The sequence below is a fragment of the Pelophylax lessonae genome, assembly GCF_965119305.1.
Source record: "Pelophylax lessonae genome assembly, chromosome: 1".
Taxonomy (NCBI): Eukaryota; Metazoa; Chordata; class Amphibia; order Anura; family Ranidae; genus Pelophylax; species Pelophylax lessonae.
This window is the reverse complement of record NC_138768.1, coordinates 60,101,111-60,238,160: the sequence shown is the minus strand read 5'-3', so window position 1 is coordinate 60,238,160 and position 137,050 is coordinate 60,101,111. Positions and strand designations below refer to the sequence as shown.

Here is a 137,050-nt window from a genome sequence, read left to right as displayed (position 1 = left end):
AACTGTTCGTCGTAATGCAACCACGCCACCCCACTATACACACTGTGATCCTCTCCAATCGCATTGAGGTAACAGAACAGCGCCGAACAATTCTTGGCCGCCTTTTCCCCAATGACGCTGGCCAGAATCGCAAATACCTGCAACCAGTTGGCAAACATACTAGGGATAAGGCGATACCTCCTCTTTTTCCTCCTCCTCCTTCTTGCTCTCGTCCAGCTTCACCCTGTCCAAATTACATTTTTCCAGCGGGAGGAGGGAAACAATTTCAACATATTCACCTTTCCAGATCTTGTCGCGAACTTCTGGCTTAAGGTGAGCCCCCAGCGGGCCCTCGAAGCACATGTACACCTCACACTTCACCGAGTCCGCCAGCCTTACCTTGTTGCCATCCTTGGTCCCTTCCGTGGGCTTATCCGCAGCAGACAAAGCCTGGTCCTGCCATGCACCATCCGTCTGCGTGCCAGCCACTGCTAGCCCTACCTGAGCGCCCACCACCGCTAGCCCTACCTAAGCCGACAGGGCACCCCCAACCACTTCCCCCTGACTCAGAGGGGCCCATGCCATTACGGGGGGGAGGGGCCCAAGCTGCACTCGCCTCCAACCTGCTAAGCAATTCCCGCAGGCTCCCCAATACCTCCCTACCCATGCCCGCAGAACCAACCCCCCCAGACACCCCCGCGGAACCCCGCAATTCCTGTCCCCTACCCCCGGCTCCGCCAGGAGATCAGACACAACAGAAGCAGACAACACAGACACAGGGTACTCACCAGGCTGCCCAGGGCTGGAGGGCACCCAGGCACCAATCCGGCATCCCCCGCTGAGCCAGGCACCGCATCCTCTAGCTCACCGTTCTCTGAGCTGCTGATCTCTCCCTCAGAACGGACTTCAGCTAAGCTGTGGACCGGAGCAACAGCAGGTGCAGACCATCTTTCTCTCCTTCCTGCAATCTTCCGTGCACTCTTCTGTGCCATTCTGTTCTGTGACATAAATATGTAACCTTTTTGGTACTGGACTTTAATGTAACTGCCACTATTTGGGTCTGAAATTGTATTATTCAATACTTTTTATTTATGTTTTATAAATGCTATAATTTGTACATTGAGGAAATCCATATGTATACATTTTAGGAATTTTTGTGGATACAATAAAGGGCATTTGATTTTTCCAACTAAATTTATTTTTATTTCCCATACCACACAATATTGCAGCTCTGTATTCATTATTAACCACTTGCCAACTGCCTAACGACGATTCACGTCGGCAGTCAGCCCCTCACAGGCAAAGTGACGTAGGTCTACATCGCTAGCCTGTGAGGGTCTAGGGAGTGAGCACGCGCCCCCGGAGGCGCGCTCCCGCGTGGTCACGGACCCCCCCCCGCGCGTGTGACCGGCGGACCCGATGTCCGCCGGTCACTCTGCGATCGCCGCTGCAGAGGGAGAAAGGCATCCTCCCCTGTGAAGAAACAATGATCACAGGGTTCTACTATGTAGGACCGTTGATCATTATTCCTACAGCCCAAGCCACAGCCAATCACAGTTAGAATCACGACCCTAGGGACACACACAGCCCCTCCCTCTCAAAAAAGTTAACTCCTTCACTGCCAGTGTAATTTTACAGTAACAGTGCATATGTATAGCACTGATTACTGTAGAAATGTCACTGGTAACCCCCAAAGTGTCAAAAATGTCAGTCAAGGGTCCGATCTGTCCATCCCAATGTCGCAGTCCTGCAAAAAATTCGCAGATCACTGCCATTACGCGTTAAAAAAAAACAACAAAAATGACAAAAATCTTTCCCTTTGTTAGTAAACGCGATAACTTTTGCGCAAACCAATCAAAATACGCTTTTTGCGATTTTTTTTTACCAAACATATGTAGCATAAAACAAATTGGCCGAAAATGTTAAAAAAAGTTTGATTTTTACATTTTTTTTGGGGAATTTCATATAAAAAAATGTGAAAAATATTGCTATTTTTGCAAAATTGACGCTCTTTTTTTGTTTATAGCGCATGATCAAAAAATCACACAGGTGATCAAATACCACCAAAAGAAAGCTCTGTTTGTGGGGAAAAAAAGGACATCAAATTCGTTTAGGTACAGCGTTGCATGACCGCGCAATTGTCCGTTAAAGTCACGCAGTGCCGAATCGCAAAATACCCCCTGGTCAGGAAGGGGGTAAAATCTTCCGGGGCTTAAGTGGTTAAATTCTAAAATATTATACTACTGTTTTAATATTACATTATTATGTTTTTATTAATGCAAGCAGTGTAAGTACTTGAATCTGAGCTGTGTAAATCTCAGGATGGAATGGACAGAAACACAAATTCTTTGACTGGTAAAAATCACTTTATATGTATTTTCATTTGGTTATCCAGTTGTTTGCCTGGAGTTCCACTTTAACAAAAAAAAAATCATAATATAACAAAGAACATAGTTGATAGTCGAACCTCTGCTATGAGAAAATGTTAAAGGAGCTGAATGTATTCTGCTTTGAAAAGAGGAGGTAAATGAGAACACAAACTGTGGGAGATAAAACAAAAAGGTAAACAGAAAGCAAAGGACTATGGACTATGGTTCTGCTCACTGTCCACTACATCACTAGATGGTTCCTTCTGACCTGCAGTTCTAGGGAGGTTCACAATACCGTAGGAAAGCATTGGCACTCAGATGCCGAGGGATATGTAAAAGACGGCAGGTGACTCGACTTGACAGCTCAATACCAGTTTAAAATAGGGAAGGGTATTAATTAGCCAGGGGCATGAAATTATTTATGCATCGTAAAAATTGTAACATTGATGAAAACTGGTTATTAAAACGATTTACAATCCTTGTCATCACATTTACACCAGCCTGACAGCAGCAGCAATAATAGGATTATTCTTTCAGGGTGACTGGAGGAAGATCTGTAGATTTGAGCGTCATCCAGAATGGAGGGTGTGTGTTGCAGATTTACTGCATTTTATTACAGCAATTAGAAGAGAGAAGTCTACTTACACTTGTAATTAAAGAGTAGTCTTTAATAAGATAAACATGTGGCCCCATCTGACACGGATGATTACTATGGTGAATGGGTCCCTAATATTCTAATATCCAAATTGGACGGTAACCTTATATGGATACGCTTGGGGAGGGCTGTAATTTATAAAGCCCACACATTTGTCAAGGAACACACATACACTATATTGTCAAAAGTATTGGGACGCCTGCCTTTACATGCACATAAACTTTAATGGCATCCCAGTCTTAGTCCGCCCCCCCCCCCCCCCTTTGCAGCTATAACAGCTTCAACTCCTCTGGGAAGGCTGTCCACAAGGTTTAGGAGTGTGTCTATGGGAATGTTTGACCATTCTTCCAGAAGCACATTTGTGAGGTCAGGCACTGATGTTGGGCGAGAAGGCCTGGCTCGCAGTCTCCGCTCGAATTCATCCCAAAGGTGTTCTATCGGGTTGAGGTCAGGACTTTGAGCAGGAGTCTGAGCAGGTCAGTCAATTTCTTCCACCCCAAACTCGCTCATCCATGTCTAAGAGTTCCCTTCACTGGAACTAAGGGACCAAGCCCCAAACCCTGAAAAAGAACCCCATACCATAATCCTCCCTCCACCAAATGGTCTGCACCAGTGCACAAAGCAAGGTCCATAAAGATATGGATGAGTGGGTTTGGGGTGGAGGAACTTGACTGGCCTGTGGAGGCCTGACTCCAACCCAATATAACACCTTTGGGATGAATTAGAGCATAGACTGCGAGCCAGGCCTTCTCGACCACATCTGTGTCTGACCTCACAAATGCGCTTCTGGAAGAATGTTTAAACATTCTCATAGACACACTCCTAGACCTTGTGGACAGCCTTCCCAGAAGAGTTGAAGCTGTTATCGCTGCAAAGGGGGGGCAACTATTGCACCTTATGGACTAAGATGGGATGCCGTTAAAGTTCAGGCAGACATCCCAATACTTTTAACAATGTAGTGTATATCTGTCATCGGCCAATCTCTTCTGCACCACAAAGCTATCTCCTGTGTTCTCCCTGAACTTCTAGATATTATTGCTGACACCCTCTTTAAGGGGTTAGTCCCCCTTTCCAAAAAGCTGCCTATGCAGGTGAGGGGCTTCTGAAGATAAAAACAAACTGTGCAGCTTTGACAAAAGTTAACCCCTTATTTGCCAATGGAACGCAAATATGCAGCCTCAGCTTGAAGGGGTTGTACCGGGGTGATGCCTGCAGCTAGTAGCATCACCCAGGTGCAGTTGTTTAGAGCAGACGGTTGGCTTTCTTGTAATGACAACCAATGCGGCTGAGCAGCTGCTTGGCTGTCATTACAAGGAGCGGGAGGGGATGTCCCCCACCTCCCGCCGTCTTCCACAGATCGTCCAGGTCTTCCGTCCCACCGGGAGACCCGAGCCACCAGCCGGCATGTCCGCCGGCTGGCTAAAGACCTAAACAAAGCCAAATTCAGCTCTGATCGGGTCTCTGATGTAAAAAGATGCAAGATTTCTGACAGAGGACTGAAAAGAATTATCGGAAGAGTTGTCCAAGAGCCAAGGACTACATGTGGAGAGCTTCAGAAAGACCTGGAATTAGCAGGAACAATTGTTTCAAAGAAAACAATTAAGTAATGCACTCAACCTCCATGACCTGTATACATGCTCACCATGCAAGACTCCATTGCTGAAGAAAAAGTGTGTTGAAGCTTGTTTAAAATTTGCTGCACAACATTTAGACACGCCTGTGAAATACTGGGAGAATATAGTCTGATCATATGAGACCAAAATGTAACTCTTTGGATGCCATAATACACACCATGTTTGGAGGTCAAATGGCACTGCACATCACTCCAAAAACATCATGCCAACAGTGAAGTTTGGAGGTGGGAACATCATGGCGTGGGGCTGTTTTTCAGCATACGGTACTGGCAAACTTCATGTCATTGAAGGAAGGATGAATGGAAAAATGTACCAAGACATTCTTGATAAAAATCTGCTGCCATCAACCAGGATGATGAAGATGAAATGAGGGTGGACATTTCAGCAAGACAATGATCCCAAACACAAAGCCAAGGAAACTCTCAATTGGTTTCAAAGAAAGAAAATAAAGCTGCTAGAATGGCCCAGCCAATCACCTGACTTTAAGCCAATAGAAAATCTATAGAAAGATCTAAAGATCAGAGTTCAAGATTTGAAGACTGTGTGGAAGAATGGGCCAAAATCACACTTGAGCAATGCATGCGAATGGTTTCTCCATACAGGAGGTGCATTGAAGCTGTCATTACCAACAAAGGATTTTGTACGAAGTTTCAAATACATTTCAGGTAGTGTGTTCTATAGTTTCTTGCTCTGTAATTCAAGTTTATTACACATAACTTCATTTCTGAATTTATTTGTTTTGGTTTCTTTGTATGTATGGATTGCATGGGTTGTTACTGACATGTGAAAATATCATGCCCGTTCACATACAGGCGACCCGACTTCCCGGGGCGACCTGTGAAGTCGCGGTGCAACGCTCGCACTGCGACCTCGGAGAGGCATGCACGGACTTCATATCATTGAAGTCAATGCAGGTCGCTCCAGGTCGCCCCAAAGTAGTACAGGACCCTTTTTCTAAGTCGGAGCGACTTGTGTCGCTCCTATTAGAACGGGTCCTGTGCTACTCTATAGCAGGCGACCCACGGCGACTTGTCAGGCGACCAGGTCGCCTGACAAGTCGCCCCAGTGTGAACGGGGTCTTAGAAATATATTTACCTAGAAAAATGGTGACGTGTTCAATACTTATTTTACCCGCTGTTTACATTTTCATTTGTGTATTTAGCTGTTTCTCTGGAGTTCAGCTTTAACAAATAAATAATACTGATAACATGACCACTCGCCGACCATGTACTGTAGTTTTACTGCTACAGTACAGGCCGGTTGCGCCGAATCAGCACATGCCGATAAACGGTTGCCGGCCAATGATTTACGACTGGAATCCGTTGATCGACGGAGCAAGTGACAGAAAAAGAGCTTTGTGTATGTAAACTACACAAAGTTCTCTTCTGACATTGGTAAGGTGCTGGTTTTTGTTTCCTTGCAAAGCAGGGAATAAAAAAGGCACACTGCTTAGTAAAATCATCACATATTACACATAGTAAACATTGTTAGGCACATGTTTAACCCTTTGATTGCCCCAGATATTAACCCCTTCCCAGCCAGTGATATTAGTACAGTGTCAATGTATAATTGTTAGCACTGATCACTTTATTAGTGTCACTGGAAATGTCAGTGGCAGTTAGCCTGTCCCACAGAGTGTCATTTAGTGTCAGATTGCTGCTGTCCTAGTAATGGTGGTGATCACCACCATTACTAGTATAAAAAAATAAACAAATAGAAATTCCAGTATATATCGCACAGTTTGTAGACGCTATAACTTTCACGTAAACCAATCAATATACACTTTAATTTTAATTTTTTTTTTTTCATTTTTAGAAAAACGATTTACAAATACAAAACATCACAAAAAAAAGCAAAAAAAAAAAAAAAAAAAAAACCTTAAATCTCATACACTAAATACATACATAGTATTACAAACATTTTAAAGAAAATGTTGTATATCCTATGACCTTATCGTATTGCTCAAATATATCATATTTATTCCCCAATGATGAGGAAGGAGGTGTCATGAGAGGTGGAAGCTCCCCCATTTACATGAAAAAATATTTGTCTTTTGCATCCACACTCTCCCACCCTCTTTCTTCTCCCCCCTCCATCAATCCCAACCACCCCTTACTACATGTGTTTGTGATGTGAACAAAAACCAAAAATCAGACCAAAACAAGCCATTGGTGAAATTAGGAGGAAAACAAGGGGAGAATATTCTCATCTCCCCTCATAATTCTTTCCTTTCCTTCCCACACCATATTCCCTCACTCTACCCCTTTACCCTTTCCTCCCTCATTTTTACCCCTTACCCTTTTGGGCCCATTATGGGCATTCTATATTAGTGAATATACCCACTATCCTAAATTTTTAAAGGTGCGTATCTTGTGTGATTTTAAAAATGTTAAAAACCTATTTTCAGGAGAATAGCCCGACGGATACGTCCCCGATTATTAACTGGGCAGCACACAAGGCCACAATTCATGGTAAATTACTGCAGATAGCAGCCAGGCTCAAGCGGAACCGGGAGAGTACTGTAAAATTGCAAGAGAAGGCATTAGCAGATTTGTTACATGAACAACGGTCGCATCCTCATGTGGATATTAGACACAAGATTGATGCGGCCAGATCGAGCTTAAACTTGAGTCTTACGACCCAAGCTGAAAAACATATTCATTGGTCCCGCCATAGATATTATACGATGGGAGACAAACCTACCACGTTGCTGGCTATGTAATTAGCCTCCTCGTCCCTACACATCGGCACTACCTAGACTGCATTTACGAAATTGCGCGCTATCCCGCAATCGTTAATTGCTCACGGCGGAATTTGCGGCCTTTTACGCTAAGCTTTATCGGGCCCCCACTCATTACGATAAGGGTTTAGCTGATGCATTTTTTGACGACGTACAGTTACCCACGTTGGCGAAATCCCATGTTGATCTCATGAATGACGAGATCACAGAATTGGAGATAAAACAGGTGATCAAGAGCTTACACCCCTCTAAAGCTCCCGGGCCTGATGGATTTGCGGGTGTGTATTACCACAAATTCCAAAACGTTTTATCCCCTCACCTTTGTGCCTTTTTTAATGCAATTCCTCAGGGAGGGACTCTTCCGCCTCAGGAGAATGCGGCGTTTATACATGTACTTCCGAAACCGGGGAAAGATCACAGTACTTGTGAGAATTATCGCCCGATTTCTCTGATTAATTCCGACCTAAAAATTTTGGCCAAAATCATGGCGACTAGACTCCGCTCTTTCTTGGCCCGGTATATATTTATCCTGACCAGTCTGGGTTTGTCCCGGGTTGCCAGACCTCTGACCAAACTAAACGGGTCTTGGATATTATTTCGGCGATTCATTCTAAATGGGACGGGGAAGGCCCCCACAAGGGAATGCTCCTATCGTTAGATATCCATAAGGGCTTTGATTCCCTATCGTGGGAATACTTGTTTGATGTATTGACACAATATGGCTTCGGCTCCCCCTTCCTTACCCTGTTGCGAGCTCTCTACAGCACTCCTACAGCCACACTCATGCTGAAGGGCTACACATCGGGCCCCATACCCATCTGTAGGGGCACCTGCCAAGGTTGCCCTTATCCCCTTTCCTTTTTTGTTTTAGCTGTTGAACCGCTGGAGCTTAAAATCCGTGCGTCAGCAGATATCAGGGGCGTGGTCTGCGGGGGCACTGAGCACAAGTGTGTCCTGCTTGCGGACGATATCTTGGCTATGGTTACCTCACCAATCACGACTCTTCCTAATCTTTTTGCGCTACTGGACAAATTTTTGCGTATATCGGGCTTGAAAATGAACCAAGCAAAGTCACAAACGATGAATATCTCTCTCGAGGAAACAACAGTTTCCGCCCTACAGCAGTCGTATAAATCTATTTGGCAATCTGAGGCACTACCTTACTTGGGCATACATTTAACGACATCCTTACTCAGATTATATGCTAATAATTACCCCCCTCTTTTTGCTCGCTTACTAGCTGACATGGACAGGTAGTTGATACACCCTCCCTCGTGGTTTGGCAGACTACACTCTGTCAAGATGAATGTCCTCCCGAAAGTGCTGTACTTGTTTCGTACATTGCCTATTGCTCTGCGAAGAACCGACATACAGCGGCTCCAAGGTAAAATCATGCCCTTTATCTGGGGGAACAAGAGATCCAGGGTGAATAGATGAACATTGTATACTCCTAGGTGTAGGGGTGGCCTGGGGGTGCCAGACCTAGTGAAGTATTACTATGTAGCACAATTGGCCCAGATAGTGAAGTTTCACTCGCTCCATTCCCCTACTGCCTGGATGCAGCTGGAAACTAGCTCTGTTATTTCTCATATCTTGTGGTTATTGCCCAAAGAGCGTCCCCCTATTCGGTGTCCGGCCCTGTCCCACTCTCTGGCCATTTGGGATAGACTGTCTAAATCACATAGCTTCAAATCACCCCACACCCCCTTGGCCCCTGTGCTTACCAACAGCGGGTTCCCCCCCGGGCCTCTCCCCCAGATCATTTCAGTGGTGAACAAATAAAGGTCTCATACGTATAGCAGATTTTTGTGATCATAGGGGAATTCTCACAAGACAGAAATTGATAGATAAATATGCCTTGCCTATCTCTGAATATTTTCGGTTTACTCAAATCGAACATTATCTGTGCGCTTTGTCTCAACTTTCTGACATGTCCACAATGACTCCTGTGGAATTTCTGTGTCAGAGGTATGATAAGCTGCACAGCTATATATCTGTGCTGTACAATATATTGTCGGACTCGCCCACAAAACTGTGATATATGGAGCAGTGGGAGGCAGATATCCAGGAAACCATTGAATTGGCGGACTGGTGCCTTATGGCTCAGGATGCCTCCAGATCACTATTACCTCCATTATCAAAGTAAACTATAAAGTACTACTGCGTTGTTACATGGTGCCAGTGCGGATAGCGAGCTATGTGCCTGGGGTGTCTCCTTTGTGCTTTTGTGGATGTGGTCAGAAAGGAACTGTGTTCCACGTTTATTGGCAATGCCTCAAGGTGTGACGCTTTTGGATACAGGTGTATAATTTTATATTTACACACTTATGCAAATTAACCTGACCAAATCCCCACAGCAGGCCTTGCTGAGCCAGACAGCCACAAGGGCACAGAGAAGGCTTATTACCTTTATATTCACGGCCACAAAAATTATGATTGCAAGGTCTTGGAGGTCTCCTGTCCTGCCATTTGAGCAGCTCCGGCATAAACTTTCCTGGATAATGTTAAATGAACGCATGTCAGCCATGTTGGATGATAAAATGCACAAGTTTGATAAAGTGTGGGAACCATGGGTCCGCTACCTCATTGATCGCACTTAAGGGGTCTCTGGCCGCCTGGGCCCTAGGGACATGGGGTGGGGCGTGGGGTTGGGTCCACTTCTTTTTTTTCCTATCCTTTCTTTTTCTACTACTCTTTCCTTGTATCTCTTTTGTCCATCCGATCTCATAGTAGTTACTGTATCTACAGAAGGTACTCCTGACTGTCGCACTTCTGTGTGCGCACTTTCTCTACTTTGGAGCTGGACTTCAGCGAGAGGCTGCACAGTTAGTTATCTGACGCTTACCTTAGCCCTCTTTTTTATTCCTACTTACAATCATTGTACTCTGCTACACGCTTTCATTGTTATTTTGTTCTGCTCGTTGTTACGTGGCTACCTGCCTTTTCGATATCTTAGGGCATATGCACTATGCAATTTGGAATATTGTACACTGTGATAGTCTTTAGTGATTTCTTTTTTTTTTGTATAATGGATGACAATTGGGTTTAAAGTGCCTCTGTTTGTTGTATTTTATACCTTCTATGTTCTCTACAAAATTTTCAATAAAAATCATTGAAACAGAAAAATGTTCCTACCCATTGGCCCCCACACCATAAAGTAGATGATAGGGGGAAGACAAAAAAAAGGGGAGGGGGATAAGTACCTAGGTAGACCTCTTTTGCGTTTATGGGGATTCTTCCACCACGCCCTCTCTCCCCTGAAAAGGAAAAAGAAAGCGAGGCCCATAGCGTGATCCCATTTAAAAATAACAATCTTATTTAATAAAAAAAGGTACTCACAATGTGACATTTGTATACAGGCATGTAAAGAATGGTTGTACAAGGGATGGATGTGCGGCGTCCCGCAGACTGTCCCAGGCAACAAAGTAGTAAAGGCCGGCGAAAGGTTCAAGGGCCGTGTGGACGTTGCGTCTGGAGTCGCAACAATAAGATTGTTATTTTTAAACCGGATCACGCTATGGGCCTCGCTTTCTTTTTCCTTTCATATTTCAATTTATGATTGATGAGAAATATTGAGGAGTGTTTTTCCTGCACTGATCCCTCCATGAACCCTGAGAAGTGGTCTATTTCTGAATAAGCATCCACGTAACATCAGATCTTCAGTGGTCTTGATTAAATAGCTGGGAGAGGCTGAGCCATTAAGTTGATCAGCCATGGAAATCTGGTAAGCTGCTGCATTTTTTTCATCACAGAGGTGTGCCCCTTCCTTCACATACCCTTGGTGTCACGGGAAGAAACCCTCCCCTCTGGATCATCTCGCATGTGGATTTAGGATTTGATTTCATATCACTTTTTCTTTTGGACTTAATCATTTGGACACTACCCTTTCCTTCTTAAATTCACACTATTGTGATTATTAGTTTTTTCCATTCACTTGGACACTATTTTTCATTTGTTGTGATCATTGATTACTTTTAGCGCTACACTTATGGTTTAATATTAATTTGAGTCATTGTTGGTTGATTTTGTGTTGGCTGCTGACATTTATCATTTTTTTCATTCCATTAGCGCGGAAATTTTCTTGTATTTGATTTATATTGTCCTGAATGTCTGAAGAAATTTGATTTTTATTTTGTTTTATAGGATATGTTCTATAACAGAAAGTAAAACATTGTTTTTTTTTTTTCTAAAATCTATTCTCTTTTTTGTTTATAGCGCAAATGATAAAAAACCCAGTGGAGCATTGCATGGCCGCGCAATTGTCAGTTAAATTAGCACAGTGCTGAATAGCAAAAAATGTCCTGGTCATAAAGGGAGTCAAATCTTCTGGAGCTGAAGTAGTTACGAGAGTAGTAAAGGACACAGGTAAGCCTAATATATGAGGAAATATTTAATTAGCTAAAAGTATTCCACTTTGAAAAAACAGGATTTGTTACTACTCACGTTAAAATTCCTTTCTCTGAGTTCATTAAAGGACTCAGCTTGGAAAGGGGTTATAGCCCCACCTTCAGGAGTAGGAGACTAGGCAGAAAAAATAACAAGCACCACCTATGGACAACCCCTATTAGTGGCTAAACACCCATACCTGCTATAGACAGCTAAGTTAGTAACAAAGCAGTGCATAAGGGGATGGGAGCTGTGTCTTTTGATAAACTCAAAGAAAGGGATTATACAGTAAATAGAAAAAAAATAATTTCTCTTGTGTTCATTGAAGGACACAGCCCGGCAAGAGTCTTAACCGTGGTGATGTCCCAAAGCAGTGACCATCAAGGGGTGGGTAACCAGAGCCGGAATACTTAACCCACAAACAAAACCCTAGGAAGGGAACAAAGAATCTAAGCTACCTCAAGATTCTTGCTGTGTCCTTCAAATGAACGTAGGAGAGAAAGGAAATTGAAGAAGACCTGAACTATGGAAGATGTGCCAAAAAAGGCAAGCAGAAGGCACTTTGTCTCTGTGCCTCTGTTGGTAAAGGCAGGGCTTTGCTATCTCTCCTCTTAAACAAAGAGAACAGAGAGCAGGTAGGGTGCCATCAAATCTCACTTCAGATCTTGTAAAACTATCAGTCAGAGGAACAGTGTCTAAAGCCTGGTATATAGCCTGGTAACCCGCTGGACTGAACGAAAAAAAACCCCACCGCTTAGATCGGAGCCGCTGTACTAACAATCCAATGTTAGTACAGCAATCTCCCCCGGTGTTATATTGTGTTCTGACAGGGGGGCGGCCCCCCACCAGAACACTCTGTTCAGAGCTCTCAGCGAATGGCCGGATTCTGTTGGAGCGGCTGCCATACACAGCGGCCAAATGTTGGCCCGTTTATTAAAAACCACCTGACATTTGGCCTGTGTGTACTAGGCTTTAGATTCACACTGCAGATATACAGCTATGAGACTGTAGGCACAAGAGTGCATAGGTACGTTTACAGACTAAGACTTACGCTGCTATTCTTTAAGAGGAATTCAAGAAATAAGGTACAATTTTTTAAGGTACTGCTTAGGCGCATATAACATTTCTAGATGTGCACTGTAACATACTGTACATTTTAAGACTTAACACTTTTCAGAAGTTCAGATGCTTTGCCTGCCTCCAAAAAAATGCCCAAAAAAACACCTGCGCCAAAAAAAAAAAATGTCCAGGTGTGTTATTGCAGGGGTTTTTTTTGGGCATTTTTTGGGGTTCTTTGGAGGCAGGCATGACATCTCAACTTCTGTATAGAGGTATATATACACACACACTTATATGTATATATACCCATACACATATATAGGTGTGAAAGTAACAGAACACTATACTTGCGCTAATGAAATAATTAACACCAATATGGTTACGCTCCTATCACACCTATATATGTGTATGTGTAAAATACATATAAGTATGTGTGTATATATACCCCTATACAGAAGTTCAGATGTTTTGCCTGCCTCCAAAGACCCCAAAAAAAATGCCCAAAAAAACGCCTGCTGCAAAAACACACCTGGGCGTTTTTTTTTTTTTGGCGCTGGCATTTTTTTGGGCATTTTTTAGGGTTCTTTGGAGGCAGGCAAAACATCTGAACTTCTGTATAGGGGTATATATATACACACACACTTATATGTATTTTACACTTACACATATATAGGTGTGATAGGAGCGTAACCATATTGGTGTTAATTATTTAATTAGCACAAGTATAGTGTTCTGTTACTTTCACACCTATATATGTGTATGGGTATATATACATATAAGTGTGTGTATATATACCCCTATACAGAAGTTGAGATGTCATGCCTGCCTCCAAAGAACCCAAAAAAATGCCCAAAAAAACCCTGCAATAACACACCTGGGCGGTTTTTTTTTTTGGCGCAGGCGTTTTTTTGGGCATTTTTTTTGGAGGCAGGCAAAACATCTGAACTTCTGTATAGGGGTATATATACACACACACTTATATTTTTATATACCCATAAACATATATAGGTGTGAAAGTAGCAGAACACTACTTGCGCTAATGAAATAATTAACACCAATATGGTTACGCTCCTATCACACCTATATATGTGTAAAATACATACAAGTGTGTGTGTATATATATATACCCCTATACAGAAGTTCAGATGTTTTGCCTGCCTCCAAAGACCCCACAAAAATGCCCAAAAAAACGCCTGCTGCAAAAACACACCTGGGCGTTTTTTTTTTGGCGCTGGCGTTTTTTTGGGCATTTTTTTGGGTTCTTTGGAGGCAGGCAAAACATCTGAACTTTTGTATAGGGGTATATATACACACACACACACTTATATGTATTTTACACATACACATATATAGGTGTGATAGGAGCGTAACCATATTGGTGTTAATTATTTAATTAGCGCAAGTATAGTTTTCTGCTCCTTTCACACCTATATATGTGCAGGTGTATATATATATACAGACATGTGTGTGTGTATATATACCCCAATACACAAGTTTAGATGTCATGCCTGACTCCAAACTTGTCCTCAAAAAATCCCTATAAACGCATGCAGCCAAAAAGCAGGCTGACAGGCGAGAAGCCATATCAGTGCTCTGAAAGTGACCTAAGAGAAACAATGTTTTCTCTATAGCGGTCACCCTGATATGGAAGGGTTTGGTCACCCTGCCATAGCAGTCAGTGTCAATTCACCCTACACTACATTACGGTCACCCTGGCACTTAACACTTTCCCTACAGAAATTAAATTTTTGCATCTAACTAAAGTGGAAAATAGCACCCTAACTACACTAGATATCCCTTTCCTCACACTAATAAATGCTAAATGACACTTTTAAAGTAAAATTAACAGAACTGCTTCCACTCTCTTCCATGTCCCTGTATTACAATGCTAGGAATTTGGCGGGGGCTATCTTATATACTGGGGGGCGTATTCACTAATGATTGGCCTAGGGACCCCCTAGTCACTCCAATCACATTCCTAGCATTCTCCTGCCCCCTCAATTGGCTTTTACTAATGGTTCTGGTCCAATCACTGGCTTTTAAAGCCCAGTTCCTGTCCCATTGCATTTTGATCGGTTCTGGTTGCCGAATTCCGAACTTTTTCAGCAAAAAGTTCTAAATTCGGCCGAACCTCGAACAGTCAATGTTCGGGTCGAACCGATGGTCGACCTGAACTGTTCGATCATCCCTATTGATTATTTGGCCAACAATTTTCCACCTGGCTCCTTCGATTTTTTTAAAGAGAGTGCTGACGGAACCACCCATTAAGTGAATTTTGGCTGGTACATCAGGAGCAAAATTCAAACAATGTATGGTCAGCCTACATATGGAAAACATATGGGAAATGAAACACATCTAAATAAAAAGTTTACATTCACATAAATCCATTTTTTTTGCGGTGAACCAACGCTTCGGGGAAAACCTTAGCTTACAGAACATAAAACATGAACCTTACTGAGTTATATAAAATTGCTGAAATAATATATGATCATTAGTCATGTCAATTCAAATTGCCATGTCAGATCACTTACAAGTATCTGGGTGAGCCTGTTGAGCAACAATTACTGTTCTATATACCTAATAAGCAATATTGGAGCATCACTGCATTCATTCAAAGACTGGACATCACAAGTGGCTTTTACATGCGGGTTGTAACGTACTGTGTCAATCCGGTGAGTATTACATTTTTAAGTATTTGTAACAAAGGTTCATTTCATTATAGGTAAAAATCATATTAGCCCATGGCTATTTTCTGGCTGCCTTTACAACAGTACAGTAAATGTATTTACACTACCTATAACATGTTAGATATTTGTGGATATCCACATTTATAAGTTCGATATTTTCGGGGTGAGTTTTATTTTGGTTTTGATTTTTAGGTGTATATATTATAGACTCAACTGGTGTTGGCAGTGGTAAATCATTGCACAAGAGAGGGACACCAAGGAACAGTCTGAGCAAGTTTATCCTATGCTTTTATTCAGCAAGAAGTAAAATACAGTAAGTGCAGGAGGTCTTTGCACAATATGTCCATAGCATAAAACCTTCCTCTGTCCTTTAAAGCCCCAAGGTTCCAGAGCACAGAAGATCTGAGAAACAAAAAATGTTGCTTTTTTCATATCAGTCACAGCCCCCGGAGCCCCTCAACATGTGAGAGCAGGAAACCTAGGTGACACATAAACACAGTCCACAATCCTGCCAACCAGTATGCTCCACCATTGCTCAGACATGTGGGCAGGAGCACATTTTGCCAACGTGCAGTGAACGCATACCAGACCATCAGCATTGTCTTACTCAACCCTTAGCTTTTGTTCTACACAAAATGTAATGTTAGCAGAGGCAGAAACTATTGTGTGACCATAGCATTGTTTCCTTTGTTTCTAAGCCATCCACTGCGGTGGAAAATAGTCTGTAATCACACAAAACTGTCTGCCTCAAAATGTAATATCTCAACGACTCTGCTGCACTCCTTCTGGCCAGACACTCACTTTTCACTGTTGAATAGTCTCTCTCTGAAGTGGTTAGGTAATGGCTGAGATATGCTACTAGATGTTCTTCCCCGTTCATTTCCTAAAACAGGACTGCTCCAAAACCAACATCAGAGGCATGTGTTTGTACATAAAATTCTTGACTGAAGTTTAGGAAAGTTAACACTGGTCCCATACACAATAATGGCATCAGCTCTTGAATAGCTTTCTTTGCCTCTTCATTCCATTTCACCTTGGTGGACTTTGCTGATATCAATTAGTGGAGCTGATGGAGTCAATCTCTAATTGCTTCAATATTGTCCATTATAGGCTTTATGATCCCCCACCCAAAACTGTAGCCCAAGCACTGGGCTTCATCTGAGCCTATTGCACATATTTATTTAATTGGCTGTTAACCTGCTTTTTCAAATGGAATCTACAATCTTCTGATGGTGGGAATCCCAGTCAACATCATCTAGATTTGCCAAAGCACTTGGTTTGTTGAGGTTGAGAATTCGGTCCATCATTCTTTGTAATGAGACCAGGGCCCCAAGTAAGATGAAAGGATGAAGCCCGTACTGGTACAGCCCATCTATTGTCACCAAAGTTGTCTTTTCCTTTGTCTTTTCTGTTAGGGAACCTGAACCCTAGATCAAGGGTGGCAATATACTTGTTGTGACCCCATCTCTCTATCAACTCAAGGAGCTCCAGGGGACTTGACCCCTTGCTGTTAGATTCCTCTAAAACCCCAAGGTCCTAACATTTTCTGTACCTCTTTTGAAATGTTTTTTTCCCTGAGGTTTAGATATTCAATAAGGTATTAACTTTACTCTGGCATCAGGCTCAGTCACAATGTTATGGTAAATTACATCCTAATCCCTTGTATATCTTTTGCTGCTAATGCTTTAGGGCTGGATTTTGCTGGAAGAGCCACCTGACCCTTCCAAGATTTCGAGGGGCTTTCTCTTTGCAGGCTAGTATATCTGGAAGCAGACATCGCTGATCCTCTCTCTGATCTCATAGGGGATCTGGCACTTTGCAAGAAATCTGTGTTTCACAATAAAACTTTTTTTTCTGGGGTAAATCTTCTAAACTAGCAGAGGCGTTGCAAACTCCTACTTGCACCTCTTGTCTTGTGTATGTTCCCAAACGGTGACTGCCACTATCCTGCATTTGTGCAATATGTATGATTACACTTTTGTGTACAATTTTAGATATATTTATTTATCATGAAAAAATCTACATTTGTATATTTTAATATCATTTTAAAATATTTATGAAAGAAACTAGTGAATTTAACCAGTTGTGGGCATGCTTCACACAGTCAAAATGCACAGAAAGCATTAAGCGTGTTCTGTGCTTCTCCCCTGCTGCTGCTCCCCCCTCCACATTTGCCAGAGAATTGATCCCAGGGTGGGCTCAATTCCTCACACATCAGGACCCTTCTGGTTCCCCTCATACAATGGGGAATTTGGCTTTGGAGAAATGTTTATCTCTTGGGTACACTTATTGTATAGCCATCCACAAGCAGCCATTAGGGAATCTGATAGGTTGTCCAATGTTTTTACCCTGGGGAGAGGTACCAGATAGGGGTGTCCCCTTTTGCCCCTTTAATTTGCTCTGGCTATTGGCTGCTGTGATTAGATTTACTGATTACCGATTTCTGCTATGGCGATGTGCAAGAGAAAGTAATGAATTTTGCAGATGACACTCTGCTTCTACTTGGTGACACCGATTCCTCCCTGCTGGAGGCCATGACCACTCTTACGGAATTTGGAAAATTTTCAGGTCTTACTATAACCTGGTCAAAATCTGTCCTAACACTGATAGACAGTAATACTACACAGCCAGTGGCTCTAGTGTGTCCTATTCCCATTATCACTTCCTTTAGATATTTAGGGGTTCAGGTGTCCCTGTGTATTTGAGACTTTTGCCATCTAAACATCTCCCCCCTTACTTGGCTGCTTAAATGCAGCACTTGCTTGGGACCATGACTATGGTAGGCGGCCCGGATAGGTCTCCCCCCAGTTCATCTACTGCCCTGATACTTTATACTACCCACAGGGAATCTGTTCCATTGGCACTTAAGTCTCTGGCCTTTGGAAAGCCACGCATACCCTTCCCCATGTATAACCTCATTCAGAAAAGTTGGAATAAGGCTAAACACTTTCAGAGGGTGACAGGCTTTACTGAGTTCAGCCCCATGTGGCAGAATTACACTTATGTGGAGCTTGCTAATTTACAATATGGAGCAAAGTGGCAGGCATATAGGGCTACACACCTTCAACAAATATTTTAGAATAGGATTCTTCTATCTTTTTCTAAACTCCAGACTAAATTTAATCTACTGTCATCTATGTACTTCAATTACACTCAGCTACACCATGCCATTCAGGCTCAAAGTAATTCCAATGAGTAGATCTTGCCTCCTACTCCTATTTTCAACCTCATCTAGGCTGCTGAGTCCTCTAAGGGTTTTAAATCACAATGCTATGCCATGCTTTCATATTCTTTCCTTAAGCATCACCCCTTAAGGGTGGTGGAGAAATGGGACAGAGATGTAGGTCAGGTTAAGGGAGACCAGTGGAAGGAAGCCTTCTAATCAGTAGTGACTTGCTCTTTAAAGGTGACCCAGAGGCTAACACAATTGTATATCCTTTTGCGGGTATACTACATGCCACACAAACTACATACAATGGGAATCCTGCCAGACCCCTCCCCCTGTGCCAGATGTAAATGGGACCATGATGATTTTATTAATCTCCTATGGAGATTTCCAAAACGACATACCTACTTGAAAGGGGTGGTTGATACACCTAATTCAGTGTTTCATGTATCCCTCCCCTCCTAAATTTTGTATACTAAGTATATTGGATGAACTCCACTTGGATGCCTTCACTATTAAGGCAATTGTAAGAGCTTTATTTCAGGCTCACAAATTAATACTCATGCACTGGAAGTTGGAAGACCCGCCCACTACAGGGGAATGGAGTAAAGGTTTTGGCAGTAATTTGAGGCTGGAGAAATATGTCAATTAGCATAGCGGATGCTCAATCAAGTTAAAAAATGATGGGCGAATTGGTTAGATGTCCTTGAGCTAGCACCTATGGACCTTATTATGAATAGGTTATTGAAGTGCGATACTGGCTGAGGATATAGTTTATGAGCTTGACCCCTGTACTTTACCAGATCAGTAAAAAAGCTCAAAATTGAAAAAGCCTTTATTTCATTTTTAAATAACGATGCAATGCTATGTACCAGAATCATATACGTAAATTAAGTGTCATTTTAAACAGAACAAATTTTATAAAAGATGTATAAATTTTTATCAAAAGTAACATTATTTTACTAACATTCACAAAATTTAAAAGATTTAAAAATGTGTTTTTTTATTTTAGTTAAAATTCTGTTTATAGATTTCATAAAACAAAAATACATTTTTGCAAAACAGTAACACCAAAATAAAGCCTTCCTTAAAAAAATAATATATTGTTTCTTATCTTAGATCAGTAATTCTCAACCAAAGTTCCATGGAACCCTAGGGTTCCTCCAAAGGTGGCTAGGAGTTCCTTGAGGTGTAGCTAACTGACTTTCCCTGTGTTGGTGCCACTGCCTATATAGTTTCAGGTCCAACACCACTTGATGGAGCCAGAATCATGACTGTATGGATGGCTTTCAATGCATTTCATTCTACTCATTGTCCACCACCAACAGAATGGGCATTTTCCAAATGACCACTATTAGACTAATCTTAGCTTGGGTTTCCTGAAAAATTTTGCAAGGGTCCCTTTGGAATAAACTGGTTGAGGAAGGGTGTCTTAGATGATGGCAAAGTTATCGCTGAATAAACAGCACCACAGAAAAGTAAAAACTGCTCTAGTCCATAGGCGATGTACAGGTATCAGAGCTAAGGGGGTAAAAACATGTTTTGGATAAATGGAGGCTAAAAAAAAAAAAAAAAAAATGAATTATATATATTATTTCTTTGTTTTTGTGTTGATTTCTTCACTTTGTTAACATATATATATATATATATATATATATATATATGCATATATATATATATATATATATATATATATATATATGCAGTATCTCACAAAAGTCAGTACACCCCTCAATTTTTTGTAAACATTTTATTATATCTTTTCATGTGACGACACTGAAGAAATTACACATTGGTACAATGTAAAGTAGTGCGTATACAGCTTATATGGCAGTGTACATTTGCTGCCCCCTCAAAATAACTCAACACACAGCCATTAATGTCTAAACTGCTGGCAACAAAAGAGAGTACACCCCTAAGTGACAATGTTCAAATTGAGCCCAAAGTGTCAATATTTTGTGTGGCCACCATTATTTTCCAGAGCTGCCTTAACCCTCCTGGGCATGGAGTTCACCAGAGCTTCACAGGTTGCCACTGGATTCCTCTACCACTCCTCCATGAAGACATAACAGAGCTGGTGAATGTTAGAGACCTTGCGCTCCTCCCCCTTCCATTTGAGGATGTCCCCCAGATGCTCAATAGGGTTTAGGTCTGAAGATATGCTTGTCCAGTCCACCCCCTTTACCCTCAGCTGCTTTAGCAAGGCAGTGGTAGTCTCGGTGGTGTGTTTGGGGTCATTATGTTGGAATACTGCCCTGTGGCCCAGAAGGGATCATGCTCTGCTTCAACATGTCACAGCACACGTTGGCATTCATGGTTCCCTTAATGAACTGTAGCTCCCTAGTGCCTGCAGCACTCATGCAGCCCCAGACCATGACACCCCCACCTCCATGCTTGACTGTAGGCAAGACACACTTGTCTTTGTACTCCTCACCTGGTTGCCACACATACTTGACACCATCAGAACCAAATACGTTTATTTTGGTCTCATCAGACCACAGGACATGGTTCCAGTAATCCATGTCCTTAGTCTGCTTGTCTACAGCAAACTGTTTGCAGGCTTTCTTGTGCATCATCTTTAGAAGAGGCTTCCTTCTGGGATGACAGCCATGAAGACCAATTTGATGCAGTGCGCGGCTTATGGTCTGAGTGCTGACAGGCTGACCCCTGGAAAGCTCCACAATGGGACACAGATGGCGAAAAAAAATCTAACAGAGGTTATAACCCTTTCTTGCTCTATCCAAAATGAAAAAAAAAAATGTTGCCTATAGTTTTACTTTAAGCTTCCTCCCTCTAGAGACTTCCAGATTTCTTCCAGCCCACTGGACGTGCAAGTCACCTCAGCTTTTTAAGCCACCCAGACCTGCGTATCTGTTCAGTCCTTGGGCAAGGAATCCCTCACACAAGGGATGCAGTCTCCAACAGGAACTCCCAGTTCTGCTGTCAGGGCTCTGTCTCCACACAACAGCAACTGTCCTAATCTATGTTCAGATCTGGCTTAGAATGATCCTTCACACTTGTGCACTCACACAAGCTCCAGACATCTAGCAAAGTCTAGTGTAGCAGGTTTTCCAGGCCTTTGGCCTGATATGGGTCTGCCATAGTTACCGTTACCTCTCCAGCCCATGTGAGCTGCGGCCTTGGGTGTGAGAACTGAGACATTGATAACTCCGGCATCTTTGTTTTGTGGTTTTATTGTAGATAAAGGGGATGGGAGAAGGGAATGAGTGGGATACTTCTTTAGGCTTAACTAGATACAATTTGGGACTTTATCCAGAAAATGTCTGTTAACGCTGCCTTGACGCCAGCCGACGCTAGCCAGCGCTCACTGACTCTTAGAACACACTGTAACTTGACAGAAGTGCTGAATCCTTGACTCTAGGTCCAGAAGACTTAGGACTGTGGAGCATAGAACTACTGACACTGTTGCACTGCCAAGTCACTGACTACTCTCTCCAGCCTGGCACTGTCTTGAGGTAGCTTGCTGTGAATTACAGTATTGCTGCAAATCTCAACTGGTACTCTGCACAATTCAGGGCCCAAACCGCAGGCGCCCCCTTTACACTTTTAGCTCTTGAGGGTCCACTGACTATGTACCCCTTCTGTTACTTCAGGGTCCTCAACCTAGGTACCCCCTTTACAGCTAGCTGACACTGGATCCCAGAACCTCCTCTGGAGTGGTCTCCTCTAACTCTTCAGGCAGACCCCCAGGGGCAATCCTCAGTACTCACGACCTGTGTAGGCTTTGCTGGGACTGGACCCCTCTCGCTCTCCGCTGGTTCTCGGCACACCGGATCCCCTTAGCTCAACTCAGCACCCTCTGGATTCTCGGGTGGCACCCCGAGACATCCGCTTCCTCAGACAGGAGGAAAGACAGCCGTTCTCTCCCTCCTTGGACTCTGCTCCCGCCAAAGACGCCAGGTCACGCACTTCCCCCAAACTTATACCCACTCCCTGAATCCTTTGCAGCATAATCTGCCTTCTGGGGTAGTTACAAGTTTGGATGTGTCCCCTGATTGGACTTCCTCCACTACCCTATGAGAAGCCTCTCACAGGAGCCAGTGGGGAGACTTCCCCTTCAGCAGGCACACCTGGAAACCATGACACCCTAACCAAAAGAAATCATGGCTTTGCTGTTAGGAAGACAAGGCCCACTATACATTTACCTAGCACCTACCTGTAGGGTGCTACACTAGACACAGGACTGGAGGTTCCGTCCCACCCAAGACTTGTTGGAACCTCCAACCTCCAAGCTCCAGGTCCCAATCTGGAACTACCAAATCCAAGCTCACAAAACACCTGCTGGAGCTTCTTAAATGAAATCTTTGAGAGTCCTGTGTTCCCTCCATATCCATCTCCCAATCTCCATCTCTGCAAAAAACATGTGATTTTTGCTGAGATACTCCCAAAGGGAAATCACTATCACTACAAATGGGTTGCAAACCCTGCCACTTTCCTCATCAGAACTCTGCAAGAGCAGCAGCAGATTGATAATGATAAAATCACTCCCATTCACATTCACTTTGCACATGGACTTTGGACACTTTGAACACAAACATCTATTTGAGGAGAGGAGAATGTTTTTTTTTTCCAACAAAAGTGGAGTTACTCCTAAAAGCTCAGTGTCAAAATAGCAGACTTTCACCTAAATCTCCCAATTTGAGCAAAAATTTAAGGGGAAAGAAAACTCTCAATTTCACTTATCTCTAACTGCACCATGTCCAAGAGCTCTGTTCTTGGACACAGGAACCCTTTAATTAGATGCATTCTTAAAATGAATGAATATTGGCGTACTGACCAATAACCTAATAATAATAATAATGATACAATTTAAGTTATTTACAAATAATATTTTTCTTTCTTTTCAAGGCTCGGAGATGCCGACAAGATTGTAATGAAGAAGCTCGCCCACCTGCTGTAATGATACTACGCTCGTTTTAGTAATCTGTTTATTCAGTGTTGTGTTAAAGAGCAAGTTTAGCAAGTACAGAAAATATTTTTTAATCTTTTCAGAAATTTCTGTCCTGTCACTTCCTGTGAGCTGAACTGAAATCACAAAAAAGTTTTCTTCCTTCTGTAAACTTCTAATTCCCCCCCCCCCCCCTTTCCATGTACTGGAGATGAACAAAGGAAGGCATGCTTGAAGACCATTAATACAGTGGAAGAGTTGTCACTAAGGATGAGCTGAAGTTCAGCAGGCCACTGTCCCAATCAGCCGCGGCCGTGGAATCCCCCCCCCCCCCCCCCCAACACTCTCTCTTTTCAGAAGAGGAGATTAAGTGGGATATGATCAACATGTATAACTACATAAGTGGTCCATATAGTGAACCTAATTCTGAAATAATTTGTAGCGGTAAGGTATTGAAATGGAAAAGGAAAAGGAAAAAATCAAGGTCAGTCCTATCCATTGGAAATTGAATTGCAAACTGGCTATGACTATGTCTCTCATAGTCCATGAGGGGTATCAGCACTGTCTTCTGCACCAATTTGCAATTCATATAGTGAACTTAGTGTTGATTTATTCATTTTAAGGTCACCGCAGAGGACAAGGAGGCACTCTTTACATGTGAAAGAAAAGAGATTTAATCTCCAAATACGGAAAGGTTTCTTCACAGTAAGAGCTGTGAAAATGTGGAATAGACTGCCTCAAGGGTTAGTTCTGTCCTGCTCAGTAGATTGCTTTAAAAAGGCCTTGATTCTTTCCTAAATGTACATAATATAATAAATACTAACATTTATAGGTAAAGTTGATCCAGGGAATATCTGATTGCCTCTTGGGGGATTAGGAAGGAATTTTTGTTCTCTGCTGGAGCAAATTGGTTAATGCTTTGCTGGCTTTTTTTTTAGAAGTAAGAAGTAAATTGGCGGGACAGTAGAGGGTGATCCTCTCCAGGATCAAGTACAACAAAGCTGGTTGAAATGGTGGCTGAATGTAAATACCAACAAAAATATAGCGCTTATGCCATTATTGTGCAACTAATATTACGTTTTTTTCCCCATGGGTCTGTGTGAACTGCTTCAGTTACGCAAGCCAATGATTGGTTCACAAGTATAGATACACCCCTAGCATAAGTGGAATATGAAGCATGAAATGCCTTCTGAACCCACTGTTTTTTGAAAGTCATCAACTTACTGCCCATCAAGTGCATCTCCTGTAAGATAGGTATGTCGGGGTTATATGTTTTGGCATATTGAAAAAACAGTGCTCTCTTGAATCTGGAATTGAGGCCTCTCACATTCCAGGAGAGAACCAAGATTGTCTCAGGCATCACGGGGTGCCATAGATATCCAGTTTTGTCATTAACCAGGTGTAGAGAAGTATCTCGCAGGGCAACACAATGTGGGCAGAACGATGCCACAGGTCTTTAAAGAGGTGTAGAGCAACCAAACAACATAAACCAAAAATTAAACCAACCCAGCACATTGTGCTTTCCCTTCCGGTATCTGGTGCCCCTAAAATGGAAGGCAACATTGCTGGGCGCCACCTCATGTCCAAGATGGCTGCCACAGGAGGAGAAGAGCGAGGGACACTTGCAGATGGGAAAAAGAAAAAATTGGTGGAACCTGCGCTATGGTACTTACTGGAGATGAAGGTGTAAGCTGCCTCCAACTTACCCCTTTTGATAGGGGTACTGTATCAGGTTATATGTGTAAAGGGTTGTTCTTTGGCGCTACCTATTTAAGAGGGGTTGTGGGGTTGTGTTACAAAACAATTTTTTATGTTTAAATCAACTGGTGGATGTTGCCCATGTAGTGATGTTTCTCATAAAGTGCTGTAGTGCATATATAATTATAATTATAAATAATGGCAACTTAAAATCACAATTTCAAATAAGTAATTGTGTGCAACTTATTGTAGAAAGTGCCAGTGCTATCCGTGCTGTGGTTAGTGCCAGAAAATAAATAAATATTTAAATAATTACCAATTTTAAACGACAAGTGTAAGCTGCAATGCCACATATGAATATGTGCAACTGATTATTGAAAGTGCCAGTGTTATTTGTGCCGTAATTGGTACCAGAAAATACAAAGGAAATATTTCCTGCCCGTGTTAGACTACCAGGGGGCTGTAAATAGCAAACACTGGTGTGTCTTTTTGTGCAAAATTCAAAAAGTGCAAGAAAGTGACAATGCAATAAATATATAATAATGATAATAATAGACAATAATAATAATGTCTTTGAGGTGCTTAGTTCAGTCCCATCTGGCAGCTATTGCGACGGTAAGAAACACTCCAATATATCCTTAGTGCTGTATCAATTAATTTCCGTGCAGGTGGAACACCGTATCCATGTCTTCTGTGCATTTACCCGTGATCCCCACTCGGATTGCCCACCCCTTTCAACAGGGGTACAGGCGTTTGTAGGGTACTGTCTGGTCCATCTCCCGGAGTCCCCCCTCCACTAGTAGGGCCTGGTGATGCTCAGAAAGAAGGAATAGGATGCCTCATAGTGTAGTATTTAAGACTTTATTTGAACAAACGTAGAAAACATACAATTAGGCAGTCTATGTACAGCGGTCGCGGTCTCCGTGGTGCTTTCTGCGTTCCACGGCCGGGAACCACTCAAACCGGAAGTGACGTACTGATGCAAAACTCATCCCTACGCATTTCATCACTACAACGTCATCTGGAGCGGCGCCATCTTGCTCCATTCCCAGTGTATATATAGCCCACAGCGTCCTATCAACAATTTATAAGTGGCCGCCATGTTGCTACACCCTATTCTATCTTCCGGAGGCTATATTGCTCCTTTATGGGTGTAATGGTTATAGACACAATGTGGCCATTCCTACTCATTCAGCCATATTGCTGCACCTTATTTTGGAGGCCATGTAGATAATGTGATTGTGGCCATACCTTTGTAAATACGGGCACTGTGGGCTATGCTTGTTATGAAAACTGACACCGCCATTTACATTTTATATCCATATATAACATTAGCAAATGCTCTGTACATAAAAAACACAAAATGCAATAGTATAAAATCCTATATATATATATATATATATATATATTAGAGAACGAACAATTATCGGCAACACCGATATATCGAGGGCCAATATGCACTTTCCCCGATATATCGGAATTGGCCTTTGGAATTACCGATATTGCCGATATTTTAGTGACGTCATCTCGTATGTTGCGCCACACCTCTGCACACTGGGTAGCTCTTAGGCCGCCTCCCTCAGCCTCATTACAGTGTGTTTTACCCACCACGGCCACACTGGAGTCTGCATGCTGCACAGTCGGTCGGTCGGGACTGTGGTGATTTACAGTGAGTGATCTAGTTCTAGTAGTTCTTCAAAATCACAGTGATCAGTCACAACCTGACTCACGTTCTGTAACACAGCAGCCGCGGCCACCCACCACCCACAGCTACCCGGTGCCAGCCAGCCAGCCACCCAGTCCCACACACCCACTATGTACCAGCCAGCCATCCACAGGCCCTGCCTGAGTCCTGACTCCTGACTGTACCAGCTAGCCAGCCACTGGCCCTGGGCCTGTACGTGCCAGCCACCACACAGGGTGCCAGCCAACCAGCCAGCCACCAAAGAGTGCCAGCGAGCCAGCCACCAAAGGGTGCCAGCCACCCACCAAAGGTTGACAGCCAGCCACCCACCCGGTGCCAGCCACAAAAGGGTGCCAGCCAGCCATCAAACAATGCCATCCAGCCACCACAGAGTGCCACTGCCAGCCAGCCAGCCACCAAAGGCTGCCAGCCAGCCAGCCAGCCAACCACCCACCCGGTGCCAGCCAGCCATGAAGGGTGCCAGCCAGCCAGCCATCAAACGGTGCATGCCACCACAGGGTGCCACTGCCAGCCAGCCAGCCACTAAAGGGTGTCAGCCAGCGTGCCAGCCAGCCACCCACCCACCTGGTGCCAGCCAGCCATGAAAGGGTGCCAGCCAGCCATGAAAGGGTGCCAGCCAGCCACCACAGGGTGCCACTGCCAGCCAGCCACCAAAGGGTGCCAGCCAGCCACCCACCCACCCACCCACCACAGGGTGCCAGCCAGCCATGCCACCCACCACAGGGTGCCAGCCAGCCAGCCACCCACCACAAGGTGCCAGCCAGCCACCCAGTGCCCACCATAGGGTGCCAGCCAGCCACCCACCCACCACAGGGTGCCAGCCAGCAAGCCACCCACCACAGGGTACCTGCCAGCCAGCCACCCACCCATCACAGGGTGCCAGCCAGCCACCCACCGACTACAGGGTGCCATCCAGCCAGCCAACCACCCACCACAGGGTGCCTGCCTGCCAGCCAGTCACCCACCGACCACAGGGTGCCAGCTAGCCACCAAGTGCCCACCACAGGGTGCCAGCCAGCCAGACAGCCACCCACTACAGGGTGCCAGCCAGCCACCACAGGGTGCCAGACAGCCATTTTGTTTAAGCCTATATTGGTGTCTTTCTTGTTTCAATGGAGATGGATGGAGATAGAAAAATTAAAAGTGCGGTCTGGGACTATTTCTCTTCATCTTCAGGAAAATCAGCAGCACTGTGCAACACTTGCAAAAACAATGTAAGCATGGGATCAATAACTGCAAAAAACAAAAATACGTCTAATCTTTGGGCCCATCTAAGAGTTCATTATGTTGAATTGTATAATGCAGCACAGAAAAAAACGAAATGAATCACAAGGTGAAACATCACTTTCCCAGGCAACAATAACCGATATGTTTCAGAAAAAAAAACAGGTGGCTAAAATCTGATGGAAGATCCCAACTGCTGGACAGAGTAATCACAGAGATGATGGTCACTGATAGCCATTTACAATAGTGTCTGACTCTGGATTTATGTGGTTGATGTCCATAGTTGAGCCAAGGTACACACTGAAGAGTGACAAATTTTATCGAACTGAAATGCTGCAAAAGATTCACCAAAAGGTCGTTGACAAAGTAAAGACTATGATGCAACCAGAGAATGCTAGCAACTCACTCTCATTCACGACTGATTGCTGGTCAGGACAAAGAGAATCACTAATGAGTCTTACATGCCACTTCATTGACAGTGGATGGACAAGAAGGCATTTGGTGTTGAATACAAAAGTGATGCAAGAGGAGTACATTAGAGAAATGTTTCTAGGCATGCTAGAAGAATGGGGAACCACCAAAGACCAAGTGATGCTTGTGCAGCGAGACAGTGGAGCGAACATGGTTAAAGGTATGAGACTTGCTGAAGTTGCATGACACACACTCTCCAACTGGTGGTAAATGATGGTCTGTCAAACCAGAAAGCTTTGCTGGACATTAAAAGTGCGCAGGCCATTTCCACCATTCTGTTCTTGCCAATCAGCGACTGAGGTGCATTCAGGAAGACCTTGGCCTACCCAAAAACAACCCGATACAGGCTGTTCCAACACAATGGAACTCAATGCTACACATGTTACAAAGGATGCTGGAGCAGAAGCGCTCTCACTATATATTCTGGTGAATATGGACTCTGAGGACATTCCTGCAGATCAGTGGGACATAGTAGCAACCATTATTGAGATGCTCGTACCCATTGAAGAAGTGACACTGGAGGTGAGTCATTACGACTCATCTGTTTCCTCTGTGACTGTGTGAGAGTCCTGAAGATGCTTCTTCAACAGAATGAAGGACCCAACACATGTGGCATCAAAGCATGTAGGAAGGCCATAAGGGACAGCCTCGCCAAAAAGTTTGAGAAGCATGAGGAGAATAAAAATGTTGTGCTTGCATGTCTTTTGGATCCTCGATTCAAGAACCATCCTTTCTCTTCTGATAATGTATTGGCCAAGGCAAAACAATGGCTGGCAGAAGATATTCGACAGAAGGTGCAGGAGGTTTCTCCTGACGAAAAGAAAAGTCAAGAAGAGAAGGTTTCTGATGTGGAAGAGCAGGATGCAGGAGAAAAATGTCCCAAAAGACAACAGACAGAAGAGAAAATTCATTGTGGTCAAAAAGATGCAATGTTCAGCGTTTTATTGGGGCCTCATGCAGAGGATTCATCAGAATCAGCAATAATGAGCCTAGATGATGAACTTCATCTCTTTGAAGGAACCAGTAATTGACAGAAGAAGTGATCCTCTTCAGTGGTGGAAAGAAAATGAGGCAAAAGACTTGCTTCTCATGCTAGAAGATACCTTTCTGCTCCTTCTTCCTCAGTACCAAGTGAGCGTGTTTTTAGTGAAGTGGCAGCAATTTATGAAAAGAAAATAAGCTGTTTAACTGGTGAACATGCTGGAATGTTATGCTTTCTGCACTATAATATTGTTCTACTTAACTGGGAGTATTGATTTGAAAGTGTAGTTAGTCTATAGTAGTGTCTGTCCACCAGTCCACTGAGTCTGTCCAATCCACTGTCTAGCTTGTGTCTATCTACTTTTTCTAGCAGTTTTGCACTGACTGCGCTGCGCTGCAGTCAGTGCAAAACTGCTAGAAAAAAACTAGACAGTGGATTGGAGTCAGTGCCAGTGGACTGCTGCTGCAGTAGAGTGCCACTCAGTGATGCAATAAATTTAAATCACTACTGCAGTAGTGCAGTAGTGATTTACAATTATTGCAGTGAGTGAGTGCCCTACTACAGCGGTAGTCCACAGACTCCACTCCAGCCCAATCCACTGTGTAGCTGTTGTGTTGCCTAGCTTTTTTTCTAGCAGTTTTGCACTGACTGCAGTAGTTGCAGTGAGTGCCATACTGCAGAGCTAGTCCTCCACTGACTCCAGTCCAATCCACTGTGTATGTGACATGTGTAGCTGTTGCCTTGCTTTGTTTCTAGCAGTTTTGCACTGACTGCAGTAATTGCAGTGAGTGCCATACTGCAGAGCTAGTCCTCCACTGACTCCAGTCCAATCCACTGAGTATGTGACATGTGTAGCGGTTGCCTTGCTTTTTTTCTAGCAGTTTTGCACTGACTGCAGTAGTTGCAGTGAGTGCCATTCTGCAGAGGTAGTCCACTACTGACTCTAGTCTAATCCACTGTGTATGTGTAGCTGCTGTTGCCTAGCTTTTTTTCTAGCAATTTTGCACTGACTGCTGTAGTTGCAGTGAGTGCCTTACTAAAGAGGTAGTCCACTGACTCCAGTCCAATCCACTATGTAGCTGTTGCCTAGCTTTTTTTCTAGCAGTTTTGCACTGACTGCACTGCAGTAGTGAGTTAAAATTATTTCAGTGAGTGAGTCCACTACTGCAGCACTTTATTATGCATTACTGCACAATCGGATGATGTGAAATGCAAATGTCCCTGCAATTGAAGTTTTTCTCTCAGTTTTTATGCCGTTAAGGTGTGAAGAATGAGCCCTTAATGTAAAAATGTTAATAACTAAAGATTTACACGTTCAGTAACAGATTTGTGTTGAAATCTGTTTTTTTTGCAAAATGTTACATATGTAAAAAAAAATGGGTAAAAAAGCTTTTTTAAAATATACATGAAACTAAAAATAAAAAAATAAAAATATTTTAATGAAATTGGAGTGAGGAATATGAGGCTATATAATATAAGAGGAGTTTATATGGAAGGGATCCGATGCAAGTTATAAAAAAATTATATAAGTATAGGTGATGCTTGGTTGTAGCTGTAATATATAAAATACATATTAAAATATTATAAGATATTATTCCAAAATATCTCAAAAAAATTCTCAAAAAATTCCAAAAATTTCTCAAAAAATTGTTTAAAAAAATTCCTTTAAAAAATTAAAAAATTAAGGGGAGGTTTACTCCTATTTAAACTAAATGTCCGTGATAAAGCAGTTTAAGTCTATATCTATATTGAGGCATTCTGGCTGAAGGATATTCATTAAGTATATCCACTTGGTTTCATTGTGTGATACCATTGTTTTCTTGTTACTGCTCCACCAGTCCCCTTTTATCTTATCAATTCCATAAAATGTCATTACTGAGGGGTCCTGGGAGTGTACCTCTTTGAAGTGTCGTGATAAGCTGTGTTTGCCAAACCCTTTTCCGATATTCTTAATATGTTCTCTGATCCTTACTTATAGAGGTCTGGTCATCCTCCTGACGTACTGTAGCCGACATGGGCATTCGATGACATACGTAACGTGTGTGCTAGTACACGTGATGGTTTCTTTTATCTTGTATTCTGTCCCTGTGGTCATTGATTGAAATGTCTGTCTTTTCCTTTGTTCTCCTCTGTTTTTTCTGCAGGGTAGACATTTCTGGCATCTGTAAAAACCTTTTAGACTTGTGGGGAGATGGATGATTTTAGGAGGATCCACTACATTATGTACTATTCTTTTCCTGAGTGTGGGGGCTTTCCTGTACACAAATGTGGGTTTATTGGGTAATATTTTTTTCAACGTTTCATCGGCTTTTAGGATGAGCCAGTGTTTTCTGATGATCTTTTCAATGTCTTTGTACTGTCTGTTGAAGCCCGTAAGGAATGCTGTATCCATCTTATTTGCTTTTCCCATTTTCCTCGTGTTTTCTTTGGTTAGATCTTCTCTTTTCATATTCCTTACCAAATTCCTTAGATGTTGCAATTCCTTTCTTTTATATCTTTTTTCTTCAAACCTTTCTATCAGAGTTTGTGCATGTATGTCATAATCTTGTATCCTGCTGCAGTTTCTACTGATTCTCATCAGTTGCCCTTTGGGAATGTTGCCCAACCACTGAGGAAGATGGCAGCTTTTATTTTGGGATATACCCATTGCGATACGTTTTTTTTTTTAAATATGTTTTTGTTTCCAGTTTATTTTCTTTTTTGAGGATCTCCAAATCTAGATATGCAATTTCTTGGGGATTCCAGTTACCTGTGAATGTAATCCCATATGCATATCAAAGAAATCTTGCAATGTATCCACATTTCCTTTCCAGATGAGGATAATATCATCTAAATATATGCGATAATATTTAAGGTTCGGTCTATCAATGCTAAATATTTGCTCTTCCTCCCATTTCTACATGAAAATATTTGCCACGCTGGGGGTGTACTTAGCCCCCATGGCTACACCTTTTGTTTGCGTGTAGAATTGTCCCTTGTACCAAAAATAATTGCTATTCATGGCCATTTTGAGGCCTTCCAAGATAAAGTTAATGTGTTCTTGTTTCAAATCTGTATTATTTTGCAGCACTGCAGTAGATGTAGTAGAATGGGCACTGCAAAATAATACAGATTTGAAGCAAGAACACATTAACTTTATCTTAGATGGCCTCCAAATGGCCATGAATAGCAATTATTTTTGGTACAAGAGACAATTCTACACGCAAACAAAAGGTGTTGCCATGGGGGCCAAGTACAACCCCAGCGTGGCAAATATATTTTAATGTAGAAATGGGAGGAAGAGCAAATATTTAGCATTGATAGACCAAACCGTAAATATTATCGCAGATATTTAGATGATATTATCGTCATTACGTTACGTATGTCATCAAATGCCCATGTCGGCTACAGTACGTGGGGAGGATGACCAGACCTCTATACGTAAGGATCAGAGAACATATTAGTTCCGACAGTTCCGACACCCTGCGCGCAGAAGTAATAGCCACCAAGAAGGCCACCTTCTGGGATAAGGTAAGCAGGGGAATCTCTCGTATACTTTCAAAAGGAGGTTTCTGGATAACCGACAGCACCAAATTAAGGTCCCAAGGTGGCAATGGAGGTCGCACCGGAGGTACCAAGTGTTGCACCCCCAGGAAATGGGTGGCTAATGGGCTTTGGAAGAAAACTGCCAAGCCTGAGACCTGATCCATGATAGTACTCCAGGCCAATTTTGATCAACTCCCCGTTGAAGGAAAGCCAAGATCTGAGCCACCGAGTAAGAGCGAGGGGGAGCCCCAAGAGACTCACACCACGCAATATACGACTTCCACGTACGATGATAGATCTTCCTAGAAGTCGCTTTCCTCACTTTAAGCAGAGTAGGAATCATTGAAGCAGACAAACCCCTGTCCTTCAGCACCTGGCTTTCAACAGCCAAGCAGTCAAAGCCAGCGACTGTAAAGCAGAATTGAAGATTGGCCCCTGAGACAGTAGATCCTCCCTGAGAGGAAGTCTCCAAGGAATGTCTTCGACTAGCCTGACCAGGTTGGCGTACCAAGCTCGGCGAGGCCAGTCCGGAGCCACAAGAATGACTGAAATCCCTTCCCCCTCGATCCTGCGAAGAAGTCTTGGCATACATCAGGATAGGCATACATCAGCTGATACTAACCCCACGGGGCCACCAGCGCCTCTGTGACGTCTGCCAGAGATTACCGGGAGCGGGCCACAAACCTCTTTCCTGTTGATCCGAGACACCAACAGATCTACATCAGGAGTGCCCCAATAAAGGCACAACTGCTGAAACACCTCCGGATCGGATAGAGAGACCATTCCCCTGCATCCAAGGCCTGTTGACTGAGGTAATCCGCCTGCCAATTTTACACTCCTGGAATGTGAACAGCGGAGAGAGTTGGAACAAAGCATTCCGCCCATCGAAGGATGCCTGCCATCTCCAAGGCCGCAAGTACACTTTTGGTGCCCCCTTGGGGATTGACATAAGCCACGGCCATGGCATTATCTGAATGAATGCGCACTGGACAACCCTGGAGGTGCTCGGTCCAGTGGACTAGGCAAAGCCTGATCGCTCTCAGTTCCAGAACATTGATCGGTAACCTGGATTCTTCCAGGGACAAGACTCCTTAAGCAGACAACCTGCCGAGAGCCCCTCCCCACCCAGACAGACTGGCATCCGTGGTGACAATTGTCCAATATATAGTGAGGAAGGATTTCCCTTGCTTGAGCATCGGGGACCGAAGCCACCATATCAGGGACTCCCTGGTCACCTGGCTCAGCTGGAGCCATGGGAATTTGGATTCCTGTTCCATTTGAGAAGGATTTCCTTCTGGAGGATCCTTGTGTGGAATTGAGTGAATGGGAACCGCCTCAAAGGAGGACACCATCAGTCCCAGAACTCTCATACAGGTCTGAAGGGACAACCATTTGCTGGACAGCAACAGCTGAACTGCAGTATGGAGTTTTTCCAGAGGAAGAAACACCCTGGCTGAGGACGAGTCCAAAGTCAGGCCCCGAGTCCAGTCTCATGGAAGAGACCAGGGGCGACTTCTGAAGGTTCAGAATCCACCCAAACAGTTCTCATGGTGATTTCCAAATTTGCTACCAGCACTGTGGGAGACTCCGCACGCAGAAGCAGATCGTCCAGGTAACCCAGGACCGATATCCCCCACAGCCATAACAATGCCAGGACCGGAGCCAACACCTTTGTGAAGACCCGAGGAGCAGAGGCAAGACAAAAAGGGTAACGCCACAAACTGATAGTGATCCTCTCCCACTGCAAAATGGAGAAACCGTTGGTTTCCTGCACAGATTGGGATGTGAAGGTAGTCATCTTTGATGTCTATGGAGGCCAGGAAATCCCCCTGATGTAGGGAGGCCACCACCATGCGAACAGATTCCATCTTGAATTTTTGAACTCGCACAAAGCAATTCAGGGCCTTCAAGTCCAGAATTGGATGCACCTTGCCTTCCTTCCTAGGGACCGTGAACAGGTTTGAATAAAAGCCCTGAAAATGTTCCGCACATGTAACTGGAACTATTACTTCCTGCTGTACCAGGTCTTGTACTGCCCCAAAGAGAGCCTGTAAGCGATCCGGGGACAGTCGCACATTGGAAGGAAAAAAACCTTACCGGCGAGACGGATCGAAACTCGTTGTTGTAACCGGACTATATGACCTCGTGAACCCATTTGTCTTGTATCCGGGATAGCCACAGGTCCGGAAACAGGTAAAGACGTCCCCCCACCCCAGATACGGGTGAGGGCACACCTTCAGGCTGAAGTGGCCTTGTTCTCTGGTCTGGAGAAACTCGATTTTTGTTTGCCAGACCAGGGACGCTTGGAACCACCCAGAGGAAATCTTGAAGGGCTTTGCCTTATCGGCTGACCCTGAGGTACGAAAAAAACTTCTTGTGTGCTGAAAAGGAGGGACCCCGTCTGTGACGAGGGTCCTTACCCTTTTTAGCCTGTGGGAGAAAGGTACTCTTACCCTTACTCCCCGTGAGACCTTTGATAATGTCATCCAGGGTAGCCCCAAACAGACGATCTCCTTGAAAAGGTAGATCAGTCAAGGCCTTCTTTGAGGTCTAATCCGCAGACCAGCACTTAAGCCAAAGTCAAATGTGTCCAAATTAAACAAAAAACTAAGAGCTAAAGGATACTGTGCACCTCCAACTTCTCGTTCAACCCGTCTTTGCCTTGTATTGGTTCACCAGTTTAGTTGAGGGGGAGCTCTGCACTTTTTACCATTGTACTTTTTATCCTTGACACATCGTTTACATATGGGTTTGTTCCCAATAAACTTTTCATTGTTTTATCATTTGTATTGACTTTTGACCCTGACCTGAACTACTAAATCCTGGCACTGACCTAGATCAAATCTGATCGAATTTTTTTTTTTTTTATTATTGATTTATTTATTTATTTATTTATTTATTTTTAATTATTATTTTATTTTTTTTTCTACACACACTTTTTTTTTTATCTCTCTCTCTCTCTGCAAGGACAGAGAAAGAAACAATGTATCTCTCTCATCCATTCACAGAGACAGAGCACACAGGGGCGGGCTTCCCCGTGACTCCTCACTGTAAAAGCCAATCAGAGGCTAGCACAGCGATCAGGTGACCCAGAATCGGATGCTCTGGGTCTCAATAGTTAAAATGGGGCCTGGGGCTCTCGGTGAGACCCCCTTGGTCTTTGTGCTGGGAGCGTGTCATGCGGCGTTCTTCCAGTACAAAGGGAGATACACAAATATGCAGCCCCGCGAAAAAAAAAAAAGCCCAGTCCAGTGGGGCGGCATGTTTGTGTTACATCGGTACCAAGGGTTAACTTCTAAAATGGTCCATATAGTTAACTTGGTGTTATTCACTTTAAGGTCATTACAAAGGATGAGGAGGCACTCTTCTAATCTGGAAGAAAAGAGATTTAATCTTCACAAATAGAAAGGCTTATTCACAGTAAGCTGTGAAAATGTGGAGAATCAGGAATATGTTTTGGTCAGCGCAGCAGATTGCTTTAAAAAAGAGCTGGATGCATTCCTAATGCACAAAATATAGCTGGATATTAACATGGAGGTTTTCTATTTATTTCATTATTTTTTAATTTTCTATTGGTTGAACTAAATGGACTTGTGTATTTTTTCAACCTGACTAACTAAGTAACTATATAACATATACCAAAAGATAAAAACTCTATAAATGCACTGTAGTTATCCTTGATTTAGGTTTATATATGAGCAAAATTAAAATTATCCTATACATCTCTCCAATGCATGTGAAGCACACTTCTAGAATGGGTTGTTAGAGAGGCTCAGGTAAATCTAGTTTTTTGGCTCCTCTGTAAACATTGGAGCAGTGTGTGATTATTTTTGGCTGCTCTGGGTCTCCCTGGCTGAAGGCTCGACTATTTCTCCCTGCCTTCTAGTGGATTTTAGAAGTAGTAGGCTGGAAGAGGCAGACCCTTGACGTGAATATTTTTGTAGTGTCAACCAATCTCTAAGTAGGTGGCTGAAGAAGCCATAAATAGTTTGGGGTCTGGAGCAGCAGGGTTCTTGTCCAGGAGGGGAAAATCCCAGCCTGAAGGGCTACCGCCCCTCTGGGTAGTGTAGCTGAAGTTTGAGTTTATGGAGGTCGCAGTCGCAGCTCAGTTGAAGCTGAGGGGCCTATTTTTTGGAAGCAGTTGGAGCCAAATCAAGGGGGCTCACTCAGGATCTGGCCTGGAGACTCACAGGAGAGGTGGATGGAGGTATTCAAGTTTTCAGGGACATTGTGAGTAGATGCCTGGATGTAAGGTCCAAGTGACTGTTTGCTGCTTTAACCCCTTTAGTGACTGCTCCAGTGTTGCTGATTTGGGAACTTGTCCTTGAATTGAGTCCCAGTGTTCTTTGTGTTGTTAGTATCTGCCAAGAGGAGGATTATTCTGAAGAGAGTAGGCAGGTCAAAAAAGTGTCCTCTGGTTACTTTGTGAACTAGATTTGGAGTATCCCAAACCCACCCTTCACTCCAACCAAGTTCATGTAGCATTAAAGCACAAAAAGACACCCCCCCCCCGCCTGGTCATTGCATTGTGACACTGTCTGAGTTGCCATGTGCCCAGCTGCCTGTACACTCAAACAGGAAGAGAACCTGGGGCAAATCAGTGGGGCCTGACTGGGGTCTGTTGCACTACCCATGTACATTCCTCCAATGCAGTTATCACAGGTGTGCACAGTGTATTGCATTAGGGTGTGCACCTCAAAGCTTAAACACATATGTGTGTGTGTGTGTGTGTATGTGTATTGTATATATACAGTGTCAGTAGGGCAGTGGGTGGTATCAGTAGGGCAGAGATTGGTGTCAGTAGGGCAGTGGATGGTATCAGTAGATTTTATTTGTATTACTTTATTTTTATTATTTTTTACAATTATATTTTTTTACAAATTTTTTAGGAGCCCCGTTGCAAGGCTTTGGTGAAATATCAGGGGTTTAATCACCATGTAAAAATAAAGGAAAAAAAAGCCTGAAAACAAAGAACACTAATGCAGCCACCACATCTAATGACTAATAAGTTACAGTAAATTACATTTTGGTTCTTGGATTTATATACTCTTCATTGATTATTTGACAGAATACATTAGTTAATCGGCCAGGGCGGAACATTTCTAATGGCTTTGCATCAGTCAGCACTGAGATACTTTACTCATGAATATGATCATATTTTGCTTGATCCAATTATGGGATTACCATGATGGAAACAGAGAGGCAATCTAAAATGTATGTTAATAACTTACAATCATATGTAAACATTCATCTAATCCACTTCCTCGTGTGTGGCATATGAATTGAATGAGTTGTCAACTATAGATCAGTTATTCCTATCGGACGAGACTGGAAAAGAAATTGATCAAATATTGAAGTGTGTATGGCTATATGGGGTCTCCTTATTAATGTTTTCACTCAAGATGCTCAACTTTCATCCAAGATTTACCCATGTTCCACATAAAATTCCATTGACAGACATGTTACAAACAAACTGCAAATTTAAAAAAAAATGTGTGAGACTTATAGTGAAAACACTGATAAATAGAATCCAGGAAGGTAATAAAAAGATAGTTGGGTACTTAAAGCGGAGTTCCACCCAATTGCTCTCATGCTCATCCTGAATGCTGTAATAAATAGCAATTATTTTTTTTATTTGTACAGTACTGTATATACCTTTTTTAACTTTTCTTCTGCAGCACTTCCGGCTGCTGCCGCCTAGGCGATTACGTCACTAGGCGAAATCTCACGTTATTTTCAGACCCGAAGGATCAGGATGTCATGAATGACAGGTTGCTATAGCAATGGGGTGGGAACGTCCGCCGCTATTGTTATGGCAACCTGTCAGGTAGACAGAGAGTCGCACAGTGCGCAGGCTCGAGATCGGGAGGTGCATGCTGGGTAGCCAGCTGCACTGAATCCTGGAAATCATGAGAAGAGGGCTTCAGATGCCCACAGATGACTTGGAACCTGCCTGCTTTGGAGATCTGGTTAGCAAACCCCATAGAGAATCTGTGGGGTGTTGTCAAGAGGAAGATGAGAGACACCAGACCCAACAATGCAGATGAGCTGAAAGCCGCTATCAAAGCAACCTGGACTTCCATAACACCTCAGCAGTGCCACAGGCTGATCCCCTCCATGTCACGCCGCATTGATGCAGTCATTTGTGCAAAGTGACCCCTGACCAAGTATTGAGTGCATACTATACTGTACATGGACATACTGTAATTTCCAGTAAGCCAGCATTTCTGTATTAAAAATACTTTTATTGGTTTTATGTAATATTCAAATTTTCTGAGATACTGAATTTTGTGTTGTCACTAGCTGTAATCCATAATCATCGAAATTAAAAGAAAGAAATGCTTGAAATATATCACTCTGTGTGTAACGTATCTATATAAAATATTTGAGTTTCACTTGTTAAATTGAATTACTGAAATAAATTAACTTTTTGATGATATTCTATGAGATGCACCTGTATGCCTGGAGTTCTGATTTAACTGTATGGAGATTCAGCGCACTGAGGCAGGAGATATTTTGCACCCTCAATAATCATTTAAAGTGTTTGTTACCCTAAAATAAAATAAAAAAAAACAGATCCTGTTTATTTAAAGCATGCTATACAGCACAGTGCTTGGGCTGTGTAATTTGACCCCCCGTATCACCTAAAATACCTGGCTGATCCTGCCAGTTTCTACCCTTCTCCCTGGACACTGACCATGGTGTATCATAGTAAGACTGTGGGACCCCGCGCTTTATGGATTAAGTGCTATAGTGCCAAAAATAAGTGCTAGTATGTGCTAATAAAATTGGTGTTTGGATAAAAGCTGCTAGCTGCAGTGAAAAGTGCTAGTGCTCTTTTAGGAATGGAAAATGTGATTGCAGCGCTGCTTAAAATTAATTGCTGATTTTTAAGAAATTAATACTAAATTAATGATAATAGTTTGTACACATCAAAAGAATCATAAAATTCATAAAATTCATACATGAACTTCATCAAATGCAAATGTGCTCATAAATAGTGCTTCTAAATTAAATGTCCATTAATCCATCCTTGCGATAAGATGAATTCTTCCAAAATAATCGTAAAGTGCTTGAGTGCTTGATCTGTGCTTTCAGCGGGGTCTCCCCCTTTGATTATCTACTTACCACCAAGTAGTTAGTAGTAGGCATGTATTGGGCTGTTGCACAGAGCTCCTCCAATTAGTGAAAGATCGTTGCTGGAAGATAAAGATCCATCCCCGGTATCCTCATAAAAGAAAACCGATCATAGTGAAGAGCGTTTTAACAGTGCATTTATTGGGGTATACTGTGGGGTTTATACTCACAAACATAATATTAAAGCATGCAGGAATACAAAGGACGGCCCGGCGGTTAGCTGCTGCCGCAGCATACGATCTACCGGCCGGAGATCACGTGGTACTCGCTCGACCAATCGCTAGACGCGTTTCGCTGTAAGACACAGCGTCATCTGTAGCATGGCTGCTGAGCCCTGACACCGTGGTCAGCGTATGTATCTCTGTCATCCACAGCTATCTGCAGCTCTCCTCTGTCTCCCTCTGTCCTCCTCCCACCTCCCCTCCCTGCCTGTCAGCTCACTAGCGCCACTCTGCTCCCCTCCCAGATGCTACAAAACTATGTGATCTTCACATCATACCCTCTGTTAGATTACAAACTATATCCTAGTGCCTGTGGTTCATTAAAAAAATAAAAGCCAATTTCTACCTGTTTTTACAGCTTCTATCGGCGCTCACGTGACTCCCATCTCTATCCTCCTTTCCTCCCTGCCTCCCCCGCTGACGTCAGAGGAAGTTCTTGGCTCCACCCCCTGAAGATTTCAGACAGGGAGAGAAGAGAGACAGGAGTCATGTGATCGCCGATAGGAGCTATGAAAACAGGTAGAAATCAGCTTTTTTTAAAATAAAGCACAGGCACTAGGATACAGTTTGTATTCTAACAGAGGGGATGATGTAAAGATCACATAGTGGCTTAACAACCACTTTAACTTTTATTACCTACCTGTTACAAGACCAGATATGAGATCATGCAAGTTGACTACTCCTATGAGTATGGCCTATGACCTATGACCTCCTTGAACCATTTTAGATTTTGGTAAATAAAGCTGAATAAGTAAGAAATTCAATTTCATAAGTAAGCCTGCACGATATTAATAATTTAAAACTGAATATTTCGATTTTTAATATATAACTGGATGAAAGGGTTTTTTTGAATTTTTATTGTATGCAGTGTTTCAGTAACGGGGAAGGGGCCCATCATTTAAAAAAAACCTTGTTATTTAGGTGCAAGGTCCATTTTAATGGACAAGAATTGAGAAGGGGTTTTATCATACTATGCTGATGTAGCACCCCCCTAGTTTGGTTGCTAGGACGTTAGGCCCCTTTCACACGGGCGCCTCCATTGCACGGAATATGCTTGCTCAGCGGGGGATTGCTCCACTGATCCCTGCTGAGCAGACGAATCACAGGTCCGTCTTCGCTCACTGTGCAGAGCAGAGACAGACACAGTCCTGCTCTCCACTATGGGGAAATCGGTTGAAACGGACCGCCTGTCTGTTTTCATCTGATCCTATTTGATCCACCCAATGGATGGAAAATAGGACCACCATCTGTCTAGTTTTTGAGGACAGGATCAGATCGGATAGCGGCAGATCTCAGCAAATATGTCACCGCTGACATCTGCCGCTTCATAGGGGTGAATGGAGGGTCGGATCAGGTCTGCCTGAAAAATGCACAGGCGGACCTGATCGGACAGTCTGTGTGAAAGGGCCCTTAGGCAAATTTGGTTTTTGTCTCCTCTGTAATCACTGGAACAGTGGTGGCTGTTGTGGATCTCACAGGCTGCAAGTTTGATTGCTCTACTCTGCTTTCTATAGGCTTCTGGAACATAGAAGGCTTGGCAAGGAAAATGGGCAGCCTAAATATTTATCATAGTTCAGCCAATCTCTTGGGAGATGGGCTCAGTAGGTTGCTGGAGAGCAAATAAATAGTCTGAGGCTTGGAGCAGCCTGGCATTCCCTGCTGGAGGAGTTCCTAGCCTTAGGAGCTCTGCCCCTTTGGGCAGACTGCTGGAGCTTGCTGCATGTATATTGAGGTCCCAGCTGTGGCATAGCTGGGGGGCTACTTCTAATATCCTGAAGCTATTTATGGAAATTTCCCCAAAGGACCTGGTCTGGAGTGCTCACTGATGCGTGCCCAGTGAAAGTTGGAATGGGTCTGACTGTCCTGAGGCATTGTCAGGCTCAAACTCTCTCTCACTGAAGAGTGTCCGGTGGATACTGGAAGGAGGCATCCGGTGATCCTGTGATATTGTGAGTACTGACCTGAGCTACGGGTCCTATTGACTGCGCTGTGTTCCTTTGGATGAAAGAGCCAGTGGAAGCTCTGTCCAGATAGCTTCTATAAAGGGACTCAGTTCTGCCACCTTTATTTGCTCCTTCATAGACACTGTTCAGGGAGGTTTAGCAAAGTGAAGTGTCCTGAGAATTTTCAGTAAATCTGCAGTATCCCATAGCACCATATACCCTATCCAAGTTATTTAGCAATAAAAATACTAAAAAGACATCCCTTAGACTGATTATTGAGCCAAGAGTCAATTGGACTGTTGCCATGTGCTTGGCTGCCTCTGAATCAATCTTGGGGAAGAACTGGTTAAACTACAGTGGCTTCTTTGGGGGTAGTAGTACACTGCCACATTCCGAGCAGGCATTATTTCTACATACTGCATATGACCCTTAAAATGAGAATGAAAATATTTAGTTATTTCATTTATAGGCTAGCCTTGGTAGCAGAGGGTGAACATTGCCTTTATGAACTCTCTTTATTACTCTTCTAGTGTTGTCAATCCCTGGAACCATGGAAAATCTTTCTCATTTGTGGTTTGATGTGCGCCATCGCCACTGCCGTTGGAGTCATGACCACTGTGTTTGTTTTAATGGACCGTTTTCCAGCAAACATCAATGGAAATACTGAAAATCCCAGTGTCCAGACTACAGCCCCCTCCACAACACAGTCCAGTGATCCGAAAAATTGCTTAGAATATGTTTTTTCCCTCTCTAAAATAAAGGTAGGGAAAATTCACTTTATTCCTGGGGTGTAACTGCCTTATTAGACCGTTTATTGTTTTTTTTTATTTTTATCTGGCAATGACTGCATGTATGCTAAGAGTAAATGGGTTATAGGAACCCAAATGAAAACTGAAAATGTTTTTTTATTGACTTTGCTAGACAGCAACATTTTTTTTAAGTGGGAAATAAACTCAGAATAAACATGCTGCATATACAAGTGGAATAATCTTGAACAGCTAATTATGAAGTCACCTAACAATTATGATAAGTTTTATCAAAAACACCAAGGTGGACCATTGATATTCACACATCACAAAAGTACACACCTCCCAACTTTTTGAGGTGGGAACAAGGGACACTTATTAGCAAAACCATGTAGGAATAGGACACACCCCCTGCCACGCACCCTAAAGAAGAGTTATACAAACAATGATTATTTAAACCCACAAGTGCTTTTTTTCCCCCACTACTATTCACCTATACCGGCTTTTGGAACAGTATAAATGTTGCAATTTAGAAATTGGATGAAAGGTTTAGCACTGGGAAACACTATTTGAAAGTTAAAAAGTGCATTTTATATACAACTATATAGATCAGACCAAAATAAGGGACAAATGAGGAGGAAAGAGGGACAGATGGTTTTTGTTCCAAATCAGGGACAATCCCTTGAAATCAGGGATAGTTGGGAACTATGAAAGTATACCTAGCACACATTAACATATTTAAATAAATTAAATAACTATAATGCAATTATGAAATTGAAAGTAAAAAACATCTCTTTTTGTCGAGATTAGAGGTGTTGTAAACCCAAACGTACAACAAGTGAAGTGACTGGTCTTAGGTGATACGCAGAGATAAAACAAATCCTCCTACATAAGTTGTACCTGTTTAGCTGCAGTCTTCTCTTCACTACAGCCCATTAAAAGTACAGAATGTATAAAGCTTGTATGAGGTTTCAGAAAGCAGGGAGTGGGGAGTTGAAATCACACACTGCAGAGCTCAGTAGGGAGATTGGAGCTCAGTGATTGGAGGGAAAGGACACAACCCCTTCAGAAAGCACACAGGAACAGAGCTAAGGCTGTCAATCACAGGCTGTGTGCTGGAGATCCCTTCCTTGTCACCTTTTTATCTCTTGGTGTCAGGAAAACTTGTAAGAAGTGATTTATACTGATAGCAGAGGAATGAAGCAGTAGACATAAATTTCACTCCATACTCTTAATTGTGACAAGTACACACTATAGAGGGATATGCTTTGTTCATATTTCATGTCTGAGGTTTACAACCACTTTAACAGCCTGCTGCTCACATGTTCATGTGACCTAAAGCCAAGGCAAAAGATCACAGGCTCTTAGGCTACCATTAGTAGACTGCACAGCATCTATTGTTTTCAATCAGACAGACCCTGAAGATGTTTAGTCAGACATTATCAAAAGAAGTTAGCCAACCAGAAAAATGTAAATACAGCTGGACTGCGAACACAAGAAACTAGCAATGTTCCCTATACTGTTGGGCTTGTCTCCAAAAACGTTCCTGTTTCTGTAGGCTCCAGCAAGCTATATAACAATATCCATGTGACGGTATTCACCGTCACTGGAAGTTAAAAAATAGATACTTAATGGTTTGAATTGCTTCAGATGGGACAGTAATATTTGTCAGCAATATAGAAATATGAAGATGTATTCCCACTTTACACTGGGAGACTTAGACTGTTAAAGACCTTTGCCATGAAGTCTGCCTCCTAGATAATGTGTATTCAGTGTGCTTGTCTGTGAGAGAGACACAAAGACTGTCATTGACAGGCTTCCCTATTGTTTGTATATTGAAATGGAATGTGGATTGTGTCTATCCCATTGTCCAGATGACTAGATACAGTAATTAGTTTAGTTTCTGTATACACTTTCATCTGCATATGATACTGTAATCAGCCAGAGGGGAGGGATTGTGTACACTGTATGGGAATGACTGAATGTAAAACCCTGTTTCTATTGGATTGTGAATGTCAAGTCCTGTCCCCAACAAGGTCCACCTGGGCGGTAGCCTTGTGGGGGAAAACTGTATAAAAGAACAGCTGTACTATTAAAGTTGTGAGTTCTACTTCACCCTCAATCTAGAGTCCTGTCTCTCATTGGGGAAATCTGCTACAAGGGATTGCTATGCTTTTCATACTCCCTTGGATAATCACTAAGCTCTTGTAAGAGCTTGTTCCTGCTGCACTCTGTGACAAGAGAAGTTCACCCACTGGAGCCTGGAGCCTTGTTGTAGGTCCAGAGTGGGTAGGGGACAGCAGGACCCCAACCAAGCTGCGGCGGTTCGTGGGGTCTGAGGTGGTTAGGGTGTCTGGTGGTGTGCTTGGAGCCCTTGGGAAGCACTAGGAGCATCCGTCAATGGAGCTATCCGGTCAGGGTGCTGGTTGATCTGTTACAATCCACTATACATTTCTATTCAATGGTGATGTGTATTCTGCCCCCTTTTATATAATTTTTCTGTGTTATATTGAACTGTGTTATTATTGTTTTGTAATATAATGATATCTAGTGGAGGTTTTGGGAATCTAGAACTTGTTTACTACATGATTTTGTTTTTATTTCTGTTACCCCCTCCTGTTTAGTGCTAGTAACTTCAGTCTTAGCTAGACCCTCCCCATTTCTTCCATGTTCCCTCAATTGGTGTTAGTATTTTGTAGAGACAGGGCCTAGGAAAGTCATTGTCTTCTTACACTTAAAAAGACTAGAAAATCTTCCACTGTACTGCAATTAGCTGAAGTAAAATTGTGTTGGAATCAACTTCTGTGTCTTACTGAAGAGTTAAGCTGCCTGTGGATGGTGACGTGTCAGCAGGTGACCATACTGTCTGGACAGACTGGGTCAAAAGGGGGTATGTCAATGCATAAAAGAGGCATTTGAAAAAGAACAATGTGCAACCCAATATTACAGAGGTTGCAGGTGATTTTTAGCCTGACGTGAGGTCTTCATTAACAGTGTAAAAAATGTTTAATTATATTATTTAGTATATTTATATTGTTTTATTTTACTTATTCCATAGAATGAGACATTTGAGGGAGGTGGGATCCAATGTGCGAAATACAGAGAGAATTATACAAGTTTAGAAGAGCTAATTTTTGGAACATCCATCCATAACCAACAATCCGGAATATCCTTATGTGTTTTATATCTAAAACCCGGAGGGCTACGTGTCCCCCACTGGAATCTGCAGGCCAATGTTCATGGGGTTGTCATTCAGGTAACTACAGAAATATATGGCTGAACAACTGTAAATAGATGTTATTTTAATGAAAATGTAAAAAAATATGCATGGCACAAATGTAGATTTTCTATATGCAATGTACAATCCTCTGCTTGTCTGTGTTAATAGAAATCTGTATCTTCTGCTCTATCTGTATTACATATATCTGTCATAACATACGGGAGACTCAATTCTATAAACTAGTGGTCTCCAAACTGGGCCTCAGGGGCCAAATGCGACCCTTTGCTTGCCTTTATCTGGCCTTCCACTTCTTCCCACTGACACCAACAAAAAGGACAATAATTCCTGCACTGACGTCAACAATAGGGCACTATTCCTCCAACTGATACCAACAAAAGGACAATAATTCCTGCGCTGACATCAACAATAGGGCACACTTCCTCCCACTGACACCAACAATAGGATAATAATTCCTGCACTGATAAACAATGGGGCACTATTCCTCTCACTGACACCAACAATAGGACAATAATTCCTGCACTGATTAACAATAGGGCACTATTCCTCCCACTGACACCAACAATAGGACAATAATTCCTGCACTGGTAAACAATAGGGCACTATTCCTCCCACTGACACCAAGAATATGACAATAATTCCTGCACTGATAAACAATGGAACACTTTTCCTCTCACTGACTGCAATACTGGGACACTATTCCTCCCACTGACACCAACAATAGGGCAGTATTCTTTCCACTGACATCAATGATGGGGGGACTATTCCTCCCACTGACACTAATGATGGGGCACTATTCTTTCCATTGACACCATCAATGGGGCACTATACCTCCCACTGACACCAACGATGGGGCAGTATTCTTTCCACTGACATCAGTGATAATGTACTATTCCTCCCACTGACACCAATGATGGGGCACTATTCCTTCCACTGACACCAACGATGGGTCCTTATACCTCCCACTGACACCAATGGGGGCGTTATTCCTACCACTGACACCAATGGTGAGGCACTGGTAGTTCCACTGACACCAACAATTGTAAAAATGTTTACTTCCTCTGAAGCTGGGACATTTTCTACTCCCATTGGCCACGATCCGGCCCCCTAAAGTTTGATTAACAGTAAACTAGCCCATTGTTTAGAAAGTCCCCCCTCCCCCCCAAAAGCCATACCAGACCCTTATCCGGGCATGCAGTTTGGCAGGCCAGGATGAGGGGCCGGGGGGAAAGAGCGAGTGCCCCCTCCCTTTCTGAACCATACCAGACCACATGCCCTCAACATGGGAGGAGTGCTTTGGGGCAGGGGGGCCCCTGCCTCGAAAACCCTGGGCTGAGGTTGTGGGGGTCTGCGGGCAGGGGGTCTATCAGAATCTGGAAGCCCCCTTTAAGAAATGAGTATGGGGTGCACAGTACCCCTACCCATTTACCCCATCCTCCCCATTTTCCTGGCCACATGAGCTCAAATCGCACCCAGTTCCGACTAAAGTAGTGCAGGAAACTTTTCAAAAAGATCAGTTAGAACGACTTTCATAGGGAAACATTATCTTCCAAAGTCGAAGCACATGTCACACGAATGTGAACCAAGCTTCATAGGGTTCAATATTGAATTGGCCTACCCTTTGCAGCTAAAACAGCTTCAACTCCTCTGGGAAGGCTGTCCACAAGGTTTAGGAGTGTGTCTATGGGAATATTTGACCATTTTTCCAGAAGCGCATTTGTGAGGTCAGGCACTGATGTAGACGAGAATGCCTGGCTTGCAGTCTCCGCTCTAATTCATCCTAACGGTGTTCTATCGGGTTGAGGTCAGGCCAGTCAAGTTCCTCCACCCCAAGCTTGCTCATCCATGTCTTTATTGACCTTGCTTTGCCAGCAATCTACTCTTCTCTGAGTTTGCTCAAGCAACCCATAGCAAGCTGTGTGCTGTGCGGTCATGCTCCCGACCTGAGTTGTGTGCGTCCATAGGCACACACAGTGCAGCTCAGCCCCACCCACTGCTCCCTCCTCACAGGGATTGATTGACAGCAGCAGGAGGCATTGGCTCCTGTTGCTGACCCTGTGTCTTGTGAGAGGAGGGAGAGAAACAGTACTGTAACTGGGAATAACGCTCAAGAGATGGGTCAGGTATTGGGGTGAGTAAAAAGTAGTAAAAATTTTTTTTTTTTTTTTACTTAAATGCCCCTTTCACACACGGAGTCCATCAGGCGGACTCAGTTTTTCTCAGCCGGGGGATCAATCCGCCGATCCCCCGCTGACCAGGCGGATGACAGCTGTGTCTCCGCGCTGTGTGCGGAGACACAGCTGCCAGGTCCCCATTCTTCTCTATGGGGGAATCGGATGGGAACGGACCGTCTGTCCGTTGTCATCCGATCAGCCAGACAGATGGAAAATAGGGTTTCCATCCGTCCAGTTTTGACAAATCGGATCGGAAGTCAGCGGACATGTCTCTGCTGACATCCGATGCCCCATAGAAGTGCATAGGTTGTCTCTTCAGATCCGCCAAAAAACTGACAGGCGGATCTGAATGGACTCCCTGTGTGAAAGAGACCTAAAGTAGGGAATACATTAAGGTAAAAAAACATGTCTTGCCTTACAACCACTTTAATTGAAATAAATGAAGACCAAGATGACCACTCCCTAGTTTCTCTGCTCTACAAAGGCAACAAGACTGACAGATCTCATCCAATTTTAGAGACTTAATTGTACATACAGTTTATACAATAGTTTTCTTCTTTTGTTTTCAAGGGAACAGTGTGGATCGGTATAATAGAAGGAGGAAAGCAATCAAATATAAGTGGCAATGTTGTGACATTCACCGTTACATGTGGTCAGGTGTTCTTTGTGCCCAGGCTCAGCATACACTGGATAAAGAATATTGGGGACACAAAGGCCACTGTGGCTCTTTATTTTTCAACTTCTGAGGAATTTTTCACCACCGAGCTGGACGTGTTGTTTTCTGAAACCGATGAGGATATACTGACGAGGACACTTAGGGTAAGTCATCCTTTGCCACTGAGTATCCTGCTCTAGATTTATCAACTATTAAACCTTCTGTAGCAAAAAGTTAAGGTTACCAGTTCCTACAGGATTCAGGTTTTCATACTTTTAGAGCTATAAAGAGACCTATCCCCTGAGACTTTTGATACCTGCTAAGGAGTTGAGACAAATACATAAATTGGAAAATAAATAAAACACACAGTGTAAATGTGGTAACTGACCCTAGGTAAGTCAGTTTTGGTAGAGAAAAGGCACCTGATAGCTAAGAGCAGGTAACTAGTGTTGAGCGAACGCGGACTGTATTATTCGGGTTCGTACCGGATAATTGGATTTTTGCTACCCGGACACGGACCCGAAAACTTTACTGTATGTTCGGGTTTAAAATCCGTGTTCGATAATTTTATTTCCTGTTTTGTATGTAATGGCGCGCTTTTAATGGCTGGCTTTCAACAGCCAATCAACAAGCGTTTAACTGGTGTGCCTTAGAAGCCATCCCAGCCATGCCTATTAATGTATTAGTAGCTGTGATTGGCCAGCTGAAGCATGTGACCCATGTCTTTATAAGCTCGAGAGACACAGCGCGGTGCGTCAGTCTGCTGTAGTGTAGGGAGAGAGCACACATCATAACGGTGCTGGCTGCTGCTGATTAGGGACAGACAGGGAAAAACTACATTGTGCCCGAAAAGAATGCAGGGACAGGTCGGAGTGTGGGCAGGGAAAGATATTTGAGGGGACAGGCTGGAGAGATTAGGCAGGGACAGATAGGAGACACAGGACAGAGCAATCGTCCGTTAGCGATCTACATCGATTTTGCTGTGTGGGGGGTGGTGCAGTGAACGATCTTTTTGCCCTCACTTGAGCCCACTGAGGAGGAGGAGGAGGGAGGGAGGAAAAAAATATATTTTTATCAGTCTGTTGTGTGCAGTGTTCAGCTATATTTTACTACAGATTGCTGTTCTAATCTGCTATTTAAAAATTACAAAGTTAAAGGGGAATTCCCCCCCCCCCCCCTTCATAGCCTGCTGCGGACCGTAACATAAAACATAAGACACTGCTGTGTTCACATGTGCTATTGAAAAATCACCAATTTTATATACTTTTTTCTATTCCACTATTCAATATACACCCTTTTGGGGTAAAAAAAATTAAATTGTGGCATAGTCTGTACTAATCTGCTATTTAAAAATTACAAATTTAAAGGTGAATTTTTTTTTTCCCCTTCATAGCCTGCTGCTGACCATGACATAAAACATAAGACACTGCTGTGTTCACATGTGCTATTGAAAAATCACCAATTTTATATACTTTTTTCTATTCAGCTATTCAATCTACACCCTTTTGGGGTAAAAAAAATTAAATTGCGGCATAGTCTGTATCGTTACGTGTGAGATACACCTTTCAAATTTTTTGGGCGCATCTTACACCGCCGAGAATTGCAGGTTGCTTCAGTTTGCCTCCTGTTCCGAACTCCTCCTACTCCTCATCCTCATCCTGCCTTTAGGGTACAAAAAATTGTAATCGGGGCCTAGTCTGGGTTTGTACGTGTGAGATACACCTTTTTATATCATATTTTCTATTCCGCTATTCAATCTACACCCTTTTGGGGTAAAAATAATTAAATTGCGGCATAGTCTGTATCGGTATGTGTGAGATACACCTTTCCAATTTTTTGGGCGCATCTTACACCGCCGAGGATTGCAGGGTGCTTCAGTTTGCCTCCTGTTCCGAACTCCTCCTACTCCTCATCCTCATCCTGCCTTTAGGGTACAAAAAATTGTAATCGGGGCCTAGTCTGGGTTTGTACGTGTGAGATACACCTTTTTGTATCATATTTTCTATTCCGCTATTCAATCTACACCCTTTTGGGGTAAAAAGAATTAAATTGGGGCATAGTCTGTATCGGTACGTGTGAGATACACCTTTCCAATTTTTTGGGCGCATCTTACACCGCCGAGGATTGTAGGGTGCTTCAGTTTGCCTCCTGGTCCGAACTCCTCCTACTCCTCATCCTCATCCTGCCTTTAGGGTACAAAAAATTTTAATCGGGGCCTAGTCTGGGTTTGTACGTGTGAGATACACCCTTTTATATCATATTTTCTATTCCGCTATTCAATCTACACCCTTTTGGGGTAAAAAGAATTAAATTGCGGCATAGTCTGTATCGGTAGGTGTGAGATACACCTTTCCAATATTTTGGGCGCATCTTACACCGCCGAGGATTGCAGGGTGCTTCAGTTTGCCTCCTGTTCCGAACCCCTCCTACTCCTCATCCTGCCTTTAGGGTACAGAAATATGTAATCAGGGATTAGTCTGGGTTTGTACGTGTGAGATACACCTTTTTATACCATATTTTCTATTCCGCTATTCAATCTATACCCTTTTGGGGTAAAAAGAATTAAATTGCGGCATAGTCTGTATCGGTACGTGTGAGATACACCTTTTAAATTTGTTTGGCGCATCTCCTTCCACCGCCAAGGATTGCAGGGCGCTTCAGTTTGCCTCCTGTTCCGAACTCCTCCTACTCCTCATCCTGCCTTTAGGGTAGAAAAAATTGTAATCGGGGCCTATTCTGTGTTTGTACGTGTGAGATACACCGTTTTATAAATTTTTTTCTATTCCGCTATTCAATATACACCCTTTTGGAGTGTAAAAAATTAAATTACGGCATAGTCTGTATCGGTACGTGTGAGATACACCTTTTAAATTTGTTTGGCGCATCTCCTTCCACCGCCGAGGATTGCAGGGCGCTTCAGTTTGCCTCCTGTTCCGAACTCCTCCTACTCCTCTTCCTCATCCTCATCCTCCCTTTAGGGTACAAAAAATTGTAATTGGGGCCTAGTCTGTGTTTGTACCTGTGAGATACACCGTTTTATATCCTTTTTTCTATTCCGCTATTCAATATACACCCTTTTGGGGTGAAAAAAATTAAATTGTGGCATACTTTGCATATTTGACTGTGAGATAAACCCGTTGTATTTGTATACTGTTTTTCAATTCCGCTATTTAATAAACAACATTTTGGGGTAAAAAAAATTAAATTGCGGCATAGTTTGCATATCTGACTGTGAGATACACCCGTGCGATACTGTTGTTGTTTTGTTCCGCTATTCAATAAACACCTTTCTAGGGCAAGATCATAAATTACAGAAATATGAGGAGAACGTCAAATAGGGGCCGTGGCCTGGGTCGTGGTGCTGCTGGTAGAGCTCCTGTTGCAAGGAGAGGACGTGGTCGATCTGTGCCAGGTACACGCACAAGTGAAACACCTTCCTCAAGTGTGAGTAGGCGACAGAACCTGCAGCAGTATTTGGTAGGGCATCATGCGCCTCTACAAGTGTTGAGGCAAGAACAAGTAGAGGCAATAGTAGATTGGTTTGCTGCTGACAGTGCCTCCAGTTCCTTCACATTGTCTCCCACCCAGTCTACTGCAGAAAGGTCAGAGTTGGCACCTGCAGCCGATGTCCAACCGTCTTTCACCTCACCCCCTTGCAAATCAGGCAAGCAGTCTGAGCCCCAAGTCATGCAGCAGTCTCTTCTTCTTTTTGCTGACTCTGTCAGCAAGGTTTCCCAGGGCCATCCACCTAGCCCTGCCCCAGAAGTGGAAGAGATTGAGTGCAGCGATGCCCAACCACTTATTTCTCAAGATGAGTACATGGAAGGACCATCGCAGCATGTCTCCGATGATGACGAAACGCAGGTGCCAACTGCTGCGGCACTCAGAATTGTGGAGACCGACAAGGAGGGCAGGGGTGAAGACTGGGTGGAAGATGATGTGGAGGACGATGAGGTCCTCGACCCCACATGGAATGAAGGTCATGCAGGTGACCTAAATAGTTTGGAGGAAGAGGCGGTGGTCGCACAGAGACACCAGCACAGCAGAAGAGGGAGAAAGGTGCAGAAGCGGAGCGGCCGTGCCCTAGACACTACGCCTGCTACTGCCCAACGCATCAAGGGACCGAGTGCACCAAAGCCAGCTCAAAGGAGTTCTCTAGCTTTTAAGTTCTTCAGACAATGTGCTGATGACAGGACACCAGTGGTTTGCACCCTGTGCAATCAGAGCCTGAAGCGAGGCATAAACCTTCTCAACCTGAGCACAACCTGTATGATCAGGCATCTAAGTGCAAAGCACGAGCTGCAGTGGAGTATACACCTTCAAAACCAAGAAAGGTCTCTGGCTCCTCCTGCTTCCTCTTTCCGCTGCAGTCTCGGCCTCTTCATCCACCTCTGTAGTGATACCGGCACCTGCCACCCCGCAAACAGACGATCTGTCAGCAACACCACCACCTGGGTCACCAACCATCTCCACAATGTCCCGTGGAAGCGTTCAGCTTTCCATCGCCCCAAACACTTCAGAGGAAGAGGAAGTACCCCCCTACCCACCTGCGATCCCTGGCCCTGAATGCCAGCATTTCAAAATTCTTGGCCTTTGAAATGCTGTCATTCCGTCTGGTGGAGACGCACAGTTTTAAAAGCCTTATGTCGGTGGCTGTCCCACAGTACGTCGTTCCCAGCCGCGACTACTTTTCCAGGCAAGCCATCCCTTCCCTGCACAGCCAAGTGGGGGAAAAAAACAGGTGTGCATTGCACAACGCCATCTGTGGCAAGGTCCACCTAACTACCGATACATGGACCAGTAAGCACGGTCAGGGGCGTTATATCTCGGCACACTGGGTAAATGCAGTGGCGGATGGGCCTGAGGCGGATAGCAATTTGGCGCATGTCCTTCCACCACCGAGGATTGCAGGGCGCTTCAGTTTGCCTCCTGTTCCTAACTCCTCCTACTCCGCTTCCTCATCCTCTACCGCCTCCTCATCCCGTCAGCGTAACACCTTTACCACCAACTTCAGCACAGCCAGGGGTAAACGACAGCAGGCAGTTTTAAAACTTGCCTGTTTGGGGGAAAAAACCACACACTGCGCAGGAGTTGTGGAGGAGCATGGAACAGCAGACCGATGAGTGGTTGCTGCCAGCGAGCCTCAAGCCCGGCCTGGTGGTGTGCGATAACGAGCGAAATCTCATAGCAGCTCTGGGCCTAGCCAGTTTGACGCACATCCCTTGCCTGGCGCATGTGCTGAATTTGGTGGTGCAGAGGTTCCTTAAAAATTACCCCGATATGTCAGAGCTGCTGCAGAAAGTGCGGGCCGTCTGTGCGCACTTTCGGCGTTCTCACCCTGCTGCTGCTTGCCTGTCAGCGCTGCAGCGTAACTCCGGCCTTCCCGCTCACCGCCTCATATGTGACGTGCCCACAAGGTGGAACTCCACCTTGCACATGCTGGAAAGACTGTGCGAGCAGCAGCAGGCCATAGTGGAGTTTCAGCTGCAGCACGCACGCGTGAGTCGCTCTGCGGAACAGCACCACTTCAACACCAATAACTGGGCCTCCATGCGAGACCTGTGTGCCTTGTTGCGCTGTTTTGAGTGCTCCACCAACATGGCCAGTGCCGATGACGCCGTTGTCAGCTTAACTATCCCACTTCTATGCCTCCTTGAAAAAACTATTCGGGCGATGATGGAAGAGGATGTGGCACAGGAGGAGGAGGAAGAGGGATCATTTCCAAGGCTTTCAGGGCAGTCATTCACAAGTGGCTCCGAGGGTGGGTTCCTGCACCCACAAACGCCAGGTACACAATTGTCCAGCAGGGGCACAGTTCTGGAGGATGAGGAGGATGAGGAGGAGGAGATGGAACCATGTTCACAGCAGGGTGGCACCCAGGCCAGCTCATGGCCATCACTGGTGCGTGGCTGGGGGGATACAGAGGACACAGACGATACACCTCCCACAGAGGACAGCCTTTCGTTGCCTCTGGGCAGCCTGGCACACATGAGCGATTACATGCTGCAGTGTCTCCACAACGACCGCCGAGTTGCCCACATTCTAACTTGTGCTGATTACTGGGTGGCCACGCTGCTGGATCCCAGTTACAAGGACAACGTATCGTCCTTAATTCACTCACTGGAGCGTGATCACAAGATGCGCGAGTACAAGCGCACGCTGGTAGACGCGATGCTGCTGGCATTCCCACCTGACAGCGGGGCCACAGTAGAAGCACAAGGCCAAGGCAGAGGAGGAGGAGGAAGAGGTCGCCAACGCAACCGGGGCACCGCCAGCACCTCAGAAGGCAGGGTTAGCATGGCCGAAATGTGGAAAAGCTTTGTCAGCACACCACAACAAACAGCAGCACCAGCAGGTCATATGGAACGTCTTAGCAGGAGGCAGCATTTCACCAACATGGTGGAGCAGTATGTGTGCACACGCCTACATGTAGTGAATGACGGGTCTGCCCCCTTCAACTTCTGGGTCTCCAAATTGGGTACATGGCCTGAGCTTGCCCTTTACGCCTTGGAGGTGCTGGCGTGCCCTGCAGCCAGTGTATTATCTGAACGTGTATTTAGCACGGCTGGGGGCGTTATCACAGACAAGCGCAGCCGCCTGTCCAGAGACAATGTGGACAAGCTCACATTCATTAAAATGAACCAGGCATGGATCCCACAGGACTTTTCCGTACCTTGTACAGAATAGAATAGAGATGGATACCGACCTTACCCAGTCATTGTTATATTTTTGATCTTTCTCACTCTTTTGGGGTGTACCCTAATTTTAAATGACTAAAAAAAAGCAGTGTTGGCTACATCGTCCCCCTCCACCGCCGCTTCCACCTACACCGCCACATCCACCGCCACTTCAACCTCCCTCCTATTGTTTTTTATATTTTCTGTTTTTTTTTTTGTTGTTTTAAGTTATTTCCCTATCCACATTTGTTTGCAGAGCACTTGTCATGCTCTTAACTACATTTTGCTGCCATTTGCAGCACTCTAGCCCTTTCCATTGGTTTTTAGAGCCATTTTAGTGCCTGAAAGTTCGGGTCCTCATTGACTTCAATGGGGTTCGGTGTCCGGGTAAAGTTCGGAAAAAGTCCGGGACACGGACCCGGACTTTTTTTTCATGTTCGGCAGAACCCGCCGAACACGGACATCCAGGTGTCCGCTCAACTCTACAGGTAACCCAATGGAGGAGTCCCATTGGAGACAGGTAGGTTTTGTCCATAAACAGAAGAGGTTGCACTCAGTCAGGGAGTCTTTGTGAAAGATAAGGTGCGTGACAATGGTCACCAGGACAAACAGAGAGGGTAAGCAACCTATCAACAATTGTACAACTATAATAGTTGGCTTTCCCAATGTATATATACATTTATTTATACTCTTTACACAGAAATTAGGTTTCTAAAAAATATCAAGCTTTATTCTGAATATTTAATGTCTTATGTGTATCTAAACACTGTTCTGTCAAGACCTTTTGATCTCTTTGCATAAAACCAGTAAACCATATGTGGAAAACATACCAGCTGTGCATCCAATGCAGCTGCACAAGGATTCTTTTGGACTCTGGAGTCCATTTTTATTATACGTGGATCAGATGGGTGCTGTAGGAGCTATACATGGCTCATGTCTGTCTAGCTGTCAATCAACATAGAGTGAATAGCTATGAGTAGGTATTTTTACTTGGCCAGAATTTGTAAAAAAGTAGACTGGTGCACAGGAGTCCTTTGGTGAATCTGTCCACCAGTAAAGTAGCATGCAGTATAAAGAAAACACAAAATCAACAAAATGTAGAAGCAAATGGAAGGTTGTTCCGAACACTCATCTTTCATACTGTGGGCTAAAGCTGCTCCTGGGGTATCTCTGCCCCAGTGTGACTCCTATCCCCTAGACAGACCAACTGAAACACGGTGTGGTATCTTTTAGCCTGACTGCTTGTGTAGGCCCTTGAACGCTTAGGGAGAACTGCTGCTTCAGAGGACAATTGAGCAGAAGAGGACATGGAAGAAGAAGAAGAAAGGAGGAGGAGGTGGTGGAGTAGCCAGATGTGGTTCAACCAGCACCAGCGTAGTGGCAAAACAAGCTGCAACACAGAACCCTATCCTACATCCTTCCCAGCTGCCAGCAGAATTACCCAGTGCACCGTGAAAGAAATGTAACGTCCCTGTCCATGCCTGCTGTACCAAGAGTCAGCAGTAATGTGAACCTTCCTGCTGACTGCTCTGTCCAACGAGGCCAAAACTCTACCTTCCACATGACGGTAGAGAGCCGGAATGGCCTTACGCGAAAAGAAATGCCTTTTTGGTACCTGCCACTGTGGTACAGCACATTCCACAAATTTGTGAAAGGGAGCAGAGTCTACCAGATGAAAAGACAGCAATTGTAATGCTAGCAATTGGGCCAAGCTAGCATTAGGATGCTGAGCATGTGGATGGCTGGGACAGTATTTCTTTCTACGGTTCAGCAACTGGGGAAGTGAAATTTGCCTACTGCTCAAATCAAGTGGTGGTGTACTGCTAGCAGATTGGGTGCAAGTCTTTATGGCACTCATTGCTATACCATCATCCCTCTCAATGCAGGTATTTGAGAAGGTATTTGAGAAGACATTAGGTATATGGTTAGAGATCCCAGATGAGGAGCAAGGTGCAGTATGCTTGTTTTGATCTTGTGGCTCTTTTCAGGTGCCATTACCAATGGACGGCATGGCAGGTCGTCATATGCCTTGTCAAGCATGTGGTGCCCAAGCGGCTGGTGTTCTGGCCATTGATCCGCTTCAGACAGATGTTGCAAACAGCAAAGCTGCCATCTACTGCACATGTGCTTAAAAAAAGCCAACACTAATGAACTTTTGGAAGTCCACAGGGAGTTTGCAGCACCTGTGGAGCTCTGTGCTGTGATGCAATAGGTTGGCTACTCCTATGGCGGCCCCTGGAGCACATCCTGCCTCGTTGGAGTTGTGCCTCCTCCTTCTCCTCCCCCTCCTCCTCCTCTATCCTGTCAGGCACCCAAGTACAGTCAGTGACCTCATCATCCCCTCCCTCCTTATCACTGGAGCAAACTTGGCAGTATGCTGCAGCTGTGGCAACATGACTGCTAGTTTCTTGTCCATCATTGTCACCTCCTCTCTCTAGGCTCTCAAAATTCATCAACCTGCGAACAAACATCACAGCTTTCAAATTTGCTGCGCATCCTCCAGCAGCATGTCACTGACACTATGATAGAATAATTCAGGTGACTCCTCCATGCATGATGGTGGGGCGACAGAAGGAGCAGCTGTGGAGAAGGAGCCTGTGGAACGGGCCGCTTTGGCAGCTGCGTTGGAAGGCAAACTACTGTGAGCGTGGGTTTCAGAGGACGAGGTGGATGAGGACAGTTTATTTATCCACTCCACCAACTCTTCCCCATGTTGTGGCTAAATAACACGGGCAGCACCGGAAATAAAGGATGGGCGTGCCCCGCCTGCAGAGGATGCACCATGTCGACTGTGACCACCACTTTTCACTGTGGACACAGAGGCCGCTTGCCCTCTTTTAGTGGCCTGTGAGCATCTGCCTATGTTTGTTGGCCTTTCGGACATGATGTGGATAGATATCAATATAGGGTATACGCAACTGACCAATACCCCATAGCCTGATATGATCTAATCAATAGGCCAATATATATAGATAGAGATCAATATTAGATCATATCAGGTCATTGAGTATCTATCTTTCAGTTGCGTATACCCCATATTGATCTCTATCTATATATAGGGCTATTGATTAGATCATATCAGGTCATTGAGTATCTATCTTTCAGTTGCGTATACCCTATATTGATCTCTATCTATCTATCTATCTATCTATCTATCTATCTATCTATCTATCTATCTATCTATCTATCTATCTATCTATCTATCTATCTATCTATCTATCTATCTATCTATCTATCTATCTATATTGTTTAGATCATATCAGGCCATTGAGTATCTATCGGTCAGTTGCATATACCCTATATTGATCTCTATCTATATATATATAGGGCTATTGATTAGATCATATCAGGCCATTGAGTATCTATTGGTCAGTTGCGTTTACCCTATATTGATCACTATCTATATATATAGGGCAATTGATTAGATCATATCAGGCCATTCAGTAATCTATTGCATCACAGGATCAAAGCTTATGCTTACCTGAGCCCGGTTTCGATCCACTGATGTGCATGAGAACAGCCGCTCTCTCTCCTGAATGGGCAGATTGTTAATATTGGGAGCCATGGGCTCCCACTGATATCAAATTCTGGGACAAGGGGCGGGTGGGGCAAGCCACCCTGTCTGTGTCAATAGACGCAGACAGGGTGGCTCAAGAGCAAGCCCGCTTGAGAATCCCCATAGAAAGTATTTTTCTATGGGGGCACTTGGTGGGGGGGGGGGAGGAGGCAGGAATGCTGGCAGGGGACCCCAGAAGAGGAGGAGGGGCTGCTCTGTGCGAAACCATTATACAGAGCAGGTAAGTATGACACGTTTGTTATTTTTTTTTTTTTAATAAAGTGTTACAATCACTTTTAGAAAACAAAACCAGCAAGCATCAAGCAGTACCACAAATACAGCAAGCAACAAGCAGTACAAGAAAACCAGCAAGCAACAAGCAGTATCACAAAAACAGCAACAATCTAAAAGCAACAATCAGCATCACAAAATCCACAAGCAACAATAAGTATAAGAAAACTAAGAAAACCAGTAAGCGATAAGCAGTATAACAAAACCAGCAAGACACAGGCAGTATAAAACCAGCAAGCAACAATCAGCATCACAATATTAGCAAGCAGCAATTAATATAACAAAACCAGCAAACAATAAGCAGTATATATAAAAAAAAAACAAAGAAAAAAACAACCATCAATCAGTATAATATTACCAGCAAGCAACATGCAGCCTATTATGCAAAACATTGTGAATTCATCAATTTGAAAATTCAGACATTGATGATAATAATATCATGATTTAATACTTGGTAATGATCCTCACTTACCAGTACTAAGCTGGCACACTGATTTTTGCCTTCACATTATTCAATGATAAACATGTTTTCTCAGGTTTTATTGCTTACAACATTATAACATATTTAAGAGGCAGAGAAGGTAGAGTTACTGGCGTCAAAGAAAATTTAGGCAAACCTCCAATCACTTTTTGGCAGGTCATGTGTATATATTTGTAATGTATATTTCTGCTGTTATGGAGTGGTTAAAAGCATGATTTTCAGAAAGCTGATTTTGTAAAATACACGGTAGATATAATGTTTAGAAAATTAAAAAAAATTGGGATTCTTATTCTAATAAAAATACAGTAGAGTTGGCAGCATAAGCCAGTATCTACTTTTTTTTACACTTCTCTGCTATCTTAAATTTCCTCTGAAGACCAACGAAAACTGTATGCAAATGTAAACTTGCTGAAAGTCTGTTTGCATAACACTGGGGGTTTGAAAAGATAGTTGGGATCCATGGGTCCCATTATTATTATGGATTTAACTTAGCAGTCAGCTAAAAAGTAGTCATTTTACTGCTATTATACATTACATGTTCTTTCCTTCAATACTTATTAACATGTTGGCAGGTTCAGGTACCACTAAGTCCTAAACAACCAGTGGTGCCAACAGCCTCATTCACTTACATGGCCGGTCATGTAAGCAAAGGAGCTGGGGATAAAAAAAACCCAAAAAACTATATGGGCGTTCCCCCCCAATTCATACCAGGCCCTTCAGGTCTGGTATTATCTTAAAGGGGACCCCACACAACCCCCCCCCCCAAAAAAAATAGTCAATGATGTAATCAGGAGACCCCACCTCCTGTCATTCAACAGGAGTAAGGGGACAGCTTTTTTTTTTTTATTTTGGCAGGTCAGTTTGCATCATAATTGACAAGGATGTACATGAGTGGATGACATGATTGATGTTGGATGTGCATTGTGGGACATATTTTTTCATTCCTAACTTGTCAAAAATGGTGTTTATGTTTTTATTTACATTTTGCTAATTGTTTTTACCCCTTACTCATCACAATGGAGGGGGGGGGGGCAATATCTGGGAGCGCCTTTATAGTTAAACAGGGCTTTCCGATTCTGATAACCCCCCTGTACACAGACCCCCCACAAACACCAGGCCAGAGTGGTGGTGAATAGGCCCTTGTCCTTATCAAAAATCTAAGGTGAATTGTTTGGGAGGGAACCCAAAATAAAAATGCATACTAGACTTGAAAAGTCTGGTATTGATGAGGGGAAACCCTGGCCATTTTATTCAAAACAGAATGAAACTGCCGGGAGTTATCATTTTGCCATCAATTTTATCACATTTTGCTCTTTGGAAATGTCAGGTTTGATGGTGTATGGTGAATACATCCCAAAGATTGTCCACTTCAATGATTGGTTCAGGGCAAACCCCAAGCAGAAATTTTGCATCGCTGCTCCGTGCCATCCCTGAATACAATTGATGCTATTTACTCTTTAACTGAGTTTCTTTAAGCAGTCTCTCAACAATGATATTTATGGGCGTGTAGGTTGTCCATCATAGTCATAGCTTTGTTAGGACCTACAGTAATATAGAACTATCCAGGGATCAGCTTCTTGCTACCGCAATCACCCCAACGCACATGTGAACCTGTATCATCCACAGGACTCCAGCCACCCAATATAGGGGGGTGTTAAAAGGTCATTTCTTGTAAGGAGAGCCTAAACCAAGAGGATAGGTTAATACAACAAAACTTATGCGCTAAAACGAGGTAAACGACACTCTAAATGAACTATTTGAAGACAATAGTAGGACACCACAGAGAAGGCTGCTGATTTGGCAGTGTCACCACATATCCAAATAATATTCAAAAGCAAGAAATCAGCGCTCTCCTCTTCAGATGAACCACTCTAGCTATTTCAATGCGGGAGACACAACTACAAATTCTAAAAAAACGCAAGTGCATAAAAACCAGTGGGTAAATCTGAAATCAGTATTCCTAAAAGGTCAGTTCACAATTGGGGATAATATAAATCCAATAATTCATCCAATCTTCATAAAAAAAACTCAAAAACAATTCAGAAGACGTAAAGGTGTAGCAGCTGATAATGGAAAAAAATAAATCAAAGTGAAATTCTATTAAAAACGATGTGGAAGATTGTGAGTGTAGTGAAATGTATAAATATTGGTTTCCCAAACTAATGCAAAAAAGTGCTGGGATGATGTTCAATATAGTTAAGTAAAGTGATCTGTGTCAGTGTAGAACATATATTGATGTGCAAATCTAAAGACAATATTCAGTGGTAAACATATAATAATAAATATAGAACAAAAATCTAAAAAGACAATGAATATAGATCAATGTGGCATTAAAAAATCATACATAAATAAGTAAATTACAAAGTGCAATGGTGCTACATAAAGTGCATAATGTCCATAATTCCTTTGGAAAGAAATGTTTTTAAAGTGACTGAAGTGCAGAGTGCTCAGGAAATTCCCAAAAAAGGAAGAAATCCGAGTGAGTAAACAGGGTGCATTCAAACTTCCAATTATAGCCCAGCAAATGTGCACAGGTGAGCACGCAATCCAACACTGAGTGCAGTGGCCGCTCACCTCCACAACACTCGGAATGAGCGTTTATATGAAGTGTTTATTCACTCCTCTCCAACCTCTCAATTATCAGCAAAGAATTCGGTCTCCAATGCTTTAAACCCAGTATTGTAGGCAGAAATCTGGTAATCCCGGCTTAGATGAATACAAATCTTTCTCCGTACATCTATCAGGTGCTCAAGGAATAGAAACTCTCATAGTGTAGCATTTCAGGGTATACGTTTATTGCATCAAAGATACTAAACACTTACTAGACAGTGATGGTAAGTCAGCAGAACAGTAATGCAGCAGCCGCCGATGCGGCGAGTTCCGATGCTTCCGGTCTCGGCCGAAGACCGGAAGTGACGTCGACACGGCTTGTCCCTGACACGTTGCGCTACAACAGCCCATAGATTTTTCAAAGGGGTAAAAGCTTTGAAAAAGCTACGGGCTGTTGTAGCGCAACGCGCCAGGGACAAGCCGTGTCGACGTCACTTCCGGTCTTCGGCCGAGACCGGAAGCATCGGAACTCGCCGCATTACTGTTCTGCTGACTTACCATCACTGTCTAGTAAGTGTTTAGTATCTTTGATGCAATAAATGTATACCCTGAAATGCTACACTATGAGAGTTTCTATTCCTTGAGCACCTGATAGATGTACGGAGAGAGATTTGTATTCATCTAAGCCGGGATTACCAGATTTCTGCCTACAATACTGGGTTTAAAGCATTGGAGACCGAATTCTTTGCTGATAATTGAGAGGTTGGAGAGGAGTGAATAAACACTTCATATAAACCCTCATTCCGAGTGTTGTGGAGGTGAGCGGCCACTGCACTCGGTGTTGGATTGCGTGCTCACCTGTGCACATTTGCTGGGCTATAATTGGAAGTTTGAATGCACCCTGTTTACTCACTCGGATTTCTTCCTTTTTTGGGAATTTCCTGAGCACTCTGAACTTCAGTCACTTTAAAAACATTTCTTTCCAAAGGAATTATGGACATTATGCACTTTATGTAGCACCATTGCACTTTGTAATTTACTTATTTATGTATGATTTTTTAATGCCACATTGATCATTATTCATTGTCTTTTTAGATTTTTGTTCTATATTTATTATTATATGTTTACCACTGAATATTGTCTTTAGATTTGCACATCAATATATGTTCTACACTGACACAGATCACTTTACTTAACTATATTGAACATCATCCCAGCACTTTTTTGCATTAGTTTGGGAAACCAATATTTATACATTTCACTACACTCACAATCTTCCACATCGTTTTTAATAGAATTTCACTTTGATTTATTTTTTTCCATTATCAGCTGCTACACCTTTACGTCTTCTGAATTGTTTTTGAGTTTTTTTTATGAAGATTGGATGAATTATTGGATTTATATTATCCCCAATTGTGAACTGACCTTTTAGGAATACTGATTTCAGATTTACCCACTGGTTTTTATGCACTTGCGTTTTTTTAGAATTTGTAGTTGTGTCTCCCGCATTGAAATAGCTAGAGTGGTTCATCTGAAGAGGAGAGCGCTGATTTCTTGCTTTTGAACAAGAGGATAGGTTATCCCCTTCCTACAGGCAGTGCAGCCCAATGTCAAAATAGAAAAAAATAATTAAAAAACACAAAAAATGTTACTGTTAATATAGAATTTTGTTCATTTGTGTCTTTATAGCCCTTGTCTGGATTGGATGTCATTCAAGCTTTGAAACGTAACATTTCTGAACCTCAAATAATTACTCTGGGTTCCGTCCAAGGAGCATACCCCCAGTCTCCACCTAACATAGTCTGGAAATATTTTTTGGACATGGAAGGTAAGATGGGCTAGTACTGAACTGTTGTAATTACTGAATGACCCAGTATACAGGACAAGAGAAGTGGGTCTGTGCAGGGTCCATACATACAGAATAAGAACAGATACTGATAATTACACACAGAAAACAGGACAAGAGAAGTGAAACTATGCAACATCCATGCATACAGAATAAGATAGATATTCAAAGCAGTAATAAACCCAATAACAAAAATGTAATATATTGCAGTTCTCCAATCCTTAATGTAGTGGCTGCATTCGTTTTCATTTTTAGGCCTTTTTTTCTTTATTTTCACCTGGTACTTCGGTCACTAACACACTTCCTGTCTTAGGGTGTCTCTATTCTGGATGGAGGGGCAACAGAGATAGGTTTGGACAGCAGCATTGTCTATGTCAGGGGTAGTGAATTAAAATTCAAGGAGGTCCGGTCACTAAAGTTTTTTCCCCGCCGAGGTCCGGATCAGAAGGCTTTCCTTTTTTGGCGCAAACCGTGCTCTCTGGTGCTTTTCTTACTGTTTCCTTCACACACTCTGGTAATACTCTGTAAATGTAAACATCCCCAATAGTGTTTCCCCCTTACATCAGGTGCCCCTACCAGAGTAATTCAATACATAGGGTGCCCCCATCAGACTACCCCCATAAACCAGTTTCCACTGTCATGGTACCTCCTTATACCAGGGGTCCCCATCAGAGTGCCCCCTTACATCAGGTATTCCCTTCAGAGTGTCTACTTACATCAGGTTTCTTCCTGAGAAGGCCCCCTTACATCTAGTGTCTCCCATCAGTGCACCCCCTTACATCATTTGTCCCCACCAGACTGCCCCTTACATTAGGTGCTGTTATCAGAGTGCCTCTTTACATCAGTTGTCCTCATCACCTCAGGTGTGCCATCAGAGTGCCCCATTCCATTAGGTGTGCCCATTAGAGTGCCCCTTTACATCAGGTATTCCCCTTAGAGTGCCCACAGATGTATATCTGGTGTCTCCCATCAGAATGCCCCCTTACATCATTTGTCCCCATCAGAGTGCCCCTTGACATCAGGTGTCCCCATGTGCTCCTTTACATTAGGTGTGCCCATCAGAGTGCCCCTTACATCAGGTGTGCCAATCAGAGTGCCCCTTTCCATTAGGTGTGTTCATCAGAGTGCCCCTTTACATTATTTGCCCCCATCAGAGTGCTCCTTTACATCATGTGTGCCAATCAGAGTGCCCCTTTCCATTAGGTGTGTTCATCAGAGTGCCCTTTTACATTATTTGTCCCCATCAGAGTGCCCCTTTACATCAGGTATCCCCATCACATTAGGTGTGCGCATCAGAGTGCTCCTTTTTATTAGGTGTGCCCATCAGAGTGCTCCTTTAACGTTAGGTATGCCCATTAGAGTGCTCCTTTACATCAGGTGTCCCCATCACAGTGCCACCTTACATAAGGTGTTCCCATCAGAATGCTCCATACTTCAGGTGTCCCCATCACATCAGGTGTGCCCATCAAAGTGCTCCTTTACATCAAGTGTCCCCATCAGCATGTCCCCTTAACCTAAAATGTGACCATCAACATGCCACTTATTTTAAGTTAAGGGGCGCAATTTATGTTAAGGGACATACTGATGGGCACATTTTGTTGTGCCCATCAGACTGGCCCTTAACATAAAATGTGCCCCATCAACGTTCCCCAATGATATGCGTGCCCTGCCCCCTACAGCAAGACTCCTGGCACAGCTCTCGCCCCCTGCAGCTTGTTACCTCTGCTGGCTCAAGCTCCCTGCTTACTTTAAGGTATGTGGGGTGTGAAAATTACAGGGAAACACTGATGGGCACATGTTATGTTAAGGGGCACGCTGTTGTGCACATTTTATGTTAAAGGGCACGCTGATGGGCACATTTTGTGGTGCCTATTAGAGTGAACCTTACATAAAATGTTCCCATCAGTGTGCCCCTTAACATAACATGTGCCCATCAGTGTTCCCCTTAAGAGAAAATGTGCCCATCAGTGTGCCCCTGTAATTATCACACCCCACACCCCACATAACTCTCAGCGGGGAGTGATCGCGGGTGCCAGGCGGCAATCGGAGCTGCCTGCCCCGTGCATCGGAGCCCCCGCTGCCAAATGAGGGCGGGAGCGTGCCGTCGGTGCCCCCTAGCTGCAGGCGCGCGACCAAAGTAGACCTACATCATTTAGCGCAGGAGGGCCGCCCTGCCACAGTAAATCGGCGGTGGGTGGTCCGGAACCGGTTAAAGAATAACTCCACTTTCTTGGGTAAAAACTAATTTTGAAAAAAATAATATAGCATATACAATTACTACACTACAGTCATGTTGTAATTGAATGTAATTAAAAAATTACCTTTTGTTTTTAACCACTTGCCTACTGTGCACTTAAACCCCCTTCCCATCCAGGCCAATTTTCAGCTTTCAGCGCTGTCACACTTTGAATGACAATTGCGCGGTCATGCTACACTGTACCCATATGAAATTTTTATCATTTTTTTCACACAAATAGAGCTTTCTTTTGGTGGTATTTAATCACCTCTGGGTTTTTTATTTTTTTACAAAAAAAAGAATAAAGACAGAAAATTTTGAAAATAAATTTTTCTCCTTCACTGATGTGCGCTGATGAGGCGGCACTGATGGGCACTGATAGGCTGCACTGATGGGCACTGATGAGGTGGCACTTATGGGCACTGATGAGGTGACACTTATGGGCACTGATGAGGAGGTACTAGTATGACGCACTGATGAGCACTGACAGGCGGCACTGATAGGCGGCACTGATAGGCGGCACTGATAGGCGGCACTGATGAGCACTGATAGGCGGCACTGATGAGCACTGATAGGCGGCACTGCTGGGCACTGAGAGGTGGCACTGCTGGGCACTGAGAGGTGGCACTGAGAGGTGGCACTGCTGGGCACTGAGAGGCGGCACTGACGGGCGGCACTGATGGGGACTGATAGGCGGCACTGATGGGCACTGGCGGATAGCACTGGACACTGAAGGGTGGCACTGATGGGCAGCACCATCAGTGCCCACACTCAGTGCCCATAGTGCTGCCAGTCAGTGCTCATCAGTGCCTAGATGAGCAGGCACTGATGGGCACTGACTGGCAGCACTATGGGCACTGATTGTGGGCATTGATGGGGGCACTGATGGTGGGCACTGTGGGCATTGATGGGGGGGCACTGTGTGTATGTTTTTACCTTTTAGTAATCAGGGCACTGGTGATCAGTGCCCTGATTACATGTCTCTGTGTCCCTGGCGCTGTGAGGCTCCCCCTCCTTCCTCACACTGCAGGCTCTGTGTGAGGAAGGAGCGCCGGCGATGAGAGATGATCTCATATGTTTACATATGAGATCATCGCTCATTGGACGGCCCGATCACGTGGTGAATGGCCGCTGTGATTGGCCATTCACCACGATCTGTAATCGGCCGTGTCCCTTGGACACGGCCGACACAGATTTTCCCCGCTGCGCGCTCGCGGGAGCGCGTGTCACTGGGAGGCCGTTTAAAAACGGCCTCCCGAAAATTCAAGTCCGCGCTGCAGCCGTATATAGGCTGTAGCGCGGATGGGGGGAGGTTAATCTGCAGCTCTGTCATTTTCTGTAAAATGCAATTCAATGGTTACCTGGTGGTGTACCGAATGCCCCCAGATATGTAATTTCCTGCTTGTGTGATTGGCTCACTGATTTTCCCAGAAGTCTGCACTAAGATACCAGGCAGCAGCAACAAATTAAATTTTTTGTGAGATACTCCAAAAGAGAAATCACATCTAAAGGGATGCAGACACTCTCCTAATTAGAACCCTGCAAGTGCAGCTGCTCATTGATAATTAAAAAATAATCACTCCCATTAATTTCACTTTCCACATGGACACAGACAAAACAACAGATGTTTCTTCAGAATAACAAAAGGTAGGAATCTACAAAATTTTGTTAAAATCCCTGCAATGTACAGAGATCACCCAGAGGGGAATGTTTTTTTTTTTTCTCAACAAAAGTGGAGTTACTCTTTAACCCCTTCCCATCCGCGCTACAGCCTATATACGGCTGCAGCGCGGACTCGAATTTTCGGGAGGCCGTTTTTAAACGGCCTCCAGTGACACGCCCCCCCGCGCGCTCCTGCGAGCGCGCATCGGGGGGAATCTGTGTCGGCCGTGTCCCTTGGACACGGCCGATCACAGATCGTGGTGAATGGCCAATCACAGCGGCCATTCACCACGTGATCAAGCCGTCCAATGAGAGATGATCTCATATGTAAACATATGAGATCATCTCTCATCGCCGGCGCTCCTTCCTCACACAGACACTGCAGTGTGAGGAAGGAGGGGGAGCCGACAGCCGCTGGGGACACAGACAAATGTAATCAGGGCACTGATCACCAGTGCCCTGATTACTGAAGGTAAAAAAACACACACACTGCCCCCACCATCAGTGCCCACAGTGCCCGCCATCAGTGCCCCCATCAATGCCCACAATCAGTGCCCATAGTGCTGCCAGTCAGTGCCCATCAGTGCCTGCTCATCTAGGCACTGATGAGCACTGACTGGCAGCACTATGGGCACTGAGTGTGGGCACTGATGGTGCTGCCCATCAGTGCTCATCAGTGCCGCCCGTCAGTGCTCATCACTGTCACCCGTCAGTGTCCATCAGTGCCATCCGCCAGTGCCCATCAGTGCCGCCTATCAGTGCCGCCCGTCAGTGCCGCCTCTCAGTGCCCAGCAGTGCCACCTCTCAGTGCCCAGCAGTGCCACCTCTCAGTGCCCAGCAGTGCCATCTCTCAGTGCCCAGCAGTGCCACCTCTCAGTGCCCAGCAGTGCCGCCTATCAGTGCCGCCTATCAGTGCTCATCAGTGCGGCATATTAGTACCTCCTCATCAGTGCCCATAAGTACCACCTCATCAGTGCCCATAAGTGCCACCTCATCAGTGCCCATCAGTGCAGCCTATCAGTGCCCATCAGTGCCGCCTCATCAGCGCACATCAGTGAGGGAGAAAAATTTATTTTCAAAATTTACTCGCAGAAAATAAGAAAAACTTTTTTTTTTTTTTCAAAATTTTCTGTCTTTTTTCTTTTTTTTTGTAAAAAATAAAAAACCCAGAGATGATTAAATACCACCAAAAGAAAGCTCTGTTTGTGTGAAAAAAATGATAAAAATTTCATATGGGTACAGTGTAGCATGACCGCGCAATTGTCATTCAAAGTGTGAGAGCGCTGAAAGCTGAAAATTGGCCTGGATGGGAAGGGTGTTTAAGTGCACAGTAGGCAAGTGGTTAATTCTTATAGATGAGATACTTATAGAGTATATACTTACAAAATAGGCATTTAATGCTCATAGATGAGATACTTATAGAGTAGAAACTCATAGAATAGGTACCTAGCAATTCTCATAAATAAGATACTTATCAAGTTGGTACTTACAAATTAGGTACATAATTCTTATACAGTATCTCACAGCAAATTTACACTGTTATACACGCTTTACTCTCACTACTTTACATTGTAGCAAAGTGTCATTTCTTCAGTGTTGTCACATAAAAAGTTATAATAAAATATAGAATAGGTACTTAACAATTTTTTTATCAATAGGATATTTATAGAGTGAATACTTTATACCATAGGTACCTAATTCTTATATATAAGATACTTATAGAATAGATGCTTATAGATTAGATACAAAGCTCACTTGTACAGTAACTGTACTTCACAGAAAGCAACAGGTGATCACATTTCTCTATATTAAAGGATATGCTGACTTGACACCTCTGTGCTGAGCTGGATACAATGGGGATTCTGCATTTATCGACTGAGACTTCTCAGGGGGTTATAGGGCTGGGGTCTCTATTCCTACCCTATACAATACTTCCTTCTATCACACATCTTAAAAAAAAAAGTACTGTACATCTACCTTTTATGCAGATCACTTTAAAATATTTCCTTGCTATAACATTTACAATAGTTGCATTATTTGTTTCATTTTAGGTGAAAAGAAATTAGTGTTTAACAATATAATAATAACCAGCGCTCGCTACTATGATAACACTACAGGACTGACCCAAAATACCATCACCTATGGCAGTTCCATATTCTCGGTAAGGCACAATTTTTTTTTTCAAATTTCCAAATAGGTTGATACATGCATTTTAGTTTATTTAGTGGTAGTTTCACATTTTAAACAATAGTAAAAAATATATATATATATATTTTGAGTTAATATTTATTAATTAATTAATTATGGATCAGGCCAGTCTGGGACATTTGCCAAGTAATTTCAGGATGGTACACATTTTTCTTGGTTGGGTGCAGAGGACAAATGTATATGAACTGAACTCAAGGCAAACTGAATACACTGTTGAAGTTTATAGACACTAAGGGCCAGTTCCCACCAAATGCAGTCCAGTGCGTTTTTTTCTGCATCAAAAACACATGGATAGAAGATTATATGGTTTTTAATGGTGAAGAAAAAAGAGGTGGAAAAATGTACCTGGAAAGCATCAAAAACACACTGGAAACGTGCCACAAAACCATCAAAAACTCACATGAAGAAAAGCATCCGGAACTAATCCGGATTGTGTTTCCATGGTGTGAACTGGAGCTTACTGTTTTGCCTGCCAGAAGATTTGTAATTCTTTTCAATCTTAAACTGCATGCACCCCTGGTAGACAGAACAGCCCAGTGCTACATTCCCAGAGACTTCTCTGCAGACTAGAGATAGGCTCTGGGGTGTTCGGAATCCTAGTCCCAACCCACCTGCCCAATCCCGACACACCGCGGCCTGTGATTGGACAATGAATGAGCAGCTGCACACTGATAACATCATTACTCTGCTCTCTCCTCCTCACAGGAAGCTCACATTGTTTGAAGTAAAGCAGTCTGCAGCGTAGTAGAGCCGAAGTGGCTTGTAGTCCTGCCTCTCCTTTCTCCCAGAATGCAGCTGTGCAGGGAATTATAAGAGGCTGCTATCAGATGACAGATTCAGGTACCACGTGTACCACATATGTATTTTGCAATTTTTTTTTTAATCAAATAGTGACGGCAGGGCAGAGAGTTAAAAAAGACAGCCTGTAAAGATGATATAACACGTGGGCAGCCCATGTGTTGAAGCTCTGCCGCTTCGCTGACCCCCGGCCAATGTAAGTGTCCAACACTTCCAGGTGAGTTGAATATCTGCTCCCACACCACATGCAGTGGTTCCTCCGACAGCTCATACATCTTATAACACAGCAGCTTGCAAGAGGGACTAAAGAGTACAGCAGGGGGGAATGTTATTGGAAACACACTCCTGTGCAATTGCTATGTTGTAAATTACACTGATAGGAAGCGGACTGAAACAGAGAATGAATTTTTCCTGTATATATTTTTTTATAATAAAAAATTAAATTAATATAAAACTCAACAAAATTGAATTAAAATGCAAATTCAGAAAACAACTAAAAATCAATTAAATATTGCTGATGGTTAAAAAAGTCCACTTGATTCAAACCATGTAGATTTATTATTACTACTATAAGTCTTCAACATGTTTCTCAATAAAATTAGCATCTTGTTACATAATTCTGTGCTATGCAACCTTGTATCATGCTTGGGGAAATTAAACTGATGCAACTTGAATTTCTTTTTTCAGTATCCAAATACACTTAGCTTGGGAGTGGTGACCCTAAAGCCATTTGGCCTCTTGGGACCATATTATAATCTCGATGCACATGAAATGGCCTATGTACTCAAAGGTTGTGGAAAGGTACGTAAATACAGTGGATAAAAAAAGCTTGGGTAGTTTTCTTGGTAGCCAAATCTAATAATATTATATGGCCAGTAACATACAGGTGTTGATTTACTAAAACTGGTGCAGCTCTGCATAGAAATCAATCAGCTTCCAGGCATTTTTGTTTGTAAATGCTTAATTGAACAAGCTGAAGTTAGAAGCTGATTGGCTACCATGCACAGATGCACCAGATTTTGCACTCTCCAGTTTTAGTAATTCAACCCGGAGTAGCTTACACCAGTATAGTAAAAAGACTTAAGCCCCGTACACACGTACCGATTGTTGGCCGTAAATATTCGTCCGACGACCGATCGGCCGATTGTAGGCTTGTTAGTATGATGCTTCCAACAGCCGACAGAGCATTTTCGGCCGAACAGAATCTGTCGTGCAGGCATTAAAATTTTTGTTGGCCAACACCAGAACGGCCGATTGTTTGCCAGTCAGTACAGATTTCGGCCGACAGACAGCCGATTAGCAAGACTGGGCATGCTCAGGAAAGAAAAAAGACAAGGAAAGTTAACCATCACATGACATCACTTCTGCAGTCGGCTGTTGTTGGCTGACAAAATTCGTGTGCAGTCTTTTGCAGTTTTCAACAGACACGACAGCCCTGGACAAAAGACAGCCGATCGTTCGGCCGACGATCAGTACGTGTGTACAGGGCTTAAGCCTCTGCTCATTTTACTTTTTGTGATGTATTTCTCTGGCAATACCTTTATTCAGTTGCTCCTTGTAAATTCATGGTGGATCCTAAAGGATATCTAAATCCAAGGGCAAATTGTACTATTTTGCAGCTTATCAGTCTTTATATGCAGTGGCTGCATTAGTTGTATAGAAAGACCAATTGATCCTGCCAGAAATGCAAAGACTTGTCAGCGCACTAATCAGAAAGCAAAACTGTGCTATTTTATTCTGTAAAATACTAATCCCCTCACCCCCATATAATATAGATGAAGAGAGGAAGACTTGATTGAAGTCCAGTCTGGGTAACAATAATTTCTGCCTCTAAGGGAGGTAGAAAGTGTAGCCACTCTAGGGCAGGTAGTGTGCTATTGGCAGGATTGCTGTGTTAAAATAAAGGGAACAAAACACTGGAAAAAAAAAAGAAACTGAAGCAGCCTCCACATCTAAGGACTGGTAAGCTGCAATATATTATATATTTTGTTTTTCAGAGTCACTATGCCTTTTAGATGCATAAACCTCATCCCCAGGCAATTCCACTTCATTTCAATTTTGGAAAAAGCTAGTCAAATCCTTTTATTGCAGACAGCCATGTAGTAGTGAAAGGGGTAAATAGTTCATGAGTGCTGAGCAATCAATGAGCAGGCCAGCACCTTGAATGCCCCTCTTTCTTTTCTTGCACTGATATGGGTGGGCCCTTTTACACCAACACTGTTCTAAAATGTTATGTAAAAAGCAGAAGGTTTGTGCTATAGACCTGTCCCTGTTGTGCTACATCTGTCCAAGAGAGTTGGGGTGGGGTTCTTTCCACTTTTTAAAGTATAACTACAACTTTTTTTCTAGAAAGAGTAGGTTAATGACCTTCATTAACTCAGTAGTAGGGATGAGCTTCGAGTTCGAATCGAAGCTAAGTTCGACTTGAACATTGGCTGTTCGCTCGTTCTTTGAATGACGAACAAATGTGCTTCTTCGCGGAAATTCGAGCGCGCATCTATAATGCATGGCGTGTGCAGTGCATTATGCGATTGGCCAAAGCATTAACCCTGACCTCCATGCTTTGGCCAATCAAATAATCTCTGCCATGATTGGACAAAGGCAGGCTGCCTTTAGCCAATCATGGCTCAGGGGCTAAGTACATGCCCCACACAGCCACAGTGTGTAGTGTGACTGTGCGGGCGAGACAGCAAGTGATTGAGACAGGGAGAGGAACGTTTTTGAGGCAGGGAGAGGAGAGTCATTTGCAGTTTATCAGACAGTGCTGTGTAGTCTAATTAGAGACATTGCTAACAGTGAGTTATAAGGGACACAGATTTGTGCTTTTTACAAGTTAAGAGATCAGATAGTGAAGTATATTGAGTAGTGCAGTATATACCATAGACCATATACCATATATTGATCACTATCTATATATAGGACAATTGATTAGATATCAGCCATGCAGTCCTTGGCAACAGCACCTGAAAGAGCCACAAGATAAAAACAAGCATACTTCACCTTGCTCCTCATCTGGGATCTCTAACCCTAATATACCTCATGTCTTTTCAAAAACCTGCATTGAGAGGGATGATGGTATAGCAATGAGTGCCACAGAGACTTGCACCCAATCTGCTAGCAGTATACCACCGCTTGATTTGAGCAGCAGGCAAATTTCACTACCCCAGTTGCTGAACCGTAGAAAGAAATACTGTCCCAGCCATTCACTTGATCAGCGTCTTAATGCTAGCTTAGCCAAATTGCTAGAACTAAAATTGCTGCCTTTTCATCTGGTAGACTCTGCTCCCTTTTGTGAATTTGTGGAATGTGCTGTACCACAGTGGCAGGTACCAAAAAGACATTTCTTTTCGCCTAAGGCCATTCCGGCTCTCTACCGTCATGTGGAAGGTAGTGTTTTGGCCTCGCTGGACAGAGCAGTCAGCAGGAAGGTTCACATTACTGCTGACTCTTGGTCCAGCAGGCATGGACATGGACATGGACGTTACATTTCCTTCACGGCACACTGGGTAACTCTGCTGGCAGCTGGGAAGGATGCAGGACAGGGTTCAGTGCAGCAGCTTGTTTTGCCACCATGCCTCCAAAAAGCTGGTGCTGATTGTGCCACATCTGGCTACTCCACCACCTCCTCCTCTTCTTCTTCTTCCATGTCCTCTTCTGCTCAATTGTCCTCTAAAGCAGCAATGCTCCCTAAGCGTTCAAGGGGTTATGCAAGCAGTCAGGCTAAAAGATGTCATGCCGTGCTTCAGTTGGTCTGTCTAGGGGATAGGAGTCACACCAAGGCAGAGATTCTGTCAGTTCTGCAGGGGCAGGCTCAGAGATGATTGACGCCATGACAGCTTGAGCCAGAAATGGTTATATGCGACAATGGCACCAACCTTCTATTCGCCCTCCGACAGGGACACTTGACACATGTCCCATGCTTGGCACATACCCTGAATCTGGTGGTGCAGCATTTCTTGACCAAGGACCTGGGCTTCCAAGATCTCCTGAGGCAGGCCAGAAAAGTCTGTGGCCATTTTCGGCGTTCATACAAAGCCAGTGCTCGGCTATCTGACATTAAACGGGAATTCAACCTGCCAACCTACCACCTCATTTGTGACATGCCCACCAGGTGGAACTCAACATTGGCAATGCTACAGCATCTGCACATGCAGCAGAGGGCCATCAATGAGTACCTGTGTGATTATGGCACAAGGACAGGCTCAGGTGAGCTTGGCTTTTTTTCGCCACGCCAGTGGCTTTTGATAAAGGATGCATGCACTGTCCTGTCACCATTGGAGCACACGCTTAGTGGAATCATGGACAGGGCACTTGAGGCAGAACAGCGGGAGGAAGAGGAGGACTTCCTTTCCTCACAAGGCCCCCTTTATGCAGATATCATGCCTGCAGGGACACAAAACACACAGGAGGAAGAGGAGGAGGAGGATTGTGGCAGCATGAATGTAGAGGATAGCATACAGCAGTCTTCAAGGGATGGTTGTCATTCCCCAGAAACCCCAGGAGTTGTATGTGGTTGGGGAGAGGTTGCTCCTGCTGACAATGTCATACTTAGTGACCCAGAGGACTTAGAAGCTCATGCCTCCTCAAACTTACATTGCATGGGCTCGATGATTCTGCAAAGCCTACGAAAGGACCAGAGGATTTGTGCTATCAGGGAGAGGGATAATTAGTGGTTGGCAACCCTTCTTGATCCATGTTACAAGGGTAAAGTTGCAGAGCTCATCCTGTTTTCACAGAGGGAGCAGAGGATGAAACATTTTGAGGAGGCCTTGAAAAAAAAATTGTGTAACACCTTTCCAGACACTGGGAGGTTAACATTCTCTGGACGTGTTTCTGAGGCATCGTTCAGCCAAAGGAGGAGCGGTGGAGAAGGCGGCCGGCTGGTTGGTCCTGCTTACAGCGTGCTTTTCCGAATGGACGTTCAGTGCTGCTGGAGGTTTTGTGACGGACAAAAGAGTGCGTCTGTCCACAGACTCTGTTGACCAGCTGACTGGTCAAAATGAATCAGTCCTAGATCAACAGCAGCTATCAAGCCCCTGATGCTGATGCAACTGATTGAATATTCTAGGGGTCTGCCATCCCTTGAAGATTGCACATGCTGCCTATCCTATTCCTCAACCTTGATTCTGCTAGCTTCCAACAATGTTTTTGGTTTAGGTCACCACCAGCCCCCAAGGCCTAATTTTTCTGCACTTGTTTGACAGGTGCATACAATTTAAATTTCGTATGTAATTTTTAACAGCAGGCCCTGTCCCTGTGCCCTGCGCCCAGCAAGAGTAACTGTGAGGGGTTATGGTGTTCAGGCTCCACCAACACCAAAGGCCCAATTTTTGGCACCTGTATGACAAGTACATACGATTTCAAATTTGTATGGAATTCTTACCAGCAGGTCCCATTCCTGTGCCCAGTAAGAGAAACTGTGAGGGGTTATGGTGTTCAGGCACCACCAACACCAAAGGCCCAATTTTTGGCACCTGTTTGACAAGTATATACGATTTCAAATTTGTATGGAATTCTTACCAGCAGGTCCCATTCCTCTGCCCAGTAATAGTAACTGTGAGGGGTTATGGTGTTCAGGCACCACCAACACCAAAGGTCCAATTTTTGGCACCTGTTTGACAAGTACATACGATTTCAAATTTGTATGGAATTCTTACCAGCAATTCCCGTTCCTGTGCCCAGCAAGAGAAACTGTGAGGAGTTTGGTGTTCAGGCACCACCAACACCAAAGGCCCAATTTATGGCACCTGTATGACAAGTACAAGCGATTTCAAATTTGTATAGAATTCTTACCAGCATGTCCCGTTCCTGTGCCCAACAAGAGTAACTGTGAGGGGTTACTGTGTTCAGACACCACCAACACCAAAGGCCCAATTTCAGTTTCAGTTCCTGCCGATACTAACCTTCCAGGTCCCCATCACTCCAGCAGGTTTGCATAGCCAACACCCAACCTTGGCCAGGTCAGATGACAGCACAGCGCCCCCACTAGATCACTGATAAAGACACATACAACACTTGATCTTTGCCAATTTCAAATTGGTATGGAATTTTTACCAGCAGGGCCCATACCTGCGCCCAGCAAGAGTAACTGAGAGGGGTTGCGTTGTTCAGGCACCACCAATACCCAAGGCCCAATTTTTCTGCACCTCTATGACAACTGACAAGTACATGCGATTTTCATATTTGTAGGGAATTCTTACCAGCAGGTCCCGTTCCTGCGCCCAGCAAGTGTAACTGCGATGGGTTGCGGTGTTCAGGCACCACCAACAACCAAGGCCCAATTTTTTTCCACCTGTTTGACAAGTACATGCAATTTCAAATTTGTATGGAATTCTTACCAGCAGGTCTCATTCCTGTGCCCAGCAAGAGAAACCGTGAGGAGTTTGGTGTTCAGGCACCACCAACACCAAAGGCCCAATTTATGGCACCTGTATGACAAGTACATGCGATTTCAAATTTGTATAGAATTCTTACCAGCATGTCCCGTTCCTGTGCCCAACAAGAGTAACTGTGAGGGGTTACTGTGTTCAGACACCACCAACACCAAAGGCCCAATTTCAGTTTCAGTTCCTGCCGATACTAACCTTCCAGGTCCCCATCACTCCAGCAGGTTTGCATAGCCAACACCCAACCTTGGCCAGGTCAGATGACAGCACAGTGCCCCCACTAGATCACTGATAAAGACACATACAACACTTGATCTTTGCCAATTTCAAATTGGTATGGAATTTTTACCAGCAGGGCCCGTACCTGCGCCCAGCAAGAGTAACTGCGAGGGGTTGCGTCGTTCGGGCACCAACAACACCCAAGGCCCAACTTTTCTGCACCTCTATGACAACTGACAAGTACATGCGATTTTCATATTTGTAGGGAATTCTTACCAGCAGGTCCCGTTCCTGCGCCCAGCAAGTGTAACTGCGATGGGTTGCGGTGTTCAGGCACCACCAACAACCAAGGCCCAATTTTTTTCCACCTGTTTGACAAGTACGTGCAATTTCAAATTTGTATGGAATTCTTACCAGCAGGTCCCATTCCTGTGCCCAGCAAGAGAAACCGTGAGGAGTTTGGTGTTCAGGCACCACCAACACCAAAGGCCCAATTTATGGCACCTGTATGACAAGTACATGCGATTTCAAATTTGTATAGAATTCTTACCAGCATGTCCCATTCCTATGCCCAACAAGAGTAACTGTGAGGGGTTACTGTGTTCAGACACCACCAACACCAAAGGCCCAATTTCAGTTTCAGTTCCTGCCGATACTAACCTTCCAGGTCCCCATCACTCCAGCAGGTTTGCATAGCCAACACCCAACCTTGGCCAGGTCAGATGACAGCACAGCGCCCCCACTAGATCACTGATAAAAACACATACAACACTTGATCTTTGCCAATTTCAAATTGGTATGGAATTTTTACCAGTAGGGCCCGTACCTGCGCCCAGCAAGAGTAACTGCGAGGGGTTGCGTTGTTCAGGCACCACCAACACCCAAGGCCCAACTTTTCTGCACCCCTATGACAACTGACAAGTACATGCGATTTCATATTTGTAGGGAATTCTTACCAGCAGGTCCCCTTCCTGCGCCCAGCAAGTGTAACGGCGATGGGTTGCGGTGTTCAGGCACCACCAACAACCAAGGTTCAATTTTTCTGCACCTATATGACAAGTACATGCAATTTCAAAATTTGTATGGAATTTTTAGCAGCAGGGCCCATTCCTGCGCCAAGGAATAGTACCTGCGAGGGGTTGCGGTGTTCAGGCACCACCAACAACCAAGGCCCAATTGTTTTGCACCTGTATGACAAGTAGATGCGATTTGAAATTTTTATGTATATTTTGTATATGACTTTTTTTCCTTTAGAAATGTCAGTATTGCTGCAGCAGGCTACATACATCGTACAGATGCACTACTTTACAGGCACATTAAAGGGATCCCCCAGGCACGCTATTTAAAGGACATTTTCATTTTTATAGTTTCACTTTAAGCCTCATTAAAATCAGTAAATCACTGCTCCTTTAAAAACAATTGTTTTTAAAAAAATGTTTGCATTGCTACATGTTCCCCAGGTCAGTACCCGGACCCCCATACACTTTTTCTGGGCAATAATTTGCATTTAATGAGCACTTTTGATTTTTGACGTTCGAGTCCCATAGACTTCAATGGAGTTTGTTTGTTCGAACAAACTTTTCCCCTGTTCACGTTGTCCTGGCGCGAACCGGGTGGATGGGGGGGTGGGGGGTTGTTCTGCTCATCACTAGTGTTCAATAAAGCTGAGGACATGACTCTTTGCAGGCCACTCAAGTTCCTCCAAACCAAACTCATCCACTATTTTTTTTAAAGACCTTGCTTTTGGCACAGTGGCACAGTCATACTGGAACAGAAAAGAGCACTAGAACACCAAAACTGTTGCCATAAGTTTGGAAGTACATGACTGATTAACAGTACCTTTCATTTGTACCCAGTAATTTGGAGGGGTGTCCAAACCCATTTGACATAACCAGAAGGAACCCAATTCCTTGTGACATAGACTGTAGACGACTTTCATCTGATCTACTACTTTTGTTTATATTTCGCTGTATAGCTTTAGGGTTTCAATTATAGGTTCAGTTGTCTTTTACCCAAAAATTGTAACTAGAGAGTGTTTATGACAATAAAACATGCATAAGATTGTATGATCCTTGGGGCATGGAATGACTTTTTATCTAGCGAGATTCATAGTTATATTTTGCTATTTGGAAGTCCTCTATTATGTATACCTCTCTGTAATTATGGATCATATACAAATGTTAACTGTTTACTTTAACTAAACATATGTACTGTTTTCACCAGGTAGCCATCTCCGGCACAGAATGTGATGTTGGTGAAGGGGATGTGATCTATTTCCCAATCGGGATTCCTCATTATATAAAAAGTACCTGTGATGAAGACTTCATATTGATTAGAGCTTTCAGCATACCTGGAGAGGTAAATATAATGTACACCTTTCATAGGATATGTGTGTATACACAGTATACAGTTAATTTATAAAGCAGTGAATGGGACATTCACTGGACATTCACTGCAGGTGAATCAATCATACTGTCATTTAAAACACTCGCAACTGGAAGATACACCTACTTTGGTGAAAGTCACATTCACTGATTTGTAAATATACTGTATCTCTATGTGTGTACATAGCGCATTTTTATGAGTCTGAAAGGCAAAGTTGATATTGGGGGAGTTCTTCTGCCTTACTAGTGCTACGTATATCCTATACATTTAGTCTGCCTGGATATCTAATGGTGCACCGTGGAACCCAAGTCTGGTTAACTCCTTTTCTATCAGGGTATTTCTTGAAACAGTGGATCCTGACCCTATATTTATCCAGTGCAATTTACATACAGAGACACAGTCAGGGCCATCTTTAATATTAATTGGACCCTGGGCAAATATTTAATATAATATAAATTGGACCCCACAACAATGACTGGGCCCAGGGCAGCTGCCCCTTTTGCCCTGTGGTAAAGACGGCCCTGGACACAGTACTAAGCCAATCCATGGGGTTGGGTACCATGTGATCACTGTGATTGGTCATCACAGCAATCACATGGTATAGTTTATAGAGGACAATAGGGGACAGAGGGATATCCAGTGATATGGGGAAAAAAATCAATGAATCAGCAGCCTCAGCTGCATCTTCATTCATTTTGTTTCAGTGACACAGGGACCTTTTTTTAAAATTCTTTCTTGCCCCCATCTTCTACAACACATACTTTCTCAAAGATGCCTCTGTGTGACCTGCATATTAACCCCTTTCACCTCCCTCTTTGCAAGACAAAAAAGAGACAGGCGCACATCCGACCTAGCATGATACAGTTTATTGAAAAGTGTAATAGGTAAAATTACATGCACTCACATGCTGGCAACCGGTTCTGGACGTATCTGTAGCCTCCCTTCCTGTATGGCCTCTTCAATTAAGACAGGGAGCCCGATCGAAGCTCCTGTGTGGTGTAGAGTTGGTGTTGAAATAGTGATCCCTCCCGAAGGCTGCGCAAACCGCTCACTGGGCTCCCAACGTCTCCAGCTCCTGCGCGTGCGCCCGGCCAGCCCTGCACAGTCGCTCCTGCGCATGCGCGCCCAGACCAGGCGCCAAGGTGACCTGAAGAGGGAGGCCACGCCTCCGAAACGCGTCATCATAGCAACGGGCTGACGTGTGACATTGCTTCCTTTCCTTCCTCATTGTTGTGAATTCCCTGCTTACCGGCTTTCCGGCCGGGTCTGGGCGCGCATGCGCAGGAGCGACTGTACAGGGCTGGCTGGGCGCACGCACAGGAGCTGGAGACATCGGGAGCCGGGAAGCCCAGTGAGCGGTCCATGCAGCCTTCGTGAGGGATCAGTATTTCAACACCCACTAGGACACAGGAGCTTCGATCCGACTCCCTGTCTTACTTGAAGAGGCCATACAGGAAGGGAGGCTACAGATACGTTCAGAACCGGCTGCCAGCATGTGCTTGCATGTAATTTTACCTATTACGCTTTTCAATAAACTGTATCACGCTAGGTCGGATGTGTGCCTGTCTCTTTTTGTCTTGTTCAGTCCTATGTCCGCCACCCAGTGGAGCTGCAGCGACCCAGCAATTATAGCACAGACTGTGATTAAGAAAGAAATACTCACAAGCTAAGCCTTGTACTTCTGTGATCTGCACACCAATGGTGAAATCTAATTATCCCCTACCTCTTTGGACCCATCTGAAGGTTAACCCCTTCATTTCTAGTCTTCCACTGTTTGTGATCAGTGGTACATTAGACCCTTCTCTTCCTCCTTCCTCTGTGTGTGAGCTGTACAATAAAGTGATTGTAAACCCTAACATATAACCAGTGAAGTGGATTTAGGTAAATACACATGAAACAAAAGCTGCTACATAAGTCATACCTGTTTATCTGCGTCCCTCCCTCCACTACAGCCATTCAAAGTTCAGACTAGATAAAGCTTTTTTAAGCTGTCAGAACTGAGCTGAAATTACACACTGCAGACCTCAGTGAGGAGAGCTTTAAGAGCTAAGTAGAGGGAAGAGACACACCCACTTCACACAGCACATATGGAACGGAGTTGAGGCTGTCAATCACAGGCTGTGTGCTGGAGCTCCCTCCCCTGTCACCATTTTTCTCTTGGTGTCAGGAAAACTTGTCAAAAGTCATTCATGCAGATAGCAGAGGATTGGGGCAGCAAACAGAAATGACACAATCAGGTTGACTTACTAAAGACAAATATACTGTGCACTAGAAGTGCTGTGCAAATGCATTTTCTCTAGATCTGAGGGGAAGCTCTGCTGATTTCTATCATCCAATCATGCATAGGTGCCAACACTCACAGATTTCCCGGGACATTCACGGGAAACTGACTGATGTCCAGGGGAGTCTTTGTCCCCGGCTTTTTCCCGGGGAGAATCTCAAAAAATTAACAATTATTAGCCCCAAGTCCCAAGGCCTGGGGTTGGCCGGGAACTTGGGGCTACATACCTCAGCAATATAACATTTATCCTGCATCCAGTGATTGGTAGGCAAGTCAGGGGCGGCCGAAATGAGAGTGAGTGGAGCTGTCAAAATGAAGCGCTGATGTTGGGGTGGGCGGGGCCAATATGCGGGACTCCACCCTTTTGTTCAGTTCATAGACAAACAGCCGCTGACTAGGGAAGAAGGTGGCAGGGGCGGGACCAGTTGTAACTACTGTATGTGGATCCACAGCGGTGTATAATACACCTGAATTATACACCGCTGTGGGTACACATACAGTAGTTACAATTGGTCCTGCCCCCTGCCACCTTCCTCCCTGGCCAGCAATGTATACACGCCGCCGCTGCCAGCTGTTTGTCTATGCAAGGAACAAAGGGGCGGTCTATGTGGACAACTTTACCCCGGATGCCTGCATACTGCATATTGCTAGACTTAGAGGCGCCTCTCTTCTCTTTTATACACTTTAGTTCCTGCTGGATTTTGCTTCTAATCCCCTTGTGAAGGCTTCCATTTGTGCAGGGGAGGACTGGCAACTTTTGGCCCAGGGGGCAAATACAACCCAGAGGCCCATAGTGCAGCGACTCGGCTCCCATCCCAGACATTATAAAGCAAAAGAATAATAGTGAGGATCTTACCTCACTGATTAGGTGCTAATTAGCCCACTGCAGCCTAGACCTCTGGGTCTCTTCCCTCCTGCAGAGCTACATAGGATACTGGGAGGAAATGATAGGGGAGTTTAACTTCCGCCCTTATCACTTCCTCTCTGCCAGCACTACCGCTGACCTAGCCAGCCGGCCCCGCTGGGAAAAAACTCTGCTCTTACCAGTACCACCCCCGGCCAGATCAAAGGGTATTCCTGCCCTGCATACTGCGGCCGTAAGAACAGGTGAGTGGATAGTCATGTGCACTGTTTCAGTATTACTGAAGACCAGTGTTGCCAACCTACCAAAGTGAAATTTACGTTCATGACACCCAAAATTTACTGACACAGCCACGTTCTTACTGACATTTCAAAAAGTTACAAAATCACAGTTTTATATGGAAATTTCAGTATTTAAGCTACAAACAAGTATCATATGCAATTAGCAATGGGATTTAAAGTAAATCTGAAGGCAAAAAACAGGTCTTATTTTCAATATAGTAAGGGCAGTTATTATAACCCATCAGTTTTTTTGTCACCTATGTTCAACTGGTGAGATGTCCCCTTAATTTCTGTGCCAAGAGAGAGAGACCTCTCCACATTGCCCGCACAGAGAGACCTCTCCACATTGCCCGCACAGGGAGACCTCTCCACATTGCCCGCACAGGGAGACCTCTCCACATTGCCCGCACAGGGAGACCTCTCCACATTGGCCAAACAGAGAGACCTCTCCACATTTCCCACACAGAAAGAGAAAGTGCTCCACATTGCCCACACAGAGAGAGACCATTCCACATTTCCCTGCACAGAGAGAGAGAGAGAGACCGCTCTACATTTTCCTGCACAGAGAGAGAGACCGCTCCACATTTCCCTGCACAGAGAGAGAGAGAGACTGCCCCACATGTCCCTGTACAGAAAGAGAGACCACCCCACATTTCCCTGAACAGAGAGAGAGAGAGTGCTCCACATTTCCCTGCACAGAGAGAGAGAGACCGCTTCACATTTCCCTGCACAGAGAGAGAGAGACCACTCCACATTTCCCTGCACAGAGAGAGACAGACCGCTCCACATTTCCCACACAGAGAGAGACTGCTCCAACTCCACATTGCCTGCAGGGAGAGACCACTCCACATTGCCTGCAGGGAGAGACCGCTCCACCTTGCCTGCAGGGAGAGGGAGAGACCGCTCCACATTTCCTGCAGGGAGAGGGAGAGACCATTCCTCAAGAAAATTGCTTGCTTCCCGCATAAGCATAGAAAAGCCTGGTACACACCACTAGTTTGTTTTTCGTTCAACCCAGGACCCAGGAAGTTGAACAAAAATAAGCTGTCAGCTCCGGTCGGAGCCGCAGCCACTGTATTAACATCTAATGTTAGTACAGCGATCTTCCCTGCTGTTCTAACTGGGGGACTGCCCCTGCCAGATCACTCCGGTCAGAATTCTCAGCCATTGGAGGAGAGCACTGATCGGGAGCTTGTTGGCTGCTGGTTTTGCAGCATGCTCGTCTGACAGAGCGGAAAGCGTCTCTCCGTGGTGGCACCTGATGAAAGAGCGCCGGTGGGGCACCCCAGAAGAGGACGATCTGGGATGTTCTGTGCAAAACTGTTACAGGGGGCAGCTAAGTATAACATTTTTGTTATTTTTATTAAAAACAATTTGAACCTTTACAACCTCTTTAACAAAATCCTCAAATCTTCTGTAATGTGCTCTACTTAGGTGTAGAATGTCACTTTGAACTCCACCTTATATCCATAACTCTCTTTATGTATTATTTGTGCAACAAATAAAGTGAGAGCACATCTAATACCTACAGAAAATTATGGAAATAAGGTGGAGTTGGAAGTGAACCATGTCATTGCCTGGGGAGATTGACAATGGTTCACTTCCAACTCCACCTTATTTCCATAATTTTCTGTAGGTATTAGATGTGCTCTCACTTTATTTGTTGCACAAATAATACATAAAGAGAGTTATGGATATAAGGTGGAGTTCAAAGTGACATTCTACACCTAAGTAGAGCACATTAGGAGGGTAAAACAGGCAGTGAGGAAATGTGATATCCCCTCCTCACTGTCTCTCAAATACCTCTGAAAAGTGACCTGAGCATGGATGACTTTTCAGTGGAGTGGCAGTGCCTACTGCACATGCATACAATCCTTTAGGTTCACATGGTGTCCTGTAGTTTGGCTGCAGTGTTGGTGTACTCACAGTTTTCCTTAGCTGCAGTCCCATAGACTTATTTTAGGTTGTGCGTTTTCCTGCTGTTTTTTTATAAAGTGCATCAGATTTGCAACTCTTTTTGTTCATTTTAACCACTTAAGGATGGTTTTACCCCCTTAACCACTTTAAGGATACGTTCACATGCAAATCGCGGGACGCCTGTGCGGTGCCCGTGATTTGCAATGGCACCCCAAACGCTGTGCGATGTTGCCGCGATTCCCGCCTGCCGAATCGCGGTAACATCGTGCAAACAGAATCGCGGGACGCATAACGCACAAAAGAAGCTCTTGTACCTTGTTTAGGCGTCATGCGTCCCTCGACTCTGTTTGCCCGATGTTACCACGATTCGGCAGGTGGAAATCGCGGCAACATCGCACAGCGTTTGGGGTGCCATTGCAAATCACGGGCATCACACAGGTGTCCCGCGTTTTACAATGATTTCCAGATCGCGGGCAGAACCACAGTGATTCTGCCTGCGATCTGCTACGCCCACATGTGAATGTAGCCTAAGACCGGGCATATTTTTGACACTTGGGGCCTAATTCAGTTTGGAGTAGAGCTGCTCACTTCTCCAGAAATAACTCCAGCCTAAACTCATTGCATTCTAATTAGGTAAGTGGCTGGAGTTAAACCTTCAACTAGGTGCTTTAGTGAATTCGGAGTTGGAGTTAACTTAGACTGAATTCGGGTTTGGAGTTAACTTAGGCTGAATTTGAGTTTGGAGTTAACCAAATTCCCGTTGTGTTTTTCATAAAAGGAAATTTGTCTATTCTGAATCACTATTACACAGCAATGTCATCTATTATGGTTTATTTTAATTTTAAGGTATAGTTAAGTATCTTATGTGTTTTAACCTTTAGATTTACTAATAGCAGACTACGCAGCTGTCTAATTCGCAGTCTTCATTCTTTAATCATCTGAAACTTTCAGGCATATCTGATTATAGTCAGCACTTTGGTGTAGTGGGCTAAGCTCATAGCCAAAGCTTGCTAGGTCATGAGTTCAAGGCCAAACCATGATAACACCCTTTGTGCTCACAGTTGTGTGTCATTATTTTTTTTGGCTACATCACCTAAAACATGCATATGTGCAGGGTGCAATTATGCATTTGCCAAGTTTCAGTATTTATTTACAGCTGTCTAAAATTTAAGGAGGTGACGGCACACTTGGGATTTGAACTCATGCTCTGTGTTTATAGTCAGGAACACTAACCACTAAACCATTGAGCTGAGCATGATTACCCCTGGAATATTTATTCCCATGTTTAAATAGTTAACCACTTCCTTACAGGGCAGTTACACCCCTTCCTGCCCAGGCGAATTTTCAGCTTTTTATACTGTTGCATTTTGAATGACAATTGCGCGGTCATGCAACCCTGTACCTAACACAAATGTATGACACTATTTTCATAAAAAATAGTGCTTTCTTTTGGTGGTATTTGATCACTGGAAGGTTTTTTTTTTTTTTTATTGGCAAAAAGAAGACCTAAATGTTTGACCCCTAAAAAAATGTGTTTTTGTTTATGTAATAAAATTTGGTAAATCAATATGTTTTTTGTTGCACTGACGAGCATTGATGAGGCTGTGCTGGCAGGCACTGATGAGACACTAATATGCAGCACTGATAGACACTGATAGGCAGCACTGATATGCAGCATTGATGGACATTGATAGGTGGCACTGATGGGCAACACTGATAGATGGTAATGATGGGCAGCACTGATGAGGAGGGCACTAACAGGTTTCCTGAGCACTGATTGGCATCAATGGTGGCATGGGTGGGCATCCCTGGTGGCTCTAGTGGCATCCCCCAAGGGTCTGCACTGGTAATCAATGCTCTGATTACAAGCACAGACCCCCCCCCCCCACACACACTTACTTTGCATATGAATGCCATTTCTTCACAGCTGAAAGTGGCCCTCACCATGATTAGCCAGGTGATTGTGACCACTTGCTGGAATGTGTGCAAGCCAATTCGGTGTCATGTCTGGTCCAGGGCGAACGCCAATGTGCCATTTGCAATTTATTGTAAAGAGATTTTGCTTTATTTTAAAAATGGCGCACACAGACAACTAAAATGTATTTACCTAGGCCAGTGATGGTAACCCTTAACTCCCCCCCCCCCAAGATGTTTTTGCCCTACATTTCCCATAATGCTTATGTACTCTGCAGTGTAGGTGAGCATCATGGGAAATGTTACAAAACACCTGAGTTGCCAAGGTTCATCATCACTGACCTAGGCCAACTAAAAAAGTGAGTGAGCGCTGTAGCAATCTTTTATTTAGTAATCATTTTTAGTGATTTTTTTATTAAATGTTTTGGTTACATTCAACCACAGAGGCTGAATGGAAATTTTGTATTATTCCTTAATTTATATATATTTTTAGCTAAATATATACATACACACTTTAATTATTTCTTACAATTTAGCCCCCCCACACACACCACCCACACACACACACACACCACACCTCCCCCACACACCTCCCCCCCACACACACACCTCCCCCCACCCCTCCCCCCCCCCCCACACACACACCCCCACACACACCTCCATCCCCACCCACCTCCCCCCCCACACACACACACACACGTACACCTCCCCCCCACACACACCTCCTCCCCCCACACACACCTCCCCCCCCACCACACCCACACACACCATTCCCCCACACACACACCTCCCCCCCCCACACACACACACACACACCTCCCCCCCCCCACACACACACACACACCTCCCCCCCCCCCACACACACACACACACACACCTCCCCCCACACACACCTCCACAGAATTTTCTGTCCAATTTTCTTGAAATTTACCTTCAAGTATGTAGTACAAAGGCCTGCCTAATTAAATACAAGTGAATGTGTTGTTTAGCTTTGACCTCCCATTATGTGGTTTGTGGTAGATCTACCAGAAAATTGTACAACAAAAGTTGAACATGTATGGCCAGCCTAATGGGCCATACACAGTATAAGATTTTCTGAAGACTTTTTCCTTTATATTTACCAAAACCAGATAATATGAGGTCAAACCTAAACACTTTCAATTTGTATGCAATCTGGCAGGCCCTTGCACTACATAGAAAAGGTAAATCTGAAGGAAAAAGTCTTCAGAAAATCTTATAGTGTGTATGGCCATACATGTTCAATTTTTGTTGTACAATTTTCTGATAGATTAACCACAAACCACATAATGTGATGTCAAACCTGAAGGTAAATTTCAAGAAAATTGGACAGAAAATTGTAAGAAAATTGGAACATGTATGGCCAGCCTTAGTCTAAATGAAAAAGCCACTTTGTGCTCATGCTGAGATTATTGAAAGCATTTCTTATGTGTGTTAACTTGATGTAGTATTTATATATATATATATATATATATATATATATATATATATATATATATATATATATATATATATATATATATAAACCTTTTTTTTTTTTTTTTTGGAGGTTGATGAATTCTGAGTTCTGGGGTTCCACTGCATATGTTCAGTCAATTTGCAAATTCTCAGATTTGCAAGCTCAAACACTGCTTTTTTTCAGAGTGTAATGTGGCTCTGTATAGGAAGCAACACTAATATGGCTCCCCACTCAACCAACCAACAAATATATTAATTTCACACATATACAATGTTTTATTTTTGGGGAGAAGCCGCATTAGTGTTGCTTGTCATATATAACAACAGGCAGTTGTAGGTAGTTCAGGGATTTAAACACCCAAATACAGTGTTGCATGGCAGATGTGCTAACCACTTGGATATTTTGGTCAGTTTATTTAATCAAGCTCACTTTTTTTAATTAAAAAATAAGAAAACTGTAAAGTTACCCCAATTTGTTTACATAATGTGAAAGATAATGTTACGCCGAGTAAATAGATACCCAACAGGTCATACTTCAAAATTGCGCACGCTGGCGGAATGGCGACAAACTTTGGTACTCAAAAATCCCCATAGACGACACTTTAAAAATGTTTACAGGTTACCAGCTTAGAGTTACAGAGGAGGTCTAGGGCTCAATTATTGCTTTCGCTCTAACGATTGCGGCGATATCTCACATGTGTGGTTTGAACACTATTTACATATGTGGGCGGGACTTGCGTATGCGTTCGCTTCTGCGCGCGAGCTAATGGGGACAGGGCGCTTTATTTATTCTTTTTTTCCTGTTTATTTTATTTATTATTTTTTATTTTTACACTGTTTAAAAAAAAATGATAATTTTTATTCCTATTACAAGGAATATAAACATCCCTTGTAAAAGAAATAGGCATGTCAGGTCCTCCGCACCGTAAGGGTGATCCGGCGGCGAATCCGCTGCTGGGACCACCCTTATCTGAAAGCCGATCGCTCGCCATTCAAAAAAATACTGGGGTTATGGCAGCTATCTGCTGCCATAATCCCGGTATTTAGCGTCAAAGGACCGATGTAAATCGACGGCGGGCGGTCGGTAAGTGGTTAATGACCAGACCATTTTTTTGTGATATGGCTCTGCATTACAGGCTGACAATTTTTACTTTCTGCTGTAAAACATTCCCAGTAAAAAAGAAAAAATTAAAAATCTAATTTTTTCATCTATTTAGGCCAATATGTATTCTGCTACATATTTTTGGTACAAATGATCCCAATAAGCGTATATTGATTGGTTTGTGCAACAGTTATAGCGTCTACAAACTAGGGAATAGATTTATATAGTTTTTATTTTTTATTTTTTTACTAGCAATGGCGGCAATCAGCGATTTTTAGCGTGACTGCAACATTGCGGCGGACAGATCGGACCCCTAACTGACACTTTTGAGGGAACCAGTGACATTACTATGGTAATCAGTGCTACAAATATGCACTGTCACTGTACTGATGACACTGGCAGGGAAGGGGATACCACCAGGGGCGATCAAAGGGTTAAGTGTGTCCCTAGGGCAGTGATGGTGAACCTTGGCACCCCCGATGTTTTGGAACTACAATTCCCATGATGCTCATGCACTGTGCAGTGTAGTTGAGCATCATGGGAAATGTGGTTCCAAAACATCTGGGGTGCCAAGGTTCGCCATCACTGCCCTAGGGAGTGCTTTCTAACTGTGTGGGGGTTGTACTCACTAGATGAACACAGAGATCTGTGTTCCTAAATAGCAGGGACACAAGATCCATGTGTTCATCTGTGACGGAATGGCGTTCTGCCTTGTTTACATAGGCAGACCACCGTTCTATCTCCATGGGGAGCGATTGCGGATTGACGGCGGACATCACGTCAGCTGTACCTGCTGATTGGCTCTCCCTCTGGCCAATCGGCATGCACCCCTGATTTCTATTACACGAAACGACGTACAGGTATGTCGTTTCGTGTAATAGAGCCTACCTGCCACAGTAAAACTGTGGGAGCTAGTAAGCAAGAGGTTAAATGTATGAGCTAATAGAAGTCTATGGGACTGGGGGAAAGATGCAGGAAGACTGCGAGTACACCAGCACTGCAGTCAAACCGCACTACATAGGACCAGATACTGCACAGGCTGCTGAAACAACTCCTTAGCTGCCGGCTGCTCAGTTCAAACTTTCCCACCCCCACAATCCTCTTCCCTGCCAGAATCACCGGCTTCCCAGGGTGTGGGCGGGCACAGGGAGAGAGGGGTGGGAGGAGGCAGAGGTTTTCCAGCCAGCCTCTCCCATTCATGTGGAGGGGGCTGTGCTGTGTATGGAATTCAGAGTCTCAGCCCTGTGATAGGTGCAGCCAACTTTCCTTTCACAGGACACATTGCCAACTCACAGAACAAGCGTTCCTGCACCCTTCCGCCTGAACAGTAGACTCGGCCAGCTCCGGAACTGCACATGAGCAGTTCCCAGCTGGCGGCACAGCGGCCTCTTTACAGAAATTTGAGCGGCCTGGAGGGAAAATGCATCCCTGCCCCCCTGGCCCAGTCTGCCCCAGCATTTTATGGTTACACAAACTATCACATCGCTATAATCTTTTTATATGGACTATAAACTGAAGGACTTATGACTAAATGATTGTGGAACAAATCATTTGAGTTTCTATTATTTCTTAATCGCTTTGATATTCAGTAAGAGTGCTTTGGATTACAAGCATGTTTCCGAAAACGTATTTTCCGAAAACGTATTCCAAGGTTTTAATGTACTTTATTACTGTCTTCAGGAAACCAGTCCTGAGGTATGCTTTGTAGCTGAAGCTGAGGTGACTATAGACAGGATGGGGCTGAGACAAGGTACAGGGGTCAGCAGCACTGTTTATGATGTACAGCATTGTATTAACCACTGTAAAACTGCTCACGTTGCTGCTACTGCAGCAACGCAGCAGCCCTGGGTCTGGCGACGTAGACCTACTTCGCCAGATACCCCCCTCTCTCGGCGGCACGTGCGTGCCGCCAGAGGCTCGCTCCCGCTGTGTTTAGACACAGCGGGAGTCGGGCCAGGGGTGGAGAGGCGGTGATCACCTCCGCTCCTCCCGATCATTGGGGGAAAGACTGAGGAAATCTGCCCCCTTGTGTAAACAAAGCGGGCAGATCTCCTCTGTGACAGGCAGGGCCAGATCACTGGATTGAAAACGTGGCCTGATCATTAAGCAGGAAAATCCTCTGGTCTTAAAGTGGTTAAATGACATTTCATCCTTTTAGGTCTGCTTTAACCACTTTAGCCCCGGAGGATTTGGCTGCTCAATGACCAGGCCCTATTTTGTGATTCGGTCGTGCGACGCTGTACCCAAATGAAATTGCGTCCTTTTTTTATTCTCACAAACAGAGCTTTCTTTTGGTGGTATTTGATCACATGTGCGATTTTTATAAACAAAAAAAGAGTGACAATTTTGAAAAAATAACAATATTTTTCACATTTTTTTTTTATATGAAATTCTCAGAAAAAATTTAAAAATCAAAATTTTTTAACATTTTAGGCCAATTTGTTTTCTGCTACATATTTTTGGTAAAAAAATCGCAATAACCGTATTTTGATTGGTTTGCGCAAACGTTACTGCGTTTACTAACTACGGGAAATATTTATGTCATTTTTATTGTTTTTTTTTAACTAGTAATGGCGGCGATCTGCGATTTTTTGGGGATACCAGTGACATTACTACAGTAATCAGTGCAATAAATATGCACTGTTACTGTAAAAATGACACTGGCAGGGAAGGGATTAACTTTATTGGTGATCAAGGGGTTAAGTGTGTCCCTAGGGGCATGATTCTAACTGTCAGGGGGCGTGGCTAGTTAATTAACCACAGAGACATGCGATCCTATATAGCAGGATCGCATAGCCTCTGTGCTTACTTCAGGGAGAATGACAGATGGCTGTGTTTACATCAGCTGTCTGTCTTTCTCCTTCTCCTGCGGGAGATCACACGTGCTGGCTCCCCAGGGAATGAGCGGAGGCGGGAGCGTGCCGCCGGACGTGCGCGCTCGCTCCCTACAGTCTCGTGGGCGAGCGAAATAAGGTCTACGCCACTTTGCCTGTAAGCGGCAGAGTGTCGCAGTAAATCTACGTGAGGCAGGGCTAAAGTGGTTAAAGCATAGCTAAACTTACCTTTTCTTCTTTGGTCTGCATCACTTGCCATTGCCGACATCTTCTGCTGGATGCTGGTCTTTGGCTGTCTTCATTGGTCAGTGCTTAATGACATTACTCCTGTGCATGCTGGTGCAGTACTGCATTCATTCCAGCAAACAGGTGTAGCACCCTCCTAGGTAGGTGCTAGTGAAAAGCATATAATGGCCCTGTCGTCCCTCTATCATCATCCAACATGAGGATGCTCTATTGGCCCTAAACTGGGCCTTAAGTAAAAGGGATGATTTACCACACAACCAGAAATTGTTTATCCGGAATGCCCTAGACTTTTGTCTAAGGCATAACTATTTCTGGTATCATCAATCCTTCTACAGCCAGAAGAAAGGTGTGGCAATGGGAGCAAAGTTTGCTCCCAGTCTTGCCAACCTTTTTATGGCAGAATGGGAGGACAAACATGTGTTTTGCAGGGAGAGAGCTCTTTTACCGCAGGTTCATAGATGACATCATCTTTGTATGGAATGATACAGAACAAACATTACTGAATTTTATGAGTCATCTAAATACAAATACGAACAATATTAAATTAGAGTTCAACTGGAGCCAAACGGAAATCCACTTCTTGGACGTTAATATTAAGAAAGGTTTGGGCAAGTTAACCACGACTGTCTTCTTCAAGTCCACAGATCGAAACAGTTACCTGTCCATTCAAAGTGGACACCACCCAAACTGGTTGCGCAATATTCCACGTGGCCAGTTTATGTGGGTACGGCGGAACTGTACATTTGATGAAGACTTTATGGCCCAAACGAATGTCCTGAAGGAGAGATTTGTCCAAAAAGGCTATGATGAACAAGCTCTCGAGAAGGAGATTGAGAGTATCCCCCGAGCCACGTGTTTGCAGAATGTGAATAGACCGAACAATGGGTCTGATGATAAACAATGGAGCTTCTTATCTGATTATTGTGAGGATTATAAAAAAGTGGAGGCCATTTTCAGATCCCATTGGTACATACTACAGATGGACGCTACACTAGGCCCTGTTCTACCTGAGGTCCCATCTTTCATTTACCGAAGGGCCCCAAGTTTTGGTGACAGGGTGGTAAAGAAGGTGTTGAACCCCCCTGACACATCTTTTTTTCCAGGCAGACGAGGGTTTAACAAATGTGGTAGATGTAAGTCGTGTTCGTTCACTTCTCTGAATCAGAGAAGACGGAATTCCTTTTATGTTGCAGCAATAGATAGGGAATTTGACATCAAACACTTCATCACGTGTGACACCACCCACGTGGTGTACGCACTGATGTGTCCCTGTAAAATCATCTATATTGGTCGGACCAAGCGCACCTTGACCATAAGAGTCGGTGAACATATCACCAACATTATCAAGGGTAAACAAGAACATAGTGTCCCGGCCCATTTCCGCTCACATCACCAACGTGACCCCAGTTGTCTGCAATTCTGGGGCATTGAGCGTGTTACACCTCCATGGAGGGGTGCGAATTGGGTCAGGGAGTTATCGAGGTGCGAAACCAAGTGGATATTCCAGACCCAATCTTTGAGCCCTGTAGGCCTGAATATAGAATTGGATTTAAATTGTTTTATTAGTGATTATTAGTTTTACTTTCCAATTCTAATTTTATGGTAAATTTATGTAATATAGTCTCTTTTGGATGTGGTTATGTGGTGGGGGAACTGTGATTATTTTGGAGTTCCGCACACATAATTACTGTTTAGTTTTAACCATATTTAAAATATTTAAAATATATTTTATGTCAATATTTTATGTCATTTTATACGTCAGTGGTCTCCAATTTTATGAACATTGCTGCTGTTCCCGGCATGTTTTTTGTTCTATTTTGTTTTAATTTTGTTTGTAATGAGATTTTTAGGATATGGTCCTTTATGGCATAGATTGCCTCTTTCTATATATATATATATGTGGTAGTTTGATATCTGTTATCAAAGGTCACACCATCTACAGCTATATCTTTGTAACACCATTCCATTGGTAGGTGACGCTGTTGTGCTCGTTTTTATCACCTTCTAGTGGGGATCATGATAATGAATTGGCCTTGTTATTAGCCCTTCTAATATATCCATACACCGTCTTCCGGTGGTTGGAGGGTCTACATCCGGTTGTTGGGCAAAATTATTGTTCCGGGTCAGAGGGCGAGGGATCATAGAGAATAGCGGTATGAGAGATGGTTGCTTTGACAACCTAGTCCGCTATTGGTCCGAGCACTACACAAGCAACCAATGGGAGGTGACGTAAACCCCGGCCCCGCCCGGGTGGGTGGAAGGTCGGAGGTATTTAAGGTTACCGCCGAGCCGCCGTGGTCGCGCCCCCGGTGAAGAAGTCGGAAGTACGAAACACGTCGGGGCGTGACCAGGCGGCGTAACCAGTCCTACCTTAGAGGAGCTCGGGACACCCGGAAGGCGCGAGGTCCACGGCGTGGAGCCTGGACACCATCTCCCGAAGGGTACCCCTCTCCTAATGTTGTTTTGACATGCGGATGATTGAATACAGAACATGTGAGTTTGCTACCTATTTTATTGAATAAAGCCTTTTAAAAACATTATCACGCTAGTGGGATTGTGCTTTTCTCTCCATATGCTGCCGAGCCTTTACAGTCTGAGTTGGTGTGATGCCCGGTGTGGATGACACGGATCATTGACTAACCCTACAGGCTTTATTGCTCAAACACGAAAGTGTCTTGGGCCACAGCATTTGGTGAGTGGGCATTTCTCCTCCCCCCTTGGAGCACGGTGGTGGTGGTGACCCTTTTTGAGAACTACACCTGTATATCAAATTATCCCAGGAGAAATATTGAAGGATCATGGACTGATTAATATCAATATGATTATTTCCTGATGCTATTGTGACATCTGTGCAGTGTTGGACTTTGTGTAGTCTTACTAGTTGTATCTTTATACACATATGCTTATGGCACTTACTTTTTGCTAAGTTTTGCGCTACTGGTTCATTTAGAAGTTATTGTGGAATACCTTCTGTTTATCCATTGTGTACATATAATGGCCCTGTCTGCTTATCAGGGGGACTGGATCTGTTAGCTGTGCTGTCGCATGCCTCCAGGTGTGGAGCATGTGACGGGGTGTCTTTTGGCGGTAGCATCAGTCCCAGGAGGAGGTTACAGCTGTCTCTCCTCCTGTAAATGTGAGAAGGTGGTCCAGGCAGTCGGCCTAAGGACCGGAGGTTGAGCTGGGCTGCAGAGTTGCTGACCAAGTGGAGCTGCTAGGCAGAGATCTTCAGGAAAAACAGTATCGTGAGTACTCAAGATCTGCCCAGGGGTCTGCCTAAGAGAGGGGACCACTTTAGAGAGGTCAAAGGGGATCCGGGAGCCAGCTAACCAGGAGTGCACAGTAAAGGGGGTAGCTAGTAGTAAAGTCCTGAAGTTTGGGGAGTAAATGGGGGCACCAGGAAGGGCCCTGAAGCGTTTAGCAGTACAGTCTGCACTACAAGTCAGCTACCTCAGGAAAGAGTACCTTTTTTACTTTACTTTTTTACTGACTTTTCCACAGGCAGAGGTGAAGTTCTAGTAACTGGCCTAGCCGAGGCCAGCATAAGTCAGTGTTAGCCAGCGTCAGTGAAGCATTAACCAGCGTCAGTCAAGCGCTAGCCAGCGCCAAGCAGCATTTTTCAGTGTCCCTGCCTAATTGGGCTAGTTCAGTTGTTGGAGTATCCCACTTCTCCCTTCTTCCATCCAAGTTCTCAAATCAATCCTAAAAACCAAAGAAACTGGACTGGTTCTTGTCTGAGGTGCTCACACTTGAAAACGTGCTTAAAGGTACTGTTGTTGCTAGCGGTAACCCAGGGGGACCCACACTCAGCAGCTCCCTTGGGAATAGTACTACACAGGTGCTGTGCTGGAATGTAAACTGGGCTCCACGTGCACATTCCAAAAAAGACTGGGAATGCTGCACCATTTTCTTGCACTTATGCCGGCTTCAGATGAGCTAATTAAATGAATAGGTCCCAGGGCACATGATAGGCATGCAAACACTTTCTAAAGACATCATCAAAGTTACATAATTAACATCTTTTTTTTTTTTTTTTTTTAGGTAGAAACTTTGTTTATGGATTATTATTTTCACACCATACCAGTAAACATCATGGCTGAGCTCTTCCATCAAAAAGAAAGTATTTTTGGACAAATTCCTGCTATCAGATATAATGTTACCTACTTGTTGTACTATGGAAATATTTGCATTGTGCAACCTGTAACTCCAAAGACAACATCAGTCAGTCTACCAATGAAAACAACAACCACAACAACAACAATAACACCCGTCATAACCACAATTCCCTCAACAACACAGGTGACTACAGTACCATCAACTACCAAAACAGTCCCCACCACAGCTACAACAACACTGGTTATCATCACAACAATCCCCTCAACAACACAGACTACTACAGTAACACCAACTAGTACTACTGCCCCTACAACAAAACCTGTCATAACCACAACAATTCCCTCAACAACACAGGTGACTATAGTACCATCAAATACCACAACAGTCCCCACCACAGCTACAACACCTGTTACCACCACAACAATTCCCTCAACAACACAGACTACTACAGTAACGCCAAATAGTACAACTGCCCCTATAACAACATCCGTCATAACCACAACAATTCCCTCAACAACACAGGTGACTACAGTGCCATCAACTACCACAACAGTCACCACCACAGCTACAACACCTGTTACCACCACAACTATCCCCTCAATCACACAGACTACTACAGTAACACCAACTAGTACTACTGCCCCTAAAACAACAACCGCCATAACCACAACAATTCTCTCAACAACACAGGTGACTACAGTTCCCTCAACTACCACAACAGTCCCCACTACAGCTACAACAACACCGGTTACCATCACAACAATCCCCTCAATAACACAGACTACTACAGTAACACCAACTAGTACTACTGCCCCTACAAAAACACCTGTCATGACCACAGCAATTCCCTCAACAACACAGGTGAGTACAGTACCATCGACTATTACAACTGCCCCTACAACAACACCTGTCATAACCGTAACAACTCCCTCAACAACAAATGTGACTACAGTAACACCAACTACCACAACAGTCCCCACCACAGCTACAACACCACCTGTTACCACCACAACTATCCCCTCAACACCACAGGTGACTACAATACCATCAACTACCACAACAGTCACCACCACAGTTACTACACCTGTTACCACTACAGAAATCCCTTCAACAACACAGACTACTACAGTAACACCAACTAGTATTACTGCCCTTACAACAACACCCATCATAACCACAACAATTCCCTCAACAGCACAGGTGAGTACAGTACCTTTAACTATTACAACAGCCTCTACAACAATACCTGTCATAGCTACAACAACTCCCTCAACAACACAGGTGACTGCAGTAACACCAGCTACGACAACAGTCCCCACCACAGCTACAACAACACCCGTTACCACCACAACTATCCCCTCAAAAACACAGGTGACTACAGTAACGCCAACTATTACAACTTCCCCTACAACAACACCCGTTATAACCACAACAACTCCGTCAACAACACAAGTACCTACAGTAGCACCAATTACCACAACAGTCACCACCACAGCTACAACAACACCCATTACCACCACAACTATCCCCTCAACAACACAGGTAACTACAGTAACACCAACTATTACAACTGCCCCTAAAACAACAACCCTCATAACTACAACAATTCCTTCAACAACACTGGTGAAAACAGTGCCATCAACTACCACAGCAGTTCCCACCACAGCTACAACAATGCCTGTTACCACCACAACAATTCCCTCAACAACCCAGGTGATTACAGTACCATCAACTATTACAACTGCCCCTACAACAACACCCTTCAAAACCACAACAACTCCCTCAACAACACAGGTGACTACCGTAACACCAACTACCACAACAGTCCCCACCACAGCTACAACAACACCCATTACCACCACAACTATCCCCTCAACAACACAGGTAACTACAGTAACACCAACTATTACAACTGCCCCTACAACAACACCCGTCATAACCACAACAACTCCCTCAACAACAGAGGTGAAAACAGTGCCATCAACTACCACAGCAGTTCCCACCACAGCAGTTCCCACAACAACAATTCCCTCAACAACACAGGTGATTACAGTACCATCAACTATTACAACTGCCCTTACAACAACACCCTTCAAAACCACAACAACTCCCTCAACAACACAGGTGACTACAGTAACACCAACTACCAAAACAGCCCCCGCCACAGCTGCAACAACACCCGTTACAACCAAAACTATTCCCTCAAAAACACAGGTGACTACAGTAACACCAACTATTACAACTGCCCCTACAACAACACCCGTCATAACCACAACAACTCCCTCAACAACAGAGGTGACTACAGCATCACCAACTACCACAACAGTACCCATTGCAGCTACAACAACACCTGTTACCACCACAACAATTCCCTCAACAACACAGACCACAACAGTAAAACCAACTAGTACAACTGCCTCTACAACAACACCCATCATAACTACAACAGCTCCCTCAACAACACAGGTAACTATAGTAGCACCAACTATCACAACAGTCCCCACCACAGCTACAACAACACCTGATACCACCACAACTATCCCCTCAACAACACAGGTGACTAAAGTAACACCAACTACCACAACAGTCCCCGCTACAGCCACAACACCTGTTACCACCACAACTATACCCTCAACAACACAGGTGACTACAGTAACACTAACTAGTACAACTGCCCCTGCAACAACACCCGTAATAACCACAATAACTCCCTCAACAACACAGGTGATTACAGTCCCATCAACTACCACAGCAGTCACCACCACCACTACAGCAAAGCCTGTTACTTCCACAATAATTCCCTCAAAAACACAGGTGTCTACAGTACCATCAACTATTACAACTGCCCCTACAACAACACCGATCATAACCACAACAACTCCCTTAACAACACAGGTGACCACAGTAACACCAACTACCACAACAGTCCCCACCACAGCTACAACAACACCTGTTACCACCACAACTATCCCCTCAACGACACAGGTGACTACTGTAACACCAACTATTGCAACTGCCCCTACAACAACACCCATCATAACCACAACAATTTCCTCAACAACACAGGTGAGTACAGTAACACCAACCAGCACAAAAGTCCCTGCCACAGCTTCAACAACACCTGTTACCACCACAACAATCCCCTCAACAACACAGATTAATACAGTAACACCAACTAGTACAACTGCCCCTACTACAACACCCGTCATTACCACAACAGCTCCCTCAACAACACAGGTGACTACACTAACACCAACTACCACAACAGTACCCACTACAGCTACAACAACACCTGTTACCACCACAACAATCCCGTCAACAACACAGAATACTACAGTAACACCAACTAGTACAACTGCCCCTACAACAACACCTGTCATATCCACAGCAACTCCCTCATCAACACAAGTAACTACAGTAGCACCAACTTCCACAACAGTCCCCACCACAGCTACAACAACACCCGTTACCACCACAACCATCCCATTAACAACACAGGTGACTACAGTACCACCAACTACCACAACAGTCCTCACCACAGCTACAACAACACCCGTTACCACCAGAATTATCCCCTCAACAACACAGGTGACTACAGTAACACCAACTATTACAACTGCCCCTACAACAACACCCCTCATAACTACAACAATTCCCTCAACAACACAGGTCACTACAGTACCATCTACTACCACAACAGTCCCCACCACAACTACAACAACACCCGTCATAACCACAAAAACTCCCTCAACTACACAGGTAATTACAGTAGAACTAACTACCACAACAGTCCCCACCACAGCTACAAGAACACCCATTACAACCACAACAACTCCCTCAACAACACAGGTGACTACAGTAACACCAACTACCACAACAGTTCCCACCACAGCTACAACAACACCTGTTACCACCACAACTATCCCCTCAACAACACAGGTAACTACAGTACCATCAACTATCACAACCGCCCCTACAACAACACCCGTCATAACCACAACAACTACCTCAACAACACAGGTGACTACAGTAACACCAGATACCACCACAGTCCCAACTACAGCTACAACAACACCTGTTAACACCACAACTATCCACCCAACAACACAGGTGACTACTGGAACACCAACTAGTACAACTGCCCCTACAACAACACCTGTAATAAACACAACAACTCCGTCAACAACACAGGTATCTCCAGTAGCACCAACTACCACAACCGTCCCCACCACACCTACAACAACACCCATTTCCAGCACAACTGTCCCCTCAGCAGCACAGGTGACTACAGTAACGCCAACTATTACAACTGCCCCTACAACAACACCCCTCATAACTACAACAATCCCCTCAACAACACTCGTGACTACAGTACCGTCAACTACCACAGGAGTCACCACCACAGCTACAACAACGCCTGTTACCACCACTACTATCCCCGAAACAACACAGGTGACGACAGTAGCACCAACTACCACAACAATACCCACAACAGCTACAACAACACCTGTTACCACCATAACCATTCCCTCAACAACACAGACTACTACAGTAACACCAACCAGTACAACTGCCCCTACAACAACACCCGTCATAACCACAACAACTCCCTCAACAACACAGGTAACTACAGTAGCACCAACAACCACAACAGTCCTCACCACAGCAACAACACCCGTTACCACCACAACTATCACCTCAACAACACAGGTGACTACTGGAACACCAACTAGTACAACTGCCCCTACAATAACACCTATAATAACTACAACAGCTCCCTCAACAACACAGTTAACTACAGTAGCACCAACTACCACAACAGTCCCCACCACGCCTACTACAACACCCATTTCCACCACAACTATCCCCTCAGCAACACAGGTGACTACAGTAATGCCAACTATTACAACTGTCCCTACAACAACACCCTTCATAACTACAACAATCCCTTCATTAACACTCGCGACTACAGTACCATCAACTACCACAGTAGTCACCACCACAGCTGCAACAACGCCTGTTATCACCACAACAATTCCCTCAACAAAACAGGTGACTACAGTACCATCAACCATTACAACTACCCCTTCAACTACACCCTTCATAACCACAAAAACTCCCTCAACAACACAGGTGACTACAGTAGCACTTACTACCACAACAGTCCCCACCATAGCTACAACAACACCCGTTACAACCACAACTATCCCCGCAACAACACAGGTGACTACAGTAGCACCAACTACCACAACAGTTCCCACCACAGCTACAACAACACCTGTTACCACCACAACCATCCCCTCAACAACACAGGTGACTACAGTACTATCAACTATTACAACTGCCCCTACAACAACACCCATCATAACCACAACAACTCCCTCAACAACACAGGTGACTACAGAAACACCAACTACCACAACAGTACCCACTACAGCTACAACAAAACCTGTTACCACCACAACTATCCCCTCAACAACACAGTTGACTACTGGAACACCAACTAGTACAACTGCCTCTACAACAGCACCCGTAATAACCACAGCAACTCCCTCAACAACACAGGTGACTACAGAAACACCAACTACCACAACAGTACCCACTACAGCTACAACAACACCTGTTATCACCACAATTCCCTCAACAACACAGGCTACTACAGTAACACCAACTAGTACAACTGCCCCTACAACAACACCCGTCATAGCCACTTCAACTCCTTCAACAACACAGGAAACTACAATAGCACCAACAACCACAACGGTCCTCACCACAGCAACAACAACACCCGTTACCACCACACCTATCCCCTCAACAACACAGGTAAATACAGTAACACCAACTAATACAACTGCCCCTACAACAACACCTGTAATAACCACAACTCCCTCAACAACACAGGTAACTACAGTAGAACCAACTACAACAATAGTCCCCACCACACCTACAACAACACCCGTTTCCACCACAACTATATCCACAGCAACACAGGTGACTAAAGTAACACCAACTATTACAACTGCCCCTACAACAACACCCATCATAACTACAACAATTCCCTCTACAACACAGGTGACTACAGTACCATCAACTACCACAGTAGTCACCAGCACTGCTACAACAACGCCTGTTACCACCACAAAAATTCCCTCAACAACACAGGTGTCTACAGTGCCATCAACTATTACAACTGCCCCTACAACAACACCTGTTATAACCACAACAGCTCCCTCAACAATGCAGGTAACAACAGTAGCACCACCTACCACCACAGTCCCAACTACAGCTACAACAACACCTGTTAGCACCACAACTATCAACCCAACAACACAGGTGACTACTGGAACACCAACTAGTACAACTGCCCCTACAACAACACCTGTAATAACCACAACAGCTCCCTCAACAACACAGGTAACTACAGTAGAACCAACTACCACAACAGTCCCCATCACATCTACAACAACATCCGTTTCCACCACAACTATCTCCACAGCAGCACAGGTGACTACAGTAACGCCAACTATTACAACTTCCCCTACAACAACACCCTTCATAACTACAACAATCCCCTCATCAACACTCATGACTACAGTACCATCAACTACCACAGTAGTCACCACCACAGCTACAACAACACCTGTTACCACCACAACTATGCCCTCAACAACACAGGTGACTACAGTACCATCAATTATAACAACTACCCCTTCAACAACACCCTTCATAACCACAAAAACTCCCTCAACAACACAGGTGACTATAGTAACACCACCTACCACCACAGTCCCAACTACAGCTACAACAACACCTGTTAGCACCACAACTATCAACCCAACAACACAGGTGACTACTGGAACACCAACTAGTACAACTGCCCCTACAACAACACCTGTAATAACCACAACAGCTCCCTCAACAACGCAGGTAACAACAGTAGCACCAAGTACCACAACAGTCCCCTCCACACCTACAACAACACCCATTTCCACCACAACTATCCCCTCAGCAACACAGGCGACTACAGTAACGCCAACTATTACAACTGCCCCTACAACAACACCCTTCATAACTACAACAATCCCCTCATCAACACTCGTGACTACAGTACCATCAACTACCACAGTAGTCACCACCACAGCTACAACAATGCCTGTTACCACCGCAACAATTCCCTCAACAACACAGGTGACTACAGTACCATCAACTATTAAAACTACCCCTTCAACAACACCCTTCATAACCACTAAAACTCCCTCAACAACACAGGTGACTACAGTAGCACTTACTACCACAACAGTCCCCACCATAGCTACGACAACACCCGTTACAACCACAACTATCCCCGCAACAACACAGGTGACTACAGTAGCACCAACTACCACAACAGTTCCCACCACAGCTACAACAACACCTGTTACCACCACAACTATGCCCTCAACAACACAGGTGACTACAGTACCATCAACTATTACAACTGCCTCTACAACAACACCCATCATAACTACAACAATTCCCTCTACAACACAGGTGACTACAGTACCATCAACTACCACAGTAGTCACCAGCACTGCTACAACAATGCCTGTTACCACCACAAAAATTCCCTCAACAACACAGGTGTCTACAGTGCCATCAACTATTACAACTGCCCCTACAACAACACCTGTAGTAACCACAACAGCTCCCTCAACAATGCAGGTAACAACAGTAGCACCAAGTACCACAACAGTCCCCACCACACCTACAACAACACCCATTTCTACCACAACTATCCCCTCAGCAACACAGGCGACTACAGTAACGCCAACTATTACAACTGCCCCTACAACAACACCCTTCATAACTACAACAATCCCCTCATCAACACTCGTGACTACAGTACCATCAACTACCACAGTAGTCACCACCACAGCTACAACAATGCCTGTTACCACCACAACAATTCCCTCAACAACACAGGTGACTACAGTACCATCAACTATTAAAACTACCCCTTCAACAACACCCTTCATAACCACTAAAACTCCCTCAACAACACAGGTGACTACAGTAGCACTTACTACCAAAACATTCCCCATCATAGCTACGACAACACCCGTTACAACCACAACTATCCCCGCAACAACACAGGTGACTACAGTAGCACCAACTACCACAACAGTTCCCACCACAGCTACAACACCTGTTACCACCATAACTATGCCCTCAACAACACAGGTGACTAAAGTACCATTAACTATTACAACTGCCCCTACATCAACACCCGTCATAACCACAACAACTCCATCAACAACACAGGTGACTACAGAAACACCAACTACCACAACAGTACCCACTACAGCTACAACAACACCTGTTACCACCACAATTCCCTCAACAACACAGACTACTACAGTAACACCAACTAGTACAACTGCCCCTACAACAGCACCCGTCATAGCCACAACAACTACCTCAACAACACCGGTAACTACAATAGCACCAACAACCACAACAGTGCTCACCACAGCAACAACAACACTCATTACCACCACAACTATCCCCTCAACAACACAGGTGACTACAGTAACACCAGCTACCACAACAGTCCCAACTACAGCTACAACAACACCTGTTAACACCACAACTATCCCCTCAACAACACAGTTGACTACTGGAACACCAACTAGTACAACTGCCCCTACAACAACACTCGTAATAACCACAACAACTCCTTTAACAACACAGGTAACTACAGTAGCACCAACTACCACAACAGTCCCCACCACACCTACAACACCCGTTTCCACCACAACTATGCTCTCAACAACACAGGTGACTACAGTAACACCAACTATTGCAACTGCCAGTACAACAACACCCGTCATAACCACAACAATTCCCTCAACAACACAGGTGATTACAGTAACACCAACTACCACAACAATACCCACTACAGCTACAACAACACCTGTTACCACCACAACTATTCCCTCAACAACACAGACTACTACAGTAACACCAGCCAGTCCAACTGCCCCTACAACAACACCCATCATAACCACAACAACTCCCTCAACAACACAGGTAACTACAGTAGCACCAACAACCACAACAGTCCTCACCACAGCTACAACAACACCCGTTACCACCACAAATATCGCCTCAACAACACAGGTGACTACAGTAACACCAGATACCACTACAGTCCCCGCTACAGCTACAACAACACCTGTAAGCACCACAACTATCAACCCAACAACACAGGTGACTACTGGAACACCAACTAATACAACTGCCCCTACAACAACACCTGTAATAACCACAACAACTCCCTCAACAACACAGGTAACTACAGTAGAACCAACTACAACAATAGTCCCCACCACATCTACAACAACACCCGTTTCCACCACAACTATCTCCACAGCAACACAGGTGACTAAAGTAACACCAACTATTACAACTGCCCCTACAACAACACCCATCGTAACTACAACAATTCCCTCTACAACACAAGTGACTATAGTAACACCACCTACCACAACCGTCCCCACCACAGCTACAGCAACACCTGTTACCATCACAACTATCCCCGCAACAACACAGGTGACTACAGTAGCACCAACTACCACAACAGTTCCCACCACAGCTACAACAACACCTGTTACCACCACAACTATGCCCTCAACAACACAGGTGACTACAGTACCATCAACTATTACAACTGCCTCTACAACAACACCCATCATAACTACAACAATTCCCTCTACAACACAGGTGACTACAGTACCATCAACTACCACAGTAGTCACCAGCACTGCTACAACAATGCCTGTTACCACCACAAAAATTCCCTCAACAACACAGGTGTCTACAGTGCCATCAACTATTACAACTGCCCCTACAACAACACCTGTAGTAACCACAACAGCTCCCTCAACAATGCAGGTAACAACAGTAGCACCAAGTACCACAACAGTCCCCACCACACCTACAACAACACCCATTTCCACCACAACTATCCCCTCAGCAACACAGGCGACTACAGTAACGCCAACTATTACAACTGCCCCTGCAACAACACCCTTCATAACTACAACAATCCCCTCATCAACACTCGTGACTACAGTACCATCAACTACCACAGTAGTCACCACCACAGCTACAACAATGCCTGTTACCACCACAACAATTCCCTCAACAAAACAGGTGACTACAGTACCATCAACTATTAAAACTACCCCTTCAACAACACCCTTCATAACCACTAAAACTCCCTCAACAACACAGGTGACTACAGTAGCACTTACTACCAAAACATTCCCCATCATAGCTACGACAACACCCGTTACAACCACAACTATCCCCGCAACAACACAGGTGACTACAGTAGCACCAACTACCACAACAGTTCCCACCACAGCTACAACACCTGTTACCACCATAACTATGCCCTCAACAACACAGGTGACTAAAGTACCATTAACTATTACAACTGCCCCTACATCAACACCCGTCATAACCACAACAACTCCATCAACAACACAGGTGACTACAGAAACACCAACTACCACAACAGTACCCACTACAGCTACAACAACACCTGTTACCACCACAATTCCCTCAACAACACAGACTACTACAGTAACACCAACTAGTACAACTGCCCCTACAACAGCACCCGTCATAGCCACAACAACTCCCTCAACAACACCGGTAACTACAATAGCACCAACAACCACAACAGTGCTCACCACAGCAACAACAACACCCATTACCACCACAACTATCCCCTCAACAACACAGGTGACTACAGTAACACCAGCTACCACAACAGTCCCAACTACAGCTACAACAACACCTGTTAACACCACAACTATCCCCTCAAAAACACAGTTGACTACTGGAACACCAACTAGTACAACTGCCCCTACAACAACACCCGTAATAACCACAACAACTCCTTTAACAACACAGGTAACTACAGTAGCACCAACTACCACAACAGTCCCCACCACAGCTACAACACCCGTTTCCACCACAACTATGCTCTCAACAACACAGGTGACTACAGTAACACCAACTATTGCAACTGCCAGTACAACAACACCCGTCATAACCACAACAATTCCCTCAACAACACAGGTGACTACAGTAACACCAACTACCACAACAATACCCACTACAGCTACAACAACACCTGTTACCACCACAACTATTCCCTCAACAACACAGACTACTACAGTAACACCAGCCAGTCCAACTGCCCCTACAACAACACCCATCATAACCACAACAACTCCCTCAACAACACAGGTAACTACAGTAGCACCAACAACCACAACAGTCCTCACCACAGCTACAACAACACCCGTTACCACCACAAATATGGCCTCAACAACACAGGTGACTACAGTAACACCAGATACCACTACAGTCCCCGCTACAGCTACAACAACACCTGTAAGCACCACAACTATCAACCCAACAACACAGGTGACTACTGGAACACCAACTAATACAACTGCCCCTACAACAACACCTGTAATAACCACAACAACTCCCTCAACAACACAGGTAACTACAGTAGAACCAACTACAACAATAGTCCCCACCACATCTACAACAACACCCGTTTCCACCACAACTATCTCCACAGCAACACAGGTGACTAAAGTAACACCAACTATTACAACTGCCCCTACAACAACACCCATCGTAACTACAACAATTCCCTCTACAACACAAGTGACTATAGTAACACCACCTACCACAACCGTCCCCACCACAGCTACAGCAACACCTGTTACCATCACAACTATCCCCTCAACAACACAGGTGACTACAGTAACACCAACTATTACAACTGCCTCTACAACAACACCCGTCATAACCACAACAACCCCCTCAACAACAGGGCTGCTGTTAGGAATGATGGGGCCCCGTACAGCCTACCTGATGGGGCCCCCTTCAACCCCATCCCTGGCCCTGCCTCAAAACAAAATGCAGGTTTGTCACCGTTTACGTATATGTGCGGGACCAACATGCATGTTTGCAATTACGCATGAGCAAGGGGGAATGGGGGCTTTAAAAAGGTTTTACATTTTATTTTATTATTTATGTTACTTTGTGCAAAGTTGCTGGGGCTATCATGCTGCAGGGATGACCAAGATATCACCCTTCCAATCCAGGGACGTGCCGGTGTTCTGTCAGAATAGCGCTACCTATCAGATTCTGCTACCGGAAGTAATATACAGACGAGAACAACTTACTGCGCATGCGTCATGCATTCCAACATGGCTGCTATGCGTACCAATAGCTTTCCTAATGTGACAGAACACGAAGCAGCAGCGGACATCTTCTTACACCCACGCAAGTCTTCAATTTTACATTTATTTTATCAGTAAACTGACCTTATAGAATAAATCACAGTATTACATTTGTATTATTATTGTATTCTAGTAAATATAGCGAGAAACCTGCGGCCAATGTGGTGACGGCCACCTTGGTACACCCCGCACTGCTCAGCGACAAACTGATTCTATAGTGAAATAGACTGTTCCACTCGGTTGCGGTGAAATAGTCTATTTCAGTATATAAGGTGAGTTTACTGCTAAAATAAATGTAAAATTCAAGACTTGTGTGGGTGTAAGAAGATGTCCGCCTCTGCTCCGTGTTCTGTCACATTAGGAAACCTATTGGAACGCATAGTCGCCATGTTGGAACACATGGTGCATGCGCAGTAAGTTGTTCTTTCCGAATGCCACTTCTGCTAGCAGAATCTGATAGGTAGCGCTATTCTGACAGAACACTGATACATCGATGGGCGGGAAGAGGTTAAAGGGGAGTGGTTTGACTGCACATGTTTACTGTCCCCCAAACACAAGTTTAAAGTAGCATCTCACTGTGTCCTATGATCACCAGCATGAAAATCACACAGGCTACAGGTGCCCTGTCACAGTGTCACATGGATGCTGGGGATGCTGACTTTGTTATGCAGTAACACTCACTACAGTCATAGCTTAAAGTCAGCATCCCCAGAATTCATGTGACAATGTGACAGGGCACCAGCAGCCTGTGTGATTTTTATGCTGAGATCATAGGACACAGTGAGGACTCTATCTGTTCTTCACTCACTGTGTCCAATCCAGCCACGCTGTCCTCCTGCTGTTCCCTGTCAGCTGCTGAGCAATCTGCCTCCGTACATGATCACACTCTGCACTTGAGTAAGGGGAGGCGGGGCTGAGCAGAGAATTATTGTATCCCTCCGCCAGGCAAGGCAGTGGACAGCAGCAGCCAGGACTATATGGCAGCAAATCACCATGGAACTAAATCCCATGTATACATGCGACCCGAAAATGGAAAAAAAGTCCCGCCACTGCACTCACCTCCTGGGCCCTTCTGCTGTCATTATAGGGCCCAGGAAAATGTAATTACACCCCAAGAAATTACAAATTAGGAAAAGGTTTAGAAAAAACGATTTTTTTTTGAACATGCAGACATTAACTGTGATGCTGCCCGGGCCCCTTGTAGAGCTGATGGAGCCCGGGCCCGGTACAACAGGGCTGGTTGTACTGCCCTATCAGCGGCCCTGCTCAACAACACAGGTGACTAGAGTAACACCAACTACCACAACTGTACCCACTTCAGCTACAACACCTGTTACCACCACAACAATTCCCACAACAACACAGACTACTACAGTAACACCAACTAGTACAACTGCCCATACAATAACACCTGTCATAACCACAACAACTCCCTCAACAACACAGGTAACTACAGTAACACCAACTACAACAACAGCCCCCACTACAGCTACAATAACACCTGTTATCACCACAACTATCCCCTCAACAACACAGGTAACTACAGTAACACCCACTAGTACAACTGCCCCTACAACAACACCCATCATAACTACAACAATTCCCTCAACAACACAGGTGACTACAGTACCATCAACTACCACAGCAGTTACCACCATAGGTACAACAATGCTTGGTACCAACACAACAATTCCCTCAACAGCACAGTTGACTACAGTACCATCAACTATTACAACTGCCCCTACAACAACACCCATCATAACCACAACAACTCCCTCAACAACACAGGTGACTACAGTAACACCAACTACCACAACAGTCCCCACCACAGATACAACGACACCTGTTACCACCACAACTATCCCCTCAACAACACAGGTGACTACAGTAACACCAAGTATTACAACTGCCCCTACAACAACACCCGTCATAACCACAATAACTCCCTCAACAACACAGTTAACTACAGTAGCACCAACTGCCACAACAGTCCCCACCACAGCTACAACAATACCCGTTACCACCACAACTATCCCTTCAACAACACAAGCAACTACAGTAACACCAACTACCACAACAGCCCCCTCTACAGCTACAAGAACACCTGTTACCACCACAACTATCCCCTCAACAACACCGGTGACTGCAGCAACACCAACTAGTACAGCTTTCCCTACAACAGCACCTGTCATAACCACAACTCCTCCCTCAACAACACAGGTAACTACAGTAGTACCAACTACCACAACAGTATCCACCACAGCTACAACAACACCTGTTACCACCACAGTATCACCAGCAACAGTTGCACCTACAACTTCTGAGGTTAGAGTAACAAGTTTAAACATCAGTATTGATGATGGTTATTATTATTATGGTTAGTAACTTCATGACTTCTAAACTACTTTGCCCTGCAGTTCTAAAGCTCTTTCACACATGTGGACCGTTCATTTAATCAGTTCAATCACATCAAAATGGATGAAGTATTCATCAGATTTTCATCAGTGCTCATCAGCTTTTCGTCTGTTTTTCCATCCGTTTTTCCATCCGTTTTTCATCCATTTTTAAATCGTTTTTTTTTACATCCACTACCAATGCAAAAACGAGTGAAAACGGACCGTTTGTCCGTTTATATCCGTTTTTCGTCCAATCCGTTTTTTTGACGGATGAAAAATAGGGCATTCATCCGTTCCAAAAAACTGACATTTACTGGAGCGGATGAAAACGGATGTTAATAGATGATCATCCGTTGTCATCTGTTTTTACATAGAGATGCATTGATGTCCGTTTTTCATCTGTCAACGGATGAATGAAAAACGGACAAACGGACCGTATGTGTGAACGGGGCCTTAATCAGTTTAAAAAAACTGATGATGACGGATGCGGATGTAAACTACTGTAAATTGATGGTCATCCATTTACATCTGTTTTTCCATAGAGATGTATTGATGTCCGTTTTTCATACATTAACGGATAGACGAAAAACGGACAAACGGACAGCATGTGGGAAAGGGAAGACTATCCTCAACAAATATATTCTACAGAAGCTGGTCATTTACATCACTCACTACACCTGCAATATTACCTGGTGAATTCAGTAGCAAATTTGAGTTCAATAGAGACTATTAGCAATATACAGTAATTGCATGTTTTAAGTAAAGCAGGGAGAATTCACATTTTTTTTTTTTTTTTTACTTCATGTTTCCCACTGGGGAGTGTCTGACATGCGTGGTCACCAGGACAGGGAAAAAGGGGCAATCTCTCTAGTGAAGTTACACACATCACCCAAAAAAATGGCATAGGTCCTAAACCTTCCCCGCTATATTTAGAACTTAAAAGCAATTTGCACATTAGATTTAATGGTAGTTATTATTTTATTTTATTAATGTTTAAAGATATTTTTTATGTCCTTTCCGCATTTTGTATATAACTGTTGTTCTGTATTTTATGCAGGTATTTTATATGCAGATATGTGGGTCTGCCCTGTAATGGCTATCTATATTATAGACATATAATTTACTACTGCATTTGTTAAACAACTGAAATAAAATGAATAAGCCACAAAGAAAGTATATTCCTTTAGTCAGTCTAAGCAGATTTTTACAGAGTGAAAATTAACATCAGCAATGTTACTAAACATGCTGCATACAGTGGCGACTGGTGTGTTGTCAGCGCAGGGGCGCCGCCCCACATCCATGCGTCCGGCCCCCTAATACACATGCGGGGCGCTGGATGCATGGAGTTCAATGGGGTTTTTTTTTTAATCACCTGATTAGAGCCAGAGGCTCTAATAGGCTTCAGAAAAGGGTGGACCCAGGGCGCAGAGCAGTGAGCCCCAAACCCACCCATTGTGTGACAATAGCGAATGAAAATTCGCTATTGTCACACGGATACTCCTCCTGGCCAATCAGGAAGCGGGTCCGAGACCCTCTTCCTGATTGGCCAAAAGGCGAACACATGCCATTAGCCGAGGAGAAGGCGGGAGGACTCGAGGAGACGCAGGGGACTGAGGAGAAGCCGCCGCTGTAGGTAAGTCTCTCTGCATTGAAGGGGGCACGGCACGCTGGTCACTGCATTGATGGGGGCACGCTGGTCACCGCATTGATGGGGGCACGCTGGTCACTGCATTGATGGGGGCACGCTGATGGGGGCACGCTGGTCACTGCATTGATGGGGGCACGCTGGTAACTGCATTGATGGGGGCACGCTGGTCACTGCATTGATGGGGGAACGCTGGTCTATCTGCATTGAAGGGGGCACGGCATGCTGGTCACTGCATTGATAGGGGCACGCTGGTCTCTCTGCATTGAAAGGGGGCACGCTGGTCACTCTGCATTGAAAGGGGGCACGCTGGTCTCTCTGCATTGAAAGGGGGCACGCTGGTCACTCTACATTGAAAGGGGCACGCTGGTCACTCTACATTGAAAGGGGCACGCTGGTCACTCTGCATTGAAAGGGGGTACACTTGTCACTCTGCATTGAAAGGGGGCACACTATACCTTGATTACTGAAGGCCCCTTTCACACTTTTGTGACCTCAAAGTCACGCAATTTTTTACAGCGTTTTTTGCCGCAAAGCAATGCCTATTACATTTTTCTGTTTGCGCCCCCCCCCCCAAAAAAATTTTGAGCACCAGCCGCCATTGGCTGCATATACCATGTGTAAATATGATAGGGATATGGTAGCGAATAGTTAAAACCCAACTCTGGAAGAAAAAAGCCTTGCAGTGGGGCCCACCGCACTGCAAGGTTTAAATGCTTATTATGTCCAGGGGGAGATGAGAAGACTGCATTACTTACCTTACCCCCTGCTCTGGCTATTACATATAATGAGGGTTATTAACCCTGCATGGTACGTAGAGGAAGCAGAAGCACGACTGCAACCAGTCATGCTTTAGGAACAAGGCTTTGCAGGACCATTCACCTCAATGGAGCAAGAAATAAGGCAAGTATTACACTTTATTCCTGTAACCCTATGCAAAATGGTGTTAGGTTTTTAAAACCTCTGTCAGTTTATTATTGGTTGTTCTATAGAAAAGACTTTCTTTCACTTCCTTAACAGGAAGTGACTATAAATCTCTTCAAACCAAGAAGAAAATCCTTCACAGTTATATGTTACAGTAATGCATGGTAAAATCTGCATTTTATAGCATTTTATAGCATCTTTAGATGTGGTGGCTGCAACAGTTTTTTTTTTTTTTTTTTAGGCTTTTTCCCTCCGTTTTCATCTGATGATCTGGCCAGTAACACACCTCCTGTATTAGAGTTCCTCCACTATGAATGAAGGAGCACAGGAGTACCTTTAGATAGCAGCATTGTCAGTCTGGGGGGAGGGGAGTGTTAGATGTACTAGCAGATTTAGGTACACTAACAAATTGAAGAAAAACTCCAGCTAACACATTTTAAGCAGTTACAGTGCCTTTAAAAAATATTCATACCCCTTGAAATTTTCCACATTTTGTCATGTTACAACCAAAAATGTAAATGTATTTTATTAGGATTTTATTTTGCTAGACCAAGAGAACCTTAGTGAACAAAAAGCATCATGAAGGCCAAGGAACACACCAGACAGGTCAGGGATAAAGTTGTGGAAAAGTTTAAAGCAGAGTTAGGTTATAAAAAATATCCCAAGCTTTGAACATCTCACAGAGCACCGTTCAATCCATCATCCGAAAATGGAAAGAGTATGGCGCAACTGCAAACCTAACAAGACATGGCGATCCACCTAAACTGACAGGCCGGGCAAGGAGAGCATTCATCAGAGAAGCAGCCAAGAGGCCCATGGTAACTCTGGAGGAACTGCAGAGATCCACAGCTCAGCTGGGAGAATCTGTCCACAGGACAACTATTAGTCGTGCACTCCAATCTGGCCTTTATGGAAGAGTGGGAAGAAGAAAGGGACACAGCAAACATGTGGAAGAAGGTGCTCTGGTCAGATGAGACCAAAATTTAACTTTTTGGCCTAAAAGCAAAACTATATGTGTGGCGAAAAACTAACACTGCACATCACTCTGAACACACCATCTCCACCGTGAAACATGGTGGTGGCAGCATCATGTTGTGGGGATGTTTTTCTTAGGCAGGGAAAGGGAAGCTGGTCAGAGTTGATGGGAAGATGGGTGGAGCCAAATACAGGGCAATCTTATTAGAAAATCTGTTAGAGTCTGCAAAAGACTTGAGACTGGGGCAGAGGTTCACCTTCCAGCAGGACAACGACCCTAAACATACAGCCAGACTATGCATATGTTAGAATGGCCCAGTCAAAATGCAGACCTAAATCCAATTGAGAATCTGTGGCAAGACTTGAAAATTGCTGTTCACAGACGCTCTCCATCCAATCTGACAGAGCTTGAGCTATTTTGCAAAGAAGAATGGGCAAACATGTCACTCTCTAGATGTGCAAAGCTGGTAGAGACAAAAAGCCTAAAAAGAAAACGAATGCAGCCACCACATCTAAAAACTGATCATTTGATATATATATATTAAATGTCTGCTTTTGGGTTTGTTACCACTTTAACCACTGCCGCCTGCCCACAATACATTTACTTCCGACGGGCTGCAGCTACAGGCTAGGCAATGTACCTGTATAAAGATAATAGAATCCGCGCTAAGGAATCAAAGGATATAGATAAGTACTAATAAGCTGCAGCCTCACTTAAACTATAGCCAAAAGACTATATAAATAGATGAGAATGGAGGTCATGGCGCTGCTTATGTTATAAAGTGTAATTAGGTAGATATACCTATGTAAGCATATATCATCGGATGAATTGTATATAGAAAAGACTATGGAAAATAGCCACAAGGTGGCGAAGTGCAATGTTCAAAGATGTGCTGAGATAAATAAATATGTGTATATATACAATATGCAATAGTGATGAAAATAAATAATCAACAGAGTGAATATATAAACAACATTAAATAGATCAATCAATGAATAATATAAAATGACTCAAAATCGCGATGATAAAAATTAGTAAAATAGTGCAGGAAAACCTTGACCAAACAGGGTAAATGTGCAAATATACAGGGGAGTATTATCCAAAGTGCACCAATAAGTGATAGTACTTCACCTTCCCGCCGCCGCAGAAGAGAACGAAGGATCGAGGAGGGGAGAACCCGCCGCCGGGAGCCGAGCCGCTGCCAGGTAAGTGCATTAAATTGAAGGGAGCACGCACGCTGGTCTCTGCATTGATTGGGGGACAATGCTGTGGGCACTCTGCAATCATTGGGGTACGATGCTGTGGGCACTCTGCAATCATTGGGGTACAATGCTGTGGCACTCTGCAATCATTGGGGTACAATTCTGTGGCACTCTGCAATCATTGGGGTACAATGCTGTGGGCACTCTGCAATCATTGGGGTACAATGCTGTGGGCACTCTGCAATCATTGGGGTACAATACTGTGGGCAATCTGCAATCATTGGGGTACAATGCTGTGGCACTCTGCAATCATTGGGGACAATGCTGTGGCGCTCTGCAGTGATTGGGGACAATGCTGTGGCGCTCTGCATTGAAAGGGGCACGCACGCTGAACTCTGCATTGATGGGGGCACGGAACAGTGTTCATTGCATTGAAGGGGGCACAGCACAGTTGCATTGAAGGGGGCATGCACGCTGAACTCTGCATTGTGGGGGCACAGCACAGTGTTCATTGCATTGAAGGGGGCACAGCACAGTGTTTATTGCATTGAAGGGGGCACAGCACAGTATTTATTGCATTGAAGGGGGCACACAGCACTTTGTTTATTGCATTGAAGGGGGCACAGCACATTGTTCATTGCATTGAAGGGGGCACAGCAAAGTTGCATTGAAGGGGGCATGCACGCTGAACTCTGCATTGTGGGGGCACAGCACAGTGTTCATTGCATTGAAGGGGTCACATCACAGTGTTTATTGCATTGAAGGGGGCACAGCACATTGTTTATTGCATTGAAGGGGGCACAGCACAGTTGCATTGAAGGGGGCATGCACGCTGAACTCTGCATTGAAGGGGGCACAGCACAGTGTTCATTGCATTGAAGGGGGCACAGCACAGTGTTCATTGCATTGAAGGGGGCACAGCACAGTGTTCATTGCATTGAAGGGGGCATGCACGCTGATCTCTGCATTAAAGGGGGCACGCACGCTGATCTCTGCATTAAAGGGGACACGCACGCTGGTCTCTGCATTGAAAGGGGGCATGTACGCTGGTCTCTGCATTGAAAGGGGGCATGTACGCTGGTCTCTGCATTGAAAGGGGGCATATACCATCTCCTGTACCATGACCTGTGACATGCCTATACCATATCTGTGCCATGCCTATACCATATCTGTGCCATGCCTATACCATCTCCTGTACCATCACCTATGCCATGCCTATACCATCACCTGTGCCATGCCTGTACCATGATTCAAAGTCACGCAATTTTTTACTGCGTTTTTTGGCACGAAGCAATACCTATTATATTTTTCTTTTTGCGCCCCCCCCCCCCAAAAAATTTTGAGCACCAGCCGCCACTGTGTGGGACTCCAACCTCCAGTGTCTGCAGAGAAATCCCAGGATAGGTGAAGGAGACCACCATCCCCACCATACCAAAACCTCTGCGATCCACCACATTGGTCTTCATTGCATGCTAACTAACCAGTTCTGGACGGAAAGATTTCCCCCCTTAATGACCAGGCCATATTTTGCGATTCAACACTGCATTACTTTAACAGATAATTGCGCGGTCGTGCAACGCTGTATCCAAATAAAATTGATGTCCTTTTTTTCCCACAAATAGAGCTTTCTTTTGGTGGTATTTGATCACCTCTGTGATTTTAATTTTTTGCGCCATAAAAAAAAAAAGAGCGACAATTCTGAAAAAAAAAACAATATTTTTCACATTCTGCTATATAACATTCCCCCAAAAAAATTTAAAAATCAATTTTTTTTTTTTAACATTTTAGGCCAATTTGTTTTCTGCTACATATTTTTGGTACAAAAAAAAATCACAATAAGCGTATTTTGATTGGTTTGCGCAAAAGTTATCTCGTCTACTAACTACGGGAAAGATTTATTTCATTTTTATTGTTTTTTTTTTACTAGTAATGGCCATGATCTGCGATTTTTTGCAGCACTGCGATATTGCGAATCGGACCCCTTACTGACATTTTTGACACTTTTAGGGGGACCAGTGATATTACTACAGCAATCAGTGCTAAAAATTAGGGATAATCGAACTTTTGAAAAGTTTGGTTCGACCAGAACACCCGAACTTCCCGAAAGTTCGGCCCGGATTTCAGAACCCCATTGAAATTAATGGGACCCGAACTTCGGTAATCAAAAAACACAATTTTGAAGCCCTAAAACCCAATAAATGCCCCTAAAAAGTGCCTAGGGTTCTGGGTCATACCCCAGGGACTATTAATCACACAAAAAAAAAGTTCTTAAAAATTGTCCATTTTGATAGAGAGCCAATTATTGAAAAAAAAAAAAAAAAAGAGAGAGAGATTTTTTGATTTTTGACTTTGGATTTAGTATCTGGGGGGTCTAAAAAGTGTACCTGTGAAGTTTCAGCTCTGTAGCATGTCCAGAACCATAAAAACAAGATTGTTTGTATTAGGTCACTTATAGAACAGGGATATGGCTTCGCTATTTTCACACCTTGCCGGTTTTGTAGCAAGCATTTTTTTGGGCATTTTTTGGGGGTTATTGGAGGCAGGCATAACATCAGAACTTCTATGTAGGGGTATATATACACACACACTTATATGTATATATACCCATACACATATATAGGTGTGAAAGTAGCAGAACACTATACTTGCGCTAATGAAATAATTAACATCAATATGGTTACGCTCCAATCACACCTATATATGTGTAAGTGTAAAATACATATAAGTGTGTGTGTGTATATATATACCCCTATACAGAAGTTCAGATGTTTTGCCTGCCTCCAAAGAACCCAAAAAAATGTCCAAAAAAACGCCAGTGCCAAAAAAAAACACCCAGGTGTGTTTTTGCAGCAGGCGTTTTTTTGGGCATTTTTTTGGGGGTCTTTGGAGGCAGGCAAAACATCTGAACTTCTGTATAGGGGTATATATACACACACAGTTATATGTATTTTACACATACACATATATGGGTGTGATAGGAGCGTAACCATATTGGTGTTAATTATTTCATTAGCGCAAGTATAGTGTTATACTACTTTCACACCTATATATGTGTATGGTATGGGTATATATATATATAAGTGTGTGTGTATATATACCCTTATACAGAAGTTCAGATGTTTTGCCTGCCTCCAAAAAAATGCCCAAAAAAAAGCCTGCGCCCAAAAAAAAAACGCCCAGGTGTGTTATTGCAGGGGTTTTTTTTGGGCATTTTTTTTGGGTTCTTTGGAGGCAGGCATGACATCTAAATTCGGCCGAACCCAGTCAATGTTCGGGTCGAACCGATGGTCGACCCGAACCGTTCGATCATCCCTACTAAAAATATGCATGGTTACTGTAATAATGACACTGGCAGGGAAGGGGTTAACACAGTAAGTGATCAAGGGGTTAAATATGTACCTAGGGGCGTGTTTATAACTGTATGGGGGTGGGGCTTGTGAAATGATCACAGAGACCTGTGTTCCTATATAGCAGGATCACAGGCACTCTATGATCATTCCAGGGAGAAGAATGGTCACCTGTGCGGGGAACGATCGCGGGTGTCAGGCGACAATCGGATCCGCCTGCCCCATGCATCGGCATCCCCACTCGTAGCTGCAGGCGCGCGACCGACGTATACCTAAGTCGGTTCGCGCAGGGGGGGGGGGGGGCTGCCTGCCGCAGTATAACTGCGGCGGGCGGTTGAGAAGTGGTTAAGGAAGTGTCTTCATGATTTGGGCCAGTGCAATGTCAAATGTGTCATTCAGGAACACTTACTATATAATCCTGCTACATGTACAAGTATGTTTGACTGCATGTTATCCAGGTATGGTTTATGTTGTGGTTAGTTATGATCGCCAGGCGGTACCTGAGGCTCCAAGTGGAAGAAACTAGTATGAGCATAATAATGCAGAGATTTCCAAACATAACAATTACATTATGGCTTAAGGCTGTACAAAACCAGAGAAACCATCAATTTCAACACAAGTGCTGACAGGAGAATTATCATATAATCACAGTATAAAGTAAAAGTACAAGTGAAGATTACAGCTTCATTTCTCTTTCTTCAAATGGTTTACATTGCTCAGTAATACTGGAACAACACCATGAAATTGGTGCTGAAATGGCTTATTACTGTTCTAAGAAATTTAGAAGTGCAGCCAAATATGTGGGTGTGCGGAGGAAGGCGTGCCCATTGGACGATGGACCTGGATCAACCGCATTCTATTTCAGTAATTACAGTAAAGAAATATGATTTATGGGAGAATAATTAAGCTGTGATTATACAAACCCAACCAAAGCGATGTGACAGGTAATGCTTTGTCAAACACAGGAATGCTACTTAAATCTGAATTATAGACAAACATCTAAAGACACTGATAAAATACATACAGTATAAAAGAGATGTTTTAAACAATGAGCGATTTGTATTTCTGTCCAGCCAGCCCTGATATTTACACGGTCTGCCACACAAAACAGCCTCTGTCTACATCTGCGTCCCAGTGGCGGCTGGTGAAGTTTTAAAATGGTGGGCGCAAGACCCCACCCTTCCATTTTGACCCCTCCCATTTCTCAGAAGCCCCACCCCTTATAGACTCCACCCATTTTGTCCCCTGTATTTTGCTTGCGTGAACAAATTCTCCCAATATATCACATATTAAGGGGTCCATCAGTACTAGTATATCCCATAATAGGGAACAGGGGCCCTATTATGGGATATACCGTGAGAGACACCCTATTATGGCATACACTGATTGAGAGTGGCACAAACCCCACAGTGCAGACCCCCCCAGCACAAAACCCTCAAGCACAAACACCACACAAACCCCTCAAGCACAAACCCCACAGTACAGGCCCCCTAGCACAAACCCCACAGTACAGGCCCCCTAGCACAAATCCCACAGTACAGGCCCCCTAGCACTAATCCCTCAGTACAGACCCCCTAGCACTAATCCAACAGTACAGACCCCCTAGCACAGACCCCACAGTACAGACCCCCTAGCACAAATCTTACAGTACAGGCCCCCTAGCACAAACCCCACATTACAGACCCCCTAGCACAAACCCCACAGTAGAGACCCCCTAGCACAAATCCCACAGTACAGACCCCCCCAGCACAAACCCCTCAAGCACAAACCCCCAGACTTGTATAAAGTACTCAAAATTTCTACTTGAGTAAAAGTACAAGTGCTCGATCAAAAAGTGACTTGAGTAGAAGTGGAAGTGCTCGCAGAAAAAGTTACTTAAGTAGAAGTACTAAAGTATTCAACATTTTTTTTACTTAAGTATTGCAAGTAGTTTTTTCAAAAAAATTGCTACTTAAGTACTAAAAGTAAAAAGTACCAGTAGTTTTGAAAAAAAATTTCTACTCAAGTACTGAAAGTAGAAGTACAAGTACTGTGTTATGTAGTTATTAAAGAAAGAAGTCAAAAGTTTGAACATCATATTGTTTTTTATTATTTCAAATGATTTATTCAAATGATTAACCTGTGTTTGTTAGTAGTTTCTTGATGCACTTTAAGCGCTGTAGCACCATTTATTTGTTTGTTTCATATTTTCTTTTTATTGGAAAGATTTGGTATAGCCGCTTTTATTATACACAGCCTTTATTTTCGTATGCGCTGATTTAAAAATTACATTATACACATTTTTATGAGCTTTATGTAACCTGCCATCTACTGTTCTGGCAGTGGTAATTTTTTTAAAAGTAACGAGTAACTATGCAGCACAAAAAAAAAATACTTGAGTAGAAGTATCGAAATCATCGAAAAAATGTAGTGAAGTAAAAGTAGAAGTAGGAGAAAAAAATTCTACTCTAGGAAAGTACAGATACCGCATTTCGGTACTTAAGTACAGTACTTAAGTAGTTCTACTTCGTTACTATACATCTCTGCAAACCCCCTAGCACAAACCCCACAGTACAGGCCCCCTAGCACAAACCCCACAGTACAGACCCCCTAGTACTAATCCAACAGTACAGGCCCCCTAGCACAAACCCCACATTACAGACCCCCTAGCACAAACCCCACAGTAGAGACCCCCTAGCACAAATCCCACAGTACAGACCCCCCCAGCACAAACCCCTCAAGCACAAACCCCCTAGCACAAACCCCACAGTACAGGCCCCCTAGCACAAACCCCACAGTACAGACCCCCTAGTACTAATCCAACAGTACAGACCCCCTAGCACAAACCCCACAGTACAGACCCTCTAGCACAAACCCCACAGTACAGGCCCTCTAGCACAAACCCCACAGTACAGACCCCCTAGCACAAACCCTACAGTACAGACCCCCTAGCACTAATCCCACAGTACAGACCCCCCCAGCACAAACCCCTCAAGCACAAACCCCAAAGTACAGGCCCCCTAGCACAAACCCCACAGTACAGGCCCCCTAGCACAAACCCCACAGTACAGACCCCCTAGCACTAATCCCACAGTACAGACCCCCTAGCACAAACCCCACAGTACAGGCCCCCTAGCCCTAATCCCACAGTACAGGCCCCCTAGCACTAATCCCACAGTACAGGCCCCCTAGCACTAATCCCACAGTACAGGCCCCCTAGCACTAATCCCAGAGTACAGGCCAGCTTTCAATGCAGTGACCAGCATACATGCCCCCTTTCAATGTAGTGACCAGAGTACATGCCCCCTTTCAATGCAGTGACCAGCGTACATGCCCCCTTTCAATGCAGTGACCAGCATACATGCCCCCTTTCAATGCAGTGACCAGCGTACATGGTGCCCCCAATGCAGAGATCAGTGTGCGTGCCCCCAAATTAATGACCAGCATACATGGTGCCCCCAATGCAGAGATCAGCGTGCGTGCCCCCAATGTAGTGACCAGCATACATGCCCCCAATGCAGAGATCAGCGTGCGTGCCCCCAATGTAGTGACCAGCATACGTGGTGTCCCCAATGCTGAGATCAGCGTGCGTGCCCCCTTCATAGCACCAGAACAACTGACTGACAGGACAGTGTGCGGGCCGGGCCCCCCCCGGGGGCATCATTCACTTACCGTTACCGGGCAGCCTTCAGGTAGAGGTAGGGACAGTCACTCACTCACACTCGACTTCTTCTGCGGACTTCCGATCCGACTCCGACTTCTTCTTCCGATCCGACTCGACTTCTTCTGCGGACTTCCGATCCGACTCCGTCGCCTCGCCTCAGTCAGCTCAGTCCCGACCTCAAGTCACGCGGGTGCGGCTCTCGCTCTCCTGTCCTCTCTCTCTCTGCAGCGGGCGGGAACGGAAGGTGATCGTGATCATGGTGGTCATGGTACATGCATGTCACAGGTGATGGTATAGGCATGTCACAGGTCATGGTAAGGACAGGTCACAGGTCATGGCACAGGTCATGACACAGGTGATGGTATAGGCATGTCACAGGTCATGGTAAGGGCATGTCACAGGTCATGGTAAGGGCATGTCACAGGCCATGGTACATGCATGTCACAGGTGATGGTACAGGCATGTCACAGGTGATGGTATAGGCATGTCACAGGTCATGGTAAGGGCATGTCACAGTCATGTCACAGGTCAGGTCATAGGCATGTCACAGGTCATGTCATAGTCAGGTCACAGGTCAGGTCACAGGCATGTCATAGGTCAGGTCACAGGTCATGTCACAGTCATGTCATAGGTCAGGTCACAGGTCATGTCACAGTCATGTCACAGGTCAGGTCAGGTCACAGGTCAGGTCACAGGTCATGTCACAGGTCAGGTCACAGTCAGGTCACAGGTCAGGTCATAGGTCAGGTCACAGGTCAGGTCACAGGTCATGGCATCGCGCTGCAGCGGCTTCAATCACTTACCTGCTCTCCTGGGCTGCCCACGAGACGTCCGCGGCGCTGCTCCTCTCCTTGAGTCCTCTTCTTCTGATGGTGGCGGGATTCCGGGAACCAGTCCGGCGGGAAGGTGACGGTCCGGAGATCAGGCGGTGAGCGAGACCGTCCATGGCGCTGCTCCTCTCCTCCTCCAGAGTCCTCTTCTGTCTTCTCTGATAGCGGCGGGCTCTCTGGCAGTGGCAGATCTTCAGATCCATCCGGCGGGAAGGAGATCAGGCGGTGACGGTTCGTGACTGACGCACGCATCGGCACTGCCCCCATTGTGACGTCAGCAGGGTCAGGAATCGGATGTTCTGAATGATGATTGGTCCAGGCTGGAGACTGGACCAATCACAGCCAGGATATCACGAAAGTGGGAGTGTCCTAGCTCCATGACCTGCGCCCAGGTGACGCCCCAGAAGGCAGCCAATCAGCGCCTCTGCCGGGTCGAAAACCCCACCCCCCCATAGCCACCACTAAGTCCGGCGACCTGGAATTTTTTTTTTTTTTAAACTTTTTTTTTCTTTTTTTAATCTTTTTTTTTCTTTCCTTTTTTTTGGGGGGGTTGGGGCGGCGCCCCTGCGCCCCCTATGCACAGGCCGCCACTGCTGCGTCCTCTCTGCTGAATTCACACTTGTACGACTCCAAAGTTGCATGACTTTGGAGTGCAACTTTGGATAGGTGCGGCTTGGATGCCACTATGGCTTTGTCCAGAGATTGGGGAAAACTGTTGCACAACTGTTGCATGTATAACAATCAAGTGCGACTTTCATTCGACTTTTGAGGCATTACATTGCAGTCTATGGCACTCAAGTTGCATGATAGTTGGACATATTTGAACTGTTGTCATTGGAAAAACATGGGGTGCAACTTGTCATGCGATTTTAGTGTTCAAAGTCGCATGACACAGCGCACAAGTGTGAATGAAGCATTAAAGAGAATTTTGCAATCCCCACTTACCTGTTTTCCAGGCTTAATCTCAATTCAGATGCTTACCTGCCCATTAGAACCAGCGTTGCTGTATTCCACTGACCATGTTCAGCAGCCCGCTATCCATGGGCATCCACAAGGGGGGGGGGGAAGGGAGGGCAAGTGCCCCCCACTGGAAATTTCCTGGCCTGCTCTAAGAGGGGAATCTATGAGGACCCTGCTCTAAAAGGGGATCTATGGGGACCCTGGCCTGGCCTGCTGTAAAGGGAGGTCTATGGTGATCTTGGCCTGCTCTAAAGGAGGACATATTGGCTAAATATATACTGTACATAAATATATTATTTGCAGGGAGAGCCTGGAGTACCTGGTGGTGCAGGAAAACCTGGTAGTACGGGGGAATATAGGTGAAAAGGTAAGACTAAAGAGGGATCTATAGGGTCGCTGGCCTGCTCTAAAGAGGAATCTAGGGGGGACCCTGGCCTGGCCTGCTCTAAAGGGGGATCTATGGGGGTGAAAATGAGCGGAGCATGAGTGACCTTAAAAAGATGACCCCCCCCCTAAAAAAAAGTTCTGCGGATGCCCATGCCGCCATCTTGATGATTCTCATTCCTTGGAAGGCAATTGTCTCTTCTAGATTCAGGCAGCTGTCCTCCGATGCTGCTCGCAGCTCCACCCTCTGGCCCCTGTCAGTCCCTACTCCTGCAGCTTCCTGGGATAGGGAGCTCCATAGACTGGGGCGGACTGAGCGGTCGGGCACTTCGGACGTGGTCCAAAGGCCCAGCCTGGAAGGGGGGAGCCTGGCCGGCAAGGGGGCCCGCCGCCCAGTACAGAATTAACTCACCCGGCGATACGTAGTGGAAGGAGGGGAGAGGCCCGGTGGCCAGCCCTGCTTCAGTGTGAGAAGGGGAGCTGGGGAGGGGCCTGGCAGCCGTCGCTGCTTCAGTGAGAGGAGGGGCCCAGGCTAGTGCTGGAATTCCATGGTGTCCTGTGTGCGGGGGCGTGTCGGCGTTGCATACTGACGTGACGTTGACGTGCCCCGCCTCCACGGGCTGTGATAACGGTCACTAACCTCACCGGAGACGAGTTCCTGGATGCCTGCAATTGCGAAGGAGTGCCCTTTTCGTCTTCTTCAATCCCTGCTTCATCCCCGATCCCTGGCGGTTTCTGTTTGATGTGAGTAGTTCTTGTAACATATGGCCTCTATGTGAAATCCAGGGATCAAGGGATGAAGCAGGGATTAAGGAAGACGAAGAGGGCACACCTTCGCAATCGCAGGCATCCAGGAACTCATCTCCGGTGAGGTTACCGACTGTTACCCGTTTCACGGCCTGTGGAGGTGGTGCATGTCGACGTCACATCAGTATGCGACGCCGACTTTCCCCCTGCACACAGGACACCGTGGAAATCCAGCACTAGCCTGGGCTCCTCCTCTCACTGAAGCAGCGCCAGCTGCCGGGCCCCTCCCTTCCTCCCACTACGTATTGCCGGGTGAGTTAATTCTGTACTGGGCGGCGGGCCCCCTTGCCGGCCGAGCCCCCCCCTTCCCAGCTGGGCCCTCGGACTCCCCTATTGGACACAGTGGGGAGTCTGGGGACACTCCCTCAGACCAGATGAATGACACATAGACACGTGCAACAGGCCTAACTAAAAATTCTGCTCCCCTGTTAAGCAGGCAGAGCAAACTATACTCCCTACCTAGCACCTATCTAGGAGGGTGCTACATATATTATATATATATATATATATATATATATATATATATATATATATATATATATATATATATATATATATCAAATCCTGTGTGGCTGTGACTATAGTATGTCTAAGCCCCATAGCAAAATCATTAAAGAAGAATTCCAGGTATGGAGATTTAACATAGTTACAATGGTCCAGTCTGGACCAATGTAACTATGCATATAGCATACCTTTGGGATCCTTTAACCACTTCAGCCCCGGAAGGTTTTACCCCATTAACCAGTTCCATACCGGCGCTTTATAAAATGACGTCGGCAGGAACACTGTTCATATGAAGTCCGCCCGGCTCAGCTGCTCTCCCGCCCCCGTGGGCGCACAATGAAATTAGCCAATGAGATTAGCTCTTTACCACGTGACCGGCTGTGTCCAATCACAGCAGGTCACAGAATGTCAACAGAGACAACGGTAACTAGCTGTTACCGTGTTCTCCTCCTCACACACTGATTCTGTGTGAGGAGGAGATTGCGGTAACAGCTAGTTACCGATCACATTGCACCCCAAAACACAGTGATTGCCCCCCCAATAAAGAGTACCTGTCACTAGCCCATCAAAGTACCTGTCACTACCCAATCAAAGTACCTGTCACCAGCCCATCAGAGTACCCGAGTACCTGTCACCAGCCCATCAGGTACTCTGATGACAGGTACTTGGGTACTCTGATGGGCTGCTGACAGGTAATCGGGTACTCTGATGACAGGTACTCGGGTACTCTGGTGGGCTGGTGACAGGTACTCAGGTACTCTGATGACAGGTACTCGGGTACTTTGAGTACCTGTCATTAGAGTACCCGAGTACCTGTCATTAGAGACCCGAGTACCTGTCATCGGAGTAGCCGACTACCATGTCATAGGAGCACCCAAGTACCTGTCATCAGAGTACCCGAGTACCTGTCATCAAAGTACCTGAGTACCTGTCACCAGCCCGTCAGAGTGACCGAGTACTTTTCACCAGCCCATCAGAGTACACGAGTACCTCTCTGTATCCCATCTGAATACCCGAGTACCTGTCTCCAGCCCAGAGTACCCGAGTACCTCTCTGCAGCCCATCAGAGTACCCAATTACCTCTCTGCAGCCCATCAGAGTACCCAAGAACATTTCATCAGCGTATCCAAGTACCTGTCACCAGCCCATCAGAGTACCCAAGTACCTGTTATAAGAGTACCCGAGTACCTGTCACCAGCCCATCTTAGTACCTGAGTACCTGTCATCAGAGTATCAGAGTTCCTGTCTCCAGCCCTTCAGAGTACCTATCTGAAGCCCATCAGAATACCTGAGTACCTGTCTCCAGCCCATCAGGGTATCTGTGTACCTATCTGCAGCCCAATAGAGTACCCGAATACCTCTCTGCAGCCCATCATAGTACCCGAGTACCTCTCTGTAGCCCATCAGAGTACCCAAGTACCTGTCTCCAGCCCAGAATACCCAAGTACCTGTCTCCAGCCCAGTGTACCCGAGTACCTGTCTCCAGCCCAGAGTACCCGAGTACCTGTCTCCAGCCCAGAGTACCCAAGTACCTGTCTCCAGCCCAGAGTACCCGAGTACCTATCTGTAGTCCATCAGATTATCCAAGTACTTGTCTCTAGCCCATCAGAATACCCAAGTACCTCTCTGAAGCTCATCAGTGTACCCGAGTACCTTTCTGAAGCCGATCAGTGTACCTGAGTACCTGTCTGCAGCCCATCAGAGTACCTGAGTACCTATCTGCAGATCATGCCTCCTAGATTATGTGTTGGGCTGTTTGCTTTCCAAAATGGGGTAATTTTTTGGGGTTTTCCATTGTCCTGGTGCTCCAGGGCCATCAAAAGTGTGATAGGTTGTAATGAAATTATATGTGTAATTTATGGCCCTAGAACACCTGATGGTGCTCCTTGAATGTTGGGTCTCTGTATGTTGCCAGGCTTTGACAAAGTATCACATATGTGGTATCGCCATACTTAGGAGTAGCAGAATGTATTTTGGGGTGTAATTGTTGCTATGTACATGCTATGTGTTAGAAATATCTTATAAATTGACAACTTTGTGTAAAAAAAAAAAAAAATGCGTTTTCATTTTCTTTTCACGTTTTCCAAAAACTTGTGGAAAAAAATGGCATGTTCAAAAGACTCATTATGCCTCATAGAATATACTTTGGGGTGTTTGCTTTCCAAAATGGGGTCATTTTGTGAGCAATTCCATTGTCCCGGTGCTCCAGGGCCTTCAAAGGTGTGATAGGTTGTAATGAAATTATATGTGTAATTTATGCCCCTAGAACACCTGACGGTGCTCCTTGAATGTTGGGTCTCTGTATGTTGCCAGGCTTTGACAAAGTATCACATATGTGGTATCGCCATACTTAGGAGTAGCAGAATGTATTTTGGGGTGTAATTGTTGCTATGTACATGCTATGTGTTAGAAATATCTTATAAATTGACAACTTTGTGTAAAAAAAAAAAAAAAATGCGTTTTCATTTTCTTTTCACGTTTTCCAAAAACTTGTGGAAAAAAATAGCATGTTCAAAAGACTCATTATGCCTCATAGAATATACTTTGGGGTGTTTGCTTTCCAAAATGGGGTCATTTTGTGAGTAATTCCATTGTCCCGGTGCTCCAGGGCCTTCAAAGGTGTGATAGGTTGTAATGAAATTATATGTGTAATTTATGCCCCTAGAACACCTGACGGTGCTCCTTGAATGTTGGGTCTCTGTATGTGGCCAGGCTGTGATAAAGTCTCACATATGTGGTATTGCCATACTCAGGAGGAGAGCAGAATGTATTTTGGGGTGTAATTGCAAGTATGCATATACTGTGTGTGAGAAATAACTTGTTATTATGACAATTTTGTGTAAAAAAACCCCCCAAAAAACATTATTTCTTCATTTTCTCAAGAATCGTGGGAAAAAAAATACAACTTCAGAAAACTCACCATGCCTCTTACTAAATACCCTGGAATGTCTACTTTCCAAAAAGGGGTAATTTGGGGGGTATTTATACTATCCTGACATTTCAGGGCCTCAAGAAATGAGATAGGCCTTCGATACATCAGGTGTGATCAATTTTCAATGATTGGCACCATAGCTTGTAGACTCTATAACTTTCACACAAACTAAATAATAACCACTAATTTGGGTTATTTTTAACAAAGATATGTAGTAGTATAAATTTGGGCGGAAATTTATGAAAAAAATTACTTATTTGCAAAATTTTATAATGGAAACTAAAACAAAATGTTTTTTTTTTCAAAATTTTCGCTCTTTTTTCACTTATATCGCAAAAAAATAAAAAAACCCAGTGGTGATTAAATACCACCAAAAGAAAGCTCTATCTGTGTGAAAAAATTATAAAAAATTTGATTGGGTACAGCGTTGTATGACTGAGTAATTATCATTAAAAGTGTGAGAGAGCTGAAAGCTGAAAATTGGTCTGGGTAGGAAGGGGGTGTAACTGCTCTGTATGGAAGTGATTAATGACCAGGCCATTTTTTGCGATATGGCACTGCGTTGCTTTAACTGACAATTGCGACGCTGTACCCAAATAAAATTGATGTCCTTTTTTCCCCACAAATATAAATTTATTTTGATGTTATATGATCACCTCTTTGGTTTTTATTTTTTGCACTATAAACACAAAAAATCTAAAATTTTGAAAAGAAAAAAAAAAACAATATTTTTTACTTTCTGCTATAAAACATTCCCAATAAAAAAAATTAAAAATGAAATTTCTTTATCAGTTTAGGCCAATTTGTATTCTGCTAAATATTAGCATATATTAATTGGTTTGCGCAAAAGTTATAGCGTTAACAAACTATGGGATAGATTTATGGACTTTTTTTATTGTTTTTATTAGTAATGGTGGCTATCAGCGATATTTAGTGGGACTGCGACATTGTGGCGGACAAATCTGACACTACCCGTGACATTTTTTGTGGACCAGTGACACCAGTACAGTGATCAGTGCTAAATAATATGCACTGTTACTGTATAAATTACACTAGCAGGGGAGGGGTTAACATCAGGGGGGAATCAAAGGGTTAAGTGTGCTCCCAGGGAGTGCTTTCTAACTGTGGGGGGAGTGGACTGACTGCAGTAAGAGATCGGTGTTCCTGATTACTAGGACCGTTCTGTCAGTCTCCTTGACAATCACGGGAGGCCGGTGACGATCACGGCCACCTATCCTGCGGACTGGCTCTCGCTGTGTCTAATCACAGCGGGAGCGCGGCTCTGGCAGCGCGCGTGCCCACTAGAGCCTTAAAGCAAAATCACGTACATGTATGTGATTTGCGCTTAAGGGCAGCCCTGCCGCAGTACATGTACAGAGGGCAGTCCTTAAGTGGTTAAAAGCTGGAAATCATTGTAAAAGAAACACCACTACACCAGTGATCTCCACCACCTTCTGGGTCCCTTGGTGAGCAGCTGTCCTGTTGCATTGTGAACACAGAAGGTCATCCCCTCGGCACATCCACCATTCAGATCTCTTTGCATCTTCTCAATGAATGCAAAGGATTCTCTGATTGGACAAGGTGGAGAGGCAGGGTGGTGACATCACTCTCTCTACCTCATCCAATCAGAGAATACTTTGCATTTAGACACAAAAAGAATACAGGACCTCACCAACCTCAAACTTCAAAAAAGAAGAGGGGGTTTATGGCAGCCAGCCCTAATGTCTGGGTATAGGAAACATACTGTATACAAAATGAATAAAAAGAAAGGCAATGCTATAGCCCAACTATTAATCAATACCATAGAAAGAAGATATATCACATAATAAATGTCCATACAATTCAGTGAACAAATAGTAAACATATAGAACTCTGGAGCTTAAAAGAAGATTTTGAAATAATACAGTCCAAGAATATGGTGCATCCACTTGTGGAAACAAATAGTGCTTTACAGAAGAAAGAATCACGTCTACCAATCTATCTTGTGTGAAAAAAGGTTCCTCTGTCCTCTATATGTGATTGGTATTTCCCAAGCTAGACCAACGTAGCTATGTAAAAATATCAATGCCTGGAATTCTTCTTTGAAATGTCTCCTGACTCTCAAATTTCCATCTTCAATGTCATTTTTCTATTGATATAGAGTACTAATTTCTTCCATAGTAATTTTGCATACAGGCTCTCAAATGTCACTTACATGTATTTCATTCAATTGTATTTTCACTGTGCTGTTGCTACCTACATCATTTGCCATCTGGTGGGCCCCATAGAAAAGTCACATGTTCTGCTATGGCAATAATTATGTCCTTGCTCTGGGAGGGCCTATTTTATTAATTTTATATTATGTGAAAAGCAACAGGAGGAGGCAGGACACACAAACATGGGTAGGAACACCCAAAACTCCCAGGAGCAGAGGTGTGAATAATACCAGGATTATCTCACTGTTGGAATATCCAAGACATAAAAGATGCCAGGGGTTGACCAAGTCCAATACACCTCATTCTTTTGGGTGGACTGACCCTTTAAACATTTCAATCAAGACGTGAATATCTTGATCAAAAAATAAATAAAATTAAAGGATGATAAAACGCATAGGGCATATACTGACATGCTGGTGTGTTAGTTCTTCTAACCAGCCAAAGATGAAATATTCATCTCCTTCATTAGTCATGACTCATGTTCAGTCATTACTGCTATTTAATCATCTTTCCTGTTGCCTGTAAATTCCTTCCGTCAGGGAAGCTTACCAAACTGAGCCAGTTGTATTTTAATAAGAACTGGGGTTGAGTATTTTCATTGAGTGCGCTGAGCTATCATCTTATTAGTAACTACAGAGCTAATAAAAGGCAGGGGAGCTGAGAATTGGATGGGTGGCCAGTCCCTGCTGGGCGCTGTATGTACAATAAAAAATATAAAAGAGTGTAATTTAAATAAAATTTAAATTAAAAGATCAAAAGATCACTCACTGTTCTGAGGTAATAAAAGGAGGTATGGGTAGCACAGGGGTAGGGGGCAGCTGCAAGGCTTAAAACAGAACTTTACCCTATAGGGTGCTCTCCTCCCCCCTCCTCTTGTATTTTTGGCTCTTTGTTTTGTGAAGGAGGTACCAAGGTGGAGGTGGTTTTTACAGATACGCACTCCTACTTCCTGTCTGATTACCACGGTGATCCACTAGACATTCTCCCCCCTTCCCCCCTGCTACAACCTTCTGAGACATGCAAAGGGTACCAGAAGGCTGCGGGACAATTCACAAAAGGCAGTAGAGCAGTAGGAAGCTGGCAGTGAAGCCGCAAGGAATTACAACCAACTGCCTACAGTAAACATGCCACCCCCGGGGATCGGAATAAACTGCCTTGTTTTACCTGCATCTCCGTGTGGTCTGGTTTCCTGGCACCCTGGCACAACCTCTCTGTTCAGTAGTAACAATTGTATGAAATTGAATGAAAATCTTATTGGTGACTCCTATTAATATCCACATCTTTTCTTTGTGCTTAAAGTGACACTTTTTTAAACTCTGGTTAAAAAAAAAAACACAGTGAGTGTGCCTCTGTGAAGATGTCCTTTTGGACGAAACACATAGGGCAGAGCTACTGTGGTGACATCATCACACCCACCAGGGTGATTGATCAAGACTGTTGTTTGTTTTTTATACGTAAACAATTGCCTGGTTTTAAAAAAAGGATGGTATATTCTACTACACTATGGACGATTCACCTTTCTCTTTTTATGGCATGTAAGATTGGCTTCCTGGGTGCCCTCAGCTTGATTTAACTGGAGCTGAGCAAATAGATGAAGGGTTGGCCTGAGAGTTTGAGCATCCACCATCCATCCATCTGTTTTGGGATTTCTCCCTGAAGCCCTATTAGAATTGTTAGCTTATGAGGCCAAACCTTCTGGTAAGCAGCAGTGTGATTATCTGGTGGTTGGTGCACAGTTGGGGTATACTGAAGACAGTGTGGCTGCACTGTTTTCAGCTTATACTTCCTTTATAGGTGGAACCTTTTACGTTATTGGATATTGGATTTTCTTCAGATTATAGAACAAATCAACCGTGGAGGTTGGCCCATGCCCCAAAATATATGCAAAACAAAATACAGAAAAAGTAGGGGTTTTATGGCTAGTTGGGAGAAGGAAGACCAGGAAGCGAACACTTAAAATGAATCAATTTATTAATGTATTGTGACAGGAAGTCAGGTAAATCTGTGGATGTAGTCACAGACCGGAGATACATTTTCACCTGATTTAGAAAGTTCACCAATTACTATAGGGTGTTGGCTGCAGAGATAGCCAGCAGGAAGTTGAAAACCATTCAGCTGTTCGGAATGAGGAAATGAAGGCCTCTATAATTTGTCCAAAGGAAGTCTAAGGATTGCTGCCTCCTGTCGCCATGTGGGCTGGGAGAGGAGGACAGACAGACGTGTGCCCCCTGAAGGCTGTGTGAGCATGGGGAAGACCTCCGGAAGCGATGTGAAGCTGAGGAGGGTAACCAGTTGTGAAGACTTCTCAAGGTGAGAAAACAAACTATTTCTACGTGGAACAAATAAAGGAATGTTTGCCATGTGAAGAGACAAGCAAGGGGACATTCTTAATGTGAAGAGTAAAGGGACATGTTCCATGGACATTTGTTGTGGGAAGATAAAACATGGACTATTGAGTATCCGCTGTAGGATAAGAAAGTCTGCCCAACAGTAGGTTGGAGACAGACTCTTAGGTAGGTTCCAGTGTGAGAAGGTAGCCGCCCACAGAGGCAAGGATTTATTTTGGTGTTTTATTTTATTTTGCTGTTTTGACGCTTGCAGTCTGGTGAAGAAAATTGCATTATTAAACCAAACTGTTATTTGCAACCACTTCTCGGATATCTTCTTGTGAAAACGCAACCCCCCAAGGGGTCATCCACGCCTACCACCGAGTTAGTCACCCCACAGTATATAAAAGAGTTTGGTGTATAGCTGAGGGATACACAGACAAGAAAAAGAAATCCCTCATATATTCACCAATGTAGCAGCACAGAAATATATCCCTAGTGAGGGAACAATACATGCTTCAAGTTGATGTTGATGCAAGAAGTCTTTGGTGATATTCGGTTTGAAGGTCCCAATGAGCCAACGCGTTTCACATCAGGCTTCGTCAGGGCCAGAGAGACCGAGCAATACCGATATTTCTCGCTGCGTGTGGAGATATTAATAGCAGGCAGGAAAACCAAGTCCCTATGACAGAGTGTATGATTGTGGTGACGGCTGTGGATGTAGAACAGTATCTGTAATATTTCCTCATATGGATGATATAGAGCCCCCGTCTCGTAGTAGCAATCACTAGAGTATATACCTCTGTAGAGGTTTCTCCCCCTTTCCCGACTCAAGAGGCCAAAGGGACACAATAATAGGGCTCATTTGCTTTATAGTCCGTTTTTCTGCCCTAAGACGCAATCATCCAACCCATATTTGCAGTCCACCTTGTTAAGGGATAGAGGACATGCCAAACGGTGCAGGAATATACTTCAGTATAGTCCAAAAGGGTATAGAGGCAGGATAATGAATAGTTCAGGTTAAAGACCATTCCAAGCCATGATATCCATTCATGACCCTAGGGGTAACCTTGGTGCTGGTGGTTCTTCGTGTGTCCTGCCATCAAGACACTTTTAAATGCGTGGTGGACTTTATTTGAAAAATAAATCAGATGATTTCTTGGTGCATATTTTTATGTATATTTATGCACTTTCATTTATTGTTTTTTTTTATTATTATGTATTTATTCATTCATCCACATTATTTACTATTCATTTATTCACATTTTGATTGATATTTATTTCTTCACAACCTATATGTTCATGTATTAGGTGAAAGCACTACACCTTGTAGGTGTTTATGTTGGCTGATATTTCATTGGTGTGTGTGTGAATATTAGTGAGAACAGCTGTTTGAGTTTTTTTGGAAATGTGTCAGATACATTAGATTGTCAGTAAGATTAGATAACTTTTATCTCATTTCAAAATACAATTTTATTTGTGAAAAATGCAACATGAATCCCCCCAATAATATAACTGACCTGGGGGTGTTTTTTGCGGTTTTCTAGGAAATAAAGAGTAATTCACTTTTGTTTATCAAAATGAATTCCCTCTGGGTGATTAATATACATTGCAGGGATTTTACTAATCTTTAGTTTTAAATCTAATTTTATCTTTAATCTTTATAATAATCCTGCTGAAGAAATAGTTGTTCAATTCAACATGTCCTTTGCACATTAATTCTGAATGGCAGAGTCTGGTTCATAAAAATTACCTGGTGCACTCTCAGTGTACTAATGTGAAAAGTTGCAGAGTCTGCATCCCTTTGGAAGCATTTAACCCTTTGAATAGGATGCCTAAAATTTCACTTGTAACTTAACTTAGTTCTGGGAAAGTCAGTGAGCCAATCATAAAAGCAAACACAATGACATTTCTGGGGGGCTTCATGTGGACCAACGGTGTGCAGAGCGCATCCAGGTTGCCATATTGAGTTGAATTTAAAAGGAAAGGAGCTGCAGATTGATAAGAAAAGTTCATTTTTAATAACTTTACACTGCA

At 44.2% G+C, this 137,050-nt stretch overlaps 1 protein-coding gene across 1 annotated transcript; it reads left to right on the top strand.

Annotated features, from left to right (window-relative positions):
- Positions 1-15,464: 15,464 nt before the first annotated feature.
- Positions 15,465-112,323, top strand: LOC309569826 (uncharacterized protein; the record flags this gene model as incomplete). Its single annotated transcript, XM_082275829.1, has 21 exons — positions 15,465-15,494; positions 23,545-23,592; positions 43,021-43,251; positions 46,295-46,492; positions 49,219-49,467; positions 64,548-64,686; positions 70,654-70,763; positions 72,296-72,409; positions 80,437-80,571; positions 97,553-98,488; positions 98,660-99,169; positions 99,422-99,592; positions 99,752-100,351; positions 100,523-101,296; positions 101,477-102,250; positions 102,851-102,940; positions 103,022-104,495; positions 104,555-104,815; positions 104,897-105,589; positions 105,714-109,536; positions 111,228-112,323. The coding sequence occupies 21 exons, from the start codon at positions 15,465-15,467 to the stop codon at positions 112,321-112,323; spliced, it is 12,456 nt and encodes a 4,151-aa protein (XP_082131955.1).
- Between the last annotated feature and the right edge of the window lie 24,727 nt (positions 112,324-137,050).